General features: G+C 39.7%; 2 protein-coding genes and 1 long non-coding RNA gene across 4 annotated transcripts; 2 read left to right on the plus strand and 1 right to left on the minus strand.

Annotated features, from left to right (window-relative positions):
* Window positions 1-21,312: 21,312 nt before the first annotated feature.
* Window positions 21,313-43,928, minus strand: HSPH1 (heat shock protein family H (Hsp110) member 1). 2 transcript variants are annotated; one of them, XM_084497035.1, is made up of 18 exons: window positions 43,674-43,928; window positions 43,367-43,424; window positions 40,111-40,251; window positions 38,255-38,377; window positions 37,177-37,276; window positions 33,883-34,016; window positions 33,205-33,449; window positions 32,151-32,379; window positions 31,124-31,230; window positions 29,619-29,752; window positions 27,219-27,424; window positions 26,306-26,437; window positions 25,410-25,547; window positions 24,859-24,984; window positions 24,243-24,350; window positions 24,013-24,132; window positions 22,725-22,886; window positions 21,313-22,176 (listed from the first exon to the last, which is right to left on the minus strand). In XM_084497035.1, exons 1-18 carry the CDS (start codon window positions 43,778-43,780, stop codon window positions 21,976-21,978), a joined length of 2,571 nt encoding a protein of 856 aa, XP_084353161.1. In that variant the 5' UTR covers window positions 43,781-43,928; the 3' UTR covers window positions 21,313-21,975. The 2 variants fall into 2 exon arrangements, with proteins under 2 accessions (XP_084353161.1, XP_084353160.1); XM_084497034.1 differs by lacking the exon at window positions 26,306-26,437 and having other exon boundaries at window positions 43,674-43,927.
* A 17,139-nt stretch (window positions 43,929-61,067) lies between these two features.
* Window positions 61,068-120,732, plus strand: B3GLCT (beta 3-glucosyltransferase). The gene is made up of 15 exons (XM_084505653.1): window positions 61,068-61,261; window positions 69,704-69,765; window positions 71,114-71,153; window positions 78,877-78,986; window positions 90,811-90,887; window positions 94,094-94,205; window positions 98,883-99,019; window positions 100,344-100,407; window positions 105,039-105,170; window positions 105,982-106,051; window positions 110,365-110,478; window positions 112,360-112,459; window positions 113,432-113,551; window positions 115,813-115,957; window positions 119,089-120,732. Exons 1-15 carry the CDS (start codon window positions 61,171-61,173, stop codon window positions 119,254-119,256), a joined length of 1,542 nt encoding a protein of 513 aa, XP_084361779.1. The 5' UTR covers window positions 61,068-61,170; the 3' UTR covers window positions 119,257-120,732.
* LOC311429187 lies at window positions 63,321-64,087 on the plus strand. The gene is made up of 2 exons (XR_014688134.1): window positions 63,321-63,480; window positions 63,914-64,087. It is a non-coding gene; the product is annotated as an uncharacterized lncRNA (long non-coding RNA).
* Window positions 120,733-121,896: the final 1,164 nt, after the last annotated feature.

Genomic DNA, 121,896 nt, shown 5'->3' on the forward strand with positions numbered 1-121,896 from the left:
ATCCCAAGGTGCTAATACAAAGCTGTATTTTCTTGTCTACTAGAATAATGAACTCAGCATGGATTTAAGAAAATTATTGTATTTCCAGACAATTTTTTTTTTCAGAAGTGTAGGCTCACATTAACACACTTACTAATGAATGATTTTTAAGCAAACCAAATGCAATCTTTTTCAGCAGTGTGTCCTTTTACTGCCAGGAGCTGGAAAATAAGAACAATAAATCATTGGGTGCAGAGAAGCTTAAGCAGATAATGAAGAAGTGTATGAGTCCACATAGCACAGTAAGTGAAATACAGTTTTAAAATGCTTGAAAGGCAAGACAGCAGTTTGTTAAAACCTGGCTCTGCTCTGTGGACCTAATCCTGCAGGCAGGAGAAATCACTCAACAGTTCTGTGCTGCTGCAGCCACTGAATTTCTCCAGAAATCCTGATTATTAGGCATTCAAAAAAATACAGAATGTAGAAACAAAATTATGATATATTTAATAAGTATTATTTGTGCTTGTGAGTGGTTACTTGTTTGTTGTGGAAAGATGGAAGGAAGGCTGTTTGCCTTGAGTGAAAACAACAGGATTGTAGAATAACTGCAGATAACTCTGAAAACTGAACAGAACAGTGTTGGGGCTACATTTTGCTCAGTCATGAAGGGTTTGGCACTTTTATGCAAAATGAACCCTTAGCTGGATTAATCTGATGCATGTTGGGAAGAAAAAAAAAAAAAAAAAAAAAAAAAAAAAAAAAGGCACTTATTTCTGAAATTCTGGTACTCATCCAGAAACCAATATTGAATCTGAGACTGCAAAACCCCATTATTTCCAGCTGACTAGAAATCTGTTGTGAAAACAATGCATGCTAATACAGTTCCTCTTCACTTACTTGTCTCAAAGTCCTATCAGCCACACTTTTAAGAGTTACGAGCGAGTTGAAAGGCATTTCATGAAAATAGACCATGCTATGACAGGGAGAATTCAGTGGGTGAGAATGTATGTGGAACAGCTTTGGGTCTTTTTTAATTTCTTTTTCTCTAACTTGGAGAGCAAATCTTTTAGTCAACCAAAAACAGGAGTGAGAACCTCAGCCTCAGAGATTCATTAGTAGGATTTAAGTCATGGTTTATGGTATATTAGACAGAGGAAGTGTTAAATGGGATTCAAATTTTCTTATGAAAAAATTTCTGTAAAATACACTTTTTATTCTGTTTTACAGTTTGCTTGGTAGAGGATCCTAGCTTCTTTCTGGGTTTTGTACAAATGGAACAAGAATTTAGGAAAACGATCCTGAAACCCCAGTTGGGCTCAAACTACCCTAGAGCACACTGCACACCAGTGTCTCTGCTCCTATCCCTGCACTGCAACCAGGACACGCTGGATGGCCACCCTTTCAAAAACCACCTGAGCCTCAGCATACCTCTCCCAAGTTTGATTAGATTCAGCCCTGCCTATGAGGTGCTTCATCAGGTGGGTTTATTCAGGATGAACCTCTCCATCCCAATGCCTTTGCCCCCACAGCCTTGGGAAAAGTGGTTGAGCAGCATCCCCAGCCCCACAACCTGGTGTTCCCCTACATGGCTGGGAGCATGCCTGCTTCTGCAGCAGACAGACTTCAAAAATCCAGGTTTTATGCCTTTTTTCTTTTTTTTTTTTTTTTTGTTTTGCAGATGAAGGACCAGCACAGCAAAAACTACATTTTTTCTTCCAAATGCAGCAGTATCCTGATCCAGGCAATCTCATACTGTGAACCTTTAGGTAGCTGAACATCAGCTTATACAAGCTACAAAAATTACTGTTCACTTTAATAATGAGGAAAGAGCGTTTCTTCCCACTACCTGTGATATGGTACACTGCAGAGGAAATCTAAATTACAATAAAATCACAATAGAGAAATATCTGCAGAACTGTATCATCCTTCCTATGCAGCAAGTACAAGGCAGTGTACAGGCAATGTATGTGCACAGGCAGCGTGGTGCTGCTGGAAATGAGCATCATTTGAGTTCCCCAGTTCCCAGTAGCTGCTCTTGCTTGCAAGAGGACCTGAAATCCCTGAGGCACTTTGTTTTGCTGAAAATGCCTACCCTTTTCATTTCCTCCAGCATCTCCCATCTGGAAAGTGGTCCTTGCAGAAAAACATTCATTGCAGCCACGGTTCATGAGCACATCATGTTTGGATGGTAGGTGCTGATGCTCTGTAAGGGGGAGCTGCTGGTGGATTTGAAAAAGGCCTTTAATGGTTGGGAGAGGAGTTTTACTCACTCAGCATCTGGGAAGTCTTACCTCTAGGAGGACATGAGGAACACCAAGACTTTAGCAAAAGCAAAAGTTTTCCTTGAGGAAAATAAAAACACATTAAGGCAAAAAATGAGGTGCATAAACTCTAATTCAGACAAGTATACAAGGGAAAATTGTATAGGTCCATGTTCTTATATTTGATTGCAGTGGTGAGGCTTTGTGAAGGCAGGAGACAAAGGTCAGCCCCACCAATAAGAGAAGATGTTGTGGAATAATGAATTTGTCAGTGCTACAGGTAACAAACAAGGGTCTTGTCCTCAGTGGGGCACAATGGTTTTTCATTCTCCACATATTCAATAGGATGCAGTCTACACCATGCTCAGCCTGGGGAAGGTCCCATAACACTTGCCTATGATCTCAGCAAGGTGTTTGAGGTCTATGGAGGTGTCAGAGGGCAGCTGTTCACAGAGCCCAGGTTTGGCAGCATCACCTTGTCGTTCCTTGGAGTGTAGGAACAGCAACGTTCTCTCTCGCCATTTAGGAGAAGACGGGTGAGCATGGCTGCTCCTGCTGCCAGTCCCACTTCTGCATCAGCACACCATCCTCCCCCTTTTCTGTGTCACCATTCACACTGTTGCAAATCTCTGGCTTTGACAGCAGTTATAGTCCCATGTCATACTTCTACTACAGTCACAGAATCACAGAATTTCTAGGTTGGAAGAGACCTCAAGATCATCGAGTCCAACCTCTGACCCAACGCTAACAGTCCCCACTAAACCATATCCCTAAGCTCTACATCTAAACGTCTTTTGAAGACTTCCAGGGATGGTGACTCCACCACTTCCCTGGGCAGCCTGTTCCAGTGCCTCACAACCCTTTCTGTAAAGAAGTTCTTCCTAACATCCAACCTAAAACTCCCCTGGCGCAACTTAAGCCCATTCCCCCTCATCCTGTCACCAGGCACGTGGGAGAACAGGCCAACCCCCACCTTGCTGTATCATTAAAAAGATTGTTTGCTATGATATTAATTTTATGGCTCTAGCCACTTTAGTCTGAAGAAGATGAGGCTGAGGGGAGACCTCATCGCTCTCTACAACTACCAAAAGGAGGTTGTAACAAGGAGGGTGTGGGTCACTTTTCTCAGGCAACGAGTGATAGGGCACAAGGAAATGGTCTCAAGTTGTGCCAGGGGAGGTTTAGATTGCACATTAGGAAGAATTTCTTCATGGAGACGGTGGTCAAGCATTGGAAGGGCTGCCCAGGGTGGTGGTGGAGTCCCTATCCCTGAAAGCATTCAGGAGATGTGTGGATGTGGCACTAAGGGATGGGACTTGGTAGGTCGAGTTGATGGTTGTTGGACTTGGTGATCTTGAAGGTCTTTTCCAACCTAAATGATTCTGTGGTTCCGTGATCCTGTGATATGCTTGGGTGTTTATTCAGCTTGAAGTCAGACATAAATCATAGTGTGGGGATGCATCCTGGCCTTGATGGAGAGTGAGCACGAAAGGCAGCTAATGCTTGTTGAGAGACTGCCTCCAAAGTACTTGGTACCCAGAAACGCTCCGTGCAAATGAGAGATGACACTGATTAACTACACAGCTTGGCCAACTGGCCCCCAAACGTCCTCAGACTGGTCACTTGCTCTTTTCTCCTGTGGGTGGTTATGGGGGGGAAAGTGTTGCATCTCCCACAGAGAGGCATTTTGTTTTGATTCCAAAATACTACAGAAACATTAAATGGTACTCTTTCAGATCAGGTATAAGTATATGCATATGCATTTACATGCTGTGTGGACTTGTGCAAGCCCCTTGGGGTTAATTTCTGGCCATGCAAACTGGTGAAGTGGCTTGACCCCGGTCCCTGGGACCAGTCAGGTTGTCCTGGGGAAGCCGATCACAGCTTTAATCCTGCTCCCTTTCAGGTGACAAAAAGCAGGGCTGGACCCACTGTGGTAAAATGTCCCTGTTTACCACTGTGCAGTGTACAGAACAGCCTGCTGTTGCAATTAAATATTCATAACTAATCATTTTGTTAAATGAAACACACACTTTAGTGCACCTTTTATAATTAACTAGCCATGTTGCAGTTAATTTTGCACATGATGTTTATTACCAGGAGCTACAAGGGTATATAGTAAGCACCTACAAAGAACTGCCCATATTAAGCTGTAGTATTGCAACCCAAAGCAATTAAGCTCTTGGGAAGCTTAGCATCACTCATTTGCAAACAGGACTAAAAGCGAGACCTTTGGCAAAGAAAAGGTTGGGTTAGTGGGATGATAAAGCAATCAGCCTCGCAATGAGCAAACACGTTATTGTGAAGCTACACAGATGGAGGGATGGGGATATTTTAGCAGAGACTGCAATGAAGCTGGGGTTTGTTGATGGATAATGTTTAAAGATACGTGTTGGGTCAAGTTCAATGCAGCACTTGAAGGGGAAGCAGGCGATCAGGCCCAGTCAGCATGGCTTTATGAAAGGCAGGTCATGCCTGACGAACCTGATCTCCTTCTATGACAGAGTGACGCGCTGGGTGGATGAGGGAAAGGCTGTGGATGTGGTCTACCTTGACTTCAGCAAGGCTTTTGACACCGTCTCCCACAGCATTCTCCTCAAGAAACTGGCTGCTCTTGGCTTGGACTGGCGCACGCTTCGTTGGGTTAGAAACTGGCTGGATAGCCGGGCCCAAAGAGTCGTGGTGAATGGAGCCAAGTCCAGTTGGAGGCCAGTCACTAGTGGCGTCCCCCAGGGCTCGGTGCTGGGGCCGGTCCTCTTTAATATCTTCATCGATGATCTGGACGAGGGCATCGAGTGCACCCTCAGTAAGTTCGCAGATGACACCAAGTTAGGTGCGTGTGTCGATCTGCTTGAGGGTAGGAAAGCTCTGCAGGAGGATCTGGATAGGCTGGACCGATGGGCTGAGGTCAACTGCATGAAGTTTAACAAGGCCAAGTGCCGGGTCCTGCACCTGGGGCGCAATAACCCCAAGCAGAGCTACAGGCTGGGAGAGGAATGGTTAGAGAGCTGCCAGGCAGAGAAGGACCTGGGAGTGATGGTGGACAGTCGGCTGAATATGAGCCAGCAGTGTGCCCAGGTGGCCAAGAAGGCCAACGGCATCCTGGCTTGTATTAGGAACAGCGTGACCAGCAGGGCTAGGGAGGTGATCGTCCCCCTGTACTCAGCTCTGGTGAGGCCGCACCTCGAGTACTGTGTTCAGTTTTGGGCCCCTCGCTACAAGAAGGACATCGAGGTGCTTGAGCGGGTGCAGAGAAGGGCGACGAAGCTGGTGAGGGGCCTGGAGAACAAGTCCTACGAGGAGCGGCTGAGGGAGCTGGGCTTGTTCAGCCTGGAGAAGAGGAGGCTCAGGGGCGACCTTATTGCTCTTTACAGATACCTTAAAGGAGGCTGTAGAGAGGTGGGGGTTGGCCTGTTCTCCCACGTGCCTGGTGACAGGACGAGGGGGAATGGGCTTAAGTTGAGCCAGGGGAGTTTTAGGTTAGATGTTAGGAAGAACTTCTTTACAGAAAGGGTTGTGAGGCATTGGAACAGGCTGCCCAGGGAAGTGGTGGAGTCACCATCCCTGGAAGTCTTCAAAAGACGCTTAGATGTAGAGCTTAGGGATATGGTTTAGTGGAGGGCTGTTAGCGTTAGGTTGGAGGTTGGACTCGATGACCTTGAGGTCTCTTCCAACCTAGAAAATTCTGTGATTCTGTGATTCTGTGAAGTTGTACTTAAAGATACATTAGCTGACCTGAATGCTGGCGTTAAGACTGAAATACTGATTCGTGATCTGAGTAAGGCATCCTCAGTGCATTACGACTACATGAACACAGTTGACATTTGCCATTAAGTTGTCTAATTGGCTGATTAGAGACTGAAAGAAGAGGTTTGAGAGCTTTGGGATGAGGTGTTCTCCCCAAGTGAAACCTCCAGCACTTGAACAAGTGGGGTGTCCAAACTTTTATTTCCCACCTGGTGCTGATGGAGCCCTTCTTGACAGACAGCACCCGGAGGCTCCCCTGCTGCCCTCCTCTCCCCCAGCTCATCCCCAGGCACTTGGGCAGCTCAGCTCCTGCCCCTTCCCATGCTGTAGGGCCACACTTGAATGGCCAGAGGTTTGTAATTCCCAGCATCCAGCAGGATCTGGCCTTCCCCATGCATTATCTGTCCTCAGGGCATTTTGTGTCTTGCTCCGAAGGCTGGGGCTGGCTCTGCTGGTTGTTTGGAAACTGGCAATTCTCACGTATCCGGTGCTTTTATTGGTGCTCTGGGTCTGCTCTTTGCAAATTGCTGAGCAGCTTTCTGAGGCTGATGTGTGCCTTCAGCTCTCGCTGCCTTAATCGCTGGTCCTTTGGTAATGAGTATCTACAACATGAATTAGCCATCTGCTAAATACTGCCCTGCTCCACGAGTGCCAAATCCCCACATCCTTATTTGGGCAAACCTGCTTTTGAGGAGGAAAAATGAGTTTCCCTGCAAAATGTTTCTTAGCTGTTTCTTTCTTTCTTTCTCTCTCTTTTTTTTTTTTTTTCTTTTAGGGCTGTGTTGATATTTGGCTCATGTCCTCGGTGGGAGAACTCCCAAGGTAAGCATTTATGTTTTGAATACAATGCAAAAACCGGTGAGAAGGTCTTTAGTGTTGCTCAGTTTGAACGCTAATTAAAATTCTTTTGATTTTTTCACTGAGTTTAGCTTTCTTATATTTATCCTACATTGCCTCTACCTGTCAGCAGGGTCAGTGATGCTCCCCAGACAGCCCAGCTCTGGTGAGCATCATCGTTGCTCCCGTTTCTTTATGTTTGCCCTGAAACTGGGGGCAGAACAGCTGCGGAGATGTGCAACCAGACGAAAAACAATTTCTCATCTCCTTTTTCATGATGAAGCCAGCAGATGGTGCTTACTGTCTGTGCACGATTCTCGGAGGAAGCCTATGAGAGCTCCTGTCCGGCTCAGCTTGTTCCTCCGCTACCCACTCGCTTATTTATGGAAGTCACCCGGGGAGAGCGATGAGGCTCACAGCCACTTGTCACTTTTCAGAGGGCTGAAGGATTGGACACCGAAGCAAAACACATCCCACAGCGCTGAGAGCTTTAGGATTTGAAACCCCTCTGATTTGGGCTGTTTTCACGGGCTGTTTTCTCAAAATGCTGCTTTGCTGCCACCATAATCATTTGTTTTTTCTTCTTTAGAATTGGAAGGTGGGAGGAGGAGAGGGAGTTTTATCATCTCCTTGGACAGGTTTCAAAATGCAGCTTGCAGGAGACAGCTTTTGCCTCTTGTATGAGGCTGCTGAGGCCCAGGGGAGCCTGTGCAAGCCGGGATAATTCACAGGGAATATTGATCAGCGTGAGTTTACAGGAGGAGTGCTCTGAGACCTCTTCAGCCTGAAAGAAAAGAGTGAAAAATATCTCAGAAGAGTACCTTCCTGAGACATTCCCTGCACCAGTGAGGAAGTGCTATCCACCACAGAGTCATATAATTGTCTGGGTTGGAAAAGACTTTCAAGATCACCAAGTCCAGCCATGAACCTGACCTACCAGTTCCCACCACTAAACCATGTCCCTTGGTGCCACATCCACACAGCTCTTAAATACCTCCAGCGATGGGAACCCCACCAGTTCCCTGGGCAGCCCATTCCAATGGTTGGCCACCCTTTCCATCAAGAAATTCTTCCCAATGTCCAACCTAAGCCTCTCCTGGACAAATTTGAAGCCATTTCTTCACATCTCACCACTTGTTAGAAAAGACACCCACACACACCTTGCTGCAACCTCCTGTCAGGTTGTTGTAGAGAGCAATAAGTTCTCCCCTCAGCCTCCCCTTCTCCAGACTAAACAACCCCAATTCCCTCATTTGCTCTTCTTATGTCTTGTTTTCTAGTCCCCCCACCAGCTTCATTGCTCTTCTCTGCACACGCTCAATCACCTCGATGTCCTTCTTGAAGTGAGGGGCCCAAAACTGACCACAACATTCGAGGTGCCAGCTCACCAGTGCCGAGTACAGGGGGACGATCACTTCCCTGCTCCTGCTGGTCACACCAGTTCTGACACAGGCCAGGATGCCATTGGCCTCCTTGGCCACCTGGGCACATTGGTGGTCCTTCTTGCCAAGGGGAGAAAACATTTGGATGCCCACCTGTGCTTTGGGAGGCTGGTGGAGGAGCACATCATGGCTCGCAGCAGGCTGTTGAGTGTTTATATACATGAGCTATGCTGTTATTTGATGAGCAAGAGTGTGAGCACAAGAGTGCTGAGGATGAAAAGCTCTATTGGATGTTTACATCATTCATACCCATTCAAAGACCTTAACCTGTCCTTATTTATTCATCTGTGTGTTTCCTTTCAACAGACACACAAACAGAACAGAAAATAGCCCGGCAGACTGCACCTTGCTGTGAGCACATCTTTTATTAAATATTATTCTCTTTCTCTCATTCTTTGCAGCAGGATTATTAGGACTCCATTAAAGCAGTGATTTCTACCTCCAGCCATGAGTCGACAGCTTTAGTAATAGGTAACAATTTTGCTTATCTCTAAAACCAGCAGGAACTTCATTGAAGATAATGTGCATCCAATCCACTCTCCCTGCTTCCAGGCCTGCAGCCACCCCAGGTTACTGCAGCCCCACCACAGCGGTGGTGTTACCTCCATTTCCAGTAGTAGCCTGAAGTTTGAATGTCTCCTTTGATAATGGAAGCAGAAGCAGTATTCTCTCTTTTTTTTTTTCCCCATTTTTTTTTTCCTGTTTGAAGGATTACCTATTGTACAAGCCCAGCTAGGTTTCCTACATGGGAGGGCAATTTTAGAAACACATCAAGGCTGGTTAGAAAAGGCGCTGGTCTTGTGGTTGGGCTGGACTGGTTTCCTGACTGCTCTTACCAACTTTGGCAGCTCACCAAGGGTTGCAAGTAACCTTCTGCTGCTTGGTGCCTGTTCTTGACAATCAGACCTCCATTCTTGGGTTTTCTCGAGCTACATCATTTCTTCCTGGCTGCAGGTTAGCGCTGGAAACTTGGTGAAATCTCAGAAATGTTGGTGGTTTTCTGAGACTGTCAGCTGGTTCTTTTTGCCTCGCTGGAAATTATGCAAACTAAAAATCTCTGACTGATTAAAAACTGTGTGATCTGTTCCTATGTGGGTAGTGTGAATCAAACATTTTTCTAAATTATTTAGATGTGTCTAGATTATGTCTAGGCTTGAGCAGAGGAACTGAGGGGTTCCTCTAATACTTGGTCTGCAAGAAAAAGGACTTTCATATTCAGCTCACTTTCTTTGCTGTGTCTGGGACCATGGTGCATGCACAGCTCCCATCACAGAAGGTGAAAAGTGCTCAGCAGCTCCATGGCCCTGTTTCAACAAAGCACAAGCAGTTGCTAAACATTGAGCTCAGCGGGAGACATGCAAATGTGCTTCCTTGCTTTGATGGATTGGAGACACAGAAAGGTCTCTAAAACCCGCTTTGCTACCAAGGAAGTCAATTGCAGAACTCCTTTCAATTTCAATGAGAGAAAAACCCTTCCAAGGGTAAGTAAATAAATATAGCTCACCACTACAGCGATTAGCACTCTCACAGCTTTGAAATGTGAAGTGCTGAGCATCTCTAGCCTGACGGCGAGCGTGCTTCATCGCCCAGCCCAGACCTTCCCCCATCCTTCTGCCTCCATCTGCCCCCAGGAGCAGAGCGAGAGGAGTCACGTCTCCTGCGGGTCACCTTGGGTTTCCATAGTGACTCTGGGAAGGCGATTGTCTTATCAATCAGAACCTCCATTACTTTCATAAGCAACTATAAAATCTCTTCTGGTTTCTATAGCAACCATCTTTAAACCCATATATTTGTTTTCTCTGGTCTTAGCTGAATTGTTGGAAATAGTGCAAATTAACTGCTGGTGCGATATTTCTTAATTTTTTTTCCCCTTTAGCTATCCTATACTGTCATCCAGAACAGCACTTGTGATGAGGCTGTTGCCCTTTTGCTTCAGTTACTCAGAGGTCCTCTTTGCTGCATAACCACAAAAGCAACACATCTTAAAAATCATCATTTTCATGAGAAATATGAAAACCCAAAACCGGAGGAGTTGTCTTTCCCTTCCCAGTCCAGGCCCTTGTATCACTCTGTCCCCAGGCACTGAGAAGAACAAGCAAGTGGTGATATTTTGTTCCTCTATATCCTTCTCGTGATAGCTTGCAAGAACAGAGCCTTCCCTCCAGTAAGCTCAATGCAGAGCACAGTCATCACTTAACAGCGGCACTGCGAGTTAGTCAAATATTATTGTCTGCATGGTGTGAAGAGTGAGCACAAAGTTAATGGCCCATCTACACTGCAGACCCAGGAGATGTCAAGAAGGTTATTTTTTTTTTCCAGCCTAAATGTGGCAACAGCAGACAAAGCTGATATCACGTTGTCTATGGTTTCATTCAGCAGACAGCAGGCAGACATAAAGTTATCTGAAATAGCTGACACTGGCACAATGACAATAACCCTCTTACTTCATCATCCGACTATAAACACCCATTGCTTTTCACTCTCGCAAAGCTCATTTTTCCTGGGTAGATCATAAATGGAGAACGTGCTTAATTCAAGGTTATAAAATTAGTAATAGATAATTGCTCGGCTCTGAAACTCCGGGGCAGGATTCCTGGAATCCTCGGCAGCAGCAGATGCAGCCACACTTGTAACTTTGTGCAACCTCCAGGCTGCTTAAAAAGATAGATGGACCCTCCAAGGGGAAGAAAGGACCTGGACTCCACTTATGGTGCTGGTTTCTAGCTGCCCTGGGCTTTGCTCGTTCTTCTTCCCCTGCATTAGGAAAACAAAGTTTAGTTTGCAAGATGACAGAATGGTTTGCTTCTCTCTTCATTTCTAACCTGTGCTACAAACCAGCACTTGGTCCCTCTGATGTTTCCCCCTTGCCCAGGGCTGGCCCTGGTGCCTTGTGCTGGCACCATGGCAGTGGCAGCTCCCAGGAGAGCTGGAGGGGATCTGGTGTGTTCAGAGTCCAAAGGAGTGAAAGCATTTGTGCTCAGTAAGAAAAGCAACCTGCCGTTGGGTGTGGTAAGCGAGCTGCTGGTGGCTTTGCTGAGCTATGAGCTCAGGACCACGGCTCCATTGCATTGCTTTGGACATGGCAGACACCCTAGAGCACAGCACCACAGCTCGCACTGCTATAAATGCTTTGCAGAAGGGCAAACTATTCTCAGTGGGAGCTTCGCTGGAGCTGGTCCTCACCCCTCAGCTCCCAGTATGTAATGGGTTTACATGGCAAGGTTTTAGCAGTGGGAGAGTGGCCTCTGTGAGAAGAGTGCGATGTTAGATAAGGGCCAGTGTCTGCTGGCTCCAAAGCTCCCCTGCAGCCCGTGGAGAGGCCCCTGGTGGAGCAGGCTGTCCCCCTGCAGCCCATGGGTCCCACATGGAGCAGATCTCCACGCTGCAGCCCCCCCGTGGGTGGAGGAGCCCCCGGTGGAGCAGGTGGATGTGGCCTGGAGGAGGCTGCGGCCCATGGAGAGCCCCCGCAGGAGCAGGCCCCGGGCCGGAGCTGCAGCCCGTGGAGAGGAGCCCACGCAGGAGCAGGGGGTCTGGGGGGAGCTGCCACCCACCCGTGGGGGACCCGTGCTGGAGCAGTTTGCTCCTGAGGGATGGACCCCGTGGGATGGAGCCGTGTGGGAGCAGTTCCTGAAGAGCTGCAGCCTGTGGGCAGCCCCCGCAGGCTCAGTTTGGGAAGGACAGCATCCATGGGAGGGACCCCACGGGGAGCAGGAGAAGACTGACCATGAGGGAGCAGCGGAGATGAAGCGTTAGGGACTGACCGCAGCCCCCATTCCCCATTCCCATGTGCTGCTTGGGGAGAGGAGGTGGAAAAGGGTAGATGGGGGGAAGGTGTCTATACTTTTTTTTTTTTTTTTTTTTTAATTTCTCACTGCTTGCTAGTAATAGGCAATAAATTACATAAATCTCCCTATGCTGACTCTGTTTTCCTCGTGATGATAACTGTTTGTTGAGTGATCTCCTTATCCTTATCTCAACCCCTCAGCACTTTTTATCATATTTTCTACCACTTTCCCTTTGCGGAGGGGGAGTGAAGAGATGGGTTGTGGTGGAGCTCAGCTGCCCAGCTTGGTAAAACCACCACAGAGTGTTTTTGCCCAAGCACATACCCCACGGTTTTCAGCTAAAAACAGCCCAGTGAAGGACCATGAAGACGAAGAAGGGGCTGGAGCACCTCTCCTGTGAGCAGAGGCTGTGAGAGCTGGGGCTGCTCAGCCTGGAGAAGAGGAGGCTGAGGGGGATCTCATCCATTTCCCTAAACCCCTGAAGGGGAGGTGCAGAGATGAGGAGCAGAGCTCACTTACAGCCTGAAGGGGAGATGGCAGCAGAAAAGGATGGGGAACACAGGGAAGCAATGAAGCAATGCCAACTAGCAGGAAAAGCTGCTTTCCTCAGGCAAATGCTTGCAGCACCTCGGCCGTCATTTCAGTGAAGAGCTGCTGTTGCTGGCCAGACCTCCTCAAGAAAATTTGCACAGCTTTGCTCTCCAAAACACAACTAGTAATAGATTTGGGTCCATTACATGTGACATGGCTTAATGAGAAACTCGCAGACTGAGACTGCTTAACACCGAGCTGTTCTCATCTAAATTTCAGGTAATACACAAGCAAGCTCAGAAGCCAGAGCCATAAAGCACCAATCTTTTACCTCTGCCAATCTGAAGATGTTACAATAGTTTCTGTGTCCACAGAGAACACTTTAACGTCTGTAGAGGCCACTGATGCCATGTTCTGGTTCTTTCTAAATAGAAACTAGAGAACGAGTCTGATGAGGAGCGGCTGAGGGAGCTGGGTGTTTCCCTTGGGAGCCAGGGGGATGTGGGGTGGCCATCATGGGGCATGCTGTGTGTCAACCAAGTGGTCTCCATGACAGGGCAGAGAGGTTCCTCACATGGCACCCATCCTGTGCTGCAGGTGTCGAGCAGCTTGCAAGCATCTGTAAGCAGGAACGGAGCTGTGCAGGGCTTTATTTTTCACTTCTAATATACCCACAGGAACATCATTTATTCCCTCCTGTGGTGTTTCAATGCCCTGCTCTCTGCCAGGTATTGAGCTGCATGTCCCAGTCGTCTTCCAGGTAGCTGCTCCCAAACACAGTTTTATTATTTATGCTGCTCATTTTCCTGCTCCCATGCCAATCAGATGATGCCCATCCAGTACTAAGTACTAAGACCCACTCAAATTTGTCCTCTGGCCCCCATTGCCGCACTGCTGAGACATCTGAGACCTTAGCAGTGGTGACCAAAGGACAAGCCTTTTCCCTGCTCTTTAGCAGAAAAGAAAGCTGGGGTGTGAAGGTGGGCATAAAGGGTGGGAATTCAAATGGTTTAAGCTTCTTTTCAGACTCCAGATTTCCTTTACCTTTTATCTCCCTTTTAAAAGGCAATTCAATTGTGGGGTTTTGAAATGGGAAAGCAGTTATCTGAGTTCAGCAACGCTCATGGAGGGGCAGCAATCACCTCTTTGACTTCTGATAGCAGTGGAAGGAGGTGCATTTCTGTGTATATCTCTTACATCTCTGCAGGCATTATTGCTGGTGCATGCAGCAAAGAGCACCGATACCGAGTCCTGTGCTACATGAGGCTGGGATGGATGGCCGAAGATACGGGGTCACAACGGGCATTGTCTGCGTGCTCTAAAGGCAGGTAAGCAGTCTGCTGATTTCTGGAGGAAAGATTGGAGAAGGTTAAAAGAATATAAATGGGGAGTGAATTGCTTTTTTTCTTTCCCCTGCAGGAGGAAATTGTGCTAAGGTTGGTGACTGCACCTCTGCGGAGGTGAGGAGGAGTGAGTTAGGTCTTCCCCAGCACTGCGTGAGCCTTGCCCCAGAGCCAGATGCACCCGGTGGGAGTTGCTGCAAGTCACCGTGCTTTTCTGTGGGAAGTTCCTCCCCTGAGACATTCCTGAGGGATTAGTCAGCTTCGCATGCCTCAGAAAGAAACCTGTGCTGCAGCTTCTGGAAAAAAGAAGAAGAAAAATAAAGCCAAGTGGAGCTGTAGCACAAGCCAAGGAGGCTGCCTGTGAGGACCAGGGGCCTGCACACCTGCAGGAGCTGCCTGGTGGATGAGGTTGGATGAGAAAGGATCTGGCCACAGGGTTTCTCATGTTTATGCACATCCCCTGGTCACCTGCAAAGGCCAGGATGGCCGGGGAGGTCCCCAGCCCTCGTAGCAACCCCAGGTTGAGCCTGTAGGGCAGAGCCTACTGCACTAAGCATAGGAGCAGGTACCTCAGTGAAAAATACTGTAGGTTCCAGGAGGAAAAGTCACCCCAGAGCAGAAAGTTGTCTCTATTTCATCCTTCTAGAGAAAAGTGGCCATGCTGGAATATTTGAATTAGCCGTGTGTGAATAACACATCTCTGTCTAATTTTGGAGAAGTGTGTGATAAATCAAATACATCCTGAGCAGCCCTGAATGCTCTGGTTTGTTCCAGCTATCGGGTGGGACAGAAGAATAAACATGTAATTTGTGACTAGACGGGCTGCATCGAAAAGCAGTGGTTTATTCACATAAAATAATTTGAAATTGCTTCAAATGAAAACCTGAATTCAGTGTTTTGATATTGGTAAATAGTAGAACAAAAGTGATTTTACCACCACAAGAACATGCTGTGTGGGCTTGAAACTAAAAATGTCTCCCAGGTTTCCCTTCTAGGCCAAGGAGGTACAGGCATCTTCCCACAGAGGGGGTTTTCATCGAAAAATAAAAATTGCCAGGGAGGACAAACCTGTGGCCATGGCCACGTCAACCTCACCTTGTCCATCTCTTTGGTCCAGGACTGGGCGGATGATCTCCATCATGTTCTGAAGCCTCAGCCCTCTTGGCAGGAGGATCCACCTGCAGCCTGGCTTGGTACGCATGCTCCAGCTTTGTCTGCTTCCCACCAGCTGTGCTGGCGGAGGAGGAAGGTGCCTATGGGGAAAATAACCCAAATTTCCAAAGTCTTCACAAAATGAACATCAGAAATGTATTTAAGATGGATTGAAGTGGTTGGCTTTGACTTTTATGAGGTTACTCCTGTTGTATATTTATTGAACAGATTGAAAACCTCATTTGAAGTGTTTTCTAAAGGAAAATAAAATCATTTTTATGCTAAACATGCTAAACCAGCCTCTTTCAGAGACAGCCAGACTTTTCCTTCTATTAACCCCAAAGTGAAATGGTGCTGAAAGCCATGGTCAGGCAGATTGCTTTCCATTTCAATAGTTTCCTGGTGTTTTCATCATTTCTTGACCAGCCCTGATGAAAGCTGCCAGGGCTGATGTCTGACGTCAGGAGAGGTCTTGTGAGGCTTTGAAGGGACAGCTCCAATGAACCAATGCATTGCTTAGAAAAAATCCAGGGCAGGGAACTTCTTCACAGTAATTTCAGTACAGCAAAAGGGGGAGCATCTTGCTGTGTCAACACGATGCATTTTATTCACTGAACATCATTCTTTACAGGAAAGCAATTCTCAACTCTTCCATATTTAAGCAGGCTTGCAGCAAAGGTACAGATTTATTTCTTCCTTTTGCTTTCCAGGCTGCAGACACAGGCGTTACCCAAGTGGTATCTCTATGGACTTGCATGGCTGGGCTCGGATCTGAAGCAGCAGCTCTTATTTCCAGGGGGCCTCAAGGCAAGAGTTAACCCCCAGACATGGTGCACATCCCAGAACATCGCAGCTCTGTATTACATAGGGTATTTCTTTAAAATGGTCTGTGATAGGGTTTTTCAAAAAAAAATAAAAGGATTATGCTTATTTTTTATTTTTTATTTTTTATTTTTTTAGAATACTGTAAATTAGTTGCTTTTCAGGTTGCAGTCATAACTGATCTTCCCTCTCCCCCTGCTTTTAATCCCTAAGGATGCATAATGCAGATTTTATTGAGTTTCAGCATTTCAGAACATTTACCTTAAATTGGTGACCATGCAACACGCCTCTCTTGTGTGCTTACATCCACTGGACCTCTGGCCCTGGTGCAAGTTGGCAAAGTCTGATTTTCTCTGATTAACCCCGATTTCACCACCCATGGGTTCCTCCCACTGTTACCAAAAAATATTTTGGTGTCACAATTTGGTTTTTGGCAGGTTCTTAAACGCTTCTGGAGTCTGCACAGCAGAGCCCCACCAGTCGTTTTGCCTGCTGGCACTGGCACATGCTGGCGGCACACATCGGTGGCAAGCATATGAGGAGGGAGGAAAAGCATATTTTCCCTAATGAGCAGCTGTAGATGTGCATCCCCACTTCAGATCTGTTATAGACACCCATGCAATGCAATTTCTGTCCATTAAAACAGCCCGTGCTGCATTATCTCAGACTTTCAATTACCAGGTAATCGTACAAATGACGTGTCTGTCTGGCTCAGGCCAGGACAAAGCGGCAGCTGAGCAGCACGCTGCCCCTCTCAGCAGTCTGGATCTTGGTGCTGGTGGCAGAGGTTGTGTGCGTGCCCACAGCACTGAGGGCTGCACCCTTGGGAGCCCACCACCACGAGGTTGTGGCAGTGGGCTCATAAATCCGCCCTTGGTTATGTGGTGGCTTGTTGTTAGCACAGCTACATTCGTCCCCGTATAGCGTTTCAAGTCAAACAATTTAATGGCCCATTGGCTAAACGCTGACAAACCTACCTGGAATTCAGCAGAAGGTAAGGAGTGAGTAAAATCTCGGTGAGGACACTGGCAGGATCACCCTGTGTCACACAAATCCTTGTGGTTCAGAGGAATCTATTTACTGATGTGGGCCTGTCTCACGCTCTGCATGGAAACTGTGTTAATGTTTTGTTGTATGAAAACGTTTCCGAGGCAGGGATATTACTTAGTTTTTATTTGCTGGGCTTTGTGTCTGGCCTGGCACAAAACATCATTCACTGAAATGTTGATATAGGCATGCTTTCATGCACCACTGCAAATCAGATGAATGATTAGAGATTTATCCTTTATTTTACTGCAGATATGAATCACCAGCTAGCACACACAAACCCAGCTGTATGCAGGCTGTGTGAACATCCACCAAGTGCACAGGCCTGTTACAGACAGCTGCTTTTCGATGGCAACACAACTGGGTTACTTCATTATCACCCCAGCAGCACCGCGGGAAACCTCAGCTCTGCTCTCAGAGGTCGCTGGTGGCGATCGCTTCCCAAACCACACCAAGTGACATTCGTGGTGCTGGTTTTACTTCGGGGTCATTCCGATACACCTGAGCTGGAGATGCAGCTGCTGGAAACACGCTGCAGGTGACAGCATCAGCACAGACACCACGTGCCATCAGAGCCCCAAGAGGGATGAGCATCTGTGTGTTGGGGTCTGCCTTTAAAGCCACCCATCACTGTAGGCAGCACGGGGCAGCCTCTGGAGCCTGTGCACCTGCCCCTGTTTCGGTAGATGAGAGGTGACACCTGAGGACAGTCCTCTTGTCCTCCAGGATGGGTTTTTGTCAATTCCATAGGGAATTTTTTTCCTACTTCCCCATGTACATCCTACTACTTTCTGAGAAGCAAGAATATGGTCTATCCACATTTGAAATCGACTTCCTCCAGGCAAAAAGGCTAGAGATCCAAATTTAAGGTATCTCAAACACTAAAAATGCAGATGTTGAAAGGTTTTATTAAGCTTTTTTTTTTTTTTTTTTTTTTTTTTTTTTTTTTTTTTTTTTTTAAGCAAGCAAACAAATCCCTCCCAGCACCTCATGCAACCCCAGCCTTCCCCCTGGCAGAGCACCAGAAGCTGAGAAGTCCTTGGCTCTGTGCAAGCACTGCTCTGCAATAACTAAAACATTGGTGTGTTATCAACACTGCTTTCATCAAAAACCCAAACCACAGCATCACACAAGCCTCTGTGAAGAAAACAAGTTTTCTACCAGCCAAAACCAGTACAATTACCATCCTCTGGAACCAATACCAATTTGGAGGATTGATCAAGGTTCATGGATTAAGTAGCGCCTGACTTGGACTATTGCATAAACATGATTTTTTTTGTTCTTCTATTTATTTTTGGAACATTTTTCAAAGAGGTGTGCTGTGGCTTAATTATAGGGAGACAAATCACAAAACAGATATAATCAAAGGCCCCAAACACACCTCTAACAGAGCAGTGGAGGCCCTGGTAATCAGGGGCTCAGCTGTAAGGGAGAAATTAATACCTCGCCTCCGCTGCATCCAGAAACTCACCTGGCAGCCCAATATCTTTATTTTTCGAGTTAAAACAACCAGCGCCCCTGGTTCACATGAGTGAAGAGCCAGGACCCAATGATCAATCATAGCAATGCTTCAAGTCCCTCCTTCTTTTATATGTTGTTTTTAAGGGTGACAATTTCCTCTCTTTGAGCTTTTTGTTACATGAATACTGTGATCCTGCTTTTGCTCCTCCTCTCCCCAAAAGAAAGTTTCTTGGAAGACTTTTTCCAGGAGTCCTTCGTGGGCACAGTCAGCATGCCTGCCTCTCCCCCAGGTTATCTTGTCTTCTTTTTTTCTCCCCTCACACCAGGAAGATTTAGCCAGCCAGGCAGAATCACCATTCCAGGCTACAGAGTGCTGACAGAGCCCCAAAGTCTACCCGTTCACCTGGTGCTTGGAGCATTCTGGTTCTACAAGTCAGCCACCTACTCAGATTGGAGTCCCCAAATTTGGGGGAAACCTGTGCCTAAGGTTTGTGCGCAGGCAGCAGTGCATGCCATTGAGTTCTGTACAGCTGGTTAAGAAACAAAGAATGAAATTCAACCTGAGATGCACTACGTGGACTGCCATACGGTAAACCAAAACTTCTTTATGTTTGTAGGAGGTATACTTCATAGTGCAGAGAGTTTATCCCATTATCCCAATAGTTAATCTGTGCATCATTTCAAAATTTTTATTCCATCAAACCTTTGAAAAAAACATAATGGAAAAGGAAAATAAAACTGGTAAATCTCATGTATTTCGCATAACTTTGAATCACGTGAAATCCAGAATCACAGGAAGATCAAATTTCAGGCAATTCACGTGGTATGAGCTTTTAAACTTCACTTTAAAGACAGCGTTAATTCACAAGTCTTATGATGACAAGATAATGGCAGTTGAGGCATCTTTATACTCTGAACTAGGGTTAATAATGACCCCATAAAGCAGTAAGAGTAAGTGCTCTGAGTATTTTCCATTTATGACATTAAATATTTTTAGAGGGGATTTGACCTCCTTGTATACATCACACACATTTCTAGAAAAGAAATTCATGACTGTATTCCTTAGACTTCTCTATGATCTGAGAAAGAAGTCCAAAGAACCCAAACACAGCTTGAGAAAACCATTATCTCAGTAAGAATACACTGAATACTGATGGATATTCTCCCTATTAGTAATGCTGTAAGAGCAAAAACGGTTGTAAAGATCTTGTAGGGAATTTAGGAGACGAGTGTTGTAAGTAAATGACTTCACTCACGCTATCCAAGACACTCTGTCAAAAGGCTTTCAAAACCTTTTTGTAGAGCAATTAAGTTTTCTTCCTTTAGAAGAAAAAAAGAAAGACAGACCTTTGTGCAATAATCAGGAACAGGGTAAGAGGCCAGTAAATCACCATGCCAGTAAGATTAACCTGGCCAGCCATCAATTCCTCGCACTGCTGAGCATTGCTTCAGCATGCTGCAGCATGAAGGAAGGAAACTGCCATCCCAAACATCCTCCCCTCCCTGTTACTGATGTTGAGGTGAAAAAGGAAACAAACAAACGGCGTTCATGTGTGTCTGGTAAAAGATAAATTAAAAAGCAAGAAATTCATTGAATTAGGGGGAGGGGAGAAGAGGGAAAATTGAATCACTGATTTCTGCCTTCGTTTTTTCACCTCAGACTAAAGCCTAAGCACTCTAAGTATTTAAATAAGCCACTTAATCATTAGGGATCAAGCATTTACCACACTATTAGTTGCTATGTAAGTGTTCCAGAAACCTGTGAAAACAGACTCGTCTGTTCTCAGTACAGACTTCTTTTATGAAAGTTCATTAGAGGAAAAATAGAGCAGTACCTTCTCTCAAGGTAACTGAAGACATAATTCATCACTCCAGGGCCAGCAAAGCTTCTTTCTGTAGATCCAGGACTAGATGTTCTGGCAGAATCCTACTTAAAATAAAATGTCCCCACAAAGCCTTTCTCTGATCAGGCTGTTTCCTGCTACAGCATCCTACTGATTTTGCAATGTAAGTTCTGGTGTCTCTTATAGTGCCAGAGCAACACTTTCCAGTTCAGCAAGTAATAAACTAGCACAGTCTTCTGTTAACCCTTGATGCTGCCATTATACTGGTGTCTAAGTACTCCACCTTTTACACTTCAAACAGGATTTTGAAATCTGATGGGACTTTCATAGCTTCTTCCAGCATCCAGTGTCACATAGTTACACGTGGACTCTATGCTCTAAGGCATCAGTAGAGACGACACCTTTTGGAATATGCTTCCAAGAAGAAAAATCCTTCCCTCCTGGCTTCAGGTGCCTAACTCCATACTGTAGTTTGATGGCTCTCTCAGGAGCCAAGTGATCTTTTTATCAGCATCCTCTGCTACACATACCTAAAAACTAAGCTACTTCAGACAGATTTTAGAGGAATTCTTAATTTTTTAAATTGCTACCACGGTCTAACCAGAGCCGTTTACTCAGAATGGGATGAAAAAAAATTAAATTTTTCAGTTTAGTCTGCAACAAAATTGCAGAGCAAAATACTTAAACTAGAGCCTAGTTTAACTATTTAGCCATTTTTAGCATCTTAGTCTGAACTGCAGATCCTTGGCAGATCCTTGTCTCTAGGGTACAGGATTTTGTACATTCATAACTTAATGCTTTGAACTCACTGCACAACTTTCTTCTAAGACAAAATCATTTAAGTTGAAAATGACCTTCAAAGATCAAGTCCAAGTGTCAAGATGACCTGCTGAGTCCCATGACAAAACTATGTCCCTTCTATCTGTATGCTAAATGTTGAGGGTTTTTGTTTTATTTTTTTAAACTTGTGGAAGAACAAACTAGCCTTGTTTATCTGTTGCCAACAGTGGGAAGGTCAATGCTTACACCAGAAGTACCAAAACAATAAAAAAGTCAGGAGATACCAGTAAAATGAACTTTATTTTAAAGCTCATTAAAAGGCTTCACAATAACACTAACAGAATTAGCATTTCCTTCATTTTATATACCCCACATGAAAAATGTATTGTTTAGCAAGAGACGAAACGTAAGCGTTTCTGCATGCTACTAACACATTTCACCATCTTATTGTCTGATAAATGCTTTGGACTGCAATAACCAAAAGCCTTAGAACAGAAGAATTTATTCTGGAAAGTCCTTATGAACGGGACAGACACTGGCTTTTTATTGACATACCCAATCAGATGTCCAGATGAAAGAAAACTACCTTGGCATCTACAAATGCCTACGAAGGTTTCGATTACAACCTTTTGAAGGAGCAGTATATTTCAGAGCAAGGGCTTCTTTTCATCTTTAGTGATGCAAATGGTTAAATACTGCACAGAAGCTTAGTATGAACTCACAATTCCACAGGAATCTGAAAGTTACCAAGGCAATTTTCCTTTTAGGATAGTCATGACCAACACTATTACTATTCTTTCCTCCCATAACACAACGTATTCCAGACAAGTTAAGAAAAAATATAAATAGTTCCCAAAACAATGCATTCCCACCCCCCCAATCACATACGACAGCAAAAATATCTTCTGTCATGGGATGAAATAACTTGCTGCAAGTGCTGTGGTTTAGTCCAAGTCCATGTTAACAGTGCTTTGATCACTTGGATGACATTCGCCATTTTGTTGAGGCATTTCTGAATTTTTGTCGTCTTCCCCCATGTCTTCAGTTTTATAATCGCTCCGTTCATTCAAGGGGTTTTCCTCCTTCGGAGAGTCAACTTTTGGTTTTGGTTGGGTCACAATGGGCTCACAGACATTGTTCAACTCCTGAAAGAGCGAGAGGAAAAAGTGTGCTCAAAATATGCATTAAGGACACAGCTTCACTAGTGTGAAGAATCCTGTGCCTCAAAAGCTGTTTTAAAACTTGCTTATTTGTTTCCCAAGTACAAACTAACAAGTATATATTGTACCCTGAAATAAAATAACAGATTTACGTCTCAAAGTTCAGTGGGCAAAGATCTTCACTTAAGATTTTCAATGTCATGTGTGATTGTTTTCTTTCTTGGTTTTGCCTTTTTTTTTTTTTTTAAAGAAAAGATTTTGTACCTTTCAGCCATTCTGAAAAACAATCTGAGTTTTTAAGGTGACTGAAAGACAATGCCAATAGCTCCACAAAATTATTAACAGTATGGCACAGTTCCTCTGCTTTCTACTCAATCTCAGTTTGTCCACACTTCCACCCTTTCAGAATACTGGAGCAGTCAGGTGAAATAAGAAAGAAAGGGGTGGAGGGAAGAGGCAAGAAATCAGTCTAGCTTTTTATGCTAGCCTATCTTCAGAAATGGCCTCTAAAGTTAGTTTTTTATGGTACTTACTTGTAGCTTTGCCTTAATTTCACTTGAACGCACAGCTGGATCCTGATCTAAGCTCTTCTTAGCCTGTGCACTCACAGCATTGTTCATCCACTCTACCACCTCGCTAACACACTTCTCTACTTTCATCATTTCCATTTCATCAATATGGATGTATTTTTCATCCTGCAAAGGTACACATTTTTTATTAGTTAATAATGTCAAGTTCAGTGGCATCAAGTTACAAGAATATCCCAGTTATTTACAGATTATCTTCATTGATTTTCAAAAAAAAAAGTCATCAGCAAGTTAGATATGTTACATGAGACAAGAAGTACATACAAAAATAAAAGTTTCCTTTGTTCAATATTCAAATAGGAAAGTTAGTTCACAGAGCAAATACAGACTTCAAAGAAGTTGCCGTAAAGAAGTTGCCAATAAAATAACACAACATTCTTAGCACTTCTTGCTAAGTACACCCTCCTTCCCTTCTTGAGAATCTTACACAGACCCCCCAGCAGTTAAGAACATGCCATCCTGCTGTACATAGAAAGGGTTACAGAGTTGTTCAACTCTGAGCCTCAGAAACAGTCACACAATTAACTGATACCAGGGCACTAGACCTATTCTGCAGCATCACCCATGACTTTTGCTGGGAATTCAAAAGATGGATTTGATGTACTTAAACGTACTGTATTCATTAATTTCAAGACTATACAACTACTGAATAATTTAACTTAATGCTAATTTTGCAATTATAGCTGTGAATACAGAATTATTTGTTGCAAATCTCAAAGTTATTTTGGGTGTTGTGGACTGCCCCATTAAAACTCGAGGACTAAATTTTTCAGAGGCAGGCATGCTTATCAAGAAAGTATCTTCAAATAGCACTGGCAAAAGAAACACGTACACAAACATGCACGATGTTTTAGTTTCTCCCAGGTAGCTTTTATACTAATGCTTCTCAGCACAGTGCCATACCCATATTCTTGTTCCCAATAGAATGGAAAGAAGAGCACAACTCTAAAGAAGTCAAATTAGCCTTTAAAACGTTGAGAATCAGACCGGTCTAATCACTCTTCCTCTTTTAAGAACGTACTTTTTGGCCTGAAAACATGGAGAAGCATCAAGCAACTGAAAATGATGCACTGTGTGAGGTTTTGTTGTGTACTAGGAAACATTTGTGGTGTTAAATTGATGACCTACAAAACCAAAGACTGCAGCTAATCTGAGAGAATTTGAAACCTCTGCCAGCTGGTGGGCCTCAGTGAAACCCTATGTGGTAAAAGGAAGGTACTTCGAGGCCACATACCTTATTCCTGAATTCCCCAGCTATTGTGGCATAATACTGGAGCCTGTGTCCCAGTTCTTCTAACACCTTTGGTCGTTCCTCTGCTTCTTGATAGCGCATTTCAATTGGAGTACCAAATTTCTAGAAAAAGCAATTCCCGTGCATTACATATTTCATTAACATCGTTTACATTGTTTCTTGTGGTATTTTGGAAACTTTGCTTTTCACTTTGGGCATAATAACAGACCTACCTTTAAATCCTCTAGTTTGTCTACATACACCTGCTTAGCTTCATCCTCGCCCTCTTCATACAGCCAGCCTTCTGTCTCTGTTAGGAGTGCAGAGAAGCTTTGAAGATCCTGTGTGTCAACATAAATCAACATGTCAAACACCAAAATAGGCACCAATTGGCTATGCTAGTACACTGGTGAATATAAACAATTATTGGCCTCCTACATAAACATTTCTTTTGTCTAATTAAGTCCAATAAACCACACCAGCTTCTGAACTGAGAACACACACCTGCAACATAGGCAGCATTTATAGCCACTTGCCTTGGGCTAGGCCAACGATTGGGCTGTGATTTTAATTCATGTTTTTGCCTGTGAATACAACACAGCTTCCCTTTCTAGTCAACAACTTTACTTGGAAGCAAAATAAGTTCTGTTGCAAAGGGAGTGGAGTTGTTAGGGATACAGGCTATTTGCTAAGCCTGACCCTAATTCTGGATCAGCCCCAGCCATTATTCAATGGAATTAAAATTTCCAACTATTTCCATGACAGGTGGGTGATAAAGCTTGACCAAGGAATACAGAATAGATATTTAGTGTCAGTATTTACAGAGAAGGTGCTGAAACTATAACCTACCTTTTCACAAACAAACTTCTCATATGGTCCAGACAATTTGTCCCTGAACTCATACACATATTCCTCCACTGCATTCTTGGCATCATTTCTCTCTTTTTCCAGCTTGTCTTGCATAATCATCTTACCCTGTGTAATCACAGAAATATTTTAATTAAAAATACCTATATTCAAATAGCTTTCTAACAAGCACGGGTGGTGTAAAACACCCAAATCTCCCACAGACCTTAGCTCACATTAGCTTCTGGAATTCTCTTAACTACCAAGTAGACTCACCTGAAGAAAGAGAATGTCCTTTTCTAGGTTACAATAGCTTGAACCAATCTGTGATTTCATTCCATGCACCAGTTCTCTGAAACTATCGTTATAAACAACACTCCAATCTTTTGTTAAGATTTCTCAGTTGTGCTAAAGTTGGACAGTTATTAGCTCACTTTAAGTTAGCTGAGTTTACCCTCTAGGGTTACAGTAAAGTATCAGACATTGCGCCTTGAAGAGCAGACAAGTGGTTAATAGCTGCAAACAAGAAAACAGTTTAAGCCCCACTAACTCACCTCTGTTTCAATATACATATTGAGGAGATCTTTTCCTAACTGCCAAACCAAGTTAGCTTCAATAGGCAGTTCCACATTCTTCACCTTTATCTTGGGTTTTTTAGCTTCTGGAGGCTGATCACCTTTCTTCTCATTTGTCTGAGTTGGAGAGAAGAAAAATAAGATAATATTCCTGACTTCCTTCTGATGAATTAACACGATGATGATAGAAACATTCATGGGGAAGAACATGCAGAGATTTTCTGTTTTCTTTGAGAATCTTGAAAATATACTTGCATGGCACTTTCCCTTCAGGCAGCCCACCTCTCATCCTAGCCTGTTTCCAGTCTATTTCACAGCAAGTACTGAACAACAGCAAGGACATTTCCCAGATATATCATCTATTTGCAGGTTTTTCCAGAAGTACCCCTCTACAGCTTAACACTTCACTAGTGGTGCTGACAGCAGCAAGATTTTAATCCAAAAACACTTTTCATCTTACATGGATGAAAGGAAACTACTAGCAATATCATGCAGGCACATGTTTTTCACATTGATTATCTCCCCTTCCGTTTATGAGTTCTTAATTCCAGCTTCTCTCAGCACACCTAGTAAGTTGGCCTCTTAACAGCTGTTAAATTGAAGTGTCTGCACCTCAACCAAATTAGCTACAGAAGACTGCATAAAGACAGGGAAGTGGTAGAGAGGGACTTACTTCTTGCAGGATTTCTTTTGCAAACTCTTTATGAAAAATCATCACAAGATATACAGATTATTTTTCATAATTACTAAAAGGTTTAAAAGTGAAAAAAGGTTTTGAGTACCAAGTTCCTTATTTTTTTTCCCTGGAATATTACAATTTTAAATGCCACCATTATACAGTATAACATTTTCAACAGAGTTAAAGGGTCACTCACTTTCTTGACATCTGGGGTTTTGTTTTCTTCAGAGGGAGGTTCTGATGAAGGGGGAGACTGTGACGTTTGCTGACCATCAGTTTGTACCTGGGACTGTGTTCCAGCCTCACTGTTCTCTTGCTGGATATTTTTCTGAAATGAAAGCCCAGGCACAAAGGATGTAGAAGGCATGTGCACTTGAATTTAATCAAAGTTACAGGGCACCACTTCTGATGCACATACTATACCAAGTGCCCTAGAAAACATTCTGTGCACACGCAGACACACACGCTTTGACTGATAGAGACTAGGAATAAGATAAGAAGGACCTGGTGAAAATGCTACCTACCAGTGCCACCCTGGCAGTACAATACTTGCGTGTGTGCATTCTACCACTTTCTTTTTAAAAAGTGGCTTTTAATTTATTGAGTCATAGCTTAAGGTTTCTTCCCCCCTCAGAAAAATATTAAAGCATCAAGTCCACCACATTATTCCCCACTGTTCCCCTTCCCATCAATGCTGTAAAAACTGGTCCAATTTTCCCTTCCACGAGAAGTTCTAAAACTTCACTAATGCAGAGGATTACGCACAAATCCTTTTGACACAGAGAACATGGATGACTAACAACCCAAACCAAGTTTTCCTATCTGGAACACTCCGATAACTGTATCAGCTGTAAGCAACCCCACACCCTCAAGCAACCTGCTTCCTGCCATTTGGCATTTTCCCTGAAAAGTAAATTTAAAATCCACATAATTTTTAAGATGGCAGTGATTTTCTCCTTTTCTGATAAATGTTTTTTCTAACAGCTATGCACATCTCAAAATTAGCCTCATTTTGCATCCTTAAATTTTTTTTCCTCTTCCCAAGTATGTAGCAGCAGGACACATTTTCATCAGCAAGGATATTCACACACAAGAAAGGGTTAACTCACATCATTTGAATTTTCAGCAGGCCTCTGGTCCTGGGTTTCCACTTCAGTCTCAACACCAACATCCTCACTATCTTCACTTTTAACTGGTTCTACCATGGATGCAGTGGACACACTGAAAATGCCATGAGTATTGACACGGACTTTCACTTTGACTTTAGACTTCTCTCCATCCTTCTGGGCTGCCACATTCTGGATAACATACCTACCTAGAAATCAAACGAATCACAATTCACACAGTGGAACAAAATAGGTAACATCACAGAGCTAGAAAAATACTTCCTCTTCCACACAGACAAAAAAAAGTATTTGACCACACCACTAATACCTGTGCTAATATCATGGTCCCTCAATGAAATAAGTACTATGAAATACAAAACAAAAGCATTATTGTTCCATCAGTTTTACCTTCCAAATACAAAGGCATAACATTGTCATCACCTAGGGTAGGTTCTCCTGTCACTAGTTATACAGAAACATGGAATAAATACGGAAAGTAAAAGCTTGCTCCCCTTGCTTGTGTTACCTGTGATGCTACCATGGAATGAACAAAAGCTAGAAAGATTTAATCTAATGCCAGTGCTGTGGTATGTTGACCTACAACACAAGATATAACAGTATTTCTAGATTTCTATAGATTTCCTATAGATTTTCTTTTATAAGTATAATTAAAAATGTCTTTTCAGCTTTTCATCCATATAGGTCTCTCATGATCTCTTACTCTAGGGAGAAGTGAAATTGTTTTGTAGCTCCCGCAATGTTTGAAATTTTGAACTAGAAAGCAGACAGTTAGCTTAACAATATACAAAAAGCAAGATCAGACACTCAAAAGAACAGACTTGTTTTCTTCCTATTATATGTATATCACAAGAACAGTGACCTGAGATGATGCTTTACTGATATCCTCGTTGGCTGGATACACACACGCACCTCATCAGCAGATCTGATCCTTATGCATATAATCTTTTATCAGCTTACTTTACAGACCAAAGAATGTAATCCCCTCTCTTGTAAATCCAATAACACTGCAGTTGTGACCTGTCCTCTTTCAGTAGTCTCATGAGAGCTACTGACTTACCCATTAGGGCAACTGACTCTGTTCTGAGCAAAATTAATTGGTGAATAAGCTGAAACCAATCTGATTTTCAAAATCCACGCTCAGTTGCAATAAAGGAGTTAAACATCTCATTTGTTAAATCCATATAAGTTGAAATCCCACTACTAGTCTTTACAGGAATAGCTAACATGAAAGGAAGTCTGTCATTCTGGAACTACAAAATATTGAACTGGCTTCTAAGACAGTGTTTGAACTTTGTGCTCTCAGTGAGCCAACCAGAGAAGGTGGTTCAGTGTAGGGAAAAATAACTGATTTTTCCTGCTGAGGAAGTTATAGGTGACTGAAAATTATAGGTGACTTTGTAGTACATTAAGTAGTAGGTGAAGTATTGGTAAATCAGACCGATGTTTCTGCCCTGTGCACTCTCCCAACCATATCAAGTTTAGTAGTTTATCTTCCACACTATGATTCTGGTGAAACTGTAAGTGTATTGTTAACAAACTGAACAGCTATATTATGAAATACCTAACCAATCAATAGCTCAGGGATAAGTTATTTTCCTGAGTTTTGTCATTGTTTCTACCAGCCTGAAATACTGAAGTCTAAGAAGTAACCAGTGAACTTTCTAACAAAACCAAGCAATTACTTGACAATTCAACAACTTCTAGCTTAATTTTAACATGCAAAAATGCAACATCCAGTTGCATGCTTAAAACTCCAGAGCAAGCACTTAATTGACTTATCTTTACCAAAAAAAATATTTTTCTAACTGAATTATGAACTCCTCATACCTGTCATCACTGTAAATGTTGTAATTTGTCAAAAAGGATCAAAGACTGCTCACATTAGCAATAGGACTCAAATCAACGCCTTAGTCTTGCAGTTCCTACTGCTTAGCACTCAGTAAGTTTTAAGCAAAGCAGACTTGTCACACCCAGAAAGAATAGAAAAAATGCAACATCCAGTAACAAGATATATTCTCTAGTTTCACTGCTCCTGTGTAACACACGTTTAAGTTCTCTACATACAGGAGATATTTTTCAAGTGTTCCTAGACTGCTTTAGCAGAAGAGATCTTGCAATTCTCATTCTAGTCATGAGCATTCTGTTACAGTTCCCCTTCAGTTCACTATAGGAAGGAAGCAACTTTTGAAGCCAGACAAAATCCTAATTTGGTTACCTATGGAACAGAACAGTCGATAACTGAGTCCTCAAGAGACCAAGACCTAAATACATACATCACACAGCTTTACTGCAACACAGCACACCACTATTACAGAGCTGATTCAAGACCAACGTTGCTATCAAACAACTTAAGACAGCAACACTTCCAAGACAGCTACTTACCAATTTTTGTCTCTGGATACGGGACTCCAGTAGGATCAGAATAAAATGCTTCTAGCTCAAATGGACCTTTCCTGTAGAAGGTAAGAACTTTGGAGAAAGGTGCTGCATGATTCCTGCTGAACACTTCATGAACCCTATGATTAGGAAAAAAAAAAAAAATCACTTTTAGCACGATCTTTGAGCTGAAAGACCTTGATTTAGCATCAGAACTCTTTTAAAAACACCACTATGCTTTGACACATTTACCCTTCTGAACAACTCCAAGATACTCCTCTACTGTACTGCAAGGAAAATAAAATACTGTTGTGTATTGTAATCAGATAGTATCCTGTTCTGCTAATTTTGAGTCTCAGAAGCAAGTAAGTTTAAGAAGTTTTAGACGTAGGTGGCAGTTTAGCAGCAGTCCTCCAAAATTTGTTTCCTCCAAAGACATTCTGAGTTTGGAATAGCATAATTTAAACCACAATTTGCACTGTTCCTCACTTAAGTCTCAAAAGGCTAATTATAGTCCCATTAATTCCTTACTCACTCAGCTTCTATGGCTCATTTGAGAACACTGACACCAGATTATTATTCATTCCCTGATATGACAGAAAGACAACTAGCTTTATTTTATGTTCTTCTTCTAGGTTCTGTCTGCCATTATGCCTGCCTGATTCTGATTTCCAAACATTTTTTTAATCTCCTATGAAAGCATCTCATCTAACAACCTCAGTGGGAGAAAACAAGAGCTCCACCTAGAATGGGAATCCAGAGTTTGCTCTCAGAAGCCTGTGACAGAAGAAACATCAAGTTCTGTGTTTCCACAAGAAATACAAAAGAGAAAGCTGAGTTACAGAGAACTTGAAGGAAAAAAGGAAAAAACAGCAAAAAAAGAATATGAACAGCTACTCTAGTACTTTAAGCTCCCCAAAAGTTAACCTCAGAACTTCCAACATCTTAGACAGCAAGACGTATTTCCCATAGGCATGACACAGTTAATAACGTAGGTCAGAGTTTCAAACATGGCAATTCCAATAAATTTGTCTTATGAAGCCAGAGGAGTAAAATTTTTGCTTCTGTTTCTAGCCATACAAATAGTATCCATTTAAGTTTACAATGTTCATAGTGCATAATATTACTACAGAAACTTCTGGTGAAGCTTGATAGATGTTAGGAACACCTTGGATAAAAAAGCCATAAAGAAAAATGGTATCAGTATACAACAGTTTTTGTAGTTCATTTTATATTTCAAAACCTGACAGATACAGGTAATGCGAGAGAGTATATTGCTTGTCAGTTCAAGTTTTGTTTTTTTTTTAATCTTTAATGTATGAGGGTAGTTATGGCTAAAACTTTAACTCGTGCCTTTACAACAGAATCTCCACCATGAACGATCTGTGGTGTATGATGTACAAGGCTTTCTGCATCAGAGTGCCAAGAACCTAGTTTAAATGCAACCAAAAAAGTTATCCTTTAAATGCAAAGGCTAAAAATTTCACAGAACAGTAGTTTGAGCTACCTACCCTTCAGTGTCCTCTGCTTCTGTGTTCCACAACAGAGATATTGGGAATGGTGTAGCATCTGTCACAGAGAATTCTCTCACTTTAAAAGCTGGAGAAAGAATTGCACACTAAAAGAAAGAGATGCATTACATTACAGTTAATTAATTGCTCTAGCTCCTGCCCCCAACATTTTAACATATTTAAACACGAAAAGGAGAACTGCGGTGACTTCACTAAAACAGAGCTAGGTGAGTTGCTTGATTTCAATAGTCTGGTAAGAGAACACAGATATACATGTATGTTCATATTTTTGAGTAAGCAACACTTTCAACCTTATTCTTACTGCAGATTGTGAAAAAGGTAGCAGTCTAAAGGAATGACAGGACTGTAAAGAACAGAAGTGCTGCTTTACTTAGGTCCAAAGTTAATAAAAAATAAAACATTAGGCATGTATTTTACAGGTTCTACTTCCCTGCAGACAATTGATTACTAGTGATAGAAAGCGATTAGTGGGGTCAAGAAACAAGTCAGAGAAAGAATCGAAATAAGGGAATGAGTAAAGCAGGGAATGAAGACAATGAGTGATTTGCCTGTAAAATATAGTTCATTGATTAGAATGTATAAAAATAATTTGGAGGTGACAGGGAAAATAGAATAAAAGTCAGTTTTGCATTGACAGAAAGCTTGATACCAGAAAATGCAGAGCTGCAATGTTCTAGGTTCTACATAGATCTTGTACACTTTATTGATAAAAACATCTCAGCTTGACAGTGACTCTTAAATTCCACTCATTAGAAAAGATTCCTAGGCCCCTTCATCTGAAGAGAAGAGCAGGCTGCTTATAGAATACACCCAGCATCAGTACTTTAAATAAGCTGCTGTACCACAGAAGAGTACTCTGAATTCTTTAACAGCACAGTCCCATTAAAAGACTCAGTGAGCAATGTATGCACACTTAACCATTTCTCACAACTGCTTGGCCACCTCTTCAGACAGCACTCTCAGGAAATTTAACTTCTCAGTTTCTCAAGTGCTGCTGGTACCATACCTGCAGAGCACAGCCTCTAGCTATGGCTTCATCTGCATTCAGCGTTGTACTGACATCTTTGCCAAAGAATTTAGCAATCCTCTCTTTGACAGCAGGAATGCGCGTTGCTCCTCCCACAATCTCTACAGCAGTCACATCTTCCACTTTCAGCTGTGTTTGTTCCATTAATGAAAGCAGAGGCATCTCTATCCTTTGCAGCAGGTCAGCACACAATTCTTCAAACTGAGACCTAAGAAAAGAAATGTCAACCACACCATGACTGTCCCCTCCCCTTAAGATTTTCTGGTATTTGTTTCTAAACTGATTTTGATTTCTGATCAGGTTTATTAACTACTCTACAAAAAGACTTGAAAAGCTAAGCCCCTGTGAGCAGGCTGAAGTGACAGCCAGCAACAAGGCAGTACATGAACAGCTGCTTACAGATTTTCCTACGCTGCTATCAATGTAGCTAACATAGTAAGATGAAGGTATTGTTTGGGCAGGCACTGTATGTTTGCCTCTAAGCAGAGGTTACAGATAAGAGTGCAGAAAACACTCATGCTTCCTTTACAAAGAAAATCTGTTTCGTAAATACTGGAGAAAAAAAACACTCACTTGACAGCAGTTAGAAGATTAGCAGTGCAGTGACTACAAATGAAGTTGTGCCTGTGAGTGCATGCAGGAGAGATGCACAGGGAAAGACTATTTACACCCTGGGCATAATCAAGTCACCCCCAGAAGTGCCATTTCTGTCCTCCATTTCTCTCCCAATATCCACAGTTCAGTAAAAGCAGAAAAAAAAAAAAAAGAGCTTGAATTGTTTCTATCTTAAGAGCAGTATGGGATTTAGGTTACCTAAAATATACTGCAGACCTAAATAGCCAACCCCCCGCCCTGGTTTGCATGCATCAACTCATGGTTTTAAGTGTGCCATTTTACAGGAAGAACAAGCTTCTTACGCATGTATTATCACACTGAAAACAAAGGCTGAAGCGTAGTGCTCAGCTATCAGAGCTTAGTTACTTTAACACTTAGAAACTCAAGCAACAACCTAACCATCTCCTATAGAGCTCACCTGTTCATTTTTCCAGATACATCAGTATCATTCATGAAGCACTCAATGTTTAGGGGAATGTCTGTGCTATTAGAACTCATCAGTTTCTTCAGCTTCTCACACTCCTGATACAGACGAAGAAGAGCTCGAACTTTCGATTTTGGATCCAGTTTGTACTTCGTTTTTATTTCTGCACAGAAGTAATCTACCAACTTTGCATCAAAGTTCCTTCCACCTAGGAAAGGGTCAAACGCTGTGCCAAGTACCTGGTTTAAAGGACACAATTAGTTTAACACTCAACAGAAATCAAAACGGTAGTCTTTCAATAACAGCAAGCATTTGTTTTGAAAAAGGTGAGGGGCAAGTCAGCCTGTGTTCGGCTTAAGTATTTATATAACCACATCTGTAAAAAGTTGCTTTTCAATTTTACAAGGGAAGTAAACCTCAGTAGGTGACAATCTTAAGTATTCACAATTTTAATCCATCCACTTAGTTTAAGAGGTAGTAATTACACTACATATCTCACATCGGTGTGTTACAGAGCAATTTACAGCCTCCATTTAAAGTCATCCTAATGAAGAATACTGATAAAATCTTCTTTGCACCTCAAATGCAAGAATTATTTCATTATTTTAAAAACAGGTTTATACAGCTGATTCTACTGTCTCAAAGTCTTTCATCTTCATTTAATCTTACTACCTTTAGTTTACTCTTGTTGAATGCACAGGCTGATACTTGAAATGCAGAATGTCCCATATCAACGAACACAACTATTCGTGGCTTCTCTTCAGGTGCTGGAAGGTCTTGTTTATAAATTCCATAATTCAGAGCCACTGCAAAAAAATGAGATGTAGATATCAATGTAACCTCTGGTTAGTCTCCAATTGAATGCTATCACATCCCTGCAAACATTAAGCTACAGAATAAAGAGCAGCCAGGAAAAAAGACATTCACCTATGCAAGGTCTTTCCTACATGAAAGCTTTATTCCATTAACACGGATGTTGTAGGACCCAAGAAGCAAGTCCTTCCTCAGTCACGTGTATGCTCTGTCCCTAAATGTTTAAGCATGCAAAACTAAGAATCCATGACCCTGTTTGAAGGGTTAATCTCCTTTGATCTGTTTACTAACAGCTCAGTTTTTAGTGTCTCATAGTAATCAAAGATGCAGAGTGTTTTAATAAGAAAAACCCAGTTTTGAATTTAAAAAGCATCTCCCAGGCATGAAGGTCATGACTTAGAATGCTATGAATGGTCAGGAGAGGCTGCAAAAGGGAATAATCTCAGTCTACACAGAGCATCAGGCAGGCACAAGTTGTGAAGTGCTGCGGAAGTGTGGAACAGAAGCCAGTGTGGCATATAAACACAGGGTGATACAGTCAAAGGACAGAACAGTAACAGTTTTGCTGCAGCATTTTGGATATATAGCAGTGTCACAGTGAGGCAGGAGGCTGATGCAGTAATTAAAGAAAAATAAAGGCCTAGAGAGTTTCACCTACACAGTTATGTAGGAAAGGCTCAGATTTTGGCATATGTAAATGCACATTCTCACATTTTCTAGCCAGAAGAAACCCCAAACTGAAGATAATAGGCCAGGCTCCTAGCCAGATTATCAGGCAAGAGAATTAGAACATTAGCGAAGGTGGTAAGGAAGGCAGAGAACACATACTCTGAGGAACAATGCTTTATTACCACACTGACACCTTCTCATGTAAGGAGGAAGGGACACTGGCTCACTAACTTCCTTAATCTGGATCTACTGGTTTTGATGTGACTATTTGGAACAAGTTCAGCCTCATTTCCCATTGATCAGTGGCTTGAGACTTATGGATTCTGGTATCCAATAAAGTTGCCCTGCACTTTGTACACTCATTCTCATCTGTGTAGATTCCTTGGGAGTCTATAAATTCTAGCCCCCCCCCAATCAATCCCTCCCACAGCCAGGTCATGAACAGGTGCTTAACTAAACCCCAACTATATTGCATGGAATACATCCAAGTGCTATATCCTTGAGATCTAGATTTGATTGAAATGTGAATGAACAAGACCAACACAGTGTCTGTATTTTTTTGAGCATGCTGAACAAGTTACCTTTGTTCCCAAGTCAAGTCTTATGAAGAAAATCACAGAATTTGTCTCTTTAGAAAATACAAAGTTTTTTATTTTCTGCTCTACTATAACTAAGGACCCCACCCCCCACAGATATTATCAAAGACTGTAACACTTAAAATTAGAAAGTGTTGGACAGTACTCAGTAGCCTTACTAGGTAAGGAAAAGAAAATGAGAAATGCTTTGTTGTACAATAAAGGAAAGCTGCTGGTACTAAGATGAAAGATCTACATTTTTGTGAATTGCTCATTCCAGTGGCAAAGCATACCTGATGTGGGCTCCCCACTTACCCAGCTCAAGAATTCACATTATCACATTTCCTAGAGCACTCTTTGCTACATAAAGAATTAAGCTAAGACTAGATGATGGAAACAGGCACATATGGCTTCTATAATGATACTGTCGGATTTGCTCTTCATTAGGTGCAAATACATTGCATTCAACATAAGAGTCATACTGACCAAGCATCTATGTTTATTAGGAATCTTATGCTTTACCAGATACTCATCTGAAAATTATTACAGAAAAACTTTAAGATACCATTCCATCAATTTCTGTCAAAAATTACTTACACCCTTAAAATTATCTTCCTTAGAGGAAGAGCAGCTGACATTATCTACCCAGAACTGTGCAAAGCATTTGACACTGCCCTGCATGATATCCTTGTCTCTAAATTGGAGAGACATGGATTTGATGGATGGACCACTAAGAATGGAATCAGCTGGATGGTCACATTCAGTGTTCTGGTCAACAGCTCAGTGTCCAAGTGGAGAACACTGATGACTGGTGTTCCTCAAGGGTCAGTATTGGGACCAGCACCATTTACATCTTCACTGGCAATACAGACAGTGGGATCAACTGCACCCTCTGCAGGTTCACTGGTGACACCAAGCTGGGTGGTACAGTCAATACTCTAGAGGGAAAGAACACCATCCAGAAGGACCTGGACAGGTCTGAGAGGTGGGCCTGTGAGAACCTCATGAGGTTCAACAAGCCCAAGTGCCAATACAGCTGGGTGGACTGCAAGCAGCCCTGAAGAGAAGGACTTGGTGGTATTGGTTGATGAGCAGCTCAACGTGAGTCAGCGATGTGTACTTGTAGCCCAGAGACCTACCATATCCTGGGCTGCATCAAAAGCAGCGTGGCCAGCATGGCAAGAGGTGACTCTCCCTCTCTGCTCTTGTGAGACCCCACCAGGAGCCCTGTGTTCAGCTCTGGGGCCCCCAGCACGAGGAGGAAATGGAGTTTTAGAGCAAGTCCAGAGGAGGGCTAAGGATTATCAAAGTGCTGGAGGAAAGTAGTACTAATCAGGAAACAAGTGCTAATCATTACAATATTTAAGAAGTAGACCCCAGATGCAAACAGGGAATGTAAGGAAAACTTAGAATAAGAACATTTGTTTTAAGAAAACACCAGACAAGCTCTTGGTTATGCCAATGCATTTTTAGAGTCCTTAACACATTAGCAGGAGGAAATCAATTCCCAATTTTTGTTTTAAAACCACAATTATACCAACAAATACTTTGGAAGTTAAAAAGTATTAACAATTAATCAATGAATTTCTTTTAAGAGTGCCTAGAACCCACAACTAGGCATTGTAGGTTTTCTTCCAGGAAATACAGATGCTAAACTAATTTGACAAGTAGTCCAAGCACATGCAGCAACTCCTAAGTACATACTCAGGGACATAACCACCACTAAAGCTTTCTCTCTTCTACCCCTTCACACAAGACATTAATATGGAAGATGCAAAATAAAGAGAAACAGGTGTTTAGAATGTTTGTTTCATGTCCAATTTTTAAAGCCAGCACTGTTTCCTGGAGTAACTACATACACCTGCTGCCATAGGCACACTTTGAAGGAACTGCTGTCTTCTGCACTTACCAGCTGTCATGTCATTCATTAATCTAAGACAGTTTAATCCAACAATCTGGGCTGCATCCAGAACAGACCTCCTTTCAGCATCTGTGAAAAATGATGGAACCTGAAGAAAGCAGGTGAGAATGAGAAGTTAGTAACACCAGAAAATGAGACAGACTGTTAATCTGAAAGCATTCATAGAAATTGTATCTATTCCTCATCTTCAAGAATGGGGCTCACTGCAAGTTTTAAACATGTAACTAGTTTGCTGAACCAAGATTTTAAGTACTCTACTCAGTCAAGCTGAGATTAAATTAAACAAACATCCACTATTTTAAATGAGCATACATGAGCAAGAAGCAATTGAATTATTTATATACAAATACCAGGGACCGTAAATACTGGTGCAAAATATAAAACAAGGTGTTATGGAGATAGAGACAGAATCTGCCAATTAAGTGATACAGAGAAACTGCTTTGGCCAAAATGACTTCAGACAAGTGGTAAGATTCTGAAGGAGTACATTGATAATTTGCTACAGATCTCTCTCATCAGCTTTGGACAGTGACCTGTGATGTCTCAGATATCAAGTAGACAAACTCTTCTCAACAGACTCAAATACTTATAGATACAACAGGAGACAGATTTGTTCAATCAGTGAACACAGAGGCAGATGGTATTTTATACTTCAGAATGGAATGACTGTTCTTGATCTGAGATAGTTCTCTTGTACAGTCACATTGAAAAAACAAAGTTAATTAATTTCATCTGCCAGAGGGTAAACTTTGATAAATAAAGGTATCTTTGAGTGTGCTTAGTCATGGAATGAAGTTTCAGAAGGGTAAACAACTGGATCAGGGGCATTCTTTGTCCCAAAATTCACACATTTCCTAAGGGAATGAGTTCATGAACTGGCTCAGGGACTGGAATATGGAAGTAGCCCTGGGACTTCTTTAAGTCAGAAGCTCTAAAGCTAGTTAGGATTAATCCCTTTGTAAGCACTTATCTGGTGTTCTTTTTCAGTATACATGAATAGAAACAAAATGTCCTCAATAGTTGAAGTTTAAAAGACATGATGTTCCTGCACACTACAATTACTTACAGAAATAACACAGTCTGTTACTGGCTTTTTCAGGTTACTCTCCGCAGTCTCCTTCAATTTAGTCAACAACATAGCTGAAATCTGCTCCACACTGAAGATATGCTCCTCATCCATGTACATGACCTGAATAGAAGAAATAGGGAAAGTAATACCATCATTTCAATGGGAAGAAAAATTAATTTTGCTAGGCTGACTAATAATTTAACCTTGACATGCTTAATTAGTTTATTATAGAACTGCAATTTACAATTTACCAGTTAGATGTCTACAGAAGCAATAATTACATTTTCAGATTTAAAACACTGAAAACAGCATCAATATTACAGATGAAGAAATTAACTTGAGTTTATAGTGATTTTAGAAGTGATTGAGCCTAGAACACAAATAAGGCTGGGTCACATGTCATGCCAGACAGTAAAGTCATTAATTTTTATTTATTTATTTTTAAAACTATCAACTACAGAAAAGTCCCAAACTACCTGCTCTTTCCTCCTGACACTTGTATATGTCTGCTCAAGACTTGTGCAGCTCTTCTGTTAGAAGCTCCTCAACAGTTCACATGAATCAACTAAAAACTTAAGATGAAGCTCAGCAAAAAGTTTAATTTCTTGGTAAGGGAACAGTACAAAAATATTACTGAATCAGTCTCCTGGGTAATAATGCCAATGATTGGGTGAGGGAGCACGTAACAACTGATTCTTGAAAGCAGTACTTGCCTTTCATCCACATCATTCCAATGGGAAAAAAACCAAAGCATTTCACTTTTAGCAGAGAAACATCCCAGTCTTACCAAGTAAGACAGACTGAATCAGTTCTTAAAACTTATTTTTTGCAGTCAGAGTGAAAAAGACAAAAAAAAGCTACTGATTTGCTCTGCAAAGACTGAGGAAAAAAGAAGAGATACCAAGTAGCACTGTTCTCTTACTACACTACACTTCCACTTACATAAAAGACTCCTACATGCACTTTAAAGGAAAACATTAATTTCTGTCTGCAATGCACATTAACATCACAAGTCACAATCAATATAAGAAAAGGTACCTCCTCTTTTCAAAAAGCTCAACTCTCCTTCCTTACATTTCTTTTAAAGCATGATCTCTTATGCAATCTGTTCATTACCAAGGCCTGATTCTATGCTCAAGTTTTGAGGCATTAGTTCAAGGTATAAAGAAAAGCAGCAAACAAAATGCACAGCCTTAAGTAAGCCAGGGTCTTCATTAGTGAAGCAGTATTACATGTGAAGTTACAAGGCTTTGTTATTTTTGTACACTTTTGTACATGAATCTAATGCTGATGGCACCTATCCTAGGAAAAGCTGACATTTTACCACTGAACTTGTAGCGTAAGCAAGACTCAGACCCAGACTGAGTTGTAACTGGCCAGTTACAAGTCAAGTAACTTACAGGATACCAACCAGTCCTAAAGGAAATCACTCACTTATAACAATTCTAAATCAAGTTTCACACTACTTTATAAGGAATATGTAACCATGTAATTAGACTGTAGCAGTGCATTCCACACAGGAGTGACAGAAAGGTTAATACTTCAAAGTAAAGCCATACAACCTTGTAATTATCTTAGCAGTTCCTCCACTGTAACGTTTGAGCTGGATGTACAATTTGCCAACAGGGAAGCTCGTATTTCAGCAATTACTTGCAAATGAATCTTAATTTGATACTTAACATGCACTACTTAAAGATCAAGCTGGCTATTCATACAAGAGCTCCTCTTCAAGAGAAAGGTTAAAGAAAACCTTTAGGGTAATGAAAGGAAGCTTGCATTTTGCTGACTAGGCATTGAAATGTAAACTTTCCCATGTAGATGTAAAACCAAGAAGAGTTATACCACAAACATACCTTTACTCCAACTCCACCATTCTTCATAGGAACTAGATCATAACTCAACTTCTCTTTTTCCTTTTGAACAAAAGGATCATTAAATGCGCGGCCATGGAACCTCTTGAAGTTAGATACTGTGTTGTGGGCATGAGTGATTTGCTGCAAGAAAACACAGGACATGCAGAAATCTTCTTCATCAGCCTGCAACATTCAGTGCTGCTCTATATACCCCCCAGCATCACACATTTTAAGAAAATTTCACTTACCACATCAGTTTCTATAGAACCTGTAATTAGTATCTGGTACTTAATACTAACTTACACTAACTCATTACTACAGAAATCTGACTCAGAGGGCTACATGCTTACAGACCATCATATATTATTTACTATAAATATCATAAAAGTATCTCTAAAACCTCAAAACAATAAGGTGAGCAGTAATATGATTTTATAGTGCCCATTCTTTAGTCATCTACTTTAGATGCAGTTCAAGTAAATGAAGAAGAGCCAGTTCCCAAGCATCTGCCACATCTGTGAACTGGTACTCCAACACCAGCCAGCTCACCTCCAGCTAGTCACAAATTGCCATCACATTAAGCACACAGAACTATTCATTCCATTATTAGCTTCAAGACAATCAGCCTCCTCATTCATTTCAACGCTTTTTTTTTCCTTCAGCTCTTCTTAAACCAGGTGAGCTCCCCATTCACATTCACCTAGCAGTCCCTTAAATTCTTACAGCAGACCATAAAAGGACACTGTTCATAGACACAGTGAGAAGCATGAGACACTATTTTGGTCCCAATGTCAGTTTAAAGTACACACTGAACTACAGCATGAGCTGCCCACAGAACCAACTGACCAAGAGAAACATTCTTTATCAGGAATACAATGCAGAACAGAAAGCAGACAGCTAGACTGTCCTAAAAGAGATACAGCACAGATCTCAAAGTAGAATGAAACCCATTCTTTTGGAGAGAAACTAAAAGCATGTTCTTCTCTAGAATAGCCTTAGGCAGGCACCAACGGACTGCATAACAGTGAGTCAAATGATGAACATTTTTCTATCTTTCACTACCTTCAAAGAAAAGTATCAATTTCCCATTGCATAAAAAAATCCATCATGGAATTAAAGAATTCAAGCTACATCTCATACTAGAAAGCTATGAAACTACAACAGTTCTCCAACAGAGCAGCTCCCTAACAAAGAATCAAGCCATATCTGTACTATTAAAGACAAACCTTCAAAAAGCTGTGGGTGGGGAAATTTGTCACACCCAAATTTCCTCCTGCAAACTGTCCCTGGCTTATTCTAATCACCCAACAGTAATCAACAATTACTAGGAGGAACACTAGTTTGTACAGGCTGAAATCCTGCCAGAAACTATTCCAATACCGTAATGCAATAGAATATTTAAGTTGCTGTGTCCAAGACCATTTCCTGGCATGGCCTCATTTATTTGTATGGCCATAACCCCAGCGTACTTGAATGCTACGTAATTCATAGCTGTATTGTTGAAGAACATGCAAGCAAAAATAATTTTTATGTAGTGGGCAGAGAAGCACAAACACTCTGATGGCTTTTACAGCCTAATTTAGAATTACGCTCACAGCCTTTTCCAAGAGAACAATCTTTAGATATTTTTAGAGTAATTGTATGCCATTAGATCTGTAGCATGTTTCAATATCTTCCTGCTTAGTCACAATTAAGAAAGAATTACGGTCTGTTAACTAAGATACTGCTCTCATCTGCAGTGCTATCTGACTTATTTAAGAGTAAAACAGTACTCAGAGAATACATTCCAACAGCAGCTCCTCAAGTTGGAAAGAGATCACCTCTGAGTATAGTTCTCATATCGTCACACTGTTGAAGTCACTAGTCAACAACTTTTATTATTATTTTTTAAATAGGAAACAGAAGGAAAGGGACCACCTTACTCCTTGATTTTAGTAGCTAGTACACTCGAAGACACAGATGTAGCTCTCAGTTGCTCATGTGAAGAAACTCCCACATTTACAAAAGAAACAATATACCTGCTAGACTGAACACTTACAGCAAGAAAAATAGATGCTCACCAAGCACAAAGACAACATATTAATATACATTAAAGGTTAGTCTGAAGGCAACTGAACTCACAGGCATTTATCACTGGGAGCACATTCCTTTAAAAGCAGTTTTAGAGACAGAATCTACTTCACTTTCAGCTTACTTCAAGTCTTCAGCTGCACTTAACAGAGCACTGAAACACTCCCAAGAGCATCTACATAAGATTTACATCACTTGCTGTTTTGAGTAACAACTCATTTTTGCATACAAGTGAATTGTTAAGTTTCTAATCAGTGGAATCACAGTCAAATAAGCAAAAGCACTGTTAAAATCAAGTTTCTCTAAAGAAAAAACCCAGTTACATATTCACTATTTTATTCCAAACATTAATCTGTAACTGGAAGGGTATGCACAGATGCAAACATTTAAGCCATTCACATTTCATTGGCCATTCAAAATTAAGAAGTGAGATATTACAGGGGAAAAAAGTCTCCTTTAGTGTTCTCTCCATGGAAACCCACTGCAGTCCTTCTACTACAGGAGAGATCTGCACAGGCCAGCAGAGGCTGCAAGCTTGGTCTCTACCAGCAGTAGTTATGCAACAAGCCTCCAGTTCAGGGCTTGACAATACCTGAGGATTTATTTAACCACTACATTTAGTTACTCTGAGTCATGAGAGAATTTAGCTCTCCCTTTAACATGAAAATATGACTTCCATGAAGAAAGCATTCAGTATTTCTTCAGAACCCATTCAGAGCAGCTTAAGCAATAAAACTTGATGATTTATATTTTCAAAAAACCACACAGGCATTCACCTTTCAGTGGAAGCAAAGGCAGTAAGGTACCTTAATTACTTTAGGAACCTTAGGCAACACTTTCCTGTTCCATATAATTTTAAGGAGCTCTATGCAGCAATTCAAAGGTTTTACCGTAAATGCAAGGAAAACGGTACATACAGGCATTAAGAACAGAAATATGATGCTCAAGCTGTCAGAAAGAGTGTGATCGGTTGAAAAATATTACTATTAATGAAAGAGAAAGCAGTGAAGTTCTAGCAAAGCCTCCCTGCATTTCTCTGAGGGAAGCACGGCACAGAGGGCAGGATCTGACAATGAAAATTAAGTTACTTGATTTTAAGTACCGGGCAGGGACTCTTTACACCCAGAAGTACTTGAGCAGCTTACTGCGGCTGTTTTAGAGTTGTGAGCGCCTGGAAGGGACCTACCTGGTTTTTAGCCGAGACGCCGATCGCTCTGTTCTTGGACCCGAAGGAAACCACGGAGCTGCAAAGAGCAAGAGGCGGCTTAACTCGGCCCCAGGACCTGCTGGGGTGGCTTTTACCTTAAATCACCCTGATTTATGTGGGGATTTATTAAACCAGGGGAGGGAAGGCAGGAGAGGGGGGACAAGCTGCCCCGTTCGCGGCACAGCCGGCCCGGCAGCACCCCCTGGAAGCTTCCAGCACCTTCCAGCCGTGAGGGGGGCCCCGCACCGCGCCCCCCATGCCCCCCCACCCCCCCCCCCGTACTCACGGCGTGCAGCGGTCGCTGAACTCGTTGGCCACCGTCTCGATGCCGCCGGCCCGCGCCACAGCGATGTAGCAGCTCTGGAAGCCCAGGTCGAAGCCCACCACGGCCATGGCCGAGGCGCGGTGCGGGCGCTGCGCGGGCGCGGAGGGCGGGAGGCGGGCGGGCGGCGGCGCCGCTTTAAATACCACAACGCGGCGAAGTTTCCAGAAGCTGCGGCGGCCGCTCGCCGGCTCCACGTGCGGCTTCCGCTTCCGCCTTCGGCCGCCTTCTCGAACGCTGCCCGCCAATCGGCGCCGCCGGGGGAGCCGTGACGTTAGCGGTTGCCATGGAGACCGCGGACGCCGCCGGCCCGGAGGGGGGAGGGGGCGGGGTCAGGCGGGAAGGGGAGGGGCTGGGGGGGGAGAGGTTGCGGGGCGGGGAGCGCGCGCGGGGCGGGCCGGTAACGGCCGGACCGAGGGGGGGCGCGGGGGCGGGGGTCCTGCCTGATCCGTGGGGTTCGTGGCCCCGGGTGTCCCTGTGTGGAATCACAGAAACATTAGGGTTAGAAAAGCCCTCGAAGATCATCTGCTCCAACCATCCCCTACCACCAATGTCACCCACTAAGCCATGTCCCCAAGCACCACGTCCAACCTCTCCTTGAACACCCCCAGGGACGGTGACTCCACCACCTCCCTGGGCAACCCGTCCCAGTGCCTGACTGCTCTTTCTGAGCAGAAATGTCTCCTCATTGCCAACCTGAGCCTCCCCTGGCACAGCTTGAGGCCATTCCCTCTAGTCCTATCACCAGTTATCTATGCAAAGAGGCCGAACCCAGCTCCCCACACCTCCCAAAATACCAGCATTTTGCCCCTACTCCTTTTCTAGACACTATGCTGTACAAAACTACCTCTAAAGCTTCGCTTCACAACAGATTTAACATTCAGTTCTCTGTCGGATCTTCACCCTTGAGTATATATGGGAAGGAATTGGCGCCCTAAAATAATGCTTGCTTATTTTAGAGGAGGCAGATAGCTGAAAATCCACTGAGACTGTTCTGTGGCTGTAGCTGAGGATGTAATTTATAACTTAAATAGCCAAACGTTAAGGCCTGTGTGCCTGTTGATGAGGTTTTCCATCCCTGCTTGACACAGTAAATGTTCCTGATTCCGCACTTCCAATTTTCAACAAGGAGGTCAATTTCTTCAAATTATTTAAGGTGCTTAAATATCCCGATTTTTCTTGGGTGATGCGGATATGCTCAAAACGTTTCTGTCTTCTTTGCAAATGTATTAATTTCTTGAATCGGTACTATCCTTGAATCCTGGATAGTACTTCTATAGAGCATGAAGGTGAAAATCCAGTCTCTTTATTACCAGCTCATCTGTACGTCAGCCTTAGTCCTATCTAACAACAAGCTGCGTGCCTCATATTTTCAGTGGTTGTTTAGAAAATCCTGTTGTGTATGTGATAAACATACAGTGTAACTGCTAGTTTCAGTGTCAGCATAGATGATAAAAGCAGATACCAAACATTCCTTTTGCTTTTTCATCCTTTGCTGTAAATTGTTTATCCTTGAATAGAAATACGGAAAACTTGACTGTTTGCCCAGATTTGCAGCTGGTCTCTAAAGGGAGAAAAATGTTAAGCTCAAACAGTGAATTTGGAAGTTACTCTGCTGGCACCATCTATCCGATGGTTTGGTACGGTGTTGTGCAGTGCAGTCGCTAGGCTGCAGCTTCACGGACCTGGGATCCCAGCAGAGGAGCAGAGTTTTTCTTGGCCTGGGGCTGTTGTATCACGAATAACAACCCTGTGGTTTTCATTGCTGGCGGAAGCCAACGAATGTCAGATCAAAGAGCTATCAAGAAATGATGCGACATTGATTGGCTAAAGTTGAAATGCTGCTTAGGCCTGATGGTGAGATTTGGGTCTGTCTGGCTAGTCTGTGACACTGTATATACAGCCAGCAGCACTGGAATCATTACAGATGTGAGTTACCAAACGTTTTAGAGACAAGGTAATACACCTTTTATAAAATCTAGGAAGAAAAAACAAACAAACAAACAAAAACTCAAAAGTCCTGGAACTTTCTTCTGACGATATGGAGATTGTGTGTGTCTCTCCTTTCTGAATAGAGATACTATGGGTCACATAAGGACAGCTTAAATGTCTTGGGTTGGGGGAGAACACTGTAACTAACTTCCTCTGGGGATTACTTTTGTTGCAATGCTTGTGAGTTTAGAGAATAACTGGTGTGCTGCCCTTCCCTTCATTTGTCCCACCGCAGCTCATTACCAGGATATACAATGGTTAACCAATGTTTTTCAACTTTTTAAAGTTGCCGTGCACAGTTAGAATATTTGGGTAGACTGAGCAACACTCATCTTATCTACTTAGGTGCTTAGCTTATGGTAAATAAGGAGATGAATGTTTCAGTGACCGTGCTATATATTGTGAATTTTCCTTTGCTTCTTAGTTAGCATGTGGAGCTACGTAGGTGCTCCTGCTGTCTGTGACAGTTAAAGGAACCTTTAATTATGTCCACACTCTGACTTGGAAAAAAAAAAAAAGAGCAATCTGGTCTTCATCAGCCCAAGCAATGCTTTAAAATAGTAGTTGATCAGGCCTTTAAGGAATTATTTTTATTTGGTACTGGATGTTCTATGTTGTGGCCTCTACCAGAACTAGAGGCATTAATGTGTGTTGAGAAACTGAATTTGAAACTGGGACAAGGGTGATCTCATCTCTTACACCAAACCTAATGTTTGTAAACTGTCTTGTGGGGTAGAGTCGGAATGACATTAGTGTATACACAGTGAATATTACCATAGTAAAACATGACCCAGGTGAACTAAAGAAGACTAGCTAAAGACCTGGTGGAAGGCCAAAGTATCACAGAACACAACATAGGAATCTACTGGGTTCTGAGGATTTCTGCTGTGTTTCAGGGGCTCAGATATTGAGATGCACAAAGAATGCTGCCTCTACTGTCCCAGCAGACCTCCTGTACGTAATCTTCATGTTTTATTTTAAACAGAAAACAGGAAGGCCCACCCCAGCACAGGCAGGCAACATCTATACATTGCATTAAAATTGTATAGGCCTCTGTATCATTTATTTGGGGGTTTCATGTGTGTACTCACTTTCCATTTGTGGACTGATCTTGCATTCCAGCCCATGCTGTATCATTCTGATCTATTTGGAGGCTGCCTGTCCCAGCTTCACTGCAGCTGGCATTCCATAACTGTAAGCAGTTGGCTCCTATGATAGTACCCAATGGACTTGCTGGTCAGTCTGAGGTTCCTCATATTTTCTGCCTCTCCTCATTTGAGAAGGCCTTTAATGCAAACCTGGCAAGATTAGGGTTCTTTCGGTCTTGGGTATGAAACTAAGTTTCAAAGGGTAAAGGGTATTTAAGATCATTGCTTATCCCAAAGACAGACAGATGTTCCTATCAAGTCATGGTTCTCCAGAACTATGAATAAATTTGCAGCATGCCTCCAGTAGTTCCTTGCTATACAATGCTGCACTACAGTTATTTTATTTTTTTGACACTGATTTTCATGTCACTGTGTTAACACTGTAGGATGTTTATTTTGATATACAAAAACACTTTGCAACATGAGTGAAACAGATGACAGTAATAAGTAAAATGCCATGGGGATTTGCAGGCATATACATTTCTACATCCACATATACTATGAAATGCCAAATGTTTGTTCAACTATATGAAGCGATAAGTCACATTATGCTTGCAAATAACTAAGTGTTTTCATTTGGCCTTTTGTCTTTTCTGTATAGGAAGCATTAATGATAAGGGTTTATAGCATTATCCTTGTTAATACTTTGATCCACATACTTAGCCTGGAGAAGGAAAGAAAGAACGAAGAGGATATGTGCCAAGGTGGTCATGTAAGCTGTTTGAAGCACAGCAAGCAGTGGGCACTGCTTTCCCAAGGTTGATATCTGAGCTGCGTGGTTAAGAGCATCCCTAGTGTGGGGAAAATCCACTTTAAAAAAAAAATAAATAAATAAATAAATAAATAAATAAGTACTCTCTTGGGTAAGGTAAGCATTCTTCATAGATTTTGCATGCCTCTTGGTAAGTCTCAGCAGTTTGCAAACTCTAACGTGACTCTTCCTGGCTCTGTCCATGTCTCAGCATACTTTAATACCCAGCATAGCATGGTTCCAAATCCCATTGTAACCAAGGGGGGAAACGCTTTATCTTCCTGACACTCTGAATAAGATTCTTAACACAAGAATGGCTTTTTAATCTGAGTACAAGGGTGTCCTTTTTTCTGTGATCTCTTTTTTTTTTTCTTTTTTTTTTCCACACTTAATTTTCACACTGAATAACAGATCTAAGCAGTGTGCTTATAAAACATGGATTAAAATGGAGCAGGCGTTGCTTTTGAGGTTAGCATGAGTTACTCAAAAATTAAGTATTATAAGTGTTTGCTTTGATTGCTGGGAAACTACCATTACTGTCTCACATTGGTTAAGCATTCTTGGGATTTCAAAACAAACAATGAAACTAAATAATGCAATGTTGGAGAAGGTAAGTTAAAAGTTAAAGTGCCGAGGTTATTGTAAACATTGCAGTCTTAATCACTTACCTATACAGATGTTTTAATGCCTTCACTTAATCAGCTGGATTGTCCTACTGGAAAATGTGAAGACTTCAGGAAAAGGAACACTAAAACTATTTGCTTTGTACTTAATAAACTTCTCACAGTATGGTAAGTGTACCATGAATGACTTAAAATTAAAAAAAATAATAATGTTAAAAGGTGTTCAGAAGCATTAAATAATACTAAGCCTGAAGTATTCGTGAAGCTCAAATAAAGAATTTGAGTGATTATCTGTTTGTAATTCCCTCATAATTTTTTTTTCCTTGTTGCTTGGACACAAGAAGTGTTTTGAGCAAGAGAAAAGACAATCTGATTATGGTGCAAAACAAATTTCATGTAGGTGACCAGCTACACATCACTAATTGGAAAGAGAGAAGAGTTGTACAGTTTTTAAATAAATACAGAATTTGATTGCATAAACTGTCTGGTGCCTAAGTGCAATTAATAAAATAAATACGTTTGTAAATGTAAAAAGATTGCAAAGAGGCAGAGTGGATTAAAAAAAAAAAGTGATTTTGACTGGTTTGTGTATATCAAATCAAAGAAACCGGATCTTATTTTTAAACAGAGAAAATGAAAATGGATGTAAATGAAAATTTGGGGGGAGGGGGTTGTAATGGAGAAAAAGAAGCTGAGTTATTACTCCTTGATCTGATAGCAAACCATCTGGCAATATGCTGCCAAATCATTATGTATCCTTCGTATGACTCAGTGCTAATGAGATGTGCAGGGATTATGCAGACTTCTTGTGCTTTCAACATCGGTAGAATGTTTTAAAAATAACACTTGCAATATTAGTATGACATGTACTTGCGATGAATTTCTGACAGCAATCCAAACTTTTTTTTTTCATTAGAAAATATCCCAAGCACTTCAAAGACCATCCAAACTTTGATTTTTATGTGAACTAAAAAAAGCCAAGCAACACTCAAATATCTACACTAAGAAATTAATTTTTCTTTTTCAACAGCTTGCTGAACATATACTGACTAAGCAGTTAGGCCTGAACAGCATGAAAAAGCAGATAACTAGATATAGCTCCACTGCACTTTACTGCAAGCATGCTTTGAAAGAGCCAGCCTTTATTACATCTGTAGTTAATCTTTTTGTAATCATCTTCTAAAGTGTCTGTGCGTGGCATGGTGTGTGTCTGTGTTTACAAGAAGTCCAACATTTTCATATATTGTTTCCTAAGAAAAGGCTGCTAGGTTTGTTATTTGCCTGCTTGCATAGTCACGAAGTAAACAATTGCCACAAACAAATGGAGTACTGCAAGAGGGTTTTCTTTTAGCATTTATAGCATGTGCACGGCTATACTTAGAATAAATTAGCTATTATAAATACACAACCGTCTTAAGCACGCTGTCACAGAAAACTTGATAAAATGTATTTTGAGAATTTAAACCTTCAGATTGTCTTCATGTGAGAGCTACAAACAAACACTGAATACAATATCAGATATTAAAAGTTAAAAATCAGCAGGCTGCGTAAGTGCTTTAAAAGGCCTGATTGCTTTCTCCTCCATCAGAAATGTCTGAAAGGTGGTACATCCAAGGCTTTTATAAATGATTCTTTAAAAGAAAAAAAGAAAACAGGATATGCTTGACTAAGAAATACTAAGTGTATTGTGGAACTTGAGGGACTATGAAAGGAGCTTGTTTATTTGTTAGGTGGACATAAGGTTCAGTTATGAATCTGTGGTGAAAATAAGATGACCTAAATCCTTAGCTGTAGAAAGGACTGGTAAGCGCGAAGGAAGTACTATCAGAAAAACTTCATCAGAATGTTCCACTGCAGAGATACAGCTCTTAGCACAAGACAACTTTATGTGATCTGGACACTTGTGTAAATTAAAGTATGATTTATTGTGTGTAGTATGAATAGCATACTCTGTAAAGTGGTATAAGTAATCCGTTACTTAGATTTATTTAGAGACTTCAATTTACTTGCACCACAAAAGTATTCTTAGTGGAGGACTTTTATTTATTTTTTTAAGTTTAGACATAGTCATCTAATATTCCTCTCCTATAAGGATGAGAGCAAAATTCAAAATAAAAATGAGGTGTACACATTTAACAGTGACTGTCATTAATGATCTCCTGGTAGACTTTTCCAATACGAATTCTTTATAGTAATGGATGGCTGCCTTTTTTTTTTTTTTTAAAAAAAAAAAAGGTTTGACCTTTGAACATGGGCTAGATTCAAGGCTCAATGGACGGAACTGGATTGTCATGCAAGAGGCTTGATTTTCATGGTGTCCCAGGAAAGCCCATGCACATGCAACATGCTGAAGACGAGAGACTCTAACCAGATGGGCCCAAAAGGTGGGGAAACTAAAATAACGAGCAACTTAGGAACTTTTACAGCTTGTCTGAATTTACCCAAACTTTGCTAATATCCATTTTACAAGGAATTCAAGACAAAGCAAAAGAAATAAGAAGTATTTACGTTTTGAAACTCATCACACTCTAATTTTATTTCTGAGCTGAGTTTTGGCATATAGGAATTATTATTAATAAGCATTTCATAGTTGCTGCTTTTTTGTTTTGCTTGTTTTTTGTTTTGCTTGTTTGCTCAGTAAAGAAAAACAAGCTTATCTATAACATGTGGACATTGGGGGGCACTATAGCCTCACGTAAACCTCCTATCAAGTTGTACTATGCTGGTTCTGCTTCTTTTTTTCTTCCAGCATAACTATATAAGGCAAGTCAAAAAGCAGAACTAATAACTGCCTATGTATTTTTTTTTTAGCTTGATTTTAAGTAATCATCTTGCTCTAAATGGTAAAGGATTTCTGACTAAGAACTGATGTTGCTTAATTTAAGGAACTCTTGTTTCAAGTGCTGATCTACAGATCATCTGTGAAGCTTTCTGCTGAAAACAGAAAGATGTGCTTCTCATCCCATCTGCTTTCGTGCATGTGTGCCCCAGCCAACCTACAGTGAAGCTGTGCAGTAATGCAGAAAGCAGGAATTGCTCTTGTGTGGTTTATTCTCATCTCCTTCAGTTTAAAATGATTTCTGAATTAAAAGCTGCTTTGCACTGGTGACATAGCTGACATAGCGGATATTGTTATATGCTTCTGCAAATGCCACATCTCCTCTAAGCAGCTTACTTTTACAATGTATTTAGGTCTTTTTAATTGGATCTTAATCTTCTTGCTGGCAGGTACAAAGTTTGTTTTAGATCAGGAAACACTTACATGTATTCCACTTTTGAAATTAATACATTAGTGGTATAAAACATATGACAAATACTTATTTTAGCTATTGGCATGTGTGTGTATATTTTTATATATATGTGTGGTTTTTTTTTTTTTTAAGTATTATTTTTTATTTTCCCCTGGAGTTAATTTACTGTACAGAACAAATATTCAAATGGTAGATAACTAAAAACATGTTACCATTAGATTAAGTCAACAGAGGTTTCATTTTGAAAATTGACTGACCAGTTATACAGTGCTTACTACTGCGGGACAGACATGTAAAAAAGAATACAGTATTTGGATTAATCTTCAGTTTCTGGTTGTATTTGAAGCAAAACAATAGGTTTTGGATAAAGGCTAACTGAATGATTGTTGGCTGTTAATCCTAAACTTGGGGCTAAATAGAAATCAGCATAAAAATATTGCTTATTTTTTGAAAATGTTGCCATCAAATGAGATATCAGACACAATAACAAATCAAATATCCATAGTATCTGTTATAAACTGTTTATGAACCCGTAGAAGTTTGCAGTGTAAGTTCAAGCCTTGTAAGAAATGCATTCGGTAGAATCTGACCCAAATACAAAACTCACAAATGGATTATTAAAATAAATTTAATGGGTTTTCTATTTGTAATGCGTTATCTGACCAGCTATACCTGTTTATGCTGCTCCAAAACTGATCGCAGTGCAGTGTTGCAAGTTGAAGATCTTTCCTTCTACAAATATTTAAAGGCTTACAAGTAAACTTGGAGCAACACACAATCCAGTTTCAGACCTGAAAGGTGGACAGAAGCTTTAAATATACAGTGGGAGAACCACTGAGGATCAGTGAGTGGCTCAACATAAGAAGAATCCCACTCCTCTATTCTTAAGTGGAAAAAAATAAAAAAGAGAAGAAGCTTGATACTATTTCTGAATTCTGGTAATATTACTGAAAAAATATATAAGGATTTTTTTTTTTTTCTAGGCCCATAAATGATAAAACAAGATGTAAAGTCCTAAAACTGAAACCGAAACAGGTAAGATCAGAGGGAAAGATAAATAAATAAATAAATATTCTAAACATAAGTAGAGGCAAATACCGAGCTTATTTTTGCATAGCAACTTCTGATGATGGGTGTTTCAAACTCTCAAAATGGTTTTACCCAGTTCATTGTGCCTTCTGACTAGAACTGGAAAGGGGCAGAGGAGGACTAGGGGCTGTGACTGAAGAAGTGATGTCCTGGATTGTATTTTTCCTTTCATAGGGGTTCATTTTGATCGCTGAATTTGGTGCTCAGTGTCAGCCAGGGCATGGGAGTCTTGCATAACTGGTAGATGGTTTTGATTTGTGGTGTCTCCATGCTTTGAGAGGCAGCATGTGACTGTGAGTACACAGAAGGAAACCTCATTCCTTCTCATTCCTAAAAGAGGTCATTTAATTCATAAATCCTGTCCCAATCCTCCCCTTCACATAATTTTAATACTGTACATTCTGTAGTAGAATCTGTTGGAAACAATAATTTGTCTTTCAAGCCTACTTATCAGATCAAGGCCCTTCCAAGCACATTCTCTGCCAAATAATGGTGATGAAAAGACAAAATTGTTATTGAGAACATCACTGCTGAGTGTTGTAGGTTGACCCTGGCCAGCAGGTAAACACCCACACAGCTGCTTGCTCACTCTCACCCCTTTGTCCAGCAGAACAGGGGAGAAAGGAAGAGCAAATGCGAGAAAACTTGTGGGTTGAGAAAAAGACAGTTTAATAAATAAAGGAAAGAGAGGAAGGAAGAAAAAAAACATGAAGTGATGCAAAGGCAGTAAGTCACCACCTCTCACAAGCAGTGCAATGTTAGCCAGTCTCCAAGCAACAGCCACACTGGAGTTCAGCTTCCCCCCTTCTTCCTCTAACCCAGTTTTTCTTGCTGAGCACCAGGCTACACGGTGTGAAGTATCCCTTTGGCCAGTTCAGGTCAGTGCTTCCAGCTGTGTCCCCTCCCAGCTTCTCCCTCAATGGATGGGATGGGATGGGGTGGAAGGACAGCAGCAAAAGGGCTGCTGTGAAGAAAGTTAACTCCATCCTGGTCAGACCCAGCACACCAAGCTTGTACAGATTTTTAGGTAAAATTCAACACTCCAGTTGTTTTCCACACTATTTACACACGGCTCCAGTTGCTGGGGCTTACTGTGCATCTCTTAGGCATTTTCTCAGGGTTTGTGGTGTTTTTGTAGAGTGACATAAAGTTTTGTTACTGCTGATAAACACTATAGCATACTGGGCATGTCCAAAAAGCATTTTTTTCCAAGGAGTCTTAACAGCATTTTTGATTTAGAACTGCATATTTTGCTTCAGTATTTTTTTCTTTATGGCTTTGACATCAATGTCCTAAACATCTTTGACTTTTTTTCATGCATCATGTTCATTTGATGCTGTTGTATGTGAGTGGCTCTGTTCCACACATGACGTGTATTTTGTGATCCAATTCCATTTGAATTTCTCTATCAAAAGCAGAAGAAGTAGTCCTAAGGAAGCAGTTGCTGGTGGCCATAATTTAAAACAGCTTTGAGGCTAATACAGGCTGTAGTAACTGCAGTTGCTCTGAAGTGGCACCAGACTGTAGTGGGTCCTAAGACCCATTTCATAACTTGCCCTTCGGGATTTTGACTATTCCCCCAGCCTGGAGTCATCTGCAAGCATGCTGAAGGTGCATCCCTACAGGAATTGTTCGGGACAGTGATTAAATAAGGCCAGCAGCTGCCTGTATAGCCCAGAGTTGTCAGTATGAAGGCAGCTGCTGTGGTTTATCACTCTGTGTTAAGCAGCTTCAGATATCAGGGTGCAACCTAGCACTACGATGTCATTGTCAAAGCTTTTTTGGGATCTTTGAGGTTTGGACTCCCTCTTGTTATCTTGCTCTACACCAGAAAGCGTATCTGGCTGATAATGATCATGATTCTATGAAAAGAAGGCTCTTCTCTGTATCAGTTCATGCAACTCACTAGCTTTTTAAAACCCTATGTGCTGGGATGCTGTGAGAGTATCCATGTGTCCTGGTTTGAAGCCCACTCCTATAGAAATAGCGTTGGCATTAGCTACTCAACTAGAGATGAGCTTTCTCTCAAGTGTCATTAAGATAAGAGCAAAGGATTTAAGAAACCATGTAGCTACGAAGCTATGGAGACATGACTAAATGAGAAAACTATGCCTAATCTATTTACATTAAAATAAAATGTGGAGACCTACCAGCTAGTGAGGATTTTCCAACCTTACTCATTCTGGGACGTGATTATTGTGCACACCCAAGCTGGATCACAGGAGAGCTACTTTAGCTAAAGAATCTAACTCTTATATTCCTGCCATTGCTTACAGTGTTCTGATGAGAGTATAATCCCCTGAATTTCTTGGGATTACTGGCATTAACCATTGTAATACAGACATACCCCAAAGTCTTTGGTATCACCATCTTGCAGGATGGATTTTTCCTGGGTTTGAAATCTACTCTGGATGTTGCACACTCTTTGGACATCTCTGAATGCCTGCTTGTCTGTCCTACTCCTTGGGAGGTGTGTTTTTTTTTATTATTTTTTTTTGCTGCCATGTTGGCATGGCATAACAACTCTTGATTTGGTTCCCAAACTGTCATAGCTTACAGTGCAGATGTAATAAAACTATAAAATACGTGGAAGCCACTTGTGAGCATTGTAATGTTGAGGCAGTAAACTCAGCAGCTGATGGAACCCTTGAGAGAGCACATCAAAACAGCAGAAAAGTAGCTGAGACAAAATCAGAGGCCACTATTTCACAGAATCACAGAATCACAGAATTTTCTAGGTTGGAAGAGACCTCAAGATCATCGAGTCCAACCTCTGACCTAAAACTACGCATATTTTTCTCCATAAAGACCAAACTTGTTATTTTTAATAACATGAATCATGGAAAATCCCATGCCTTGAGTAATTCAAACTACAAACAAAACTAAAGGATGGAAAAGGTAGAAAATTAAATTCCCATTTCAATATCAACTCCGGAACCCCCTGCAGCTGACTTAATCCATAAAGAAAACTGGTTTAGAAGAACAGTGAAGTATCTTCCCAAGAAAAACGTTAACGTTTTTCTAGGCTGTCTACAAATATGTGCAGAAAACTATGAAGTAAGTTTTTCTTACTTTATTTGCCTGTTCACTGCAGTGTTCCTTGAGCAGCTCACCTTGTTTTTCTTCCTGCCACTATGACCGAGTGCACAGTGGAGAAGGGAAGGCAATTCTTTATACTAATCTTTCTTTTCCTGTGGGAACAGAAGAAGGGAAAATAGTCAACATGTCCACTAAGCTCTTTATAACATATGGGAACATTTGGTTTCTATGTCGTTTTGCTCACTTAGAGCCCTTGTTGTTCAACTATACTGTGACTCTCTCCATTCAGGTGGTATTTTCATATATTGATAAAAAGAGACTATCAAGTACTTTAGGACTAATGTCTGTTATTTTCACATAGCTGCACTTCAGCAGGGAAAATACAAAGAGCTCCGATATGCTTGGTAGAGGCAATTTTGTGTCAGATGGAAGCAGCAGGAGACAAAACAGGGAAGAGTATCAAGCCTGACAGTTCTTCTAGGCAGGCTGTTCATTTGACCAAAGGAGTCGGCAATATGCCCGTGGTTTATAATCAAGGCTGAAAAGCTTCATTCCTCTACATTTGCCTCTAGAAGCATTACCCTTTTTTCTCCTTGACTGTGTGCAATACAAAGACAGATGCAAAAATCATCTTCTTCTCATCACCCAAGAGTCTCAAGAAATCAAAATAAGGTTTTTCCCCCATAATTTTAGCCTGACAGCTATTTCTCTGCAGATACTGATTCTGAAAGAGTTTTTCAAAAATCTTGGATTAAACAATTTATAACTGAATCATTCTGTCAATATCATATGGGATTAAATCACTTAAAACACTCGGTTCTGAACCTAGATAATTTCTAATCAAATAATTTGCTTTCAGAAGTAATCTTATCAAATAAAGCTGGACAAAACACTGAGTTTCCAAAAGTAGAAAAGCAAAAAAAATGATAATTGTACATGGTTGAATGTTACAAAATGTTAATACTAGCTTAGGTATAATGTGCTTTATGTGCTTTCCACTGGACTCTGGCAGTTTGGGCAGTTTGATATATATATATATATATTTTTTTTTTTAGATAGTTTCAAAATACTGTAGTAGTTAGAACAAAGCCAAAGAGGAGGTAGAAATTTAGGGGTGCAGAATGACTAAAGCCAACACGGTGACTTTGCACATCTGAGGATGCACTAGAATACAGTCATTGAAATTTAAGGCCTGAAACAATATGGCAAGAACAATAAAGGATCAGATTCTGCAGCTAAGCTATGATCCTGTGGGAACAAGGGAATAAAGGCTTCGGGGGCCTGGGGAGAAGGAGGAAATTTAGTTTCTAGCTTCACCTTCCAAAGTATTGCAGTTTCCAAGGTTGCATCTCTCCTACACAGACCTCTTGTTTTACTGCTATTGCACATTTTAAAGTACAAATTTAGGAAACGTTAAACTTGACAAACTGCAGCTATAGGTTATATTCTTTACACTACCTGAGTAATAAGCATCACCATTTATTTCTCTGAGATTATGCATTTCAGAAGGTAAATCACATCTGGAATCTGGCAGTGCAGAGGCAAAAGATGTGCAGTGATACTTACAAGAATGATCCGATCAGACATTTTAAGGTGGGGACTAAAAAGGAGATTGAAGCACTGATGCCTAAAGCAGCTTTCTCAAGATGCTGGGGATCTGTGTCATGTTCCATGAATTGACAGAACTCCTGATTCTCACCCATGGCTTAGTCTTTATGATTCAAAGATGCTGAATTACCTGTATTGTGATGTCCCCCTCTTCCATCCCAAGCATGCATAATAAATAAGTGGACTAGGTTGTCATCTTCTACCTTGGAACTTCTCCCACTGTTGCCTGTTTTTCTGACATGACTATCTAAGCATTTTGTTCTGGGCTAGAAACATTATCTGTTCTTTGATTTATGTAAAGGAAGAACTGAATAAAACATTAGCCCAAACGGCACAGTTGGAACACAAGTATATATTGTGAAAGTTTATTCTTATGCTTTGTATAATAATAAACACTTGCCATAACTACTACAAGCTTCTTTCTCCATTGGGACTCTGGATTCTCTACCTTCTTGCAGCCACTTGATACACGAAAAAGCTTAAAATAGTAACACTGGATCTATTAAGAGGTGTAAAGACTTAAATTTACCATGTGAGGGGTCCTGTTGACTAAACTGTCTCTAACTGTTTAGGCACATAAAGTGGTTTTAGGAACAAAATAATAGCTGAAATGTTGTACTCATTCAAATCTTGGACAATTTTTAGTTGGTGAAATATTGCTCTGTCTTTTGGATCAAACTGTCAAGCTGAAGTAAAGGAGCAAATCTTTCACAAATTGATAAGTAAAAAAACTCAGAAATTCTACAGGCCTTGTATTCACACAGTTTACACTACTATACTAAATTTTATTGACTAAAATATAGTAAAATGGATGTAAAATTTCTGTAACATACATACTATTGCAAGTTTTCAGAGGACACAGTCATTTACTTTTTTAATTACTCTTTTTCCAGAAAGTCCTGATTTACTTTTAGTTCTGGAAAACATGCCCTTTTTTTGCTTTGTTTTCTTCTAAATATGTCATCTGTGAAGAATAAATTATTTGAAATGCTTAACTTGTATTTAATATCTGGAAAAGACGTCCTACAAGGACAAAATAAATTCAATATGCATAACTCTACGCATATATATTTGACAGTATTTCTTTGGGATTTAAAGTCCCCCTAATTAATATAAAACATGGGACAGCATCAGTGCTACATTTGAATTAGTTATTAATGTATGATATATGTAATATTATCAGGAAAGGAAGTTTAGTGTTGCTCTGAACTTCTGTATTCCATACAAGAAAGTTCCTTATTTTCATCCTTCCTGAATTGGAAATTCTCAGTGGGGTAGTTAGAACAACAAACAAACATAATCTGAGTTTTTATGTACAGTAGAATCGAAAAAAAGGATTTATTTCTTCCCCTTCACAGCCCTGAATATAAAACATTTAAGTGGTGTTCTTCTTAACAGTTGGAGAACATTACGATATATGTAAGAGTTCCATATTTTGAGTAAGGTTGTTACAGTAAAAATTCTATTATACTTGAGCGAAACCAAAACATTGACTATATCCCAGCTTTTTTTTTTTTTTTTTTTTTCTTAATGACTGCAGGGTAGGGAAACATTCGAATATGGGTGTTTCTCAACCATCTTGAAAGTGAGAAGTAACGTGTTTATCCCCACTGTTGAGGGCACGACCACTGTTACATGCATACTTGCAGAAACCAGCGCAGAACAGAGAAATAGGAGAAAGGGCAGGAAACGTGTCTGAACCCTACAGGGAAAAACAATCAAATGCAGATATACATGATACACAGAAGGATTCATAACTTTTATATTGTTACGGGTTTAGAAATTGAAGGATAACTTAATACTTTTTTTCCTGGTAATGAGCATGCATGTAGAATTAGAGAAATAAACATAGTATGAAGGTTTCTACTTCCTTTGTATAAGAATAATTGTTCTTGAGGCCAGTAACTTATTTAGTGAATAAGAATGTCAGCAAAAAGAGATTGTTCTGTAAGGGAAATAACAAACTGTGGTTGCTCACTCTTGCGTCCAATTTTCCCCTTCTCTCCAACACCAAGTAATATAAGATGGATCTATGCAACTAGATTTAGCAAGTCTAAATCCCCAAAGATGTCTGGCTAATATATTTCTATTGAGGTGGTTTTAAGGGAAGTGTGAAGTCTGCTACCAAGTTACGGTGATATAGATGTGCTTGACTGAACTTGCAATGAGAGTGAACATTTATCACTATGAAAAGATTTCCATTCATCTTCAAAATCACCTCTCTGGCATACTTAAGGTACCCTACTGAATGCTTGATCTGTCAGGAAAAGAAGGCAGTAGATCTAAAAGCTGCAGAGTATTTATGAAAGGTCTAGGTCAGGTACTGTGCTGTTGGCCTTACTGAATTAAAAACAGGCAGTTTATGGTTTTCCTGGAGGCTGAACCAGATGTGTCCAGTAAGATCAGTGGGTACTGAGTGATTGGGTTAGTAGGAGGGGAGTGTCTGCAATGGAAATCTTCTGTATTTGATGGGAAAATGTGTACATACAGATCTTTAGAGAATTCATGGCTATAAGTACCCAGTGTGTAAGCAATTGTTACCTCGAAATGCCAGGTGTCACACTCTAAATTGCTTTTAAGGGCACAGAGGACCTACACCTTACATGTAAGTAAAAGCAATATTTTTTTTGTTAAATAAAATGTAAAGGACTATTAATTCTCATTATTAATGCAGGCCTCGTTGCTACAAATGAAAAAAATGACAGTAAATGGTGAAAAAATGACAGCGCAGTTAACATTGCACATACACCACTTGGTTTTTACGCCTTTGCTTCACACTCACTCCAGAATATATGTGGAGTCATTTTTTGTTTGTGAACAAGCTTTCATATTTGTGATCTTTCTCTACTGATCTGCGGATCAAGAAAGATAGACAACTGTAGTCTTGGACACCTGGTCGGTTAGAGAACAGGCTGTCACAGCTAAACAAACTGAAATAAATGTGCGGGCAGGTCAAGAAAGTTCAGACTAGCTGCAGCCCCGAGGCCTTACACACAGAATCACACACACACAGAATATACACATTCAATAAAAAATACACATTCAATAAAAAACTTGTGGCCTGTTCATGGCAGTCCAAGGGCTATGGGGTTACACAGGGAGTTATGGGGTGACTGCCTGGAGGCTTAGCACACTCTGGGGCAACACTTTGTGAGGCATTTAGGGCTGTATTAGGCCACTTGTTAATTTGGACCGTGTTTCTGTAGGAGTGCTGGGTATCATTTGACAATATTTAAGTTTGTTCGTGAGAAATGAAGAAAAAAAAACTTCTTTAAATTGGACAATGGAGAAGCCTTGTTGGAGGACCTCCTGTGGAGTTTGCAATTGAGCATTAAAAACTAAAGACATCTTAATTGTTTTTTTGCTAATGGCTGCTTGATGTTTGATGCTGGTTACGGAGCACTGTGCTTGTCAGGAGGATATGGTTTAGTGGGGACTGCTAGCATTAGGTCAAAGGTTGGACTCGATGATCTTGAGGTCTCTTCCAACCTAGAAATTCTGTGATTCTGTGATTTGGGGCTCTAATATTGCGAACTTAGTCCGTACCTATATGACCTGTAACTTTACAGCCCGTAACCACACGGTCTGTAACTAGAAATGCGGGCACGTTTCATTATTCACGGTTTTTAGAATTAAGGACTTTTAAATTTTAAAAATCCTCCGGCCGCAGCCGCCCCTCAGGCAGTCACCACAGGGGCGAGAGGCCGGAGCGGGCGGGCGGCCGCCCGCCAGAGGGCGCCGGGGCCCCACTGCGCCTCCCTCCCTCCCTCCCTTCCTCCTCCTTCTCCTCCTCCTCCTCCTCCCGGCGCTGGCGCCCGGTCCTGCCGGGCCCTGGCGGGGGAGGGAGGGGAGGAGGGCGGGCAGGCAGCGGCGGCACCGCCACCAGCCGGAGGCCGCTCGGCAGAGGCGGGCAGCGCCGTGCCCCCCTCCCCGCTCCTCTCCTCTCCTTCCCCCGCCGCCATGGCTCGGCGGCAGCCCGGCTGCGAGCGCTGGCTGCTCCTCGCCGCTTGCGCCCACGTCCTCGTCCTCCTCCCGCCGCCCCGGAGCCGCGGTGAGTGACCGGCGGCCGGGACGCCATGGCGAGGGTGAAGGGAGGAGGGCAGGGGACGGGATGGGATGGGACGGGAGGGAAGGGGACGGGGCACCCCGGCCCTTCGCCCTTCCCCTCAACTTTCTTTGAGGGCGGGCAGCGGGGCTCGGCCGCTCGGGCTCCCCTCGGCTTCCCGCCACGGCGCCGCCTGAGGGGAGGCGGCGGCGGCTCCGCGGGCAGGGGGCAGCCCTCGAAAAACCCCTTCCCTCAACAGCCCTGCCCTCAGCAACTCTTTCCGTCAAAAATCTTTCCTTCAACAACCCCTTTTTCCCTCAATAACCCTTCAACAGCGTGTGGAAACCGCCCCCCTGAGTCCTGCGCTCCCGGACTGAGAGCGGGTGTTTCTGAGGGGAGAAACGCTGCCCAGTTTCCTTCATCGCGAAAGAAAAAATAAAACCTCATTTCTCGATGTGTCTTGATTTCTAGAGACCTTTTCTAGGCAGGTGGGGGGAGATTGCGAGAGAAGGGTTTGTCAGCAGTCGGCTCGCCACGGGCTCTTGGAGTTAGGAGCTGTTGCCTGAAGTGCGGAAAGCTGAAATAAATGTTCACAGCTGTTCAGTTTCTCCTTATTTGTGTTCCCAAACGCACCCAGGCTCTGTCAGCATGGGCTCATCAGCTCATTCTGAGCCTTTGGGTTTGATTGCCTTCTGCTAGCGTGGCTCGTGGATCAAAATCCTGCCGGAGAAATCTCGTACAAATAAATCCAGTTTTTAGCAACGCGAAAGGGTGATATTTTGCTTTTTGCCTTGTAAAACATTTTTCCTTTTACCCGTGCAGCTTGGGCTTTGCAGTCCTGATACCCTACTGCTCGTCCTGAAGCTGTGTTTCATGCCTGTAAGAATGAGTAATTTTTCCTCCAGTGGTTCAGCAAGATGCTGTGGCACCCGTAACTTCTAAGAGGGTTGTGATAACACTGAGGATAGCAGCTTCAATTTCCCTGTGTGTGTATGTGTATATAAATATGTTTTATAGACAGAAGTGGAAAAACTCGTGTTCTTGCTTGTGCAGTTATCTCTTGCTTTGTAGATGCTGCTATAAAATTTGCTTACCTAAAGCTTTTTGCAATATCAAGGCTTTCTTTTTTTTTTTTTTAATATCTTTTTATTGTAAAGTCCTTTTGTAAGTACTGTAGGCTTTTGAGATGGCAAGGGTAATAAATTTGCAAAGCAATCAGCTTTGCTGTTGGAAATCATTTGGATTTCATTTCACAGGAGAAAACAGCACGTCTGTTAGTTGTCATTTTATAAATTCCAGCTTGCAGGTGACACCTTGCAGAATGGGGAGATGTGTTCAGGTGATTTTGTTTGGTCTGGCTTTCAGACAATCAGAAGGAATAGTGATGCTTTTTCTTCCATGTTTTTTCTTTGGTCACCTTTATAAAGGTACTGGTGTATACAGCGCTCGCTCAGACATTTCAGTGGTTTACAAGTGGTGGTTTTAGCTGACTTCTTCCTATATGTGCTATGAGCTTAAATAAATTAGTAAAAGAACAAAATGAGTTGCTTTTATTTTATAAAAAGCTTCAGATGCTGAAAACTTGCTCGCATTACCTCCTCTTCCCCCTGCTTTCTTCCCAGTCTTCAGCCTTACCTGGTTAGATCAGGGTCTTTGATGCTTGTAGGGTAGCAACAATAAAGAAATGTCATAAAAACGTGGATGTAAATACATAAAACTAATTTATTTTGCCTCCTAGTGCTCTCACGCTGTCTCATTATGGAAGATCCTATCTCTTTGACTGACAGTGGCAGTGCAGATTTTCTCTGGAATCATGTCAATCTGTAGACTCTTAGGTTCTCTGAAAATATGGGGGGAAGAAAAACAAGCAGCCTCCAGCCAAAGCAAAAATAGGCCTTTCATTAAATTATAATTAGAAGTATAAGGAAATCTTTTTAAGTGTTTTGTCTATTGTGCACAGCTTTTGTTATTTGAAGTGGTTATTAATTGTGGTTTTGCTGTACGTAAGTCATCGAATCACAACTTCTCTGTAGCTCATTTAAGTCAACCCACTGCTTGGTGAAGTGGTTCAGGCGGCCTTGAATCAGACCATCAGAGAGAAGAGCACCAGAAGCGTTGCCTCAAATCATTTTTCTCTACGAAGGCAAAAGAGGCAACTCCTCAGTTAACAACATCCTTTGCACTCAAAGGACATCTAATCATAGTCGTCGTTTATACTTGAAAGGGTAATACTGAAAAAGAGGATTGCTTCTGCTTTCATAGTACAGTTGTATTACATTATATAGTATATTATATTTAATCTACAGTATTTATTTCCACTTTCCTAACAGTTTGTTAGTATGTATTCATGCAGTTCAGCTGCTGATTGATGAAAATAAATTGTGGGTTTTTAATGTATTTTCTAGTGCCATAAGCAAATCTCCTTGCTCACCAAAATTTTGGTTGAAATAATGAAACGACTGAGAAAAATAATTAGCAATTGAAATGGCTTTTATTCTGTTCTCTGATTAAATTTCCAATTTTTGTGGAAACTGATACAGAAATGTTGTCTAGCATTTCAGTGGATTTTGGCCCCGCTTTCAAAAGAAATAATGATAAGCTTGATGAAAAGAAAGAGCTTTAAGATGTGTCTAAAGTTTCTTTGCTTTCCTTTCTTAGCCTCAGTCCTCGAGCAGGAGGAGGTGAGGTCTGGCAATTGACACGTGCAGCTTCTGGCTGCTTGTGCCAGAGAATGTAAATAGCTGCGTGTGGTAACAAATGTCAATGAACACAATGCATTAAGTAAGGAAGTGACAAAACAGAATTACAGCTTGCATCTATTACAGTGCTGCTGGGTTTTTGTTTGTTTGTTTTTTGCTTAGATAGCTTTGATTATGAGAAATTGTATCATTTATCACCCTAACCTTTTGGTCTTGGTGGTGCCTACAGAGTTTGAACTATTATTACCAGGTGATTTTTTTATTTTGGTTAATATATATTCTCAGTGCCCAGCGATAAGTCAGTGGCCCACTTGAGGTTTGTTTTACCTCAACAGAATCAAAGGGATAGGGGCAAATCCTGGCTGTGGCAGAGGTAGCTCTAACTCCAGAGATTGGTGCCTTTCTCAGGGAATTCTGTGCTGAAAGAAATCTGCTGCAGTTTTCTGAATTAGTAATGATATTTGGGCATGAAAAGTTTTGTTTGTTTGTTTGTTTGTTTGTTTTTTAACCGATAGCATCTGTAAGTTCCCAGATATTGGTCAAACTTCTCTGTTTGTGTACCACACACACAACAAAAAGATGCTCTTTCCACAGAGCTTCTAGTTTCCACCTGTGTTGTGCAACTGAGTGGCCATGACCTGTGCCTGTAGTTAGTTTGTTTTTTTTTTCCGTCTGTGCTCTGCTTCTGGGCATAATGTTTTCAGAAACTTCTGGGGAATTAATTGTGGGTGGATGAATTCATCTTAGAGGTGACCACTGGCTTCCAGGCACTGTATTTCCCTTCAACCCCATGACCCCGTTGTTGATGAGTGTTACACCAGCTGGACTTAGCATGTTCTCCTCGCTCCACTTTTTTTTTTTTTTTTTCTTCTGATAAATCCCTAAAAGAGGATATTTGTGTCCAGGCTGAGAGATCAGGTTGCTTAGCCAGAGCAGTTCTTGGCCGTGCGTTAGTAAGATTTGTTACCCCACAAGTACACACCTGTGTAATCCTGAAGACTGCTTTACTCATATCAAATTATATTGTGTGATCATAACGGATTTTCTAATAATGTTGTCCAGGGACCGTGGCATAATCATTGCTAAAATAAACTCATGCTCTGCCTGGGTGAAAAACTCGGATGCTGTTGGGTGAAGACCCTTGAGGCTTCTTTGGAGTGTCTTTGAGGGTCAGTAGTGCTTCAGTAGTTTAAAAATAATCAACAATTCTTGTCTCATCCTTAAAATGCATGAGCTGGAAAAAAAAATCTTCCTAAGATATTTAAAGTAAAAGATACAGAATCATTTAAACAAGTTTAACTGTTGGAAAAGATGGGGAGGCAGCACGTCTGAAATCTCTGTAAGGGTAAAGGTATAGAGGGAGACTTACTATTCATCGCTGTCAGAGTTCAGTTTGTTTAATAAACGGTACGTGTCGGTGTTGAACTTGCCCTTTATTTAGGTCAGCTGCAACAAAATCATTTTCAGCCAGGCACATTCATTTGACCGCCCTCTGCAACAGCACAGAACGACTGGTGTGGGAGATGGTCCAGGGCTGCTGGCTGGTTTTGAAGGTTCACCTCTTGGAAGCTGAAGAATGGTCCATCCCTGCGTGCAGGAAGGCAAAGGAAGACGCCAAGAAGCCCACAGGGATGAAAAAGTTCCTGCTGAAAACTCAGATACAAGAGGTAGAAGCAAGGTCAGGTCACCCTGGGAGTAACACAGAGGTGCTGAGTGCAGGGATGGTGTTAGGAAAGCAGAAGCCCAGCTGGAGCTGAATGTGGTGAGGGATGTGGAAGGCAGGAGGGGCTTCTGCAGCTGCACTGACAGCAAAAGAGAGGGAGACTAGGAAAAATATGTTGAATGGAGGAGGTGAACTGGCAGGATATAGAAGACCAAGGCAAAGAAGGTTTTGAGTTCCCCATTTCTACTGGTAAGGCTTAACCTTCAGCAATCCCAGGGCCATAAGACTCATCAGAGAGTCTGAAGCAAAAAGACTTCATCTTACTGGAGCAGGGCCAGTTTAAGGAACCTTTAAACAAGCAGGACATCCAGAAGCCCATGGGAGTGCTGTTGGAGCTTGGCGGCATTGTTGCAAGGCCACTTGTGACTATAAGAGAGCAAATACTTGTCTTCAAGAAGGGCAAGGAAGAGAATCTGTGTGCCCTGGTTAGGGCTGGGAGAGAGTTAATTTCCTTTGTAGAGGCTCAAGTGGTGCTGTGCTTTGGATTTTTGATGAAATTTGGATGGATTTTTTATGATTTTTGACACAGGGATGTTGTAGTTGCTGCAGAGCAGCACTCACACAGACTAAGGACTGTTCAGCTCCTCACGCTGCCCTGGCAGGGAGGTACCCGGGGGTGCACGAGGAGCTGGGAGGGGACAGCCAGGACCCAAATATATTCCGTGCCATGTGGCCGGGGTAGGATGGCCATTGCTTGGGGTCTGGCTGGGCATCGGTCAGCGGGTAGTGAGCAATTCCATCGTGCATCACTTGTTTCATATATTCTATCATTATTTTTCCCTTCCTTTTCTGTCCTGCTGTACTGTCCTTATCTCAACCCGTGAGGTCTGCCTTTTTTCTGATTCTCTGCCCCAGTGAAGGTGGTGGAGCAAATAAGCCTGGAAACCCTTTCCAAACACATGTAGGACAAGAAGTTGATCAGGAAACATCAGCATGTTTCTATGAAGAGGAAATGATGCTTGAGCAACCCCACAGACTTCTGCAACAAAATGCCTGTGCTGGTGGATGTGGGGAAAGCAGTAGGTGCTTGTTCATCTCAGCATTAGCAGGGAGTTCAGTGCTGCCTGCCAGAATGTCACGCCTGGACAGTGGTACCCCCAGCAAGTTTGTGTGTATTGTGAAATGAGGACGAGCTGCCTGGGCTGCCGTTCAGAGGGACCTCAACAGGCTGGGGAAGTGGGATGGCAGGAATCCCATCAACTTCAACAAAGGGAAATATGCCACGTCCTTCCCCTGGGGAGGAACTGTCCCCCACACCAGTGCACGCGGGGGGCTTGCTGTCTGCCCAGCAGCTCTGCAGCAAGGGCCCAGGGCTCCTGGTGGACAAAGCTGACCAGGAACCTGCACGGTGCCATGTACTGGGTTCGGTTTTGGGCCCCTCGGTACAAGAAGGACATCAGGGCCCTGGAAGGGCTACGAAGCTGGTGAAGGGCCCAGAGCACAAATCCTGTGAGGAGCAGCTGAGGGAGCTGGGGGTGTTTGGTCTGGAGAAGAGGAAGCTCAGGGGAGGCCTCATTGCTCTCTGCAGCTGCCTGAAAGGAAGGTGTGGGGAGCTGGGGGTCGGCCTCTTCTCACAGGTAACCAGTGATAGGACCAGAGGGAATGGCCTCAAGCTGTGCCAGGGGAGGTTCAGGTTGGGTATGAGGAGACATTTCTGCTCAGAAAGAGCAGTCAGGCACTGGGACGGGTTGCTCAGGGAGGTGGTGGAGTCACCGTCCCTGGGGGTGTTCAAGGAGAGGTTGGGCGTGGTGCTTGGGGACATGGGTTAGTGGGTGACATGGGTGGTAGGGGATGGTTGGACCAGATAATCTTGGAGGGCTTGTCCAACTTTAATGGTTCTGTGATTCTACTCAGCACAGGTGAGGCACACCGAGGGTGCAGTGTCCAATCTTGGGCTTCCTAGTACGAGAGAGACATGGATGTACTAGAGTGAACCCAGCAAAGGTCCTTGATGGTTGTTAATGGATTGGAGAGCCTGACATATGAGGAAAGGCTGAGAGAACTGGGGCTGCTCAGCCTGGAGAGGAGAAGGCTCCAGGGATGTCTTTCTAATGTGTAAATACCTGTACAGGGCAGGGAGGGAGTAAAGAAGATGCCTTGATTGGTGCGGTTGGACTAAATGTTCTGCAGAAGTCCTTCGCAACCTCAAGTGTTGTGTGGTTCTGTGATACAAAGATGTTAAAATAATTCCTTGAGGAGCTTTATGTGTGTTCTCGGAAAGATGCAGTGTGGAGCAGGCCTTTTTTTTCCAGTATATCTGAATCTTGTTTGTTTTGTTTCAAGCATCACACACATTAAAATTTCATAGATCCTTGGAGCTGTGTGGCACAGGTTATTCAATGTTACGGTGAGGGAGGCAGCGCCGCCTGTCAGGCACAGCTGTTTCAGCTCTCTGTGTGCCATTCCTCCTGTGCAGAATGAAAACAAACCTGTGAAACTTCTGCTTGTGTTGATTTCTGCAAATAAGCCAAATTTACGTGGTGATGCTTCTTGTTAGTGCTGTGCAGTGAAGACATCTCTCAGAATAAGGGTGTTGGTGTTCATCTTGTGATTTGGATCACGTCTGGTAGAACGTGGGTCTGGTTTGTGTAAGGGAAGATAATCCCTTATCTGGTGTCCTGAGGAGTGTTAGGCTGGAAGAAGAGGATGAAAATGATCAGAACAAGCAGTCAGAAAGGTATTTAATAGTCAGATTGAGATATTTGCTGTGCCCTTTCGAAAGAGAAGTGGGAAACATTTCTTGAGGCTAACTTTTGGGATGGGAGGGGGGTGTGACCCCCATTTGTACCCTGTTTTCTTCTTCCTGGCTTGATGTCTTATTGAAATGTGGCTATGGCCAACGTGAGTCTACCGTGTTAAAATAAGTTGGGGGATGTCTACATCTAGTGGTGTGATTTGAGATGACCTAAGGTGTCAGTGGGAAACACAGCTCCTGGATGTTTCATCAGATTTGGTCTCCAGTTGAAACAGTTTAGGATTAGAGGCAATCAGAGGTGGAGCATCACAGGCTTTGCAGTTTTGTCTTCTCCCTTTCCTACATCCCAGATTTCCAGCCTAAGGAACTGAGGGTTGCTGGTAATTCACTTTGAAATCAGTTTCAAATGGTAAATAATTTAAAATTGCGGTGAGACACTCCACTTGAATCTCGTTTTTTTTCTCAGTTTTTAAGAAAATCATCTATTTGACGAGAAGTACCTTTAGTTCCTTCCAAGTCACAGCAATTAGTTTTAATTTGCATATCTTCAGTACACTCAACAAAAAGAGTCGTTCTGAAGAATCTTAGCAAAGCTTTCTTATGTTAATAGGATTACTGCTTTACAACTGAGACAAATCGATTAGACTCCATCAACAGGAAGGCAATCAAAAAAATTACAGAATCCTTTCTTAGTTGTTGCTTTTTTTTCCTCCCTAATGCAAACCAAGAGGATATGCTTAGGGAGGTTTCAGTGTTAAAGACTTAGGACAGGAAGTTTGTGCAAATCTGCTCTGCTGGGTCTCTTCGTTTTTAAAACACTTATTTAGGTCTCTAAAACATCAGCAATTTAGACATGTTCAAAGGTGACATTCAAGGTTTCTATTCACCATCTTTGACTCAAATTTACATCAGTGATGTCATTTCTGTGGTTCCAGGTGAAGCTTTGATAATCCAAACCTTCACCTGAAGGCAGAGTGGAGTACAGGTCCCCATGTGATAGCACATTATGCTCTTGTCAGGTGAACTATTGTACCGAACAGATGTGTTGTGTTTTTTTTAATGGGGTTTTCTTGCCTTGAAGCCAAGGTAAATTGGCTTCACATCGGAGTGGTTTTTGGTTTGTCTTTTTTTTTAGATGTGCAGGAATAGAACTGTCAGGCATGAAAAGTATAGGTTTGGTCAGAAAGGAATGTCTTATGTTCCTGTAAGATTATCAATATAGTATCATATAATGTGAAAAATTGCACTTCTTTTTTTCTTTTTCTGTGGAGCTTTGTGAAGTGTGAAAATCAGCTCCTATAGTATCTAAAAACATCTGCTTTTTCTTTCAGCTTTTGCTCTAAATGTAGTTCTTGATGATGCAGAAGATACAACTGAACTACTGGTGCTGCAGGTAATAAATTTTAATTGCCAGAGCAGAAACATTTTACAGCCATTATAAAATCATCTAGAAGAGACCAGAGGAAAAAGTCTTAACATCTGTGACATCATTAGGACTTCAGTGGTGCTCATTGTCGCTTGTTATCCTGGTCTGTCAAGCAAGATGTCTTTCCTGGGACACACAGGACATGTAATTCTGGTATTGTTAGCATCTTAATTTATCCCCTGGATTCTTAGAATGACTGGAATAAACTTATACTTGCCACCTTTGATTCTTTCTTACATTGAATTTTCTCATTTATTGTGACATTTTCATTAAGAGAATTATTATTATTTTGAAGTTTTAATGTGGAACAAAAGTATAATGGAGAAAATTTTTCTTTTTCCAAGAGAACCTGGGAAGTACATTAGAAACTTATATATATAGTATCATTACGTGTTGTCCAGAATGGTTCTCGATCACCTTTCTTATTCGTTAGCGATGTGTCTTCCTTTCTTCTCCATTTTGTTAACTGTACTATACATTGAGAGGGAAATGGCTGCCTTCCTGTCAAATGAGCTTTATTGCTACCCAGATCACATCTCAGGTAAAGCTTGCTTATGAAATTTCAAATTAACAGATTAGAAGAACAAATGGTCAGAGCTAGCCCTGGCGTACAATTAAAGAGCATAATGTGTGTGTGCGTGCATGTCTTTTAACAGACCTCTACTTACAGATTTATGTATATACATGCACACACGTGCACGTTTATACATTTGTAACAGACGTGTGTGTTTACATAGAAGATTTAATGGAGAAAAATCAAATAAAAATACTGGAACTAATCAAGAGTTAGAATCTATAACAAGTCTTTTAAATCTAGTGATCTCACATCAAATCCAATAGAAGTATGGTCAGAGATGTGTGTTTCTAAATATTTTTTTGCACATGATGATCATTGCTGAATCTACAGTGGTTTTCAGAAATTAAAAAGATCCCAGTTGCAAACTCCTGATACGCTGCCATGCATACGGCAGACTAGATAGCTTCATCATGGTTTTGTTATTCCTTGTGAAATGCCAGAACCACCTCAATCCAGCATAAATGTAGAGTTTTATCATTCTTCCATAGGATATAATTTATGAAAGCTTTTGCGCTGTTTTAGTTTCAAAATAGTTTCTCATGTGAAATCTGAGGTAACTCCTAGAACTCTTCAGGATTACTCTTTTTAAGCAGGAGTATAACAGGAAAACAATTGTAAACAATTTGTTTTGCTCTTTAATAAAGGTATTGTAAAATGTTTTATCGTCATATTGTTTACCACTCTACAGAAATACTTGAGTTTTCGCCTGCATCCTAATTTTCCTTTTTCCCCTTCCAGAAGTCTGAAAAAAGTGGAACAGTGAGCAAAAGAAGCAGAGGTAAGTACAAAAGTGTTTTGTGCAAACTTGTACTAACCTTGTATTGAAGTTTCTGCATTCCAAGATTGTTCTGAGTCCAGCTAGTTCATTTTTATTTGTGTCTGTCTTTTTTGTATAAATAAAACATGGTTATGCTTCAAAAAGCGAGTCTCTGAGCAGTGGCTAAATGCTCAACAGCACTGCTAATTAACTGCTGATTCACAAATACTTTTTTGTTTTCCTTGCTCATGTAGTCTCATCAGACATAAGCTTCTTGATCTTCATTTGTATTTGCAATCCTTGTAGTTAAGCTTTTTTTTTTTCCCTGAAAATGTGCACTTGCACTATGAAATTGATGCATTGCTTTTTGTCATACACAGAATTTTAAATCAAATTTCATGATACGTAGTAGCAGTTCCTGTAAAAATTTAACATGGAACTGAATGCTACCAGTCTGCCAGGCTCTGATTATGATTGTAATAACTGGAATTACTATAAATTACTGGTAATAACTTTGTAATAACTAGGAACAAGTATTTGACACCTTTCTTAAACATTAATGGCATACTAAGTGGTAAAATAAATTCAGACTGTTATGGTATTTCTCATTCTTTTATACCCCGAGGACCCAGATCTGCTCGTTCTAAAACGAGACATGTTGACCATATTTCTCGGATGTTGAGAGTTCATTCTGACTTCAAAGCTGAACGCCAGGAACATTATCGTGCTTTTACTGGAGTTGCTAACAGAACTCTTAACGGCACTGAGATCTGTTGTTTGTTTGTTTTGTGGAGTTGGACTGTTTTGAACCTAGTTGCAAGCTCTGTCCCTAGGACAGTTAACTATTCTCCCCTTGACCCACTTAGCTCCCATTTTATCACTGAAAGGTCAGGACCTTGTTATAGAAGTTTTATTACTCTCCTTTCTTGATCACCTTTCGTTATGTGGTGTCAAACGAAGGCATTTTCCTTAGTCTGTGTTCTTTCATCTCTTTCTGTTGAATCTCTTAGCGTAACCAGGGTCTGGTCGCTGCTTTTATCACCCTCTGCAGACCTGTTGTGTCTCACCTCATAAAACATCCAGAGAGGCATCGACAGACTTCTTTTGGCTTTTGCCAATGCTCTGTTTTCATAACTTTCTATAAAATCTCATTACTTAGGAAAGCTATATATAGGCATGTTACGATGGTACATTACTGATGTAGCTACCATCTGCCATTTTTTTCCTTAAAAGCAGACAAACGAAAGTATTTTATACAGCAGGTAGCAAAATTTAGGAACTTGTTACAGCAGGAAGCTGACAGTACTGGCAGATTTCAAGAGGATCAAGCCCGAAAATGTATGGGAGGAGAAACAGGCAGTGATTTATTCTCTAGCATTTCCTAATCCGTTAGTTGCAGATGCTGGTAGAGTATGAGGAGTTCTGGATAAAGTGAAGTGTGGTGTCCCTACATAATGTTTCCTGTTGCAGTTATTAAAGACAGTAAACTGGACTAGGAGGATCCAATACATCATTTCTTGTGTTCTCTATCTTTTTTAATGGAGACCCTACCTATTAAAAAAAACAAAAGCTTTTCTAATATATGTTTTCAAGTGTTTCTTTTAGGAGGGTAGAATCACAGGACGTGAATCAGAGTGAAATTCTTGATGGTTCTTAGTTCCTGTCATTTTTTTTTTTTTCATCATTTCATTTTTTTCATCATCTTTTTCAAACTGTTAGCCCGTTGTCCACCCAGAATGTGACGTGGCTTTCTGAATTTTCTTGCATGGATGTTACAGCCCAGACACAAGACCAGTGCTGATGTTGGGCCATCACTGCCGCACCATGGTGAAAAGCCTTGCCCCTCAGATGGGCATGTAGGTACTTTTAACATTGGGTGCATTTGTCCCCAGGAGGTAGGCTATTACTGACCAGCAATATTTTCAGCTTTTAGCATTTTTGAATAACGAAAGCAGATCTCTTCTTGAAGTGAGGCACTGGCTGTTTCACATAAGCGTAGCAATTACTCATCTGCCATATGTTTAAACGTGTGAAGGTTGGGTTCTGGGAGTAACACTTCTGCTGAGAACTTTGCGTAAGTTTGATATATGTTGTGATTTCTGAGAACGTAGGATAAATCTTCGTGGGCGAGTATAGACAGAGTAGATAATTGAGAAAGTTTATTGAATATTTATCATTGCTTCAATGAAGTAGATGACATTGGCAGTGAGGATCAGTGGAGTTATTTATAGCTTGAGGCTCTAGGCAGGATTTGGCAGCTTCCGAGGCTGCAGTTTACAAACTTTGTAGGCTGTAGTCCAGCTTCAGCGCAGGTGTTGAAGAACTAATTGGCATTGATCCTGTCTGTAGTATTGGCCCTTCTCTTGCCAGTGATGATTAAGCTTATCCTTTCGCATCTGCTTAATTCAGTGGGTTAGGAAACCTAAAGACAGAGGACGCAGAGAGTCACTGGGTGAGCACTGTGTTGATTGGAGCTAGGATGCAGTGATTTCACCTTCTTTGGAAACTCAAGCGCTTAACTTGAGTGTTAGATCCCTCGTGTGGAATGAGAGGGCAACTTCCAGAGGGTGATTGAGATCCGAGGTAGGTTGAGTTGTCCTGTCTGGAGCTATTCCTTTTGCATCTACCAGCTTTTGGCTCTGGGCTGGGGGGTTATTTGTTTTGGAGGGGATTTTTTTGTTTCTTTTCTTACATGTTATGTGAAAAGGGTGCAGTAGTACTAAGGCTTCTTTTCTTGGATTTGATTCTTGCAAATGTGGTGATATTTTACCTCCTCTGATCTGCAAACACCCGCAATACTCTGAAAGGATCAAAGGGGTTTTTCTCAGTAATGTCCTTTTAATATCCTGCCTGGCTGAGTTCTGCTTGTTATCCAGGCTCTCTAAGAATTACTGTGGGAAGCCTGGGTGGAAAGGTGAGAACAACTTGCAAGGTTTAAACCCTGCTGGTTAAGTATTTGATATTATGAGCATGAGACGCATGGAAAAATCATCTTGAAAATCACTCTCTGCCTGCAAAGGTGTAAGGTAGGGAACTGTAATTTATCAATAAGGATTTTTTTAGTATCAGAGCAAATATTATAGGTGACAGACCTTTCTTTCTAAGTAAGTATTAACACAAATCATGAGTTCTGAAGTGGTAAGCAACATACTTAATGTTATCACAAAAGTGTAAAAAGGGTATGCAATTTGTTAAGGAACAGGGCACTATTATTGCCAATTTTAAGAAGTGTTCTCAAAAACATGGCATGTTTGGAACTGATTTTAAAGGCTTTTCTTTTAGATGCTAATAAGGCAAATGGCTTAGTAAAATCAGAAAGCAGAAGTACCACAAACATGCAAACTGTTGAGAGTTAGTGTTTGAAGTTAGGATGGCTTTCAGTTCTCATGCTGCAGGCCATAAACAGACCACCAGTCATTACAATGCATGTTGAATATATTATAAATAAGTAAGCACACACGTTTGAGATTCTTGAAGTACAAGATCCTGATTTGGAGTTTCAAGTTGCTTTTAGAGTTGGCATACCACAGAAGCCTACAGAATATGCAAGTGGCCTAATTTTTTGATACTGACACCAGAAGCTGAGTTTTCTAATACACATAGTAGAGTCTCCAGTTTATGAGTTAAAGCACCACAGTGCTTCTGCACCTTATTATTTAGTCAGACATAAATTAAGAGACATTTTGTCCTTTCTCACTGGAATAAAAACTTTTTCCATTGTGCAGATAGGCTTAAACAAGTTGATTTTCTTTCCATCATTTCTTTGGAAAGAAAAACCCAAAGAAAAGAAGAGCTAGATTTAAGCACCATTGACTGAGCTGCAAAGATGTCAGCAGCATTCATTTACCTAATAGACCAGTGCTTAGAGTTCACGCTAGCAGTTTTAAAGAGGTAGGTATCATTGGCTTCTTTGCCAGAAATGATTTGGACCGTGTCACCCATGCTCCAGGGAAGTGTATAAATCATCATGTAATGCTCTGTCTTTTCTGTTGATGCCTATTCTGCCTTCCTAATGATGTGTTTCAATATTCAGCGAGTTAGAGAAAGGCATCGAGATACCCACTGTTCAAGGAGAGTAATGAAATTTGGAAGCTCAGGAGTTGTTTTCGTTCTTCTCCATTTCTAGACCAATAGGAGGGAATGGTGAGACCCACCTCAGAGTATACCAGCAGCCTGGTAATTAAGAGTCTGACTTGAAAAACCAGAAACCCAAGACATTCAGGGCAGATATTCAAGCCCACATCTGCCTCACAGATGAGAATTTGGGTTTCTTGCATCCTGACTGGCTAGAAGAAAAGGCTAGCAAGCAATAGCATCATCATACATTCTTCCAGTATTTGGAGCTTTTGTCCTCTTTTTCCTTTTCAATTATTTATTTATTTTCCCCTGAAATGTTTGTTTTAACATTTTCAGTAGTTCTGAATTGTCTCAAACAACCTTTTATGGTGAAACTTTGCCAATAAATAAATAAATAAATAAATAAATCCTGATATCACATGGGTCATTTTCTTGTGCTGGTCCTCATACTTCAGTGCTAGTCTTTCAAATTGCAATATTTCCCCACTTTCACCTTTCAATTAATTTAGTGATAACTCCAAAGAAGGTGTATTTTGCATAGCCACTGTATACTCTCTAAAACACACACTGCTGATAATGGCTTGTTAAAAGTTCATTACCTCTCCATTCTGCTTAGCAATCAGATATGGTTGTATTAACACAAGTTGCTGTCTTCCTCTTTCCCAATTCTTTCTTTTTTTTTTTCATTGTGAACTTGGAGCACCTTTCCAATCAGCGAGCATTTGAGATTGTTGAAGATATTTTCCAGGTACAGAAATGCCTGAGGGAAATAAATGAGAAAAGAAGACAACAGGAGAAAGAAAATCAGTGTATTAGTAGCTCTTCTGGATATTAATCTTCCAAAAAACTCTCTTCTTTGTCTTGCTTGGTTGGCTATTTCTCAGCTTGAGAAACAGTTCAGGTGTGCAATAAAGAGGTGAAAATTCTACGTGCTTTCTGTTGACGTTTCAATACAGAGAATATTTCCTTTCGTGAACTATTTTAAAGTACCTGTGCTGGAGGAAACGCTTTCCACTGGATTAAAGCAGTAACACCAGACTGGCTGTTAGAGCACTCCTCAAAAGTATTTCATTGGGGGATATCACAGCTGTTGTTAAATGTACCGTAAGTGAAACTGGCTGTAATTCAGATGTTTGTGTATTACCGATAGTAAACCAGCAATTAGACAAAGCAGCCTAGTTTTTACTTTTTATCTCTGGGGATGTTTTCAGTGTTGTGCATATAGATGTAGCCTTTTGACTCCTGCTAGCATCAGTGAAGTGTAATTTTAAATTTTGCGCTGATTTTAATTTCTGCACAGGAAAAATTAGCAAATTTTGTGCTAGCTAGCAGTTGCTATTTAGAAGATTTTATTGTGCAGGGGATTTTTAAGCAGTTTGTAGGGTTGGGGTAGAACAGGCAGGAGTGTTATTTGGGAAAAATGTGAAGTCGGAGCTTAGATCTATGTCAGTACTTACGCCGTCTCCCCATCTTTATCACCAGAAACCTTGCACAATTTGACATGTTCAGGGTTTGTCTTGGTGAATAAGCTAGCAAACTGAGGGAAAAGGATATCAGGAAAGGCAGAAAAACAGGTAACTGGCAACTCTGAGCTGTCGTAGGTCTAAATTAACAAGCAAGAAACTGCAGAACAACAAAGGAGTGTAACCAGTGGTCAGATGTTGGAGACTGTAATGTTCTTGTAAACTTAGTGAGGATTATTTGGGGTTAGTATCCTTTTTATTGCCACTATTTTGTTTTTGTGATCCTTCTTCATGTGCTCAGTCTCTTTGAGACTATTTCTCTCTTTCTTTGAGCATTTATTCTCTCCATCTTTGTCGTTCCACTGTTCGTTCCCTCTACTCTATTTGCCAAGGTAGCATTTTTATCCCAGAGGTCAAAATCTCAGTGTGACACAAGGACTTCCTAGATTTGATCTACTTGATCTACAATGCAAGAGTACACATTTTGCAAATAAATATTGCATGATATAAAATTTGAATTTCTGCCGCAGTGGCGCTGCAGATTAAAAGTGCTGAAATGCTCTGCTGCCTGACAAGAAGCTCCATCTGCCTCGTCTGAGTGCTCAGCCCTTGGGAGGTTTGTCTTCACACAGACATTGCCTGTAGTAAAGTCTGCCTGTTTTCAGGCAACTATGACTCTGGATTTTCTCTACTGAACTTTCTCTTCTGGACTGTCTTCAGTGTGATCTCTCCTATACCCCAGTGAAAGCTTTGTTTCAATGGAGTGCCAGTAACAGATCTTAAAAAGCTCTCCTACAGGGTTTATCTATATTTTTTTCTGCCAGATTTCATAATGTTCTTAATGAATAGTCTTGAAGTTTTGCTTTTCTGAAGTTTGACTCCTACATCTTTTCTGTTACCTGTACACCTATAAACAATATATACATATATATACACATATATAATATAGTAATATAGGTGTGCTCTGTTTATTTTCCACATTTTTAACGTTCTGCACAAATCCCATGAGACTTCTTCATTGATTTCTTTCCTCCTGTCACATTTTGGAGTGATGTTACCTTTAAGCATTAATTCAGCTCCCTTTTCTGTGCTGTCTTCTCCTTGAATTAACTAGAATCTCTTCTCTCATATGCTTGATCCGACTGTCACCTTGATTTTACCAGAATTTAAATGCAGTCTTCAATCCTCTCGCTCCCCATTAGTCCTATGTTTATCTCCTTGAGCTCTGAGAAAGTTTGTTACTGTCCTTTTTTTTTTTTTTTCTCTTTTAGCCTGTAATTGGTTAGTTGTTGACTTTGACTTCTAAGCTATTACATCCTGACTTCCCTCACCTGCAAACTTTCTGTCAAACTTGTAAGAATTTTTGAAAGGGTACCCGTTCTCTCCTCTTCCTTTTACCTTCCTATCCTCTGCTGTGTATGAACTGGGTCAAATGCATGTTTTCCTCAAAATAATCCCTTCACACTTTCAAAGCTATCTACTATCGTCAAGAAAACTTGATCTGAAATCTACAGTTTCCCGATGGTATCATCTTAATCATCTACTTGTATTTTTCAATAAGCACTTTTTTCTTCTGTCCATAAGTGCCATTAAGTGGCAAAGCCACTTAATTACTTTCTTTCAAATTTCTCAGTCTCCTTTCCCATTGAAAATTCTTAGTTGTGATGGCTTTGAACACTGTGGAGAAACACGTGAGGTATTGATACTGCCCTATCATATAAGAGTAATACCTCAACGTTCTCATGTGTGTCTCACTCCATCTAATATTTGCTTCCAGCTAAGGTCTTAAGTTCTTTATTGAGGAATCCTCTTTTCAAATTTATGTTCATCCACTGGCTAGTGAGGTGGGTGCTGGTCTCTGACTGTAATGTTTAACTCGGTTGTAACTGGGAGTGCAGGGCTAAGGGAGAAAAAGCAATTTCCTGAATGTGGCAACTCTTTCTATATGCATAATTTTCCTTGTTGCTGCAGATCTCATCCTCAGGACATGGTTTTTATATGTTAATCCTTAAAAGGATTGTCTTGGATTTATTTTTGTGTGAAATTACGCCTTGTTACTATTTTCCTGAAATGTTTGTATAACTAAAGAAATAGCTTGCTGTGTAATAATTGGCACTCACAACTGGGTTCTCAGCCACTTGGGAACAAAGTTGAAAATAATTTCTTTTGTCTTTTAAATCTGTTTATTTTTTTTTGGTTCGCAGAATTAAAAGAAATTGTATTTGTCATCCAGAGCCAAAGTAATTCATTTCATTCCAAGAGAGCAGAAGATCTAAAAAGAGATATTTTGAAACAGGCTGCAGATCTTGGGAAGGTACGTTAAGATAATACAGGTTGTACCTTATCTATGTTTTTCCTGCATTTTATTAAAAAATAGTTTTCTATTATACCCTTTTTCTGTTCCATTGTATTGCCTTTGTTAATTGTCTTCCGTGTGCGTATAAGAAAATTGTTTCAATGGTTATTCACTAATTGTTCACCACAATTTATCACCAAATGATTTTAATTTGAACTTCCTGGAAGGCATTCAATATAGAAGTGATAAAAAGCAAAAACTGAAGAGTAGTTTTGCCATGCTACTGTAAACTGTTTTTTTTGTTTGTTTGTTTGTTTGTTTGTTTTTTAATTAAAAAATAAAAAGGTGCTTTCTTTATGAGGTAAACAACATAATCACTCTAGTAATACTTAGGATAATTTTTAGGTCAGTACATTGTTTTATTAGTGTGGATGAAAATGCAAATGCTGTAATGTAGATTTTGGTCAGAATTTCATTGCACAACTGTAGCATGCTGTTTGGCTCTGATTTTAACATAACTCTGATAAGAAATTTTACTTGTAAATCTTTAGCCTGAAGAGAAGAGTTTGTTAGATTTTTTTTTTTTTTTAAGAGCCTTGCATTGAAGGTTAAGATGTATATAAACAAGGCTTTATTTTCTCTGTCTTTAATAAAAATTAAAAAAAAAAAAAAAAAAAAAAAAGAAAAAGTAGGAGAGGGTTGCATATGATACAGCCTGCTGTGAGGTTATTGGACCTACTTTTCAGCTCCAGGATCTTTGGTGTAAAGGAAAAATAAGTTTGATTTAAATTGTGTCTGGTGTATCTTGGCCCTGAACTGGAGTGCCTAAATTATGTTCTTGGTTGCTTTAGACTTCGTTTATGCAAGCTTATCAAAACTATTGCAATTAAATTCATTCTAAATGTACTTTTTAATCCCTTAATGAAATCAGTCATGTGAACAGCCTTTGCTCTGCAGAGTCCTCTTAGGGGTTGAAGCAAGTGTGCAGAGGGGATTATGACTTTAATTGTTAAAAATAAGGATTTCAGGTGAATTCTCTTAATTGGTAGTGCAGAATATGAATGATTAAAAGATCAATAAGTGGAAATGTAAATAGTTTCTGTGAGGCAGGAGCGTAAGCACGTTTTATGTGAGAGAGGTAAAATCAAGTTATACCTGTGAGTCCCTCAGCCTTTAGCAAACTGAATTGGTTTCAGGAAAATTTATTTTGTTGTTAAGGAGATTCCTTTGTGGGGATGCTGAAACAGTAATGCTCTTCCAAGGCTAAGTGCTACCTGTTAAACAGCATTTATGGAATTTTAGAGAAGCAGTGATGAAACTATATCACAGCAAAAATTTCATACCTGAAATCTGGGAAAAGGGGAAAGCCATTAATGTACAGGAAAAAATGAGTATAGCTGGCATGTACTTGGGGTGTGCTGCCTGGTTTTTGTAAACTCTCAGTTCCACTGTAGGCCATGGAAAGGCATAACCCAATAGTACTAATTATGGAGAAGAGACAGAAGGTCACCAGAACACTGCCCATCAGCATTTGAAGTTTGCATTTTTCATTAATAGGAGTATATATGAAATTGTTACTTGGCGGTATAGGAAGCTAAATCCTTATATTTTAAAGAACAATGGCAGTTTAAAAACAAAAGACTAGATCATCTGTATCCAGGTTCACTTGTCTGTTTCACAGTACCAAGCAGTAGATATTTAGTCCCTAAGAATTCATGGGTTATTTTCACTATTTTAAAATGAGAAGTAGAAACAAGTTGGTTGAGATATTTATTTTTTAATGGCACTAGCGTATCTGCATTGCTTTAAAATGGATTATATCACTCACATTCATATTTACGTCTTTACAAGTAATTTGTCCATTTCTTTCATTGTGCATTTAAAAAAAGTGAATTTAATCTATAATTGTGGTCACCAGTAGATGTCAGTATTGTTTTCATTCCTTAAAGCGTAATTAATCAATATTTATTAAATATTAACCAAAACTCTTGAGATTCATCATTATGTTCTAGACCTTATTTAATGTAAGTTTAAGATTTTCACCAATTTTATTAATTTTCTGAGATTTCTATTCTAAGAAGCTCTGTAAACCAGACCTTCCTAAGGGGAAAAAAAAAAAAAGAAACAAGTTGCTAGTTTATGATATTGTAATATTTGAGACTGTTCTTTCCATCTTCTTTAAAAATTTAGCAACAATATTACTTTTTTTGGTTATTACATTTAAGACTAAAACACAGATAAAATACTGTCACTAAAAATGATGGATTTTGTCTGAAATGCTGTTTTTGATGCAGTTAATGCTATTTAATTGCCTGTGATCATGATACTGTTTTGAAGACAAAGGACTGCTGCATATTTCTTTATGAAAACTAGTAAAGTAGTTTAAATACTTCTTTTCCTTTCCTTGAAGTTTCTTATATTGAACACCCTCAAACAATTTATCCTATTCAGAAAGCTTTTATTTATTTTCTGAAAAGCTTAGAGATCAAATGGTATCCTGTATATATTAACCAGAAGAAATAGAGCAAATTGGGAAATGAGTAATATTCACTGCATTCTTGTTTTAAAACCAAGAATGTAAGAGGAAGATTTTAAGACTGATACCATGTACTATTGGAGAACAAAAATGAGTATCACATACTTTCATATGAATAACAGATGATGTGACATATGAACTCCGTTACACAGAAGTGTTCTAGCTCTAGTTTGCCGTACTTTTACCATTAGGCTTATTAGTTTTGAGTGAAATCATGTAATTTGTACCATCTCGTAGAAATGAAGTATCACAGATTTAAACTAGTCCTGCATATAAAGGGAAACACTGTGTCTGAGGTCAGGGACTGCTACTGTAGTGATTATTAAGTTCAGTTTAAATGAAACAAGGACACTCATAAATATGGAAGTGTACACAGAAAATACCCATACTGCTTGAGTAAATGCTTGCTTCGCTTAATGTTTTTATTGAGTTTTCATAATAATATTTCTTTGTCAATCTGCGACTTTCCAGTTCAGGGTTTTGAAGTGTTTGGGCGAAAGTAAAAACAGGTGACAAATGTTAGAAGCATCCTGTAGTTGTGTTTTTTCTTATTAAAAAAAAAATAAATAAATTGCAAAATGCATTTGTCCAGAAGTGAAGAAGGAACAAAGCTGATCAGAAATCCAGCTGGCTGTTGGTCTGTGCCACAGAAGTTGTCTGTTATCTGACAGGTTCATGCTTACAGAAGGCTGTGTTTTTTTGCCTCCAACACCCAGTAACCATAACTTTGTGTCCTTGCTGCTTTGAGTCCTCTGTAACCTGGAAAAGCCTCTTGGTGCGTGTCTCAGCTTTGTTTTGTTATGCCATCAGAGTCATGGCCTCGGTATCTATTGTTCGTGTGCCAATTGCTGTTGAGTGTGGCATTATGTGCTTTAAAAATCTGCTACTTTTAATTACCTAGGCTGTACTGGCAGCACCATTGCACTGCTTCAACAAAATGACAGATTTCCTTGCTAAAGCGTTGAGAGGAAGCAAGTCTAAAGAGCTCACTTGAATTTTAATGTATACATTCACCATATTCCTGTCTGAAATGATCTCCAAATTGTTCTTGCTCGTGTTTTGACCATCTGTGAAAGACTACTTTGGGGGGATTTCTAGAGTATATTTTCTTTGCTTTTTAATTTTCCTGTGGGACATGCATTCCTTGTCTGGGTGAATTAATGTTTTCTAAAGTTTTTCCTAGCTCAACTTCCACGTCTGCTTTCAGATTCTTTGGAGGATTCTAGGTGAAGTTCTGTTGTCTAAATGCTTCATTAAATATTTTTCTGTTATTGTTGGATACTACTCCCACTGTGAGTTCTGGTGCCCATATCTCACCTGAAAGAAATTTCAAAATACTGTATCAGGCTGAGGTGGAAATAACTCTGAAAACCGCATTTATGTTTTCCTTGGGCTGTAGTCATAGTTTCTCTATTTTGTTCCTTATTAGATGTATTCCACAAAGGAACAGGGATACTTTTCCAACAAACTCTGTAGCTGGATTTCTCCAGTGATTCTGAGTATTGGAGTAGGTCTGAACAGTTCTGTGTTTTACCATGACTGTAAAGCCTACATGCATGTTAATGAAGCTTTGCTTATAAAATTTGGTGGAAGAAGTTCTTCACTGCGACTGATTTGTTTAATCTGTGTATTTAGAAGAGTATATTTAGCAGAGCTATTCATAGGCTTAATTTGCTGGAGGCCTTTTAAAATTAATACCATCAGTGCAGCCCCATCCATAATGGATCTGAGGCTTCAACTCACAGATTTCTTCCTCAAATTTTGGATTCTAGAACAGCTTCCCACACCATGGAAGCTGATTCCACCTGTGACTGGTCAGGTGTTTCACTTCTCAATCTTGCAGTTTTAACAAAGCTTAATGAATTATTTAAGTAAAGCGTTGGGCTGCATTCAGTCCTGCCAATCCTTCTCTATGTGTAGAATGATTCAACTTTATGATCCTCCCCTTTTTTTGTTGTTGTTAGAACAGAGCTGGTTTACACATCACTATTTTATTTCCCAGTGTTATTAGATCAAATAACATTTTTTTGTTACCATGTTAGTGTACAGGTCTGCTTCCTTCCTACAAACAGCTTTCTTTTCAGCTGCAAGGATTCACTCAGGCCAAATAAATTCTGCAGTCTCACAAATTGTTTCTGTCACCTGTAGTTCTTAAAATGTTTATCCCTTAAGATGTCAGTTTATCTTGCCTGTTGGTGGACAGTTTTTATTGACTTCATTTATGAAAAACAAGGCTCTTCAGTGCTCCTTCTACATTAGCTTTCCATTGCTTTCCCCTCTAGGTAAAAACGAAGCTCAGGTGGCAGTCTATACTGAAACTGATTGTGAAGATGAGTATCACAGATGTTGTATTCCACTCTGGTTGGCCTGATTCTTGCTTGTCTCTGGCTGATCAGTGGGGCTCTTTCCACAGCAAAATGATGCACGTGGCACATGCCTGGCAATGACTGTGTGAAGGTATCTTGCTGAGACGACACAGCCTGAGCTTCTGTGGTGAGGGCAGAGATGCTTATGGGTACATGGAGCATCTGACACTCTTAATTCTTCCAGAATTCAAGTCCCTCAAAGGGGAATAAAAAATTGGAGTAATGATATTGCAGCAGAAGGGAGGAAGGAAGAAGTTACAGCCTTTTATCAGTGGCCTCCTCGAATCTCTGAGTCTCCTTGGAGGTGACTAAATCATGTCAGAGCAAAATGTATCCATGAAATTGGCCAGTTTAAGTGATTTAAGCACTGCCTCTCAGGCTCTTCTACGATAATCTCTACATAAATCATGAAATTTGAATGAAACAATTTTGCCAAGGTATATCTTTCTTTGTGAAGAGCGAATAAGAGTGATCTACAGGCTTCATTACAGGCAGAGAAGAACGGAAGTAAACTGCCCCCCATTTCTATGTACGTGTGGGTTTTGCAAACTAGCTGTCATTAGGACGGACTACATAGGTTTTGAAAGGTCAATTTTCTAATAAAAAAAATGAGCAACAACCTCCCCCTCCTCAAAAAACAAAACAAAACAAACTTAATTTAATTGTTTGCAATGTCTTTATGCATTAGATTTGGATGAGAAAAGATTTATTGTGGCTGATCATGTTAGATTTTTTTTATTTTTTGCTTGAAAGCAAAATCTATCATCAACAGACTTCCTAAATTGAGAATTTTATCCAGATCAGTTGGTAATATAATTATTATGGTTCATCACTAATACTTGCGTTCATGAATAATATCTGTGTACTATATGTCATGTCTGTCTTCTATATGATCAATTTTATATGGGATTCTTGCAAACTGTGAGCTGTGCAGACAGTATTTAAGACTGGTTTTTATCCAGACAAGTGATGAGCAAGCAACTGGTGCTTCAGTGCAATTTATTGTCATTCTAGGCTACTGTCACATTACATACATGTCTGGTAGCATTTATTGTAATAAACACTTCAGTTGCTTCTGGATTTTTCCACATTTTTTGTCTTGTTACAAAATAATCTTCCTTTGGGATGTTGATGATAATTATCTGTCAGAAGAACAGAACAGGGAAGATGTTGGATAATTCTAGGGAAGGAAAAGGAAATGCAGAATAAACTGGTGAGATCTGTTTTATCTTTATTAAGTGTCTTCCTCAAAAGCTACACTTTATAATTGGCAAGTTCAAATGCTTGTCTTAGTTTCCAGAATTCTGACTGCTGCTCAAGTTAGACTGATTTAAAATTCATAGAATTGTATTATTAAATCCCAGTTTAAATCCCTGAAACTATAGTAAATGTCCTATAGTAGCTTATTTAGGCTATTTCTACATAAACAAGTAGCGTGTTGCAATAGGAACAAATAGACAGCCCAGTGCAGTTGTTGCTGAGGAGCTAGCACCCATGTTACACCATGTTTCGAGGAGGTTTACACTGGACTAGCTCTGACTTGTTTCTGAGAACTGGAGATCTGTTTGCAGATGCAGCACATCTTTTGGTTTAGTTTCATCCCAAAGGAATATAATTTGTGCACTCTGTGGTGCAAGAAGATGCAGTGAGTAGAAAAAAATGCACAAAAATGCATGCTGGGCTAGCCTAGTCTGAATAGATAGAGCCGGGTCAGTAGGAACTAGTTTGGGTCTAGGTCTCAATCTTCTCATTAGGTTTGAACTTCAATTAGTAAATATCTTTCTTTTTTGGTAAGTATTAACAATTATGGTAATCATTTTGAAGTGGGGCAAGACCTCTGAATGCTGTTCACATCTCAGTAATTATAAGAATGGAGTTAATCAGCTTTTTATGTCATTCAGTTCAAAAAGTCAGGAGTTGCTAACTCTATTAGCAAGCACTAATTGAAGACTCTGGACTTCATTTTGGTCTTTGAAACATGTAGCCAGTCTAGATTAAAAAGAGATTGAGTTAGAACTATTTTATATTTTTAGACACTTTTGGAGGGGGTGGGGTGTAATTAATTTGTTGATGAACATATATTTTGAATTGTTTTTTTTTTTCATTTTAGTGGTTTTTTGAGTCTTTTCATGTCGTCATCATCTGAATGATAATCTGTGCACATTTTCACCTAGAAGATTGGAGGCAAGTGTATCAATGTAAACACATTTTCTTCTCCTAGCAGTGGAAAACAGGCACACAAAAATTCTGAGTTGAATGCCTGTTTCTCACTTTGCTGCAGGAGACCTGATTGTACCAGTATTTGAGGAAAAACCTGTGAAGCCATGAACATAATGCAAACCAAATGAACGCTGATGACTGCTGAAACAAATAATTCTTTTTGGATAACAAGAACCTTACCAGATATTTTTTTTTACTGATTTTCTAATTGTGGGAACTCTAGGCAGCGCGTTAGCAATTGACAGCGCTGTAATAAGCATGCTGAAATTTACTCCAGCTATTGTTGAGGAGCAGCCTGGTAAAATCCAAAAATCCATGGCTACCAGCATCTTAGCCACATGAAAAAGTGAGAGCAATGATAATTGTTGGGGTTTGAAACAATATATTGTTGCAGAAAGCTTTATTTTCACGATGAAACAGTTGTAAAATCAATCCTTATGCAATAAACTAACTGCCTAAAACGGGCTTTCAAATACAAATACTTACTGCAGCTATTTTGTCAGGCGTTGAGTTGTTGGATCTGGCGTGTGGGCACTCAGCAGTCAGTGCTTTGGGTATGCATTCGTGTATGCTTCGCAGGGTTGTGTGCTGAGGATTTCAATATAATGTACAGTAGGAAAATTAATTACAATTCTTCTTCTTCTACAACTATTCCTTCTTTTTTGCCTCTTACTTCAAGTTATAGTCACAGACACTTCAAATCACTTTCTTAAGTTGCAGTTATTGCCTCGGTGTGACTGGGTAAATGCTTCCATCATTCTTTAATGTAAGATCAGCTGAAGCCAGATGTATACACGGCATCTTTCTCTTGATTTATGGAGGCAGTGTACTGCTGTGGCCTTTCCCTGAACCCTTTGAAACTGCACATAATATTTTCAGGAAAGTTGGTACATTTTCAAAATGATAACTAGGCATCTGAGAGTAGAACAGAGAGACGAGGATGACTTGTAATATTTGGATTCAAGAGCCAGAGTTTATGATTCCAGTTCTGCTGCTGATTTACTGTGAAACCGACCATATCACCAGCATCCTTGTACTTCAACTGCTAGAAGTAATGCTAAATGTTTTTAAAAGTGCATTTTCCATTTATTTACATTTTTATATCATACAGAATTTTAAAGATAAGAGGCTGTGTCAATGTTTATGAATTGGTTTAAAGATGTGGATCTAACTCCTTTAGTCACACATTGCGTAGGGCTTATTTTGTGTGCAGAATTCACAGCTGTAGCGTGTGGCAGGTATTGCTGCGCTCAGCGTGCTGATACAGCAGGTGACACTTGGAGCTAAAGTGGTTTACGCTTTATTTCAGGCCACAAGAGATTCCATTTTCTGCTTTTTGCCTTTTTAAAGCCAGCTCGATTGTGAAAGTGGAGAGGACGGTTTCTTGGTCATTAAAAGTGATTACATTATCTTATTTAGATTACACGTGGTGTAAGTGAAATTTAAAGTGTTAATCTCTGTGAAGGCATACGGGCTCTGTAATTGTGGAAGCATGATACTTTCAAGGTAAAGAAAATTAGTGAATACAGCACAGGGTATAGATGTTGTAAGGACTAGAGCATTTGGAGGAGAGTTTTTGAGATGCACAGAAGCCGTATCTGACTTACTGTAAGCTTATCACTACTTTGGTTATCTAGCCATCCTCTATAAGCCAGTCTGTGTATGCCCTTTTGCTTCCCAAAGCTGCTATTGCTTACCTTTTGCCCTTTTTCTATATTTGTACCAAAGGAGAATAAGTAAAATGAATAGATTCAGAGTGAAAACGCATAAAATAAGAAAGGAAAAGCAACAAAGGTCATCCTGGTTAGTAGTTTTTTTTTATTTATTTTTTATTGGGGGGGGAAAGGAGGAGGCTATTCTATCTGTACAGTTCTTTTAAGCATTTCACTTGCTAAATCAGAGTTGATGCATTGTTAGAGATGAGTTGAAAGAGCGATATATGCCAGAGGTGTATTTTCATGTTTTAGAGGGAGTTAGGTAGGGATAGAAAGAGAGCAGGCTTATGAAAATGTCAGAGAGAAAGGACACCTTTTCAAAGTATCAGATTGGCTCAAGAAGGAGCACCATTTCTGTATCGTTACCCCTTTGATCTGCATAAAGGAAAGAGTTCTTTCTGTTAAAGCGGAGATACCAGAGTAAGTGGTAGAGCTTCCTAAATCACATAATTTCATACCTTTTGCGTGGAAAATGTAACTTAAAAGAGTACAACTTCAGCCTTTAATGTAATATAGACACTGAATATGTTGATATTAACTGTCTGTATCTCAGTCTGACTCCACATGAAATAAAATCCGTGGCCATATGCAAATCGTAGCACAACTGTAGGGTTTGTATGCATGTAAAATCAGATGTTCATGTAAAGACAGAGGTTTGTCCTTTTACCTTCTTATCTGCAATCCCCAAAGAGATCATTTTTATTGTTTCTCCATAAAGTGTATTTAGACTGTTGTGAAACACCAGATGTTGATCATACTCTTACTAAGATCTGCCCCATCCAGTAAAAAGCTCTGGACTTTGTGGGTTTGCAATAAATCGAAACTGCAGCCAGAAGCATTTTGATAGATTGGTTTGAACTAGAGCCATAAATCAGAACAGCTCATGTTTTAGATGCAGCTAAATATCCTGGTCCAAATTAAGGTTTTGGCATAGTTCATTTTCAATCTGTGTCATTCACAAGAACATAATAATAATAAAAAAGAAGTAGGTAGTTATTTTTGATAGAGTTAATGCAATCCTGAAAGACAGAGTTTATTCTCTAGAGCGATAGAGATGTTTTCTTTAGTATATGAAACTTGGGGGTTTTATGTATGCCAAGTTGCCATGGCTTAACTGCCCTTAAAAAGGTTTTAATGTAAACCTGACATAGCAACAAGTGTAAACTTTATCGTACAGTGTTACTTAGAGAATAAAATATTTTTGTGTTTTGATGTGAATTTTATGCCAATGACATCAGCTTACGTTCATGGGAAGCATTCATCAAGCCAGAAATGACTGGCATGTGCGTGGTGTAAGTGGAAAGGAATTAAACCCGTGGGAGATGAAGGCACTTCGTGGTGGGAGCTGCAGACTTTGCTAGCCCAGCCAAGGCTGCAGTCCCGTGTCTCTATGAGCAGCCAGTAGCGAGGCCGAGCATGCGTTCCCAAAAGGTACGTGCACACTTCCACGCAGTATTTTCTCAGCTGTGGATCAGCACAGACACAAACCACAGCACTGCTTGCACACACACACGCTATGAATCCTCTGTAGATCCTCCCAGAAGCTTTGGATGCTTGGGCTCTCCCCAGCCTCCCTGCCACCCACTTGCACGGGGGTCTTTCCAGGAGCTGGTGCAGACTGGCAGCCCTACCAGTAGCTGACGCCTGCTCCCAAGAGGTTCTCCAGTAGCTGGGACCTCCTGGTCCCTCCAGTAACCAGCTGTCAGGCTCCTTGGTCTCTCCAGTGTGTGCCCCAGTTCACGGCTGCTTTAGTACTCGTCTCCCAGGCCTCTCCTCCTTCTCTTGTCTCCTCCTAGCCCAGCTTTTGATGCTCATGGCACTGACACACACCTCACTCTGCCCAGTTCCTACACGGACATGTGGACCCGTCTGACTTGTGGTTCCTCCTCCCTTGTCACTCTTGCTCTGTGCTTCTTTGTGTTTATGGAGACGAGTCTTTAACCACATTACCGAACAGTTTGCGTAATGGAAAGCTGGGACCATGTGCCTGCAAGTAGTAAGTCACTCGTATTGAAATGCATTTACCCCACCAGCTCTTTGTTAGGTGAATTTTTGCAATGGAATATGCTTGGCTGCTGGTAAAGTTTAGACAAACTGTTTGGGAGGTTAGTTTTGTCTGCTAGGAGGGTATTTGAGTCACTACTGCTGCAATTGTCCAACAGGGAGGTTTTGGTCATTTGTGAAGCTGTTGTGACCCTCGTGGTGCTGCAGTAGAGAACTGTACTTGTGAATGAACAGCTAGTAAATCAATGGAGTAAGGTACTGCCTATATAGCATGCATTGTATATTTCCCACCTTTTACATGTATGAATGACTGAGTAAATCTCCCTATTTAGTTTATCGATGGGCGATCTTTAAAGGATGTTTTCTTGGGAACTTTCTCCAGACTTTTCTGCTAAACGTCTTGATATGCCACACCAAAGAGTTTTCAAGTAACAAAAGAACAAAAAAATTATAGGAAGATTTTGGTTTGTAGGATGCTTTTTTACTTTTTCAGTACAAAAAAAAATGTTAAACCTTCATCTTGATTTTTGTTTAAACCTGTGAGTTTCTGTCATGGTGTTACTGTGATCATTTAAAGCTGAATTTAGCAAATAAAAAATCTTGTAAACTCTGTAATGAGACTGTCAATGGGAGCCTTTGTAAAGTAGCCTACGTTATTTATGTCTTTCTTTGCAGTATGAGATTTTTACGGTAAGATAAATGAAAATGATATGTTGCTTCATTGATTACATGGGATTTCTGAAAAATATTTATCTCAAAGTATATTAGCTTTATATGTAATACAGAATTAAGAAATCACGAGTTGTAAGAAGCACTTTCTCTAAATTGTAGGTCACCTTACTTCATACCATTTTAAATCATCTGTTCTGCAGGGCTGCATACCAGTAAAAGCAATGAAGAACCAAGTAGTCATTGCAGATTTTTTTTTAAGATTAGCTGGTGTTTAGGGAAAAAAGGTATATTATTTGTGCATAACAAGATTGTATTTATTTTTCTTAAAGGAATTACCTATAGTCCTGCTTATTCATGAGATCGACAGGCATGAAGGTGCATGGACCATATTGCCATTAATGAGAGAGTAAGTGTAATAAATGCTGGTTATTTTCAGGTTAATTACTTATAACAAAGAATATAGCTATGAATTACTCAGACTTAATTTTTCACAGAAGCAACAGTTTTTGGATCAGAGTTGTTACCTTATGTTTTTACTTTCTTGCTCTTTTTTTTTTTTTTTTTTTTTTTAGCTTTCTAAAGCAGTTCTCAGTTAAATTTCATTAAATCAGAGAAGGACGTTCTAAATTTAAGAACAATTATAGAAGTGATAATATAACATAAGCGAACAACTACCTGCCTCATAAAGTTAGGACTTTGAGGTCCACTCAAAAGGGACTTAAAATTTTTAGAAAAGGAAACTAGTCTAAAGAAATACCATTTTAAAATGTGTATTTTTCCATTTGCTCACAGTGTAAAGTGTAAGGTATTTCAGAATCTTCGACTTTTCAGATTACTTGGCTGAATGAAGAGGATAAATCATTTAAAAAAAAAAAAAAAAAAGTAATAATATCTGTATTGGGTTTCTGTCTTCCATGGCTCAGTGTTCCTAAGAGGCGGTGCTCCTCCACAGAGGAAAGGTATAGGTTTTGACATCTTTTTAGAAGTTTTTATGGCCAATTTTCATCTTACCGTGGTCAGAGTACACAGGGAATTTCAAATATCTTTTCATTTTAGCTTATGCAGATTGCTCTGAGGAAGACTTCGCAGCATTTACATGGTAGTATGTTACAAATTGTTAGGAAGCAACAATTCCTGTTTGAGAAAGACCTGAAGCTGAAGGCTGTCTTTTGCCTCAAAATTGCTTTTGAAATTGATGCCAGAGGCTCTGCAGCCTCTTGAGGTTTAGTTTAGCTAATGGCACATCAGAAGAGCAATAATGTTACTAGAGGTACTCAAAAAGATATTTCTTGGTTTGGTTTTGGGGTTTTGCATCGGACTGATGACAGAACAGGATTTTCATACTGTTTTCTTTCCTGCTTTCCATTGCTTTCTGTATGAGCAGAAACATGAAAATGGTGCTTATATAGTGGTTATCTTTTAAGATGCATGTGAAAAAGATGCACAAGGAGAACTGAAGTAAATTGAAAAACGGGAAGATGATGTTCCAGCTATGTGAACTTTGTTTTTCCTTCTTTGCTCCCCTTTCAGTGACCTAATGGCTTCTCTTCTGAATTATTTATGTCTCAATGACAAGGCTTTCAGATACAGCTCTTACAAGGTAGCAAAACTCAGATGAAAAAATACAGATACTCATTTGTCTGATAGAAGAGATTTTTTAAGGAATCAAAAAAGAAAAATCACTTTTCAGATTTTTATCTTGAAGAGAATTCTGGAATATCAAGTTCCTTGTGCTTGTTTCTTTTATCATTTTTGGCAGAATAAATGCTTACAGTAATTTAGAAATAAGTTCATGCTGTGGGGTTTGTACTAGTTAGGTGTTTTCAATGTAAAGAAGAGGAGGAAGAGAGAAAGATTCAAGGGATCATCCCATCCTGCAGGAGCTGAATTGCTAGGAATTGTGATGTTAGATGCATTCTTACCTGAAAACTGCTTTCACAAGAATGGCTTCCCTCAATTTCATATTTGACAGTAATTTTAAGGAGGCATCTAAATGGTTAAAAAATTCTTACATTTTAGTTCTTGGGCAGAGGTTAATTAGGAAGATTTACTTTCTGAAGATGCAGTCATAACACATCCATTGACATGCAGCTTTCTGCTTGTTTTCTGCTTGTCCTTCACCCACCTGCTTTCATATAAATCCAGATGTCTCTCTCCTGAAGTTCTAGATGTTCACTAAAACACAAGAGAAAAGCCTTCAGCCTTCATAGGCACTGAATACTGTGCATATTTAAAAACATGAAGTTATGTGATACCCATCCAGATATTTATTCGGCAGGTTTTAGAAGGAACAACTAGGAAGTGTTGTCAACTAGGTTTTTCCTAGCTGATTGTATTTTGTTTGTTACCTGAATGACAGAAGTGCCTAGGTTTCAGTGTTGAGAAGACAACAAGTACATAATTTTACAAATTGAAAGGATGAATGAAGCGTGAGTTCTTCTAGCTATTATACTTGAGCAAATCAAATATCAAAAGCAGAAAGCAGTGACTGATCAAATACCATTGCAAGACACAGAGGAAGCGTAGCTTTACAGGAATATGTGACTTATCCCAGAATATAAAAAATAAACTGGTTTAGTACCAGGCAACCATCTGGTGCTTCTAGCACATTATTTGAAGACCCGTAGATGCAGATGTCTCATGCTCTAGCAGAAATGTTTTTCAGACAATGTTGTTTGTTGTGTTTTTTTTTTTTCTATTTGTTTTGTTTTCTAAAGAAAATACAGTTCCCTAAAACATAAATAATCCTATCACCCTATTTTACTTATTTTTCCCGACTTACATTTCTGTTGTTTATTTTCATTGCTGATTTTATCAGTAAGCAGTGCTGCAGAGAAGAAGGCTGTGATGTCTACAGAAGCCAATTTCTTATCCCTCTCCTCAGATGATTTCTATAATTGAACCAACATAAAAGCTGTGAGAAGGACAATTCAAGATTGATTATTTTTTTTAATCCCAGCATCACAATGTCATGAATTTTTAAGGCTTTTTTTTTTTTTTTTTTTCTTGTTAAGTTGTGGAAAAATCATTTGGGAAGAGTGGAGAAGTTAAAGATGACAGCTTCATTAGGGAGTCAGGAAATCTGCATCAAGATTAGTGTTAGCTTTGAGGAAGGTGGCAAGTCCCTTCAGTCTGCATAGTTTAACCATATTGAAAGAGCTAATGAAGTTTTTAAGTTGGGGACAACGATGTGATCAGTGTCAAACAGTTGTCATAAAGCATCTCCTTAGGTAGTTCCAGGATCATTGCAATGTTAGGTGCCCAATAATGAGGCTCATTGGAAGAAAGTTGAGATACAGAGGGGATGGTAACTTAAACTGCTGCCTATAAGCTTGGAATTGATAGATGGCTACACCTGTAGGACATGGACATTTTTGAGTGGGTGTTCTTCATGTTCCTTTCTTTCTAGCCTAATTAGTGCTACATAAGTAGATGGCAGCAGAGGCAATATATCCATTCACTATTGTGCTCTGATTATGTAATTCTACGTTAATACTAAAAGCTTCTGTGTAAATTAATAATTAATTGCCAAGTACTCATATTTGGGGAGGTTGAATCTATCCTTCTGTTTGTAAGCCAGTTTAGTAGTAAAATGATCATTTCTTTTGTTAGCTTCTCCATTGCCTATGGTAGGAATTCCTCGTGGATTTTCTTCTGTGAAGAAGATACAAGAATACAAGTTGTAAAGCTGCTAGAAACTCTTGGAAGATTTGATGCTTCTAAGGTGAAGTAAACATTAAACATTTAGATATTTAATTGTATTTTTAATGTGCTCGAATAGGTTTTTAGACTAAATGGGGGAATCATTTTTTTTTAAGTACAGAAGTATAAACACAGAATTTTAGGATTCCACGTTATAGAAGCATTTCAGTTGTCAAGAATTCAATTTCATATCACTGCTTGTATGGCTTATAGCTCCAAGGATTGGAAAAGATATTTTCAAACAGTTTAAAATAGAGGAATAAGTTTTTGATGCTGAGCCTAAGAGTGTGCAAGGTATTTAACGTGAACTGCCATGAGAACATGTCTAGGTGTTGAATAACTGTTAAAATTGATCAGAAAAGAAGTCCTTCTGTGGATATCCCAAAAATTATGTATGAGCAGTAAAAAGATGGATGCAGTCTGCTGTCTTCCCCTGCCCTTTTTCTTGTCTGTTCTCTACTCTGATTATCATCAGACAGAGTGACTGATACTAGTCAAACTGTCTCTGATCTAATATGTTAGGGTATTTTATTTGCATTCTCTTTCTGAACTGTCTTGGTGATAAGAGAGAAATAAAACCCTTACCCACTGGAAAAGGAAGAACACCAGAAGACTCGTGGAACTAAAGAAAAAAGCAGTCACCAAGGAACACAGTTGAATTTGGCAGTGCAACTAATAAGAAATCTGCTAATATTTAGAGTTCAGAAAACTCAGCTCAGTGTTCAGAAAAACACCTCAGCTTGATGTCCTTCTTTAGCCTGCAGTAAAAAAAGCCAAAATCTCCTGTGAGAAATATGCTTTGCCTCATTATTGTTACCTTGACTGAATATTGAACGCTGCTCCAGATCTCATTGTAGTGTATTTACTTCTGTTGCAGGCACGTGGCCTTGTTGCATTTTCACACAATTCTATTTGAAAATGATAACAATAATTACTTAAATACTGTACATTTTTTAAACACACTGTCTTCAAAATAGCCTATTGAATATTTCCAAGCCTTTGGAATATCCAATTGTTTCTGTTCTGAAACACTTGATGTTTCCTGAACAGAAACATAACGTTTCTTCTAGATGCTGCTTACATGCCAATTTTAAATCTCTCCTTTGCAGGTGTGTAAATCCTATTACGACAACAAATTATGTCCTGACCTGCTTTAAAATGAAAATAAAATGTTTTGCTTTTATAGAGTGATAGTCATCTTAGTGTAACAGTCCATAACCGATTCCTTATATCAAGTAGTAGTCCATCATTTACATAATTTAAGATGAGCTAGACCAGAATGAGCTCATTCATAATTCATTCTATCATGTCAGCAGACTGCATAATAAAAAGCTGATATACATTAATCATAATAAAAGGTCTACAAGGGGCATGTGAATAGCTGATGAATCTGCAGCTTTTCAATCTCAATATGTAGAGGTTAGTGACAGAGCTATAGGGAATGATGTGAATGCAATATGAGTGAAAACAGATGTGTTGAAGCACTATAGGAGACCATAGAGGAATGTTAAGAGAATGACCTGTGCAGTTAACCAAGGATATTACTGACTGCAGTAAAACTAATAAACAGTGAGGAATATCTGATTTACATAAAAATGACAAGGCCAGCACTCAGATGATGACTTGTGTCTGAACATAAGGAAACACTGCTTTTTTTTAATGTGAGAATGACCAAGCCCTGGCACAGGCTGCCCAGAGAGGCTGTGGAGTCTCCTCCTTGGAGATCTTCAAAAGCTGCCTGGATGTGGTCCTGGACAGCCTGCTCTGAGTGTCCCTCAACCCCTCTGTGATACTATGATTTAATAATCAATTGATTCAATCTGTGCTTTCATAATGAGAGACAGCAAGGTTAAACCGAACTGTATGTGCCACTCCTCTTCCTATCATCCTAATAGGATGACTGATTGTGGCTCCAAAGACATGCAGAATGAGCAAACCAAGCTGGTGGGCAGCAGTGACTTAATAGCTCTTAATAACTATATGCAAAGTACTTTGTGAGTTCCTTAGTACGTAACTGATGTCATCTTGTAAAACCAGCCTGCACAGAACAACTCCTCCTACATATCTGTGTAGTAAATAAGTGATTTACAAACAAACCAGCCTGCGGAGTATCAGCTGTAAACTGGAATGCCTTCACTGCGTTGATTTGTGGCTTAATAATGCCAGAAACAATATTCTGTGAAAGCCAGAGAAGGGTGTATGGATGGATTTAATTTTAGGTATTTTATAGAGAAATGGAAAAAAAATATTGCCATTAATGGATTGTTTTGATGTAAAAATGCATCTAGAATTAAGGTAATTAGGATAATAATATTGCTGTCATATGAAAATGTTAATATTTATTATTGTTTCTTATTATTATCTTTCTGAAACCGAATAGAGTACTTGTGTTTTAAATATGTTGAAATCTTGGAGGCCCTAAAAATGTTAAAAAACATTTGGCGGAAATGCTCCTAAAGACTGGCTTTGGTATTTTTTTCAAGGCAGTCATCTCTGTGCTCAAAAATTAGTGTGTTTATCCGTTTTCTTTCATCTCCCAATATTTTGTTTGTTTTTAAATTGTTCCACTGAACACTATTGAATTGTTGCAATAAAGGAAGGAGAAAACAGGGGCTGAGTAAGTAGATACCTGGCAGCAACTCCTGTGTAGTTGATTTAAAAAAATAAAAAAAAAAAAAAAAAAGAAAATGGTGGAAAAATTCTTCATCCTTATCTTTTCATGTAATGGATAGTGTCAGTTTAACTTTGGCTGTTTCCTCAACAGATTCCCGAACAGCACTCAGCCTCAGAAGGCACGTGGGGATTTTGGGAGCAAACAACTTTTCAGCCTTTGTTACCTGAAGAAGTAACTAGTCAACTACAAGCTTTGTTTGATTTAGTTTTACAGAGTTTAGCTGATCAAAGCAGAGGAGAAAAATAAGAATTCAGGGGGGAAAGCACTCAACACCTCACACACATGCATTCATATGCAAGGCAGGTTACACCTGCATCAGTCCCTTGTAGGATCGGGATTCTGGGCAGGAGTGGCATCCATTGAATTCAACTTGAGTTGCTTATATGGGTCCTAGCCATGAGCTGGCCACACCAAAGGATCCTTACAGAGGTGAGGCTCTCAAAGCAGGCAGCATCCCATCCTGTAGCTTTGACTCAGGTATGTGTGGGGAGACAAGTATCACCAGCAGCTCCTGCTGTCTGTCCCTTTATTGATTCTAGGCAGCCAGATGCTTGCCAGGCTGAATGTCCTGTGAGGCAGTCATGCTTTCATGGTCCTGCCATGCCTGGCCAGTTGATTTTGGCTGGAGGTGTGTCCTGTGCATGCAGAGCTCACTTTGCTGACTTTCCCTGCTTTGGCCAAATCTTACACATTGTAAGATTACACATTTTTCCTCATTTACTCTGGGCAGGTATAAAATTTAGCACAACCTATATAGCTACTTCTGCTTGGAGGTAGGAAGGTGGCTACTGAGGAGGATGCTCTTGGGGTCAGATGTTTTTTGGAGGCGGATGCTTTGATAGTACTTTTAGTTGAATATTTTTCCTTTTCTCTCAAATTTTGTGTAAATTATTTATTTACCTTATATCAAGTTTGCGAACTATTCTAACGTATGGCATTTTTCATTGTTGCTGACAGCGGCCCCTTTAAAGGAGGAGAAAAATGAAATATGCTGGGGAGTATGGAGAAGAAGTATCTTTAGTGAAAAAAAATTGCCTTAATTTGAATCCTTTTTAGTGATAAATTTTAAATTGTCAGGAAAAAGGAAAAGGGCAGTCTGAGTTCCTGTCATTTTTGCTGACAACTCCACACTTGAGTGATTTAATATAACCATTAGGATAACTGAGAATTCTGTTTCATCATTTGTACCTGTAACCATGAGAAACATTTTTAATATATATATTTTATTATATATTATACATAGTAGCCCTTACTTTGCAAAAAATGGGGCTATTCTTGTTTTATATCCATTCTAAACAGAAATACTAGGACAGCTGATAATAATGTTAAAGAAGTAGAATTTCAGTTGCTTAAATATCTTCAGATACAGCAGAATCAGTGGTAAATACTTAAATGTATATTAAAAATTCTAATAATAATAATTGTTTTTGTTTACTTTACAAATGCATACTTGAGACCATCTTCACTTAACTGTTATGAAAATTGAGGTATTTAAAATGTCTTTGCTTTTTAGGTTCCCTAGTGGAGAAGGGTATAGACAGATGAAAACTCAAAATGGATGTATAAAAAGGTTCCTGAATGCAATGCAGTGCTTCTGAGTGGAGTGTCTTACTTAATCAGTAGTCAATCTGGGTGGTCAAAGATGGGAACAGGTTGCCCAGAGAGGCAGTGGAGTCTCCTACAGATATTCAAAACATGGCTGGATACAGTCATGGGCATCTTGCTCTGACTGACCCTGCTTGAGCAGGGGGCTGGACCAGGTGACCCCCAGAGCTTCCTTCCAACCTCAACTGTTCTGTGATTCAGTGCTCTCTGAACAGGTGGAATCCAGGGCACGTGCTGAGGTTTTAAATTACAATGTGCACCTGCCTTTGTTTTCTTACCAATTTTTGTCTGAATTATTGTGAACAATATGCTTCCCTTGTTTTTGTTTTCAGGTTTGCTTTATTCAGCATGAATGCAGTCATCATCTTCACTAAAAGGATGCTGTAGATGAACAAAATTGTTTCCTATATTCCTTTACAGGAGTGGTTTTTAGGTAAAGCATTATATGATGAAGAATCTACAATAATTCACCACTATGCCTTTGCTGAAAATCCGACAGTCTTTAAATTTCCAGATTTTGCTGCTGGATGGGCACTTAGTATTCCACTTGTTAACAAGTAAGAATTGGATTTTTAATCACTTCTTAATTGTTTATTGATAGCAATTAAGTTTTGAATTTCTACATTTTTTTCTAGATGCTAATCAATATTATTTTAACAAGCTATGAATTCATATGGATTAATATTTTCTCTAAAAGATGAACACATGCCTGCAGTGCACTTGAACAGCTACGGATCATGTAAATATCCAGAGTCAAATTTTAACTTTGAGCTGTTTATGAATACTGATTGCAGCTTAGCTAGGGCAGACAGCTTGGGATATACTCAATCACTGCAGGCTGGCAAGCTGTTTGATTTCATGCATTGGTTTTCTAGCCTATGCTGGGCTCTTGCTTTTTATACCTTTATTATCAGCATCCACGTTAATACCTGCAAGTCTACTTCAGTTTGAGGATCTAAGGTACAAAGATATCCAGCTAGTCATGGTAATGTACAGCTAGCTCTGGGTATGCATGCACAGATTTGTACTCCTACTGTGAACTTACCCTGAAAATACTCCTTAGACAAAATTCAATTTCTTCCTTATTCTATCCATTCATGCATAGCTATTAGAAATAAACACTTAAGAATTACACTTAAGAATTTGTAAACAGAAATAAAATCTCTGTATCATTGTTGTGCCTGTACACAGGATATATTTTGCTAAATTCTGCCTATCTAAAAGTTAACATCATGTCGGCTAGTTTTGAATACCATCTCTGTCATTTTAAAAATGCAGGCACCTCCAGACAGTAGTTTTATTCCTGGATTTTCCAGTGACTGCACTGCCCTCTAGAAATGTTTCTCTCTTGCTGTAGAGAGAGCCTGGATGGTTAGCTCAGCTTAGATACTTCGTTTTTAAATTAGATTTTAAAAGTTCATATACTTCAGAAGTCGAATTCATCTTGCTGTAAGAAGATCTTTCCATAAATTGAAGGTGCTTAAATATTGCAATTTTTAGTACAAAAAAAGAGAATATTGTCTGAAGTTTGAGATGCTGATATGGATGGAGCTTAAAAGACACTGCTGCTTTAAACCTATTGAAAATGTTTTGCCAGACTGTTCTAGTCTTCTCCAGATGAGAATTTTCTTCTTGGGCAGGAGGAATATGTCAGAATGTTTGTGCTGAAAACTAATACTAACATCATCGTATTGTGTGCAGACAAAAAAAAAATAAATACAAAAATGAAATACAAGTTGATTTTGGGGGTAAGAAATACAGAAGTGGGATTTTTTTATAAGGTGGTTAAAAACACCAGCCACACTTCACTGCGTACAATAGCGAATATTTTTTTTTTAATATCCTTTTTTAAGTGAGTAAATTTCATCTTTAATTTCATAGGCTTGCAATCAAGTTGAAAAGTGAACCGCTCAAGTCAGACTTTACTATAGATCTAAAACATGAGGTAAGCAGTGTGCTATGCTTGTAAAGTAAGTAAAAAAAAAAAAAAAAAGTCTCAAATATATTGGAATATTGATAAATTTATAATGGAAATGGTGTGTTTTCTGAAATTGCTAAAAATTCTGAACACAATAGCATGTTTAATTTCTTTGCCTTGCTTTAGAATATTATAACGTAACGTTTTAAAATCGCATTTCAAGCGTAGAAGAATTCATAAATAAAATTGCGTTCATATTAATATGCATGATTGTGTACAGTGAGGTATCTTCTGAGGCTTGCTCTATGGAGAGGGAGAGAGTCTTCTAATTAATGAAACGTACACTGGCATGAAGAGTATCTCAGACACTGGCAAGCCTCATTTACTTTCTAAATTGGACTCTAACAGCTAGATATGTTGAACTTTGGATGAAATAGCTTGAGGAATGGAAACTTTTGTGTCAGTGTGATCAACTTGCAGTGTGGCGGTTTGGAAATTTCTTTGCCTCTGGCTTCTAACAATTTTAAAGCGTAGCTACTAGGTCTTCGGAGAATAGGTGAGTTGACTGAAAGGAGCATGAGAAGAAAGGAGTGGGGATCTGAAAGAAGATCAGTGCTGCCTTTTTCTGAAGTTTTTGTATTTTTTCTTCCTTCAAAATGTTTATTGCAGCCCAGGATTTTGTATTGTCACGAAAGGTGAACTGAACTGTGGGGCAAAGGGAGTATGAATATGGAGTAAGCTTGCTGGTTTGGGCCTGAAATAATGAGTGATGTTGAATGTAAAAAAAAAAAAAAAAAGAACAAAACCCCCAAACTCTCCTAAAAGTCAGCTATAAATTGTGGTTCTGGCCCAGATGGAAAGGAGGAAACAACACAAAAAAGATCTTAAAGCTATTGCTGCAGTTCCAGATCTTTATGCTGTTATGGTTAGAAAGCTCCTTGTTTCCAACATAAATCTGTAGTGTATTTATAGAGTATGCATTGGTAGCATGTTTCATTGAATTTGATTTTGTGCCAGTGCTGTTCTTTCACATGGTTTTCCCTCCTTGACTGATGTATTTCTCCAGAGCAATTGGACCCCTCTCAGCCTCCATTTTGCCACATGAAACACGCCAACAAGCTGTTTCTTTCCACTTGTTAATTTTCCTGAATTCAAGACCTTGCACTACACGCTGTTAATCTCAAATCTGTAACTGACCTCAAAGTCATTTGGATATTCACAATATTCTAGTCTACCTCAGCACTGACAAAGCCTCTAAACATAGTAGTGTCATCAGAATAAATCATTAGCAGATTATTCTTTTGTGTGCCACACGCTGATAAATGAAAAGCAATTGATCACTTGTCTGGAAAAATTATTTCTCTCTCCTTATTCGGTTAGCAATTCTTTGCATATGTTTCATTTCAGATTTATTGCCATTGATAACCTGCTTCAGCTCTGTGGTTATTTCTTCTGCACAGTCTCACAGCTCCCTGGAGACAGATCCATTCCTCCTCATTTATTTTATAAATCACTGTCTTCTTAAATCATTTCTATCTTCCTACAGCCTTCTTGTGTGAATCAAGATTGACAACACATGAAAGGATATAATCTGTGGTCTTTAATGATTGCACGTAATGTTTAAGTTTATGAAGGATGATAAATATTTTAAGAAATGTTTTAGTTTGACAGAGTCCTAATAACGCGCTCCTCTAGTCCTTGGTGTTTTACTGTGCTCTGTATCAGCTTTTTTTAACCTTCTTTTTTCCCAAATTCTTACTTATATCCATAACATTTATCTCTCTTCCCATCTGGAACACCTATCTTTAAATACAGTCATGCTGTTGTTCATTTTTAGATGTTTTTTTAGACTTCTTGTAACTGCATGGTATAGCATATGTCCTGCTACTCTATACTGGAAGTGAACAATATATATATGTATATATATATTTATTTATAGTATATCTAACATTAGATTTAAACTAGGATTGAGGCTATCTTTCATCTTTTATTGTATATCTGTTTCCATTATTTTGAGGACAGTCTCATCCTGTTCTATAACCAAAAGGGCAGTCTATCCTCACCCCTGAAATAGAACAGTTTGACACTAGTCTAAGGATTTTTTTTTATTCAAGATTCATTATTTAGTGGGAAATCAAAGCACATCACAAACCTTCATAAATAATTAATGTTAACTTAGAGTTCTTAAATATTATTTGTGCAGCACAAGCATTGCTTTTTTTTGTTGTTGTTGTTCATGTGGTAAACGTTCATTCTGACTAGCTGAATTTTGAGCTAATACAATCTTAAAATGTACTGGAGGCTATGAAGTTACCTAGTCTCCCAGCTACGGGACAGGGTCAAGAACCACTTGTTACACCTGTAACATGACTATAGTGGCAAGGCAAAGAGAAAACCTTGGAGATCTGATAAGGAACAGGCAAGGAGCATACAGAAGTACATGTATGTATGTGTTACATGTTCCATACTTCTCCATATTCCTCCTTTATTCCAACCACTATTAATGGTATTAGGCTGAACTGCCACTCATGCTTCTCCATTTTCTTCTATACAGAGAGGCCCTTCTCTTTAGTAATTTGTTGAACTCCCTCTTAATGCTAAGATCATATGTGTTTCCAAAATATTGCTAAAACAGCAAAGAAACAGACCCCTTAACAAAGGTGAGGCTTAAAGAAATCAGAATTTACAAACTACAGAACTCATCGTTGTGTATGGAGAACCTGCAGCTTAATTACAGTGCCTTAACTCTAGTCACTGCCATCAGAGCACTGGTGGCAACTGTGTTTGCACTCACAGCTGTCGTTTGTATCCCAAGTACAAATTAAAATGCAGTAATTTAAACTCTTTTCAGTGCAATTAAACTAAAGACTTCACTGTGCAATTGAAGTGGTCTGAGTGCATCTGTATATGACAGCCCACTTACAACCAGCAACTTCTTAAAAACTCCTCAGTTAATTGCTTTAGTGTGTGGCTGTACACTAGGTGCTTGCTGTCTAAAAACTTTCAAATCTCTAACCTTAAGTTTCAAGAATGTGGTTCTGTTCTCAAACCTGCCTCCAGTCCTAGCAGCGCCTGTAACAAACAGGCGCTTCCCCTTTATTCCCCCTAAGTTCCAGAAGTGGCTGTGTGTAGCTAACTGGATTTTTCTGAGGATGCTGAGATTCTTCAACAAGTCGGCAATGTGCCCTTGCCACTAAGAGAGCTAGCAGTGTTTTTGACTGCATTTGGCAAAATACTGCCAGCAGCTAAAGGGAAATGATGCTTCCACTCTACTCAGCATTGATGGAGCTGCACCTGGAGTCCAGTTTGGGATCTCCCCTGTACAAGAGGAAAATGGACATGCTGGAAACGGACTGACATAGGGCCACGAAGATGATGCAGGGGCTGGACAAAGTGACCACCAGAGGTGCCTGCCAGCCTCACCCTAAATTTTTGCACACTAACTCCGTTTCATGAGGTAGCATGGAGAGTCAATCCCAGAATATCCCTGGTTTGTTGGCATAGCAACATTTTCAAAAGTCAAAACTGTAATTTCTGATAGTTAGGCAGAAGCAACCTGGGGATTCCTACATCTTGAGTCTATGCTCAAAGAGCTCTTGTACAAAGTGGAAGATGCTTTCACATCTTTGAGCTGTCCTTGAGAGAGATTAAGCATTCAAAATGTATGTCAGTGCAGCAGGGAAGCTCTGAATGCATATACTTAATGAGATGCTCTTTTCTGCCTTTTAGATTTTGAGAAACTTCACTTTGTTCTAGCAAATTTTTGAACAATTTTAGATGAACTGGAGTTAATCTTTTAACTGGTCTGAGGAAGGCACCCAGCATAGAATTTTTCTGCATGAATATTTAGTCTGGCATTATAAGCAGTGTAAAAGGTTTGCAATACAAATTTTGGGCCAGTCTGAGTGTTCTTGACGTTTAATAAAATACGTATGGAAGTATTCATTTAATTTGTAATAAAATGAATAACATAAACTCAAGGGGTATTTTCTTTGTCAGCTTCAGGCATCACTGATTTGCCTCTTCTTTTTTTTTCCTGTAAATTTTTGCTGGCTTTTTTGGTTGTTGTTCCATTTAAAATAGACAAGGATCTACTATAGTTTAGAACATCTACGTTTTCTTTCAGTGTATTTTACAACTTCTCAATGTCATCGCTGATTTCAAATTTTAAATTTTAAATTTAATTTCAAATTGTCACTAGGGAATGTGTCTCTTTTGAAAAGCTGAAAACTTCTACATAGGAAGAAGTAGCCCTACCTATTCCAAATTATCAAAATAATTTCCCAAAAGCAACAAAATAAGAGCTTTTGTTTAATTTGAAGGACGGTGCAAATATTCACTCCACCTCTTCTTACAAAAGTTAGAGATCAGTTATTTTGACATGCTTGAATATATTAAACTATTTTAATCCTTTAAAGCTTGAGTATGTATAGAATTTGTTATAGCAAAAAAAAACACTAAAAAAATAGATGTTGGCTCTAGAAATGTAAGCAAGAGGTAAAGTATCCAGTTAGTAAATCAATAAAGTCACATCCTCTCTGGCATCTAATATTTTCCATTTTCTTTGTTAAGCTTAACTTGTAATGTGGTTTCTTTCTAAGCCCTGAGAATGTTTATCCAGTTTTTCTTACTGATATAAGTGCTTTCTGTTTTCATAGATTGCCCTGTATGTTTGGCAGAAAGGGGATGGACCCCATCTTACACCAGTGCCTGAATTCTGCACAGATGACGTGAACTCGTATAAGGTTGATCAGTGTGCTACAACATTCAGTAATTTTCTGCCACTTTGTGTAAGTCCCAAACTTTAAATACCACTTGCTTAGTTAAGGTAAAACTCTTACTAAAATGCATAATATTTTACTTCAAAAAATCTCAAACCTTGAGACACTCAAGTACAGATACTCTTTTTTTTTTTTTTTCTTTTTCACAGATGGAAATATAAAACTTGTTTAGGATAAAGATAAAATATAATACGGTATTTGGTACATTAATGTACAATTCATCTCTTCTACCTCTAGGAGAATATATTTATGGTGTAATGCATTAACTGTTGCTAGAGGTATAAAAGTGTTCCATGATTCCAGGACAGCAAAATTCTAGGTGCCAAAAAGGAAAACAAAGGTGGTTAATTTTTTTTTGTCTTTTGTAGAGTTGAGGAAATCAAGATTACTCACCTGTAGATTTTAAGCTTCTTTTTATGAGCATCATATAGTTCAGCATTTCTCATAGTGATTATGTTAATTTCAAATAAGTTTAAAAGAACTTTTTTTTTTTTTTTTTTCAGACAAATCATTCTTAGTGCAACAAATTTCACCACTCACTTTCTTTTCCTAATGATAGATGTTTTGTTCATGTTAGAATACTACATCAACAGAAAAAGTATTTCAATAATGTTATTCTAGGAATTTTAAATCATTTATGATCTTTTTTCAAGAGACAAAAATTTCAGTTCTACTATATTACTAATATGCTATTGTACTTGATATGCTGTACAATGAAAAGATGTCTTCTGTTTTATTTTATTTATGGACATACATATCCTATAAAATGTTAAAGGCAGAGCCTGCAATTACAAAATTCATTTTTGTTCTGTCCAAATAGAAAGAGCCAGTGAAAAAGGAAGATGTCTTTGTTGCTGTAAAAACATGTCGGAAATTTCATGGAGACAGAAGTAAGTTGTTGGTTAGTCAAGGTAGTAGGTCTGTACAATATAGTTCATGAAATTAATATATAAAAACAAGCTGATACATGCTGTCCATGTTGCTCTGAGGACTAAATATTTACAAAATTCACTGGGAAGCATGAAGGCTTCAGAAGTCTCACTGAATTATTCTTTAGGTAGATTTTTTTTTCTATTCAGAGTTCTTCAGGAAGGCTGCAAAATGTTCAAGACAAAATTACAGTAGTTTGGTGTTTCATAGAAATTGGTTGACAATATTAAAATCGAATAAATGTATTACAAATATGCATAATTATATTGATGTTACTTGGTGCTATTGTGATATTAATACTGCTGCTTTTTATATCCTTCAGTGAGTTCCCCTGTCAGTTGGATCAGTTCTGTTCTTTGTGCTAGCAATGACACTTGTGCAACTCAATGGTGACTGCTTCAGAAATTTGAGTAAGATGAAAGCTCTCTCCACTTGCTCTTTTATTGGACTGGAGAGCAGGATAAAAGGAAGATTGAGTGGCTTATGCTGTCATATTGCTTCCACCTGTTGTCACCCTACGCAATTGGTTGTGCACAGGTGTTTTATAATGCTTGGAATGGGAAATTTCATCTCTTGTAGAAATCTATCAGCTGTAGTACTTTGTTGAAGCTATGGTCCATATCAAGAATCTCTCAAGTGTGCAACACTGTAGTATTTCATCTGGAAGTTGTGGTGTTCTACAAGTAATGATAGTCACCATGAAAACATGACCATGAACCATGATTACCATGGTTTAAAAAAAAAAAAAACACAAAGCAAACAACGTAGCACAGTCCAAACAAATCTGTACAGTGGGTATTAAATTCTGTCTCAGGCACCAGGAAAATACAGACACAGAGACACCCAGCTTCAGCTAGTACACAGTAAGGCTTAGCTAAGTTGAGGCAGATACAGTGTATACAAAACTTGGAAGGAAAAATTCCAAATTAACAGTAGACATTCTACTTGCTTGATGCCACTTACCAGTCCGTTCTATTTTACTTTTATATTCTTTGTGAATAAAGAAATTCAGGATTTATTATTTATCATTAATTTATGGATTTATGTGAATTCTGTATGTCCTTGAATACTCCAGGCATGTAGTAGTGTCAGCATACTTTGTTCATAAGCTTAAAGTGATTATTATTGTGGGAAAAAATGAAGGGCTAGTATTTGTACCAAATTTTGTGTGGTGTTTGCCACACCTATTGTTAGAGGACAGCATGAAGATAAAAGCTCTTTTCTTAACTAAGTCCCCATAGACTGATGCATCTAAAACTGTAGGTTCTATCACTTCTAAATTTAGATTATTTGCCAGGTGCTTTTCTTTCCTTTGAAGATATTTTAATAACTTTGTTGTTACCGCACTTGATGAATGCCTCTTCCCGCTGTTTTGTGATAGTCATTTGGATATTTTTAGCAAATAGCTTTTGACAAAACAAAATTGACTGTCCTGTAACTGGAGTTCACTGAAGAGTTCTCCTTTCTGGATCCATGTTTAATTTCTTGAACCAAATTAAAACAAACAAAAACCTTCTCAAAAAGGAACATATGACTTCAAAAAGGTAGCATAAATAAATATCCTTCAAGAAACACCTGTTGAAGACTGAGGAAAATTCTTGAACTTTCCTCACAGTTTCCAGTGTTATGCAATAGAGGATAATCTTACTCAAGATTTTGAATGATTAATGGATGCCAGCTTCAGAGAGCTCCTTTTACCTGGTAAGTCATTTTTTTTTATTGTATACCAAAATCTGCATAAGTGCAACAGTAAGGCTTGGAGTTTGATGTACAAAAGTATCTCAATTTAAGTATTTACTTCAGATATAACTCTCCTTCATACTGTATATGGTAATATAAGAAGATTTTAAGACTTCAAACATACATCAGGGCTCTAGAAATTGCACAAATAAAATAAAATAAAGAGTTTAGAGCTAACCTTCTATAAGTATCTCTGCAGTGTGGTATTAAAAGTTCCTTGTGATCACTAGTATTAATACATATTGAGAAATATTTGCATCAGTGGTTGGTCAGAAATTTTCAAACAGCTGCACTTTCTTTGGAAAACGTGTTAGAAATTGGAAGTTTTTGTGGGGTTTAATTTACGATAGTCATATGTCTGTGACACTTCCATCAAAACAAGCAAGGAAAAGAGCTTCTTTAGCTACTAACTCCCTTATTAGACCATTTAACTAAGGTGACATTCAGGTCCCCACTTCAGTGAACTGTTTTTTTATCTATACAAAGAAAAAAGGGGACTCCACCAAAGAAAGTGAGAAGCTTAGTCCCTAATAGCAAATAGTTCTGTATGTTAAAGCACTGTGCCAAGGTTTAGGTCCTTGTTTGGAGAAGAGTGGGGGAAAAAAAAACCTTTAAAGGTGTGCCTCCACCAGGTGAATGGTGGAAGAGTTTTGTGTATCTGAGACGTTTCTGGTTTGGAGCCTTAGTTTCCAAAAGTTTTCTGGTTTTGTTCTTCTGAGGAACATTTTTGAAGTGGACCACTTCTACAAAATAAGAAAATCATTTTCTCTACTTGTTTTTTTTTTATTCTAGTTGAAATAAGTAAGTTTACATGGTATTCTCTGCCAATTAGTGCATGATTATGCAGTGTTATATGATCTAAAATTAGTATTTAGTACACTAAATAGTACTACCAGTTAGTACTACTATTTAGGAGGTAAAGTTAATATAGTGTGAAATTCCTGACTTTGTAATTCAGAACTTCACCATAATGTTATATGAACATTTTTTGTACATAATTCCCTTTAGGTTTTAATGCAAAAATTGTGAGCAGTTTTAAGTGCCTAAAACTTGTAAAAGCAACATTTTCTATTGTGCATTGCTACAGAAGTGGAATTGCATTTTTTTTTGCACATGCTGCAGCCTTTTCTATTAGTGGATTGAGTTCTTACTATCTACCCTAACAGTACCCTTTTAGTTCATTTTAATCTTATCGAACTGACCGTTGGTCAATCAATAATTAACCGTACAATTAATCCTTATATGATCAGAATAGAGGGAAGCAAGCAAGTAGGTAGGCAGCAAACATTCAGGTGAAGGATGGTTCCAGAAAGGGGCTGAAATGAGTTACTCACAAGCATCATGGTTAAATAGTGGCAAAGGGAATTTATATAAATATTTCCTTGTAGTAAGAAAGTAGTTTTTCTAGTGTAGAAAATTTCTTACATTATACATAGGTAAAATGCTTGGGATTTAGGGCTTTGGTGACCAATTAAATAACTAGCAACTCCTAATGAGACTTAACGGAACATAGAGCAGGCAGACAATGAGAGGAGAAGCACGATGTTTCAGAGTAGTTGCTCATCTAAGTCCTGACCTCTTAATTTTTAAAATGGAAGAAAAATCATTGATACTAATCTGATCATTCTCTTCCAAACATCCTACAGGTGTTCCTACCACTCTGTGTTGTTTTTGTTTTAATGTGTGTTAATCATAATTCATTCACTTCAGGATATAGAGCAGAATAGTTCCAGCTGGAAGGGACGTACAAAGGTCATCAAGTCCCACTGTCAGACTGCTTTGGGGCTGACAATAACTTAAACATTTATAGCATCATTACTAGAATTGTGTGTGATGCATTTTAAATGTTTAAGTCAAATGGCAGACTCTTAAGGAAAGGGTTGTGCTTGTCGACAATGTTAAACAGTCCTTTGAATAAAGTCTGCAGGGGATAAAAATTGGTTGTGTTCTTTTGTGAGTGCGCCTCCACAGATGGGTGCTTTTGAGCATTAACATGGTGTTGCTGTCAAATATTAGGTATATAGTGTTTCAAAAGATGCATTCGGTCTGCTTATGCTTCAGAGTATTTTCTATGCTGTACAGTTGGATATGCTGTTTTTATAATGTGACAGTTTCAATACTGGAAGAATGATTGGTCTCTAATAGTCTTCTTGCTGATGTATGCTATAAAGTCTAACATGGCAAGTGTAAAAGTAACGAATTCCATAGTTGGGTTTGCACAAATGTAAACATCACCCTTTTGAATGTAATATGAATGCAACCATAGTCATATTCTTAAAGGAAATTCATTATGGTGTAAATAAAACTGTCCTGGCTAGCTGACATAAAAATGTAAAAATGTTTCCCTAAATATTGTAGGAAGGAAAAAAGAATGAATGCTTACAACCTTGATGCTGTACGGGAAATATTATTTTCTGGAAATTGTTGTACTGGAAATATTATTTACAGTGTGAAGGAATATGTCAGTTAACGAGGACATCAGCATTTTAATCTAGCAGTTACTTATGTTTCAATGTCAACAACTGTTTTGCAGTACCAGTCGTAAAGCAGACTTGGGAAAGAGAAGCTGCACTTATTGAATACTACAGTGATTACGCAGACAGCTCCATTCCTACTATAGATTTAGGCGTACCTAATACTGAAAGAGGTGAGCTGGTGGCTGTTCTTCTCACTTTTGCAGGAGTGATTGTGTAAAGATGAAATGCTTCAGGATGATATGCATATTTCATTGGAGGATATGCAGAGGATGACATCTAGAAATTGTGTTTTTCTATAGCACATTCGGGCAGCTAGAACTAAAAGAATGCTTTTGTCACACAGAAAATGGATGGAGAGCAAAGTTCACCCAACTAGATAGAATATTGTATTATTTTTTTTTTGAGTAGAAACCTGCTGTGAGTATGAAAGGAGGGTGTGCTGACATACTCCAAGAAACAAAAAACGGTGTAATTACCCTGGGCTCACTTTAGATTTATGACCAAAGGCCTCAGACAGTGCCAACTGGTTTCTGAACATAAATTACTTCCCATATGGTATTCAAGTATTGTATGCTTGTGTCTAGTATGCCTCAATTTGGATTCAAAAGCTAAACATTAATATTGGAAGATTTTTTTAATGATAAATGATGTGATTTTAAAGTAATTTGCTTTGAATAGGAAAAAAAAGGTTGTGGATTTGATGGCTCCAATGAATTTATTCATTTTAGGGTTTAATGTTCTATTGTTGTTAGGCTTGCGGTGTCCGCTACGGGCTATTACCTTCTCAATTAGAGGTGTCCAAGCTGTGGCCCGCCAGCTTTATCTGACCCACTAATTCAGTTGTTCTGATCTCTGGATTATTTCCAGCTGTCCTTTTTTCCATGCAGCTTATCAAAGGCAGACAGAGGATAGTAATTAAAATAAATTATGTTTGTGGTTTCACAAAATCAGCAGAGCTAAGGCTTATTTTATTTCTGAAGCAGAGAGTTAGTGCATTTGTTCAAAATATTCTCACTGGATGTAGCTTCAAATACAGTGTTCCATCCTTATCTTTTAAATGGAGGAATTTACTGGGACCTGAGATGCTGGTTACAAGTACAGTAGGTTGGTGGATAGGGAAAGAGTAACTGACATCATCTACCTGGACTTGTGCAAAGCATTTGACACTATCCTGATGATAAGCTTGTCTCTAAATTTGAGAGACATGGATTTGATGGATGGACCACTCCGTGGGGAAGGAACTGTCTGGGTGGTTGCACTCAGAGAGTTGTGGTCAGTGGCTCAATGTCCAGGTGGAGATGAGTGGTGTTCCTCAGGGAGCTGAGTACTGGGACCAGCACTGCTTAACTGTCAGGGACATGGGCAGTGGGATCAAGTGCTTCCTCAGCGTGTTTGCTGATAATACCAAGCTGCATGGTGCAGTCAACATGCTGCAGGGAAGGGATGCTATACAGAGGGACCCTGATGGGCTCAAGACATGGGCCTGTGCAAACCTTTGGGCAACCTGGTCTGGTGGGAGGTGTTCCTGCCCATGGCAGGGGGCGTGGAACTAAGTGGTCTTTAAGGTCCCTTCCAACCCAAACCATTCTACAATTCTGTGAAGTACTTATGTACAAGCAATGGACCAGATGCATCATGAAATACTATGAAAATATTTTGGAGTACTTTGCAGAAGATATTTTTGTCATAATCTCCTCCTTTTATATTTTCAGAAATTAAGAGTAGTAGTTCGCCCCAAACTGTCCAACAGCTCAATAGGATAGCTCAAATATAGTTTATTTTCTATTTTTTCATAACCAAAGAACTTTCATACTTCAGCATCCTTCATAGGTATGGTCCTGCATTGAAAGAAATGATTGTGTTGGAACTATTTGTACAAATGCCATTCAGCGTAATGAAGGATATAAATTAAACTTGCATCTCAGATATTTTGTGTCATTTCCAAAATGTTTTTGCAAAGTGCTATAAAATACTTTTAATTTGTGAATAATTGTTCATTACAAAATCTCATCATATTTAAATCATATTTTCTGTTACTCCTCTTCCTTTAGGTCACTGTGGGAAAACTTTTGCCATTTTGGAAAGGTTTTTGAATCATAGCTCTCCCAGAACTCCTTGGTTAGTCATAGTGGATGATGACACACTGATAAGGTATATGTTACAGTATTTCAGGAATCACCACTGTTCATGTTGATAGCAGTTTTAGCAGTATTCATCTCTTCTTCCGTATTTAAGATATACAACTATATTTTTAGTTATGTAGCTTTGTATTCCTTCAGGGAAGGAAATTGTCCTGTTTCCTTGACTGATATTAAAAACAATGTAGTCTTCTAACTTGATAAAAACTATGCACACAGCGTTACTACGTAATCCTATAGCTTCAAAATTTGAAGGTTGCAGAGCGTGATCCTTTAGTATAGGCATGTGTGAGCTGATTGGTTTTAGTCATTTGCTAATACACTTTTTCCCTTGTGTTGCTCGCACAACTGAGCCAGGAGAAAGATTTTGTAGTCGCTTGTCACAGCCATCTCAAACGATATTCAGAGACTTGCCTTTGTTAGTAAATTGGATCGCATTTGCATGAAAACCAATGCTGCAGTATAAGAAAAATAAAGCACAGTAATCAACCATCCGGAGCACATAGTCATGAACATGAGAATATGTGGTTCAAGATAATACGTTACATCAAATTATGCCAGAAGAAGAATTTGGAAGAAACTGTAAATGTAGATAAAGCAGTATTTATATAATTTAAGCTAGCTTTTTTTTTCTTTAAATTCCTGAGCCAAAGTGATAATATGCAAAGTTCTTACCATTGTTTGGAAAAAATAACATTGTACGTTTTCTGATATCTGACTGTTTTGCTGAGAAACGTGGTCTACTTCAGAAAAATATTTCTAGGCTAACTGATCCATCATTTGAGCAAATCAAACAATCATTTCTCAGTAAATAGTCCATCATAAATTCCTGTTAAAGTTGGTATCTCTGTTTCTGTAGAATTTCTGGATTTCTCCTATAATTTTTGTGCTGTTTACTAGAATACTACTTAGGCTAGCAATGTCTTTGTCAAAATAAATATCTATATGGTTTAATTTTTCTTTTCAATGGATTTTCCTCTTACAGTATATTCAGGCTCCGAAAATTGCTCAGCTGCTATGACCCAAATGAAGCAGTATTTCTTGGAGAGCGTTATGGTTACGGCTTGGGAACAGGAGGATATAGTTACATCACTGGAGGAGGAGGGTAAGGTATTTAAATTCAGGCTGAGAACTCAATCAGTTCCTAGTTTGAATGCACATGTTTTGAATTACAATACAAATCAGTTGCAACAGAAACAGTGATGTTGCTCAGTACAACTACAATGTAGTGATGCTCCAAGACCTAAATATCACAACTAGTCAGAAGCTGTGCAGCCCAGTAGGAACAGGTTTGTAGAGCAAAGCAGTTGGTGCTGAGCACCATGGATGTTTAAGAGGGTTCATTTGAGCTTGAGCATTCCTGTGAACAGTTACCAGTTATCAGCACCACATGTTCTCCTGAAGCAGATCATACAGCTCAGTTTCATTTGATTGAATTTATTCTGTACACTCAGACCATCTCACAATCTGATTCAAAGTGTTGTGAGCAGAGACAATTGGGATACTTGCCTAAAAAAATACACTCCTGAACTGAACTGTGGTGGAGTTTGCAGGAGAACCTAAAGAAGCAGACTTAGTGATACAAAGTGCTGCAATGCAAATATTCTTTCCTGTTTCTTTTTTTTTTTTTTTTTTCCTGTGTCCAAGCATGGTTAAAAATGATGATGATTCTGTTTCTGTTTTTGAACTTTATGCAATGATTTATGGAGAGGTAGCTGAGCAAGGAACTTGATATTTATATCCCGGAGAACAGTTTCTCATAGAAAGAGAACATTGTGGGTTGATCTCACGCATGAGAGAGATGGGCTGCTGAGATTGTATATAGAATTTGGTTTAAATTAACGTGTGTGTGATCTTTTGGTTTGGCTCCTACTACAATGAGAACCATCTAAAGCAAGTAGTGTGGACATCCAAATAGCCTTAGCGTCGTTCTCTGTGAAAAGTAACGACTATAATAGCTTGCCAGTTTTCTTATCCATCCATGAGTAAATAAAGATCCGCTGACTCACCTTCTCGTTGTCTTGCATAGTTGCAGAAGGTCTTGCTCAAGTAGGGTTTACGCTAGAGTTGAGAAAAAGACCTTGCTGTTTGTTAGTTACCAGTCCTGTACCTCCGTATCTTTAGTCTTTATGTCTTAGTTTCTGTTCTGTCATCTAGATGTAGAAGTTTGGGGATTATTTCTATTCTTGGGTTTGAGCAGATGAAGGCACAGATCACGTGTCTTGCTCCATACTCCAATTCTGAGGTTTGTCTAAAGTGAAGAATTCTATATAAATGAAGGGACACGATCCAGATAATCAGCTAGCAAGTATCTTCCCCAGATGTGAGCAATTTACACCACACCTTTTGCATAGCAACACGTCACAAGTCCTGATTCTTTTTTTTTCAAGGCTTCAGCTGACTTTTCCTCCTCTGATCTGAATACTGAAATATGACTTCCTATTGTGCTCACCAGTTTTTGTCTTTTTGTGATACAAGCAGTTGATCTGTCTTCAAAGTTGCAATGCTAATGTGAAATATTCTACAGCTCCCAATCTGGCAATATTCTCAGGCCAGGCTTTTTGCCTTAGCCTCAGTATTTCTACAAGTTTTGCCATGTCCCTGTATCAAGCAAAGGATTGTCATGTTGTGAACAAACTCATGAAGCTGTGTAGCAATTTTGGAGTGTGAATCTAATTAGTGGAATTTGTAGAAGCTGGAGCACCATGTATTGAACTGGGTTGATGTTGTCACTTCAGAAAAGACAGCTAGGGAATGCTAGACAAGAGCATATTCCCTCAGCTGTTGAATTCAAGACATCATCATGTTTCTGGTCTACTGGAGGCTTATTTTAGTGCTAATGATCTAACATCTGTGGGGCTCTTGTTGGTATTTAGATGAGCAAGAGAGGGTGAGCAGAAAAGCCTTGTAAATAGCTTCAAGGAACATTTTTCACTTACAAAGAGAACTCTGTACAGCAGAGGATTCAAGGAATGACAGTTCAGGTTTCAAATTCTTTTCCTTTTAATGGTTACATGAGAAGTAACTAGACGATATATTTGACTAAGACAGAAGAGAAAGTTCTGGCAAAATGTAAGGGTAATTAGCTAGCCACCGTTTTTACTGCTGATAAGTAACTGTTGGAGTAACAGCATAATTCATTTTCTTTATGTGAAGTAATTCTCTTTCAGACAATGCCTCTTGCATTACTTGTCAGTACTGACTTTTCAAATTCGGAAATTTCTGATAAGCTGCACCAGAGGGCTACTTGTTGTCTTTCAATTTTATTATATGTATGATTAATATTTTTAATTAATATTTAATTATTTACAGTTGTTTGGCTTCTCTAGTACTTATTGTGTAATACTCTTTTGTTTTTTAACTCAGGATGGTTTTCAGCAGAACAGCCGTTCAGAAACTACTTGCTAGTAAATGCCGGTGTTACAGCATGGACGCGCCTGATGATATGGTTCTTGGGATGTGCTTCAGTGGCTTAGGAATCCCTATAACACATAGCCCACTCTTCCATCAGGTCAGAGAGTTATTTTTACTAGCATTTATAATACATTTTGTTCTTTTAAGTATACACATAAAATGTGACTCATAAATATTACACATCAGTCTGCTTTGTAATAACTATAACCAAGATGCTATTGCTGTAGCTTATTTCTCTCCAGAACATCTCCTCCCATGGATGCTGTCCTTCCCAAACTGAGCCTGCGGGGGCTGCCCACAAGCAGCAGCTCTTCAAGCACTGCTCCCACACGGCTCTGTACCACGAGGTCCATCCCCCAGGAGCAAACTGCTCCAGCACGGGTCCCCCACGGGTGGGCGGCAGCTCCCCCCAGACCCCTGCTCCTGCGTGGGCTCCTCTCCACGGGCTGCAGCTCCGGCCCGGGGCCTGCTCCTGCAGGGGCTCTCCATGGGCCGCAGCCTCCTCCAGGCCACATCCACCTGCTCCACCGGGGGCTCCTCCACCCATGGGGGGGCTGCAGCGTGGAGATCTGCTCCATGTGGGACCCATGGGCTGCAGGGGGACAGCCTGCTCCACCAGGGGCCTCTCCACAGGTTGCAGGGGAACGGCTGCTGCCTGCCTGGAGCACCTCCTGCCCTCCTGCTGCACTCACCTGGGGGCTGCAGGGCTGCTTCTCTCTCATTTCTCACTCCTTTCTCCCAGCTGCTGTTGTGCAGATTTTCTCTTCCTTCGGTCTGTTCTCCCAGAGGCACAACCAGCGTTGCTCCCTGACTTGGCTCTGGCCAGCAGCTGGAGCTGGCTCTTAACTTAACATGGGGCAGCTCCTCACTCCTGCAGCCCCCCACTACCAAACCCTTGCTTACTATGTAAACCCAATACATCTCTGTATCCAATTCTTCTAGTGATTCAGAATTTAGTATTCTGAAACATATTATTACTTGGTGTATATGAATATAACATTAAAGCGTTCCTGTAACTGTTGTTTTTATGGAGGTTTCTGAAGAATCATACAAATACCTTTTGATAAATTGGCCTATGGTAACACAAGTGAAAAAGGTCACAAAACATAATTTTCTTTTGAGCGTATTCTCCAGTCTGGGAGAAGAGGATCAGAATAGATTTAAATCGTCTTTCTGTTTTCCAGAATTTTTCATAATCTAACTGTGACATCATAGTGGAAAACATGATGCATCGAGTCCCAGAGAGATTTGTTGCATTGTGAACCAAATAAACACTTTGCCTTCCTCCCATGGTAGTAAAGAGAAGAAGCGCTTGTGATTTTTCCAAACAGTGCAGAACTTTTTTAAAAATTAGCATTTAAATCAGTGAAATGTTGGATGTTTTTCAGAAGTTAATCTAGTTTAAAAACTGGGAAGATCTGTGTAGCTGAAAATAAACTGAAATTAGGATAATAGCCTGCTTGAAAAATTAGTAAATTACCAAGTAATTCAAAGCAGCTGTCAGGGAGGGAGGAAGAAGTTTGCTAATTAAATTATCAGCTTTTCCTGTATTGAGATTTTCTTTCTGATTACATTTACTATTTAGGGAATTGGGATGACTGAGAACACACTATTCAGAATTCTTTGTGCATATAAAAAAAAAAATCATATTGATTTTTCTTTCCTGGTTTATCATCACTTCTTTCAGTATAAGTATGAAAGAAAAGTAATGCATCTTCATCAACAGAATTACTGAATAATTTGCTTGTAGAGGCTGGGGGGTGTTTGTTGTTGTTGTTGTTTTTTAAATGAGAGTTGGAAAGACTAGAACTCATTTTACAGATTAGTAGGAGTGGCACTTACACAACCACACAAAGCACTTCTTTGTAATCCTTAATAGCATACATTTGATACAGAATCACTTTGAAAGTGGAATCCTAGCAGTTAGATTTTCCACATAGAAAATTACAGTTGAATTGTAATACATCTTTACTGTCACTTATAACAAATTCTAAGTTAGCATACCTTAAACAAAAGTTAAGCCTGAGGGGGAAAACTACTGAATAAAATTGGAGTGTGCTCATTCTCTGAATTTCACTATTATTCAACAAATATTTTTAAAACCAAGAAACCAAAATTGGATTTTTTGTAAACCAGAAAGTTATTTTTGGGCTCCCTCTTGATTGCACCAAATTATTTTATTTTAATTCTTTAAATAAATAGTCTGTGGTTTAAACATAAGAGGAAAAAAAACACAGCTCAGATTTCTTAATGTCAAATTTCCTTGCCTGGTTTTATGACTGGCTGTACATGAAAGAGCATGACGAATGCAGCATGTAGAATTCATTATTGTGACCATAAGTAGGTGAAATGTACAGTATTAAATTAGTTATGAGCTTCACCATCAACTCATTGATTCAATTTTATTTTACTTATAAAAAAAAAAAAAAAAAGAATGCATCTTTTATTAAATCATTTTAAAAATGTTGAAACAAAGTGCTCTCTGAGTAAGTTTTTGCATGCCTTTCTTGCGTTTCTCTATACAAAATTTTTATTTACAACAGGAAAAAAAAATAGTTTACAGAGACCACTACAGATTGGGCTTGTTTGCATAGTGATGCATTTACCTGCCATTAAATTGTCAGAGAAAATAAAACATGCTTGGCACAATAGGAAGTCAGCTGCATTATGTGCATTTGTTGTAATTCTGTCTCTTCTGATGTGATGTGATCAAGAAAAATGATGCAGTTTCCTGGCACCACAATATTACCTGCGTTTGGTGATCCTTTGCCATCGTAAAACTTCATACATTTCAGCTGCTGTATTTAGGATCCTACAGTCCCACTGGCAGTGCTGACATCTCTCGGTAAGAGGAGGAACGAAGAGAACATTACGTAAAATCATTTTCTCATTGTTGAATCCAAACTGAATGTTTAAACAGATGTGATGCAAACAATACTGCTTGCTGCTTGTGTTCATAGATAGCGGCCATTTCATTTCAAGAAACAGGGCAGGGTTATTGTCAGTGTACTTCATACCATGATGACTGCAGCATGAGTTTAAGATCTAAGCTAATGCCTGTAATTTAACAGGATGATGTAAAATAACCTTTGTTGTCACCCTATATAGTTTGTCAAAGCCATGTTGCTTTGCTATAAAACAGAGGCCATCGAGCGGTGATCCTTTCTGATTCCAAAATTATCCTTCAGAACTGATTACTGGTGCTTTTGGTTTGTTCTTCCTTCCTAGGCACGGCCAATGGACTACCCAAAAGACTACCTTTCTCACCAGATTCCAATATCGTTTCACAAGCATTGGAATATTGATCCAGTGAAGGTATATTTTACGTGGCTGGCACCAAACGCAGAAGAGGTACTTAACGGAAAGAAAGTTGGTTACAACAGGGAGGATTTATAAGCAGCAGATGAATGTACTGCAGATGAGAGGCTGACACTACTGTGATTTTTGTGCTGTTCTTACATTGATCATCTGTTCGTAATATAGATGTTGTTGTTTTGTTCCTGGTCGTTACATTCCTTCAGAGTGATGGAAGAAGGGATGTAATTGACATTTGGATTCTTTTGTTAGTTTGGTTTCTCTTTAAAATGTTTTAGGGCTTTATATACCAATGAACTTGCCACACATTTAAAATGTCTCCTACAACTTTATCTGTGTTCTGTTTTGGACTTGGAGTCAGCATCGATTCACATTTCCTTTCTTTGTTCTTGCAAAAACTGAAGTTCTTTATTTGGGAGCCTAACACCGAACATCTGTTAAACATCTATTGACCTTCGTGTCTGCTTGACCTGCAGAAACAGTTCTCTGAACCGTTCTAGAACAGGTTCCTGATAAATGAGAGAGGAGACATGAATTTGTTTCTGTGACCAGGAGCTGGGTCATGTGAAGGCCATGTTCCTTGATACTCACTTCAAACAGAAATATTGTAGCTCCCTTGGATAGGTGGACCAAGCGTGAACTACTGTTTTACCTTTTAGTTGATCAGTATTTCTGAGGAATGTCGTGTTCAAAATACGTGATAAGGTTAAGACTGGGATTTCTGAAGTGGCCACGGGAGGTCACTGTGGCTCCTTCAGAAACCTAAATCGTTGTGTATCTATTTGGCAAGTATAAATCTGACTTAAGGATTTCCGATGAACTAACACTTCAGTATTTCTGACGTGTGCATTTCAGTAGTGCGTGGATGCCAGCTTTAAAAAGTTTGTAGGATTTCTAATTTATATCACCAAGATAAGTAATTTTATGCTTAAAACATGTAAAAAGTGATTCATATTTAAATGTTCTTGATTTTTTTTTTCTTTGAGCAATTCAGTTTTGTAAAAATGTTTGTACAAAAACTGGCATTGGTATGTTCTGAACTAATTTTTATACTGTAAAACTGTTACTTCAAGAGAACAGAATATGGCACTTGTATGCTGTTATTTAACTTCGCTTGCTATATCGTAACCAAATACAGGGTCTTAAAGCCATACTGCTGAAGTCATTTGTGGGTTTGTTCCTGGGTTTATTTTATTTTTGGTAGGTTAGAAACTGATTCCATTCAGAGTCATGCAATACTTGCTCTTACGCCTAAACAGGGGAGCCACTGATTCCTGTTTCAGTAATTACTGAAGTTGTATAAACACTTGTTTGTGAATGTAGCTTGTGGAATTAGAAGCGTTTTAATAGCAAGCACATATTCATAATAGATTCAAGTACTGATTAAATAGGAGCAATCAATGTTTTTGTTTTTTTTTTTTTCCTTCCCACTATCAGTGCCTTAAACAGTAGACATTTTACTGATACCAGGAGTATGCTGTCTGGTACCACAGATGTATCGTTAATTATGTTTACTGTTTAGAACTGTGAGAGCTGAATAAAAGCATTCTTGTTAAACCTTTTGTGCCTTCTTCCTTTTTGCAGCGAGAGTACAGAATTCTTTAAGCACCTGTATCGTAATTTTATCAGCTGAATAACATTTGATGGTCAGTTGTACTAAAAGAGTGTTTAAAGATTTTTGTTTGATTTCATATTCAGTTCTTAGATATTTCGCCAGATGAGGTTAATTTTCAAGTCTCTGTTGTGCAAATGAAAAATGTTTTTGCAGTGGACTCTTCATGTGATTGAGAATCTTGAAGCTATCACAAAACTTCATCTATAATGATGCTGTTAATCACTTCCAACTTCAAACTGGTGACATTTCACATCTCCTTGGGCCTTGTGGAGGCAGAATAGGCCAGGCAAAGCTGTTCAGCTTTGGATCCATGCTGTGTTGCACTTCTGTGCTTCTGTCTTAAAGACTGGGAGACATTGACTCACTCGTTGCTTGGTCACTTACTTGAACGTTTTCTTCTGATGTGACTAAGGTGATAGTAGCTCTTTAAAATCCACCTTTTCTCTTGCCATTTCCTCTGGGCTTTACTGCAAGGATCCTGGAGGTATTAGTAAGTATAAGACTTCTGATTCCAGTCGTCATGGTTTTGAAAACAATGAAGCAGTAATTTACTGAAGTAGCCTATCCCAAAAACTCATTCTAAATTTTGAGACATAACCAATAATATGCATCCCTAGCAGCAGCATGGCAAAAGTGACGTTTTACTCCATGAACTGAAAAATGTAAGATTTTTTTTTTTTTCAAATAGGGAGTTTCTGAAAAAAAAACTCTTCAGAATTGAAGCCTTCCATAATTAGTTTTAGAAGACTCAGCAAGGCAGTTACTATCTGAAATCTGGACAAAATTAGGCTGTAATAAGCTTGAGCAGTACTAGGATTTTTAAATTAAAACAAGGGGATTATAAATGGTATAATGTTAAAGCAAGAGAACAGAAATTCACAAATCACTTTTGCAGCAAACAAATTAACATGGAATTGTAAAGTTGGATGAAGTTCCCTTTTCTGAGAAGCTCAGTTTCTTGGGCCCCTCCTCGCAACATGCCTTGTCCCATGGTACTCTACCAAGCAGATTTACACTGGAATTTTCCTCTTAATGGATTATAAGTTAACTAAAATGCTTCTGATCTTACAAATACTAGCTGTGGAATTACTTGGCACTTAATAAAC

Source organism: Aythya ferina (assembly GCF_964211825.1).
Source record: "Aythya ferina genome assembly, chromosome: 1".
Classification (NCBI taxonomy): domain Eukaryota; kingdom Metazoa; phylum Chordata; class Aves; order Anseriformes; family Anatidae; genus Aythya; species Aythya ferina.

Excerpts from the sequence above, each read along its gene's own strand:
- HSPH1 (XM_084497035.1), bottom strand. The coding sequence starts at position 43,780 with ATGGCCGTGGTGGGCTTCGACCTGGGCTTCCAGAGCTGCTACATCGCT. Across the intron at positions 26,438-27,218 it reads CTGCTGAAAATTCAAATGAT|AAAAATATCCAGCAAGAGAA; the intron begins GTGAGTTAACCC and ends CTTTCATTTCAG. Across the intron at positions 22,887-24,012 it reads CTGGGGAATTCAGGAATAAG|GATGAAAAATACATCCATAT; the intron begins GTATGTGGCCTC and ends GTACCTTTGCAG.
- B3GLCT (XM_084505653.1), top strand. The coding sequence starts at position 61,171 with ATGGCTCGGCGGCAGCCCGGCTGCGAGCGCTGGCTGCTCCTCGCCGCT. Across the intron at positions 61,262-69,703 it reads CCCGCCGCCCCGGAGCCGCG|CTTTTGCTCTAAATGTAGTT; the intron begins GTGAGTGACCGG and ends TTTTTCTTTCAG. Across the intron at positions 105,171-105,981 it reads GTAATTTTCTGCCACTTTGT|AAAGAGCCAGTGAAAAAGGA; the intron begins GTAAGTCCCAAA and ends CTGTCCAAATAG.